Source organism: Ascaphus truei, chromosome 4 (assembly GCF_040206685.1).
Source record: "Ascaphus truei isolate aAscTru1 chromosome 4, aAscTru1.hap1, whole genome shotgun sequence".
Classification (NCBI taxonomy): Eukaryota; Metazoa; Chordata; class Amphibia; order Anura; family Ascaphidae; genus Ascaphus; species Ascaphus truei.
In genome coordinates this window covers 232,810,341-232,934,388 of record NC_134486.1, presented here as the reverse complement: position 1 = coordinate 232,934,388, position 124,048 = coordinate 232,810,341, and the positions used below count along the sequence as shown (strand labels likewise).

The following is a 124,048-nucleotide window of genomic DNA, read 5'->3' as shown; positions in this document are numbered from 1 at the left end:
TGCTTCTCCCCATCAAGCCGCCAACTTTGAAAATGTCTTTTCGAGAGTGCCGATCAGCTCCGATAAGCACCGAAAACATGATCGGGGCTACTAGAATACAGCCGATTTAAAAAAGTGGCGAAAGGTGCCGAAAAGTGGCTTATCGGCAGCCGCCTGCCGATAATTTTTTCTACTCAGACATTTGACATGAAAGCCACAGAGGATGCCAGAGGTGTGAAGGACATTTGGGAAGGAGGTTTAGGCTCGAGTACCCACATCCTGGGATGAATGGAGGTCCTCGGGACTACCATTTGCCTCACCAGACTATGAGGAGTCTAAACCAGCAGGTGGCTTTTTGAACACCAAGTAACTAAGGTAGCAAGCTTGCGCATGCCCTTGGCTGATTCAGAAGTCCCGCTTGCCCGGCTTCAGAAGACTGGCATCGCTCTGATTGGTTGGAGACAAAGTTCCCACGCTGAGATTGGCTGTAGTATTTCATGAATGAACTCAGAAATACTATAAGAATCCCTCAGCCAATCCGGTCATCAGATTCTAAGTGCCAGAACAGCAGTAGCGAATTTGAATGTACCAAAAGATGCTCTTGGGGAAATAGTAGCGAGCAGTCTTCAGAAATTTCAAGTTAAAATATTTTCTAAGTCCAGCTTTTTGAGACCAAGTTCTCAAAAAGGAACGCAGCGGTCGCGGCTAGGATTGCAAGCCAAATTTAATTCCAGGACGTTTGGAGCTAACTCCCGGTGAAGTGATTTCAGGACTTCCGGAGGAAAGAGAGCGGTGGCTTCAGGCACTTCATGCCGATTTGAGTTTCAGGACATTTCGGGCTGAGTCCCAGTCAACTAAAGACTTTGTTTTTTTATTCAATTCAACTAGGAAAGTCTAGTTTTGAAACCCAGACCCCAGTAAGTGTGTCTTTCTTATGTATTTTATGTTCCAATGTGTGTTTGCCTATTTTAAGTGAATAAACCACAATTTATTTCATTATCTTGTTTTTGCTCAATGAATGATCCTGGTAAAAAGGTGTAAACTGCCTGTTCTCCCATGACACTTGTTAAGTTAGGATCGCTGAAAGAAGCAATGGAGTCTTAAATAAGTAATGAAAAGTAATACGGCACGCCATAGAGGGCCTTAGAAAAGAGGGCTCCAGGCTGCCAGCAGATCAGCTCTAACCGCGGATCGGCACTAATATTCCATATAATTCTGTATGAAAGTGGCAGTTCCCAAACAGGCAAAATGTATTGGGTCAAGTAAGAAATGACCGGCTAGATTCCCATAGGGGCCTAGAGTAACTGGATTAATACCAATGATGGTTCCGAAGCAACAAGGGGGGGCCGGGTCCCACATCTACATAGCGCAACTAAGTCAAAATACCTTCATTTGCGTGTTACTGATGAAAGAACTGTATTAATGTATGTCTATTATAAAATCCAGTATAACGTTATAACATGTGTATGAGCGGTCCTTGTCCATGGGGACACGAATAAATGACAAAAGTTTCTGGCGCCCATTATTATACAACCTTTCTACCTCATCGCCCAACCGTCGGACACAAGCCCCTGAGTCAAGGAAAACCATGCGGATTAGCCATATATAACACACAAATCTCCCTAGAAACCGGACACGGAGGGTTACATACAGTTAGATATACAGAAAACAGGAGCTTTCCAGTAGTGAACTGAGATATATATATATTGTGAGCTGTGTGCACAAATGTATAGGATCAGGTTATTTTTTAAATAGTTTCTCATTTAAAAAAATAGCACTTCCATCTTCACGTTTATTTTGCATTTGCTAGGTTGCTTGCATGGAAAACAGAACTGTGTTGCCTGGCGGGGTGGAGTAAGTTAGAGCAAAAAGCAGATGTTGCCATGTGAATACTCTACTGCAGGCTTTTGGCCTTTTTACATAGAATTAAAACAAGGCTCCTAAACTGCCTCAAAAGGTATCACATATAGATCCCTTTCAGGATAGGTCAGTCTAGGGGAGAACTGACCCTTTAAATAAGCCTATTCGGTCATCGGTAAGTTTCCTGGCTGTGTTCTATGCAACGTTTATTTATTAACCCTTTGAGTTCTGGCAGGGCCGGAGTAAGGGTATGCAGCGCCCTAGGTGAACCTTCAGCTCCCTCCTACTCTTCGTTCTCTCACTTCCCCCACCTCATTCTCTCACTCCCCCCCCTCCTCCTCATTATCTCACTTCCCCCACCTCATTCTCTCACTCCCCCCTCCTCCTCATTATCTCACTTCCCCCACCTCATTATCTCACTCCCCCCTCCTCCTCATTATCTCACTTCCCCCACCTCATTATCTCACTCCCTCCTGCTCATCATTCTCTCACTCCCCCCTCCTCCTCATTCTCTCACTCCACCCTCCTCCTCATTGTCTCCCTCCTCCTCATTCTCTCACTCCTTCCTCATTCTCTCACTCCCCCCTCCTCCTCATTCTCTCACTCCTTCCTCATTCTCTCACTTTCCCCCCCCTTCTCATTCTCTCACTCCCTCCTCTTCTGCCTTATTCTCTCACTCCCCCCTCCTCCTCTCACTCCACCCTCCTCCTCATTGTCTCCCTCCTCATTCTCTCACTCCTTCCTCATTCTCTCACTTTCCCCCTCCTCCTCATTCTCTCACTCCCTCCACTTCTGCCTTATTCTCTCACTCCCCCTTCCTCCTCATTCTCACTCCCCCTTCCTCCTCATTCTCTCACTCCCCCTCCTCCTCATTCTCTCACTCCCCCTCCTCCTCATTCTCTCACTCCCCCTCCTCCTCATTGTCTCACTCCCTCATCTTCCTCATTCTCTCACTTCCCCCACCTTATTCTCCCACTCCCCCTCCTCATCCTCTCACTCTCCCCATCAATTAAAAATGCCTAACTGGCTGGCTGCGGTCTAGAGGTGGAGCAGGGGAGGACATTCGCTGGAGCAGCAGTAAACACCACTTCTGAGTCAGAGCGCTGAGGCATGTTTCTCCCCAGCCATCATCCTCCTCTGTTTCCCCTGCCTTGCTACGGTTCCACGACTGTCATTATCCTCTTCTGCTCCTGCCGCCCCCCAAAATGTACCTAAATCACCTAACGGTTGCTCCGGGCCTGAGTGCCCGAGGGGTGACAGCACCAGAATGATGAAGACGTCATTGATGATGTGAACGGAAGAGATAGAGTCTCCTCTTCTGTTCCTTGTTGCTCTGCAGGAGCACAGAACGCGTATTCCCCCCATTCAATATCATTCAAGAAAGTAACAAGGTTGATTGTTGGCAGTATTGTAAGAATTTTTATTCAAAATCTGTAAAACCACAATGAACTCATAGGTCAGATTCCCATAATGTGAGAAAGGGAAAGGAGAGAGCGAGTTGGGCTCTCTCCAAACTAAGAAATACAAACATTGATGAAGCAGTACAAAATTAGAAAATACATTACTTGAGTTTACCTTCAAGAAGGTACAAATATAAAAGTAAACAATTTGCCACCAAAGGTGCCCAACACTTATAAAAAAGAAAAAGAAAGAAAGGAAAATGAAAGAATAAGGAAGGAATACAGTGGGATTCCATGTACTAAGGACTTGGGGCCAAAGTTCCTGACTGGTGCTAAGCTCTAGAGCACCTTAGGTTCCATTTGAATAGGATTTCGGGTGGCATATACTAAGAAGTGCTATTCCAGAAGACACCTTACAGTTGCAGTCCAGTCACGTCATGTGTTATCCAGTACTGGAAAGAGCACCGGATAGTTAATATGGGCCATCATTGTTTTATTGTCAAATGTGTTACGGACTAGCACCATTTAGTAATGTTTGGTCTTGATGCATTATTGTGTGCGTTTCCACTAATGCTTTAACCAAGAGAAATGTCACTTTCAGATTTAAAGTTTCAAAGTTCTGTCTCTACTTTGATAGGAGAGCCAATCTTCATTTCAAAACCACTGGAACCAATCAACCGGTGTAAGAAGTCCTATTTTGAACTTGTTGCCACCAAGACACACAAGTGTATGTGTCTTACCTTATCCTCGCCACAGAATTATCACAGTAATATGAAATAAAATAAATGCAGCCTTGAAATAGAAAAGGAAATATTTTAGAGGGATAAATACATATTTAAATAGCTTATCCTTTTTTTTGTATCTTGCCAACAATTACAACCATCTTCCATGCTTTATAATCACTTATGAAATAAAAATAAAAAAACAGCACTAGAACATGCATTTGAATCTACTATTTGATCCCATGTCCTTCTCCAAAATCACATTGGGCGCCTTGTTTGCTGTATAAAGTAGCCACAAGGCTGGATCTTGTCATTATTTCAAGGGAGATAGGAAATGTCATGTTATTAATATATGTACAATGTGGAGCAATTACAAACCAGTGACACAGGATACCCACACTTACTACTTTATCTTACATTTACAAACACCAAAGGAAAGAGTCTTGTTTTTCCAGCTTTGATAGTAAGGCCTGGACAGTGGATTTACAGAGATGTGTCTCCCCGTTCAATATGGGAGTGTTAGAGTATTTGTAAGTTTGCATGCATGTTAAAAAAAAAACAATACGCTTCTTCCATGACTCATCAACTCATAGAAAATGAAGGCTACTAAAAACATTGTTTTGTTCTGCTCTGTTCAACAGAAAGGCCACTTGTCACTCATTAGTACAGTAATCACAGGGAGGCCTCTTAGGTTTCAATATGTGCACCAGACAAGGATATGGTCATTGAACCACAAACTTCTCCTAACCACGAGCCTTCAGTAATACTATGGAGGATAATCCAGTCAGCGATATAAGTCACAGTGGTAAAAGCTACATGTGCTCCTTTGGTAAGGGCTGCTGCGAGATCCGGATTATACACAGCAATTCTAATGTAAACAGTATGAAGGTGATGGAAGGGTATAATCAGAGATAAAGGATCTATAAATGGCCTCATTACGTCAGGTGACTAAGATTTGTGACCTTCCACCACACATTATTAGTGAGCAGAATAAAAGTTTATGCAGTAAGTCTACACACTAAATAGGAAAGCATTGCTACTTTTAATTATATAATGAAGGTATATTTGATTTTCACCGTTCTTACATTCTTGCTGCACGTTAACGTCTAATATTTGCTGAGCTGATAAAGCTCAATATTGGCTGCTATTTCTTCATAGGGTGGTTTTGCCCCGTGGGTGATTACATTACTTATCATATTATTGCTAAGGATCAAAGAGAGTGAGCTGCAAGAATTACATTGGGTAATGCTGAGATGACCTCTGCTAGTTCAAATGCCATAATTCCATTTCAGAGTTTCTCAAACTATTTTTTATAACCTCTGGGTTATATTAATAATTTGGGGGACACCCTCTTTACCTAACCTTCTTGGTCAGTGTTAAAAACTAGGTCTGAATAGCAATTCTAATGGACCAACGTTTAGCTCCTATCTACCAATAGTGACAGGGAAGGCTTTAACAGGGCAGGGCTCTCATGGACCACTACAGAATGCTACTGTGTGTGTTGGTTGTGGAGTTTATTTTTTAATAAAGATTTATACACTTACATACAATAGCATGATGGTGTTAAATGTGCCATAGATAGCATGCATCACTTTTCATTGATGTGTTAACCTTTCTTATGTTTACTTGCTTCAGCATTCACTGTGTTAGTAAAATCAATGGGGGAGGTTAGGGGGAAGAACAGGAAGATTAAGGCAAGGTGACAACGACCAAATGCTAATGATATGTATCATTATCTGGCACCCTTTGTGTCAAATCTCCCTTTCTTTAGTATCTGGTACAAAACTCAGTTGAGCAAAAAAGTGACAAAAACCCTCCACGTGCAGCGTCCAGTAATGATAAAGAACACTTTTGAGGATAATTAAACCTGCCGGACCTCATACTCAAATAACATACTATGCTTCCACTGCAGCCAGGGATTCTGGGTAATGACATGCAAATGAACTCTCACAAGGAGTCACTTTAACAAGGATTCATTCTAAGCGTATACCTGCCTTATTACACCGCTTTTACAGCAAAGCCTGGGTTAAAGACGTGCATATCCATCAAACCTACTCACAGACCGCTGTCTGACATTTTGAGTTTTATCAGTGTGAGAGGCTGGTTGCTGGGCCTGCATTGTGAAGCCGATTGTGGCCACAACCCTGGTACACAAATAAGTGATGGTGAGTAAAAAAAAAAGTGACAAAAGTCCTCCTCCGCACGGCAATGATAACGAGCCCATTCACATCATAGGCAAGCCCTATAAATCTGTCCAGCCCCACGTGTATCTATTCAACGCCAGATCTGACATTGTCAAGTGTGAGAGCTAGCGAAGGAATGTATACTTTTTCACTCGCATGTTGCATGACGTTAAAGGAGTCAACTGATCTACAGGCCATATACATTTATAAACATACATAAGTTCATTCTTTAAAAAAAATAAATCAGCAGAGCACACAAACACGTCAACCATTTATATGCGCATCCCAATGAGTTTGCCATTGTCCACAGATTCAATTGGTAAAGAATAGAGAATATCACAATATTGTGTATTTACAGCTCCTATATACTCTACTTCGCATTTGGGGTTAAAATGAAGACCGTTATCATGTCAACTCACCCAATGCTGTCGAATATCACTCTGAAAAAAGGTTCAATAAACCCTGTAATGTAATGTAGGTCACCCTGTATTCCATGTTTCCTGCAAGATAGTACAGCTCCTCCACCTCTTGGTCTCAATATTAAGTGTTCCTTCACACCATAAATGGAGTCTCCTGAGACCCATTCAGGCAAAAGAGAAGACTGTGGTATAGATACTCTCATATAACAAGCTTAGCACCAGAGGCTGTGTGTTCAGTTCTCATGTAGAGTATGGCAGCCTCTAAAGACTTATCATTGTATTACAAACCTAACAAAACAATGGGTTTCTCTTACTGATTCTGTTGATTCATGCGTCTTGTTTAGCTATAAGTAAACATACAATGGTGGTTAAGAAGTGTCATAACTTCGGAAATCATCCCAAACTAACCTTGATCTGATGACACACAATTTGCTTTACAAATATTGTTTTTATCGTTTGTTCTCCAGGGGTATTTCATATGTAGAGAGTATTACATAGTTTATTTATTGTTTACAAAAGAAATCCCAAAGTTGTACAATTGCAATGACATGGGAGGGAAATACTCCATCTAGAATTTGAATTACCCAGAATTCTAGTGTGTTTCTTACACTGTGCATCCCACTCCTGTTATTTCAGCAAATGTGTTCCCAGATAAAAAATATAATTGCATTCTTTAAAATTAAAATACATGTCATTTTAAAGATGAAAACTCAATCCTGTGATAAGATTGAGAAGATAAAGTTTTCTTTGATATGAATTATTTTGAAGCGTGAGCGATTTTTTTTTTGTCTTCAGTTGATGATAATGACATCCAGATTACAAAAGTGAAGCTGACTTTGTCTGCCTGAAGATCGTTGGCACCTCCAGTCCTGTGCGAAGCGTCACCTGTGGAGATAACAGAGATACAAATTTCAGTAGTTGACTGTTGTTAACAATGCTGTATGGGCCTGCAAAACAATTGCAAAGGAATGTCATGTATTGCAGGCCAGTTCAGCTTCTGAATACTGTATGTTTATGTAACAAATATAAAGATCTAGCAAGACATCCGTGACACTATTAAGTATGTTTAATTCTGGAGAAATGCATGTTGGAACTTAAAAAAGAGCAGTAATTCTACATGCTCTAAAACAGATCCCTATGTCTTTGTCTACAGTACATTGAGTTTCCACTGCTAAGGCAAATGGCTAGGAAGATGGAATGTTGCATATCAATTAAACCAGGATATGCTCATTTTGGATGGCTAGGAAAACTTTGTCATACGCTGTAAATAAAGAGTAAAAAATCTGTACAAAGTAAAAGTAGACAAGCTCGAAAATATTTTCTGTAAAACGCCATTATGATTACAAAACGGAATGAACATCAATAGACCTTCAAATTAATTAGCCATATTATTTATTTTTAAGAGGCTTGCAAAATGCTCTGTGCCAGTGGCTTCCTTTTAAAATAGGTTTTGCTTCCCTTACACTGTGTGTGACTGTCAAAGTGAAATGATAAATCAGATAACAGGATGCACCAAGGAAGACTGTGGCCGGGAGTCCCCAAAGCCTGTTCCATGATATTGCAGCCGAATTGGCGATACCAGACATTAAAGTCAATGGCAGATATCACCGATTCAGGTACCATAGCGTGGATTGTGCTCTGATGACTCCTGCCCAGCCTGTGGCTTCAAGTTCTCATACATGTCATGGCTTACCTGTACATTTCGATTGAGACTTATTGCTGGCATGAACACGCCTTCAATATTCTCAAAGGCTACAGGACCCTGCTGCTTCCCGTTGACGTGAAATGTTAGTAAATGTTTGGTGAGATCCAAGAGAATGCCAACTGTGGTTCCCTTGCACACACCTCCTTCCGTTCTGTAGAGTCAAAGAGAAATAATGCGGCTTCTAGCAAGAGTCTCAGTCATATGGAATCAAATATGGAATCATGCAGAAGGAGCAGGATAGTGGTAGCCAGTTTAAGATTTATGACCATCTATCTACTGTCAGGGATGCGCAAAGTGTTTTACCTGCCCCCCCCCCCCCCTGCCTGCTTACCTCCTGGCTTGCGCCCCCCTTCCTCCTCGGCTCCAGCGTCAAATGACATTGCGGGGTCATGTGACGTCACGTTGCCATGGCAACACGGCGTCATGTGACCCCGCGGCGACATTTGATGCTGGTTACCATGGCGACGTGTCACCGAAGATCAGGTAGGAGAAGCTGCAGAGGCCTCGCATGGTCTCCTTCCCCCCTCCCCTGCCCCCCGAATTTTCATTCAAATGCCTTGGGGGAGAGCGCAGGATCTCTGTAGCCAACGCACCCCCCTGGAAATTCTCCCACCCCCCACTTTACCCTGTACTAAGTGGTACTGAGCCATACGGCTACTTAGGGCCCACGCAATCCTATGGCCATAAGGTGCTGTTTGGCTTTGCACTACTTAGTGAATATGACCCATAATGTCAGCTTTTTGTGACAAATCACTGCTCCTTATGTCTGCAAAAACAAGAATCATTATCAATGTTTTGATCGGAAAAAATATGGGTAGAGATGCAGGGGGAAAATATCAGATGCATCAAAGTAAAAATATACAACTGAAAGGAATTTGAAATGATGGAATTAATCAGTTAAATTATTTGGGGCTTTTACTTTCACTAATTTAGCAGCAGAAGACGTCTACAAATAATGATTTGTATAGCACTTTTTACCCTGTCAACACCGTTATATAAAAAAGTGATATGGTGGCCACAAATGTGCTTCAGATTACCTGTCCTTAACCCTCTCCCCCAGACATGGCTACATAAATGTTTCCGTAGTATACATGTTTAATCTGATTATTTTTTTTAGATTCACGTGCCAAGCATTTATAACAGCCCAGCTCTTGCTTAGATACCTGTCCATTTGTCAACTCACTACACATACCATGGGAGGCTGCATTGCTTCACCTCATCAATGACTGGCTTTCCCATTCTGCTGGGAGACGTCTGGCAAATGTTTATGGGGACAAGCTTGTTAGGTATCGAGCTTCCAGCCAATTAGCGTGCAGTCTGGTTTTTACTTCTAACAGTACATAGAATGGATTTGGGCTGTTAACCATTAGAGACCAGAATATACAGATGTAGTGCATGCGTGACACTGTTCCCCCAGATAACACTACACATCCCATTATAACATAGACTATTTCAGAGTTTACATTAGATTCAGTGGCAGTGTTGGTGCAGAATATTGCAATACTGTAAATCTCACTGTAGTGCATCAGAGAAGACTATAATGCCTGCTACATAAAATAATTTAAAAAATGTGTATTGTGTAGAACAGAAGGTTGCGTTATTTCTTTTAACTTCAGGACTTTTTACAACATAAATGATATTTGACTAAACACTGCAAGATCTCTGCAACTAGAATAAGGGCTAAGCGTACAGTAGGTACTTCAGAATTCCAACCTGAGCCATACCCTTCTCCACAATGAGCAGCCACCTTACCTTCATGTTTCAACCTTGTCCCTCAGCCCCTCTAGAGTGTAAGCCCTTGTGAGGAGGGCCCTCATTACCTCTTTGTATCTGTTTGTGCATGTTTCTTCTCACATGTATGTAACTGTTGATGTAATATACATAACTCTGTACTCCACTGCACTGCACAGTGTAATATGTTGCCGCATTACAAAATAATAATAATAATAGCATGCATTTGATGTTGCTTAGTGAACGGAAAATAAATGTATGTTAATTTTTTCCTTACTGCCAGAATGCAGAAGAAGCAGAAGGCAACTTTAAGGTGCAACTGGGGAGGAAAATGCACAATGATCACAACATGCATTTTTTATCACTTAATCAGAAAATAATTATAACAATAAAACAATTAATGGTTTAGCACTGTTTAATAAATCTGGTCACAGCAACTTGTCATCAATTTGATCTGTCTTGTTCTACAACAACACTGACTGCTTTAACTGTTATGGTATTAAAGGCTGCAATGTCAACCATTAGGAGTTGAAATCAGCGAGATTTGAGGGGTTGGGGCTAAAGAAAATTAATTTTAATGGAAAAGTGCTGATCTTTTTTTATCTGTGAAACCCCATTGAAGCCTATGGGACCTCAGTAACATGGACTGAAATCAGTTAATAGATAATATACAAATGATAGATTTTTCACTAGTTGGTTTCGACATCATAAGTTATAGCTGTAAATTACTAATAGACTTAAGTAAATCCTGAGTTAGGTCTTACCGGTTGGTATGAGAATTGCAGTGCATAAACCAGCTGCGATTATTGTCGACATACATAGCCCAGGCTTTGTCATCCTTCCCCAACATCATGTCCTTCACCACATTAATTCTGGCAACCCCGAAAGCTGGATCTGGATGGTTATCGTATCGGTCCACTTGTATTTCCCAGTAGTGGACCCCTTTGGAGAATGCAGCAGTTCCCAGTACCACACGGTCATCGTAACTATTACAAGTAGCAGTCACGTTATCATTGGACAGCACTATGTCCCGATGAGCTGAGTTGGCGTCAAAGGTAAAAAAAGCCACTATGTGGGGAAAAAAATAGAATAGGCTTAAAGGAGCAATCCCTCCTAGGGCCAAAAGTGCACTAATCGCAGTGACATATTTAAAGGGTTACATATGGGTGATTCATGTATTTTTTACTTAAATCTGACATCTGTCTGATGTCAGTGTGTGTTCCAGAACAGTTGTCACACTCTCTCCCCTTATCTTTATAGGTTCTCTAATAAAAACAAGGTGGACTAAGAGTAAAGAAAACCCTTGATTCATAAACCCTTCCTAATTCAGAGGCCCGAAAGACATGCAATTTGTAATTAAATATTAAAACAGCCCAATCATTTATTTTAGCATGGTCAGATTTGTTTAGGGAAGCCAATTAGACTGCTACATTCTTTGCAGAAGGTTGTTTCTTATCCAGATACATTTTAGACTGCCGTTTTAAGCAAGTGTCTCCAGTGTGTATTTAGTGTGACCTGTTTTGAAATAGGTAGGATTAGAGTAAACAATGAAGGTAGGGAGATCTATTTTACCTAGCACAATTTTGTGTTATGTTATCTTTAGAGCTACTGTATAGAGCAACACTCCAAAAAGTTTAAACAATATTCAAATTCCCCCAAAGGGAACATCGTCAATAAATACAGTTACCATTTTTTGGAATGTGCCTCTCCTGCTCGATGGGGATTTATCATTAAACTACGAAAGCAACAATCAGGACACTATCGCATAAAAACTATCACTGTTTTGAACAGGAGTTTCCGTGTGGTAGCCTGGTCAGCACGTTTGTAGTTCCAACGACTCTCCAGATGCACCTTTTCCATCTATTTTGAGTGCACCTGCTAATTTGTGCTGGGCTGGTGGCTGTTGGAATGCAAGTGTTCCTCTATTTATAGCCTATTATCTTACAAAGATGCTACACATATTTTACTCAACATAGGAGTAGCCCCGTACTATCAAAAGAACTCGGGTGGTAAGTTCTGAAAACAGAAGGACCGTAGTACCGAATAATACTGTATGTAGCCCTGCCGTGCGCTCTAACGTTCAAATCTATATTGGGAAGGTATAGGGGTAAAGTGTGTTAGTAAAGAAAGTAGAAACAGGCATGAGATATGTTATAGTACCGTATAAGATTTCCATTATTATAAGCATGCCACGAGCCTAGTGAAAAGTCTTGCTTAAACCGAGATATCCCAGTAGGGATAATATGAATGCTGTTTGCTTGCATGCCTCTTTGTGGGACTTTGAACTAATAGAATTGAAGCACTAACACATTCTAATAAGAAACACATTTACCATTAGATATTTCTGCACAAACTGTAAATCCCCGGCATTTATTTGCAATCTGTGGTTCCCCCGCGGCCACCTTACGGCTACCGAGTATCATAGGCGAATATATTCAGTGCCCCACCTGCCTACCACTTGTACTGTACTGCACTAAAATAATTGTAATTATTCCAACTGACCATAGCCGAACCACAGACGAGCCTTGGACAACAATGTGTTCACACGGTTGTCATCTTGCACCTTCTCGCGGTCAACGGAAGTGTAAGTCTTGCTATATATATATGTACAATGGTCGACAAATCACCAAAAAATCTACTCGCCGAACAAAAAAATCTACTCGCCACCTAGTACCAAACGTGTGCTGCTTGGGCCAATAGGAGCTCGCCACGATGTTAAATCCACTCGCCCGGGGCGTGCAAATGTATAGGTTTGTCGAACACTGTATATATATATATTAGCTAATAGAACAATTATAAGTCAAAAACATGAAGGCATATGTCATATACGTAATTATGTGGGATGGCAGTTTATCAGAATGCAATTGGTCCAAAAGGTAAGTAGATAATAAACCTAAATTGTTGCGAGGTAAATCATCTGAAAGATAAAGCCAAATATATGCTGAAATCTCTCTTTTCATGTATAAAAATGGGGGTCAAAAAATGAATTGTGTTCCTCTTTCATGCTGCCTGTCCCCTGGCATGAGCGGTCTGTGCTGTAAACAAACAGTATGTGAAAGAATAAAGGCTGTATGGAAAATTGATACTTCTTGCACTCCTGTTTGCGAAAACTGAGAGTAATTGTCAGGCTACCTGGCTCAGACACACAGCGAGATTTTGCTTGCTGACACCTTGGGGAATCGTCCGGGATCCTTGAAAAAGGAGATTGCGAGGACAAGATATTTTGAAAAAAGTTCAAGTGACAGGAGCATGCTTCTATAAAAGTACTTCTATAGTGATATCTATTGTCGGTATGTGTAGTTTATTAGAAATTGTTTGTGCTTCACTTATATTAGTTCACACTCTTTAAAGAAGTATATTAGTATATTAAAATAAATCCAAGAATGCAAGTGTTATATTGGTAAAATGAACTTTGAATATAATAAATAACATATGTTATGGCGCCATTGTAGGAGGTACTCCCATTTGTGTAAGGTCTTGTATCTATATTGACAGAAAAACTAAAGTGTACCTATTTTCATGTGCCCAATGTTGGAAGGTTTGCATATACCTGCTCCTAAATGGCAAACTAAAGCTAGCAGTGTGCAGTAAAATAGGGGCAAAATAGCATTATACATTGATGCAAGCAGATGCAAAATGAAATACCTTTCTCAATGCCTACAAATAAGTGTAACTTCTAATCCATCTGGTAGAAAATTATTGATGTGTTCTATGATGTGCATGTTACGAGAGGCTTAGATTTACCAAGCCATCAGTGTAATTTCCTGTCTTCGAAAAAAATAATAATAAAATAATAAAAATAACAAGTATAGTATACATGAGTACTCGTCGAAGACCATTTCATTTCTGACATAACGGGAGCAACATAATCCATTCCCAGACACTAGTGTTACTATACAGTAGATCAAAACCTACCATCAGATGTCTGGAGTACAACAGTCTTGCTATATGGTCCCAGTCCTGTGGAGTTATAAGCCTTCACTCTGGCATTGTAGGTGCTGTTAAAATGAAGCCCATCAATTGTGCACAAGGTCTCTTTGCCAACATAAACTTCCTAAACATAAAAAAAAGACATGGGAACAAGTTTAATTTGACATTTAACATTGTCCCCTTAATAGTTTCTAAGGAAAATAAACCGGATTATTCACGTGTTCTAAGTAGCCTACTTAAAAGTATAGTGCGAAGGAAGAAATTGTCACTGATTTTAGCAGGTTTATTGGAGAGAAAAAAAAATCAATGATTGTGTCTGTGCTCTCACTATAATAATTTGATGTCTTCGGCAAGTTGTAGTGAGCCATGCATTATACTGGATTTCTTTTGCCTCTGTGTTGTGTGGCCCCATTCATGTACTATTTATGTTCTCTCTAACAGCAGCAAAACTCTTTGCCATTTCTCTTTTAAAACATCTTTGCTTTACCTACTTTAGGATTAACCTGTCGAGTTGGCTAAATACAAAGGTCCTAGTTGTTTGCTTTCAAGTATTACATCATGATATTCTTATACATGTAATTAAACTCAGTCTCAGTGCGTCCCTAAGGTGGTACCCATGTGCTTTTCAAGCATAAAGATAATTGATGGCAATTAACTGTGAGGGTAACCTCTTTTCTTGACTTTTTCCAAAACTGTTAAACACAAAATGCAATTTAACATATTAAAAAATGTTTTGTTTTTTTTAAACATAGGTTTGAATCAGGGTGTCTCCGGAGCTGGACCACTTTAATTTCAATTCCCCCCACTAACACAACTATAATTCTGCAAAATCATCAAGAGTACACAACCTTATATCTAACAAATAAAAAACATTATTGTATATATCTTTGAAACCCTACCAGTCCAGATCAATTCAGATGACGCGTGCAAATTTCAGATACCCATTTCATAATCTTCCTCCAAATCCACAAAACTTCAGCCGATTGTGGAAGCAGCTGCATGCTACTACTGTTGGTTTTGTTATTTGGTAGAGCTAAATGTGAACGAGTTTAGAATTATCTAGACTGATTAAATTACTTAGAAAAACTAAGAAAACATCTGCTCACTGGGATTAAACAGAGCATATGGTCCAAGTATTGTGTTTTCATACACACCGGTATGGTAGATATCAAGGATCATGAGTGTCGTACTGTAGTCTAGAAAGACACAGATTACATAGAAAAGAAAAACACAGAAGGGGATGAACTGTCCTTTCTGGTTAACCCCCTGTTTGCTGCCACACTGGGTTGGCATTTTTTCTCTGTATCAACATGATGTAAATAGGACAATGCAGGAAGGGACCTTTCAGTCACAGCTGCTGTTGAACGGAGCAGCACAATGCAATCACACTATGGACTTGGTGGGGATTTGTTTTGCCTTAGTGGGATATGTTTTTAAACGTCTGCAGAATTTCTCCAAAAAACAGGTCCAAATTGCCTTGATTAAGACCCGGTGTCACTTTGCAGCAATGTATCAAGGAGTTTTGCTGCAGTTTTGCTCTACTTGCAGCAGGAAGAGCTTTGGGAAGTGGTAAAAGGAGACGGTTGACGCAATATATATACAGATTTCAACATTTGCCCTCACAATTGGACAATGTGTAGGTTAAGGGGGAGTTACCCAGCACCATATTTTCGAAATAAGATTAACAACATTCATACATACTGTATGCAATGGAAACAATTGCCACAGATTAACATTTTTGCCCACGTATTTTGGATACATTTCCCCTTTGTTTCTTACATATGGGGAAGATCTATTAGGAGCAGAAGTTAACCCCATCTCAGACCTGATGGATTTATTTGACGCAATGTCATAGGCAGATATTTTGACACATCTCAATATTGCGCTGAATATCTCCTCCCCTAACTCCTCCTACGGTATATCCAGTCCCCAAATCACTGGACCAAAATGTAATCAAAGCCCCTTGATACTTTGCTTCAAAGTGACGTAGAGTCAACATTACACAATTTGCACCTGTTTTGGGATCAATGCCTCGGTTTCGACACTTGGTACATATCCTCATACTATTGTTTGCTGATTCTATGAGTAAGCATGGTTCTTGAAAGAGGTCCAGATGGTCCTAGATTGCATGCCCACCCTAGTGAGGTGACTGTAATGGGGTTTCAAGTACACTAGATGCTGGCCTTCCTGTAGTGAAGGGTTTAACATGGATTATTTTTAGCACAATTATAATGAAGAACAAAGCAGTCTTTAGGAAGAACGGTGTTGCTCCTCGGTACAGCACATTTTGCATATAGGAGACATTATCGAGTGGCTGTGGTGCTGATGTTGAATATATAAGCTTGTTGGTTCAGTTCTAGCCTCAACTTTTTACATTTTAATTGGGGTAAATCACCTTTCTTTAAGTCCAATAATAAATAATTAGGAAATCAATTTGAACTGATTATTTAAATTAGACTATTGTTCCATTATAAATGCTTATAACAATCCCCTACTGTATATAGCACACCCTCAACGTTCCCGCGCTTCATCTTGTAAGACTACAATTGCTGAATAATATAATTGCTTTCCTGTTCTGAAATACCGGCTACAGCAGCAGAAATGTACTACCAGGATTCCACTACAGAGGGGATATATTAATTTCAGGGATTAAAAAACACCTTATAAATACACAATATGATTATATATATATATATATATATATATATATATATATATATATATATATATATATATATATATATATATATATATAATCCCTGTCCTTCTGCCTGCACCCCACTACCTGTTAAGTTTTTGTATATGTGCTTATATTGTGCACCAGACATCTGTTTATATATATATATATATATATATATATATATATATATATATAAATATATATATATATATATATATATATATATATATATATATATATATTATATCACATACACTGAACTCCTCATTCTGGTATGTACACTGCAAGTGAGCCTGACATAATTAGTTGATTGGAACACATCTCATTATCCCTTTCTTTATTTTGCAGGCTTTATGTCCCAGAGAGATACATTCTCAATGATTTTGAAAAAATGTCCTTCAAAAAATGGTATCAACGTATAAATCCCCATCATATTTTGTGATTTCGATTAGCAATTTTTGTATGGTTCCTGCTACCGAGAGAGGAGGCTTCTTTGTGTCTTCTAAGTGCTTGCTCCAAGGGATAGCTTAATAATAAGGGTAATTGGATGTTTAAAGTAGTTCATAGTTTTACATTGTATCCTGCCAAAAAAAATTAAATCGAAGAGCTGATGAAAACCCATTATGTGTAACCTTGTTGAAATGGCTAGATAAGTGAAATCAATCCACTGTGCTGGATATCCCCATTACACACAATAAGCTCCTTTTCTGGAATAACTGCTGATATACTGCTGCGGCACAGTTTATTCGAGCATTTGCCCGTTCTGTGCCGCAGCAGTAGCCTGGCGCGCGCCCGAGTGTGACGGGCGCGCGCCGAAGCAGCGGAAGAGCGCCCTCCGATCGGGGCGCTCTCCCTACCGCTGCCGGGTCCGCCGGGTCCCCCGGAACCCCCTGCCGCTGTCCCGCGATCGCGGGACACCAGGGCTCCCTCGGGGAGCCCCTGGACACGCGTGCAGGGGGCGCACGCTCCCGATGACGCGTGACCGCGCGTCTATGACGCGCGGCACGCCGAGGGGCGGCCACTAGCAAGCCGGGAGATTTCCCGGCTTGCGGTACCGACCACACTTCAATAAAGTGTGTCGGTAGTGTATTGAGAACATCGCAGTGCCTGGCAGACCGAGAAAACTGTGCCTTTAAAGGCACAATCCCTGGTAGCTGACAAAAAAACTAAATCTTATACAAAGTTTAGCAATCTAAATTGTTCCTTAAGAAAATGTAATCCTACTTAAAGCAAAGATTTAGCTTCTTTTGATTTTAAACAAAAAAATCATTTTTTAGCGGTCGCTAACTGGTGAGTGTTTTTCTCAAGTGTTTTCTTTACCCTTATACCTCCTGGCCTTAGCAGAGAGCCAATAAAGGTAAAGGGGAGGGAGAATGACGGGGGAGGGGATGAGGGGGGGGGGACTGGCCTGGACAACCTGAATACACAGTGACATCATACATGACAGACTAGCCAGAGGAAATCAAAGTCTCAGCTTCAAATGTTTACAAACGTATTAAAAAGATTATTAAAAAATACTTCGAGGTCTCTGATTTTAGAGAAAATGCATAAATCCCACAGATGTAACCGCTTAAACATGTCCCTGCTTTGGTCCTAAGAGGGACTGCACTGTTAAGATGGGACAAGCCACAAAAGGAAGTTTCTCTGCTTCTCCATTCCAAAAGGTCACTGGCCTTCGTCTGCTGTGAGACTGCAGTCAGATACAGCCACAGCTTTGGCTAAACTGAAGCTCTTTGGGTCTGTAAAATGTCCTTCACAATTCTAGATTTAGGCCTAGAGAATGTAACCATGTAATACATGGAATAAACCATGTAACCTGTAAGAGCTGCCATACTGTATTTACACAAGCAACGGCTACTACTAGTTCTATTATGACTACTAATGCTATTCCACAGTTGAGACAAAACCCCTTTTATACCAGCCTCAAGGATGTCAACCCACAGGGACTGACATAAGAGTTCGGAAATCACACTTTAAGGGAAAAGTACTGATTTATATCAGTGAACGCTGAAGACGTCTAAGAGATTGCTAATGGTTAAGATCAGTGAGACTCACAGAAACTCACTGAGAACTGACAGTCATTGCAGTGATGCAGTCTCATTGCCCGAGGAGGAACAAAATTCTCATATTCCCCGTGAAGATTTTACCTCCACTGAAATGAGTGGGAGTAAAATATTCTCCAGCACAGAAAGGCATTTTCATAAGAGTTTGAATAGGCTCCAAAGGGGAAGAAATTCAGGCCCCATGGTATAAATAGCCTGTTGAAGATTTGACAACAACGAATTTCATTATTTTTTTTAAATAAAGGTCCCTGGCACCCATTTATCAACCTCTTCTGTTTGATGCCCTGCCCAAGAGCTCTGTAGTCACATTACCTTTTTCCAATGAGAAAGACTGAGCTAAATTGTCTCCTTTTCTGGAAGGGCTACATTAAGACTTATTTTGCAAAGCTCCAGAATGTAGAAGTATGATTTAAAAAAAAAAAATCTTTATATATATGTCTAGTCAGCAGGAAAGAGGGTTATATATATATATAACCCTCTTTCCTGCTGACTAGACAGGCTACTGATGCTGTATATACCTGCTGGCTCACCGAGATCTGAGCCTCCGCTAACTGGGAGCCTGGGGCAACAATAGTAAATGGCAGCGCCTCCACTTGCCCAGGATCCCCTAGATGTGAGATTTCCCTGGACAAGAACAATAATAACAAACCACAAGTATATGTAACAGTTTTCTATATATATATACGTTAGGCCAACACCAACCTCTCAGCACCAACTGTCACCAACTGCCTGTTTTCTCCAGCGCGCGGAATGTTTCAGAATCAGAGAGCAGAGAGTTCTGACAACACCATAGGCTGCTGTGACCACCTGGTATCCCAACTCCCTGAGGCTCATGGAACTTGTAGTTCCACACAGAGCCTTCCCTGGTAATGGCGCCGCTAGGGATGCTCCTATCTAAAATGGCCTCCTCTCCTGTATCACTGCGCATGCGCAACTCTATCTGTAGGGGCCGCCGCAACTATCGCGCTACTGCGCATGCGCAATAGTTGCGCATAACATGGCGGCGCCCTGAGCCAATACCTCCGGGAGTCCCCCGGCGCTGCGGCTGCCCCGGCAGCTCCCACTAGCACCAGGGTAAGAAGGGGTGGTACCGGTGAACCTGGCTACATCCTCCCCCTGGTGGAATCCAACATCCCCGCTTGGGAACGTATACCAATGTCACTAATTTTTACACAATAAAAATGCATATATATTAATACAACTTATCACTTGTATACTCTACATGAGATTATACATTTCATTGAACATTACAATCACAGATCTCACTCTACTGCGAGCCCACTGCTGAGCCTCATAATGGGGTGCTCCGAATTGATCATAAGTCATTCTCATGGGAGGTTGACCAACTCTTTGACTTCTGCGGAGCTGTTCTTCAGTCACTCCCTCTGGAGAGTAACTAACCTCACTTTGTAACTCAATCTCTTCCCTTGAGGGGCTCAATGGTTCAACACAGTCTCTTAGAGGCACAAAGCATGGGCTCTGTGGATCTATGGGCTAACTCACTGTTATCACCTTATCTGACTTTTGACCATGAGGCCCTTTATCCGTAGCTCCTTTGGGAGATGCCCCTGCGGTCGGAAGGCCCCTTTGAGAGGTTCACTCCATAGAGTCCTCAGGGTTGGTATTATTTACAGTCTCTGAACCAACCTCTGTTAAGTGTGGCTCCCCATCTAGGGATGTAAAGGGGGTTAAGGCTGCACTCAACAAGTAAGATAAGACATACAGTTTACCGGTGCTGCTGGTTCAAGGAAGTACCTGCCAGGCAAAATCCAAAGTATACTCAGGAAAAAAGGATCCAGCGCTCCACGGTTTCTAAATAAAGTTAATTTATTGTGCCACACAACGTTTCGACCAATAGGTCTTTCTTAAGTCTTCTTCCCCATCTAGGGAAGCAGCTGCTATTTCCGGCTCTTCATCTCCTACTTGAGGTATAGGACGTAGATGATTTCTATGCCATACCTTTACCCGGCCTTCTGAGTCTTTGATACGGTACACCAGGAGGCCAGGCATCTGTGACTTCACCTCATATACTCCATCTCTCCAACGGTCGCCCAGTTTATGCTTCCCGGGAACGCCCAGATTGCGAAGGACAGTATCCCCTGGACGGATTTCCTTATGGCGCACTTTATGATCGTAGCGTCTCTTATTACTCGCATTTAATTGAGCCGAAGCTTTCTCTGCCAACTTATATTCCTGCTGCAAACTGTCTTGTAGCCTTTGCACATACTTGAAATGCGTCCTATTGGATACCCCATCGGTAGATATCCGCAGACGTACATCCACTGGTAGCCGAGCTTCTCGTCCAAACATCAGAAAGTAAGGCGTATATCCAGTGGACTCATGGCGGGTGCAATTATAAGCATGTACCAAGCACTCTACATGCTTACGCCATTCAGTCTTCTGTGAGCCCTTCAGGGTACCAAGCATGTCGAGCAGCGTTTGGTTGAACCGTTCAGGCATAGCGTCCCCTTCTGGGTGGTAAGGTGTCGTCCGGGACTTGGTGATACTCAGCAACTTAAGCAGTTCTCGTATAAGATTACTTTCAAATTTCCGGCCTTGATCCGAATGCAATCGATTTGGTAGTCCATAATGAATGAAATACTTCTCCCATAAGACTTTAGCTACAGTCACCGCCCGTTGGTCTTTAGTAGGGAAGGCTTGGGCATATCTGGTGTAGTGATCTGTGATCACCAGTACATTTCCGATGCCTCGAGTGTCGGGTTCGATACAAAGAAAGTCCATACACACCAGATCCATGGGTCCTGAGCTTTTCAAATGAGCCATGGGCACTGCCCGGGTGGGTAGAGTTTTTCGTTGTATACAGCGGGTACACCGCTTACAGTGTAGTTCCAAAGACTCACTCATTTTGGGCCAAAAGAATCGAAGTATGAGGAGGCACTGAAGCAGATGACAGCCTTCCAGCAAGAGGTTCACACTCTTCGTATAGAGCTGAATGCCTCACAACAGGAGGTCAACAGTGTCCGGACAGACGTAGACGTATCTCAGAAAGAGGTTCAGACACTCCGCAGAGCACTTGAAGCCTCACATCATGAGACCAACAGCTGCCGCACAGACCTGGAAGTTTCCAGAAAGGAACTACACAGTCTCACTGAGGAGCTGGGCATTGCTAAAGAAACTATTGGTAATCTTGAAACAGATCTCAAAGTCTCTCAGAAGGAGCTTGAGACCCTCAACCTAGAGAAGGAAGTCTCACGCCAGGAGATTGTCATTCTCAAAGCAGATGTGCGTAAATGGAAGGAGGACTGCAAAGAGGCCCTGAAGAATACAGAGACTGAAAAAGGAGAAAATTCAAGATTAAAAAGAGAAAACTTAAAACTGAAAGAAGAAAATTTTCAGTTAACAGAAGAAGTCAAGGAAAAATTTGACGCAGGGCACCGACAGCAGAACCAACTACAAGGTCTGCGTACACTCCTCCAGTATGCTGAGGAGAAGCAGCAAACGCTACAGGAAGAAAAACTGCAGGCTGCTAAAGAGGTACAAGCGCTGCAGGAATGTCTGAATACCCAGTACATCCCCACAGAGCAGTATGAGGAGCTAAAGGCCACGCTGCATGTCTTCAGAGCATCGTTGGAAGCGGAGCTTCGATACCAGGTGACTCTGTATGAGAGCGAGCGTGAGAAGGCTCAGAAACTGAAGCAGAGAGACTGTTCCATTCCCTTGAGTCAGTGCACCAAGGAGAAAACAGACACAGCGGCAACCTTGACGACAAAAATTACAGAGCTCCAGAATATGAAGGAGACTCTGATACAGATTCCTCCAATACGGAAAAAGGTATTGGCTCTGCCCAAGCACCAGTATCCCACAGTAACTAATGCCCGTAAGGACAAGGGTACAGTGAGAGTTGGGGACTCCACGCAACTTCAAAACAAAAGTACGAAGTTTGAGCCACCAAAGAAAGCACTAGCCAAACCTACAGCTGCCCAACAGGCAACAAACAGAGGTAGGAGTGCAGAATCAAAGCCAGAAGAATCCTTAGCTGAAGAAGCTGAACTGGTGACTCCGTGGTGTGGAGAAGCTGCAGAAAGACCACTTCAAGAGCAGAAAACTCTAAGGGCTAGTCCTAACTGCTCTACAACTGTTGCCATACACTTTGTCTACAAAAAGAGGAGTGCCCGACGCAACAGAAATCTCAAGACCGCGCACGCGATAAAAAGACTTTACGTGGAAAAAGTCCTCCTCGAGCGACTGAGGAGTGCTGATCTCAAGCATCTTTGGGAGGAGACAAAAATAAACTGGAGAAAGGGCTCCAATCCCAGCGGGACAGAGGGTTCTCTTCCTCCATCCACTCTCATTCAAGTCACAGAGATATCTAGAATGAGAGTGGAAGGATGGGCTTTGGCCGTGGTAAGCCCGAGCTTCCCACAAACAGGGGAGGTATGTAACAGGGGACTTATCCCTGTTCAATAATGTGCCTTTAATCTAGCAGTGTGGTAGTTAATTACTAAACACCACCTGCCTGATTAGATTGTTTACAAAAAGCCTGCCTTTGAGACAGGAAGTGACTCCTGCTTAGCTCTGACTGAGAGCTGACCTTTGGAGAAACAGAGCAGAGGTTCTTGAGTCCCAGGAGAGACTGACCAAAATAAACCCAGATCTCTGGAGCTGACCAGTCTTGAGCTCTGCCCAGCAGAGCTGATTTCAACACACAGGGAAAACTACTACACCTGAAGCTGAACCAGGAAGTGAGAAGATTTTCCCTCCAAGAAACAGATAAGACTTTTATTCTTAAGAGACTGCTTATATCTGCTTATTTCATGCTATATGTTTTGGGCTGCGAGAAATGCTTGACTAAGGGAGATGTGAATTATTGCATAGTGTTTCACTAGAAATACTCCCAAGTGAATGGAAGCTTTGTTCCCCCCCCCCCCCCCCGTGTTTGGATGGATTTCCTAATGAAAAGGAAAAGGCACAATAAAGCCTATTATAGTTTCACATTATAAAGCCTCCTAATTGTGTACCTCTGTTAACGTCCGTCTACAGTCCCCAAGACACCCACTCCCAAGGCGGGATCAGCACCTGTAGGTACCGGTGTTGGAGCACTTTATAATAATACCTGCCGGGCGCTCCAGCACCCGGTCGCTGATACTTTTAAAAGGATCCGCAGATCCAGCGTCGTCTCTCACGAGTAGTTCCTCACTGTCAGGGAGGTCTCCCACGAGGCTTGACTCCGCAATGCAGTCTGATCCCAAACTACAGATCACCTTGTAGCTAAGGAAGATGCTGTGTCCCTGACTGCTACTATCAGTAAATGGTAAAGTCCCTATCTGGGGCTGTTCCCTGCAGTACCACAAGCTGCTGGTGACTCAGGGCCTGCGCTGGGGCCTAGGGGAATATTCTGGCCTATACAGTGGATCACTGACCCCCTGCACTATGCACCTCCTCTCCCCTTGCCTCCCAGCACCAACTGTCACCAACTGCCTGTTTTCTCCAGCGCGCAGAATGTTTCAGAATCAGAGAGCAGAGAGTTCTGACAACCTCATAGGCTGCTGTGACCACCTGGTATCCCAACTCCCTGAGGCTCATGGGACTTGTAGTCCCACACAGAGCCTTCCTTGGTAATGGCCGCCGCTAGGGATGCTCCTATCTAAAATGGTCGCCTCTCCTGTATTACTGCGCATGCGCAACTCTATCTGTAGGGGCCGTCGCAAATATTGCGCTACTGCGCATGCGTGATAGTTGTGCATAACATGGCGGCGCCCTGAGCCAATACCTCCAGGAGTCCCCGGCGCCGCGGCCACCCCAGCAGCTCCCACTAGCACCAGGGTAAGAAGGGATGGTACCGGAGGACCTGGCTATATCTATATATATAAAATTAAAAACGTAGACTCCCTTTCACAAATGGTCTTTAGCACTACCCAATACTTTAAGATTTTGATCTGAACGTTTAGAAAACTCAACTTTGAATTCCTTACCCTAAATGGGCCACCATCCCCGTCATCAAGTTCTAGGATATATCCTTCAACAGGATTGTGGGCAAAAGGCGGTATCCTCCAGGCCAGCGTCACACTGTTATTTCGGGTGCAGCACTTCTCGAGCTGTAGCAGTGGCACCGGGGGCACTGTAATGGGAACTGAGCACAGATTAGTGTAACTCTGCCCTTCTCCTTTAAGCAGTTTTGTAAGTACATACAGTTTTATCCAGATGAATTATCATGATGATGACTTTTAACACCGAGGCACAATCGGGCGTGCGATAATCCATTTCTCATGTGCTGTGCTGACAGCAAAGTGACAACCTGTCTAAATATAATTACACTTGTGCTTAAAAAGCAAATAAAGAGAACAATGTTGATGGATTCTTGTATTCCTTTCTACTGTAGATCAGAAGGATGTAACCTTTAATCACTCCACGCTTCCATCACAGTTTCATTAAAACCACTGCTCACAGATGATTCAGGAATGTTTCTTCTTATGAAATTGTCTGTACACATTTCCTGATCACATACTTTACTGTCACATTATCTGGCTGTACTTAATGTCATAGAAATACTGTTGTTAAATAATGTATATTTTGTACCCTAAATACTGTATGTCTGACAGTGGGAATACAAAATAATGTTGCTTACTTACTCCAAATCACTGCAACGTTGGGACTGCAGTAGCATTCTTATCTCACTTATTTCTAATCCTTTCATGATCCCCTAAAAAATGATGTATGCATTTGATATTCCATGGAATTTTGTGTTTCTACATCTTCAATCTCCACAACATGGCCCTCGAATCACAATTGCCAACCTGGCTACATGCCATCATTTTTTTTCCATTCCTTGTATTCTGGTTAATAATAGTCCTTTATCGATAATAGAGACATAAGGGGCCATCCATTCAAATGCAATAGTGCCGATCCCATTGATTTGAGAAGGGGTCAATGAGAAGGGTTTAAGGCGGGAGAGGGCTTTAGATAAAAAAGGGGTAGAGAGAAAATTTCCTTGAGCAGAACACAAGAGCCGGGATGGTGCATAACGAGAAATTAGGGCTGAGATGTAAGGAGGGGCAGAAGAGTGTAAAGCTTTAAAAGTGAGGAGGAGAATTGAGTGTGTGATATGGGATTTGATAGGAGCCAGGAGAGGGATTTCAGCAGGAGAGATGCTGAGACCGATTTCGGAAATAGTAGAGTGATTCTGGCAGCAGCGTTTAGGATAGATTGTAGGGGAGACAGGTGAGAGGCAGGAAGGCAGGATAGCAGGAGGTTACAGTAGTCGAGACGGGAGAGAATGAGGGTCTGCATCAGAGTTTTTGCAGTCGAGCAACAGAGGAATGGGCGTATCTTGGTATTATTGCGGAGGAAAAAACGACAGTTTTTTGCTACCTTTTCAATGTGAGAAGAGAATGTGAGAGAGGAGTCGAGTGTGACCCCTAGGCAGCGTGCTTGGGCTACTGGATGAATTATAGTACTTCCAACAGTAATGTAGAAGGAGGTAGTAGGGCTAGATTTGGGAGGAAGTATGAGGAACGCTGTTTTTGCCGTGTTAAGTTTAAGTCAGCGGAGGGCCATCCAGGATGATATAGCGGAGGGCCATTCAGAAACTTTAGTCTGTACAGCAGGTGTAAGGTAAGGGGTAGAAAAGTAAATTTGTGTGTCATCAGCATAGAGGTGATATTTGAACCCAAGAGATGTGATTAGGTCACCTAGGGAGAGTGTGTAAAGAGAAAAGAGAAGGGGTCCCATGACAGGACCCTGGGGTACCCCCACAGAGAGATCAATAGAGGAGGAGGTGTAAGCAAAAGAGACACTGAATGTACGATGGGAAAGGTAAGAGAAGATGCAGAATAGAGCTTTGTTACGAATACCAAGAGTATGGAGAATATGAAGGAGAAGAGGGTGGTCCACAGTATCAAATGCTGCAGAGAGGTCGAGTAATATGAGCAGAGTGTAATGACCTCTGTCTTTGGCAACATGGAGGTCATTAGTTATTTTAGTGATGGCTGTTTCAGTGCAGTGAGCAGTGCGGAAGCCAGAATGTAGAGCAGGGTGGGGAACGTCAGGCCCTGCTAAGGCAACTGCTATAACCGGGGTCGCGCTAATTTTAAAAAAAATGGCCGCCGCGCGCCCGATTGGGAGGAGGTGCTGTGAGGCACCGGCAGCCCTACACGATCCCCAGCATCCACCCTACTAGCCCCAGCAATCCCCCAGCAGCCACCGTACTTCCCCTGCACTCCCCCCACAGAAGTCCCCGCAGCAGTCCCCGCACTTCCCCCATGCTTCTCCAGCAGTTCCCCCCGCACTTACCCCAGCATCTGCCATACATGATCCCCCCAGCAGCGGCAGCAACTACCAGAGGTAGGGGGGCGGGATTCTGTGTGTCTACATGCCTGCCGTGTGCCTGCCGTGTGCCTGCCTGTCTGTGTCTGTATGGCCCGCGACCGATGTTTTAAATAACCAAATGGCCCTTGGAAGTAAAAAGGTTCCCCACCCCTGTTGTAGAGGGTCTAGGAGAGAATAGGTGTTGAGAAAATGGAGCAAGCGAGAGAATACAAGACGTTCAAGGAGTTTAGAGGCAAAGGCATCAGGGAGACAAGTCGATAGTTAGAAAGACAGGTAGGGTCAAGCTTGCTGTTTTTGAGTAATGGTATGACTGTTGCATGTTTGAAGGAGGATGGAAAGGTACCAGAGTACAGGGAAGAGTTAAAAATGTATGTGAGCATAGGGATTATAGAAGGAGCAAGAGGTTTTAGGAGATGGGAGGGAATGGGGTCAAGAGGGCAGGTGGTAGAGAGAGAAGAGGAGATCAGCTCCGTGACAGCAGATAAAGAGTCAAGGAATGCAGGAGGAGACTTAGGAACAGGTGTAGAATGGGAGGAGGATACAGAGGGGATGGCCTGACGTATGGATTCCACCTTTTCCTTGAAATAGTCAGCAAATTCCTGAGGTGAGATGGAGGAAGCAGAACAGGCAAGAGAGGGTGGTCTGAGTAGGGAGTCAAAGAGAGAAGAGTCGGCGTGGATTAGACTTGTGCGTGTTGATTAGTGAAGAAAAGTAGGTTTGTTTAGCTTGAGAGAGGGCAGAGTTGAAACAGGATAGAATAAATGTGTAGTGAAGGAAGTCTCCTCCAGAGACATTCAGAGGAACGAGTGCAGGAATGCAGCATGTGCATGTGGGGAATTTAGCCAGGGTCTAGGGTTAAAAGGGCGATAACGGCAGAGAGAAAGCGAGGCATGTAGATCAAGAGAGAGGACAGGGAGAGTTGTAGTTCCTGACCTGATTGTCAGGGTCTGGAGCAGAGCTGAAAGAGAAGAGGGACGAGCATAAAGTGGAATCAAAAGCTGGTCGCTTAATAGAACGCAGGTCTCTGCAGAGACGAGGGGTAGATCAAGGTGGAGAAGGGGAGAAGTGAGAGAGAGAAAATGAGACGAGGTGATGGTCAGAGAGAGGAAAAGGGGAAATGGAGAAATCCGAGAGAGAAAAGTTTTTAGTGAAAACCAGGTCTAGGTAGTGGCCATCCTTGTGGGTGCTGGCTCCAGTCCACTATTGAAGGCCAATAGAAGAGGTGAGAGAGAGAAAGCGGGAAGCCCAAGGGAGAGAGGGGTCATCTATGTGGCAGTTGATGTCCCCAAGGAAAAGAACAGAGGAGTCTGAGGAGAGAAAGAAACTGAGCCAGGATTCAAAGTGAGAGAGAAAGGCAGAAGGGGGATGAGTAGATGTAGGTGGGTGTTAGATGACCGCCACGTGGACAGGGAGAGGAGAGAAAATCTGGACGGTGTGAGTCTCAAAGGAGGGAAAAGCAAGAGAGGGAGGAACAGGAAAGGTTCAGTAGCAGCAGAGAGAGGAAAGCAGGAGCCCAATTCCTCCACCCCTGCCATATTATTTGTGGAAGGTAATATAACTGAACATACAGACTGTGCTGACATATATCTGGCACAAGGACAGGTGAACATGTCAATGCTTAAAATCGTATATTATGTAGCATGGTTGACATCATACTTTCAGATCATGTAAGATGCCTGAGAGGCATACAATACATTTTATTGCAGGCTTATGTGGAAGAAAAGTGGTTAAAATATTGTACTTTAGTGACAAAGTTACCAGGCACATTTTTCAGCTCGGTCATGAAGTTACTTACTATAATTCTGGGTCTTCTGAGTCAACTATGCGCTATCGATAAATGACCCTCTACATACCGCATAACATAGAGGTGTTAATCTCAATGACAAGGCACCATCAATAAGAGTTAAACGTTTTCTAAACCATTTCAATTAAGCATTATTTCATGCAAATAGTATTACATACTATAGAAATTCAGTTTAATGTGATGAATACATAGTATGTGAAAGTTGGTTGCACATCAATCATTAAAAATATATTGGCTAAAAGCTGTTACCGGAAGGATGAGTCTGGTTCACACAAGTACCTAACACAGATGTTTGCAAAATCAAGAAATCACCAAATATCATGTATAAAGTCCCTGCCCAAAATGCCAGTTGTTCTTAAACTATGGTGGTTTGATCATATACAGCAATGTGTGAATTAAATTAGCCAAAAGTGATTTTAATCGTCGCTGATCTTCCTTGGGGTTATCTTATGACTAAATAAATTGACACATTATATAATCAAATTGCTATGACTCAATACTGCTAAAAAAAACTGACCGTAACAGGTCTATATATACATGCGAAAGACCACTACTTAAAATAGTGTAAAATATAAACTCTGTGGGCATCCTTACTATGTAAACATGCCTTTTCTGACACAGAGAATGTCTGAGGAATGCGTTTCCTCTGTTCTCTACATTCCTCTCATGCTTTCTATAGCCCAGAGAATCTTCACTTAGTCCAGAGTAACAGAGTCAGTTCAAACCAAGAAACTGGACTCAAACAGTTATGCATCACACTTATTTTTTTTTAATGCATAATTATCCTTAAATATCAGCCTGTCATGTCTTTGAAGTATTATAGCAAAAATAGTAGAAGAAGGTGTCATTGAAGGCGTCATTGAAGGCATCATAACTTTCCTTACTATGACTGGATACTCTTATGTCATGTGCCACAGTTGTTTTACTAAACTGTGTAATATTGTGGGCTCTTTGCAATTGATATCTAACAGCTACAGTTCATACAAATCAGACGGTTGCTGAAAACTGGACTCATCATTACCTCCCTACATATTAGATAGCATAATGACTGTTTATAAATCATTACATTCCTTGCACAAAAAGGGTCATCATTTTACCTATTCTGTATCTAAGTCCTTTTTATCTACTTCAAACAACAAACTTCTTCCGACCAGCCTAATATTAGCTAAAAGTATTCAGTATATGAAATCATTGTTCTCAGCAGAAGAAAACTTTCTGTCTGTTCCATTCTTCGGAAGAGAATTATTTGAAGTTAGCAAGTTAATGACAAAAAAATCCATACAAGTCATTCAACAAGAATAAGGTCACACTGTATCTATATATAAGCACAAAGTTAGAAAAGGTCACGGAGCCTTATTTTCCACCTGTCAATCAGTTTATAACTTGAGTCCATCTCTTCACTCACCTGTGTTCATTAAATGATAACAGTAAGTCTTTCACCACAGGTTCCCAGCTGTCATCTTTGTTCCTTTGCAGTGAATGTACAATTGGAAAAAGGAAAAGAACTGTGAGCTCACCCTTACATTTCATCTGAATAAAATCCAGCTGGTGGATGGCTTGCAGCAAAGGATCGCTGTCCAAGGTCAGGTCGAATTCCGGAGACACTTTAGGTTCAAGAGCTCCTTTCACCCACTGCTCCTGAGATCCATGAACTCGCTTAATCAAAGCATCTGAGATCTTCAAAGTAGCACAAAACAAAGTGTCAGGCATTACAAAAAATGCTAACTGTATCTTCATTTATTTATTTATAAAATGTTTTACCAGGTAGTAATACATTGAGAGTTACCGCTCGTTTTCAAGTATGTCCTGGGCATTATTTGTTTAGATGAAAAATAATACATGGTTACAAATACAGTTACATAAGTGAGCAGGGTATACATTATATACAATACATAGCATGCAGAGTTAGAGATCATATATATTATAGACGTACAGTATGTAGCAGTTACAGACCAGATAAAAATGTGAGACAGCATTAGTTTTGAAAGAACTTAGACTTATGGCGGCTGTGACAGTCTCCAGTAGGATGTTCCAGTCTGGGGTGGATTATAAGAGAAGGAGGAGCGTCCGGCTTCTTTGTTGAGCCTTGGGACCATGAACAGTCTTTTGGAGTCTGATCTCAGGTGATAAGTGCTGCATGTGGTAGGGGTGAGGAGCTTGTTCAGATAGATGGGTAGTTTGCCCTGAAAGTATTTGAAGGCAAGACAAGGAAGATGAAATTTGCGCCTAGACTCAAGTGATGACCAATCTAGTTCTTTTGAGCATTTCGCAGTGATGTGTGTTGTGGTTGCATTGGATAACAAAACAGCATATTGAATCATAGCAATAACCCCCCACAGACATCAACCTCCAATCACTCCAATCAGTAAAATATGGGGTTATTGGACTACATTTTTATTTCTTTATTATTGGAAAAGTACAGACTTTTATCAGCAGGTCTCCATTGCAATCTGTCTGATTATTGATGCTAGAATTTGGTGACACTAACAGAGCATCAGTGAGCGTCGACAGGACTTGCGTCCATTGTAAAAAACATTATACAGTTCTCATCTAGCAGACATGGTAGTAACATGAGGAAGTTGAGGGACAGTTTATCAGGGAGGAAGTAGAAAAATGATTTTAAAAAATGCACGTAGATTTCATGGACTATCCCTTATGAATAGGGAAATTATTATTGTCAGTTGTCAAAGTGCCTGTTGATGTTTTCCTTTGCTTCAGTAGGGAGGAAAAATCCCTGTCAGAAAGCTATCTCCTAGATAAGAAGATGACAGGAACGGCCCCAATTGCATGCACTCATACCCCTTAGTAAGAGCAATAGTGGGTTCAATGATGCATAGGCCGAGTGAAGGATAGTTCCTACGAAGTTACATCATACAGTATACTGGAGTGATGTATGTAAGCTGGTAAGAGGATGGCACATACGAGGTACGGTCGTATATTGATAGCCCTAGTGGGCCAGAGAACAAGCAACTATTCACTCAGTACTGAGTGAAAGAGTGGATTATATTTAAAAACAATGTTTAATAAAACAATAGGATAAAAAAGGTGGGGACATATTGGTTGATATAACCATGTGAAATGTAAATATATAAATAACCAGTAGCTGGTCAGCCACAGGATTAGGGGTTAGAGGCAGTATACGCCTGTCACGCCCTGGTAATTAGTGTCATGCCCTGGTAATTAGTGTCACGCCCTTGTAATTAGTGTCACGCCCTGGTAATTACCATTGCTTCAGTTAAAATTCCCAAAGCGATAAGACTGACACATAGGGGCCTATTCACAAGGCAGTGATACATGGTTTAATTGCCAATAAATGCCCTTATAGCACGATACTGTCTGATCTGCTTTTTAACGCACATTATCAGCCAGAGACAAAAAAGTCGTCCGACAAGCCAAAAAAAGCCAAAAGCGCATTTTTTTCCCAGTAATAGCTATTCACAAAGCTTTGATAAATTTATTGGCCTATACAATCTCTCAATATTTTAGCACAAGCTAAAGGCTGTCCGGGGATCCTCAGGTAGTCCGGGGGTCCTTGGGTGGTCCCTATGGGTGTTCGGGGGCCTCCGGGTGATTTATTAAACTTTGTTTTTAGCTATAATCCATTCCTTCACTCAACACTGAAGGGGAATAGTTGCTTGTTCTCAAGCCCACCAGGACTATCAATATACGACCGTACCTCGTGTGTGCCATCCTCTTACCAGCCTACATACAGTACATCACTCGGGTCGTTAGGCATTTCCTCAGCTTCCCTTCACTATTTTCCCTATAATAAATTATTTCATATATGTTTTCCATGTTATTTTAATTAGAACGGCATACTCTTTATTGCAGAGGCGTTCTCTACTTTGAAAAGTGCAATGTGCTGCTCTAAATTAGGTGCAATATAGGAAAAGCCATAATATAAATGTATTTTTGTATGTATTATTTTATTATTCAGCCTGGTGACCTACATACACATACTCATAGACCCAGAACCAGCTCAGAGCAAGTCAATTGCAGTGGAGCCTTGAAAATTCTGCAGACAATTCCAACCCCTTTTACTGCTCTGTTTTCAGAACTCCAGCTAGAACAGGTGTTTAAAAGTATGACGGCATATTCCACATATACTGTAGCTATTTAATCAAATCTGCAAGCTATATAGCAATGCTGATTTGATTTAACTGGCATCATGGCGTAAACATCTATTAAACGAACAGCATTCTGAGCATTCACTCTAGTCAGCCTTAATAACCAGCTGCAAAGTAATCTTTTATAGTTGAAGCCAAACTGCAAACATAATGGCAATCAAGTAAATATTCAATAGCAATACCGAAAGATATAATACCAAATCATTGTTTAACCTGCCTAGTCAAAAAAAAATGTAATTTGGTAAGAACAGTGTAAGTTTAATATATATAAATATTTGAGAGAGACAGAGACAGAGACAGAGAGACAGACAGAGAAACAGAGAGACAGAGAGACAGAGAGACAGAGAGACAGAGAGACAGAGAGACAGAGAGACAGAGAGACAGAGAGACAGAGAGACAGAGAGACAGAGAGACAGAGAGACAGAGAGACAGAGAGAACTGCAAACATACATGAGACCAGGCAAATAAGTTAACTTGATTATGCAAAGTATATTCAAATTATTTACATTCACATATTTCCCAGGTGCCTCTCTTCTTTCCTTCTCCTCCACAAGCCCCATTTCAGGATCTGGCCTTACAAAGGCTTGGACAAAATGCAAATTGATGGTGGAAATGTGTGATTTTTGGTAAACTTGCAGCCCTTTGTGGCTTGGTGAAACGTTTGGCAAGGAAGCAAAATTCAAAAAACAAACACAACAAATGTTGTGACTGCGTTTGGATAGTCTTGCACATCTCTAGTTAGAAGTATCTATGCTGCTAGATAATTTAGTAACTGTATATTTCTGTCCTCTATGGAGCTGGAAGTTATGTGAAATTTACATTGATGTCTATGACATGGTAGCACCGTGCTATACTTGTTAAAGATGTTTATAACTTCAATAAAAACAAACAATGTTTTAAAAGAAGAGAACATGCATTGTTTTTGGGTGTAGACTCATTGACTAGAGCAGGGGTGCAAAACTATTTGTGCTGAGACCCCCCTTGCCTGATACCCCATCTGGTGCTCGTGCCCCCCCCCTACCTTGCTTTCTGGCATGTGCGGGGGTCATATGACGTCACGCCATGAGCCCGCTGCGTCATTTGATGCCGTGTTGCCATGGCGACTCGTAAAACAGCCGTCTGAATCAAGGTAAGTGGAGTGTTGCAGAGAACTCACACGATCCCCAGGCATTTAATTAAATGCCTTGGAAGAGCGCGGGGCCTCTGCAAGCGACCGCCAGAAAAATCTTGTGCCCCCTGGGGGGCTGTGCCCCCCAGTTTGCACACCGCTGGGCTAGAGCTCTGATAACTTGAGGTCTTCAGGGTAGTTTTGCCAGTTAGAACTGATGCGCAAAAGTGACAGTCCCTGCTATGACCAAAATGAAAAGATTGCATGTTCAATGGGTTAAATTTGGGTGACTTGAGTCTTTTTTTTAAAAATCCTACTAGTGAGTATTTTAAAATATGCTTAGAAACTGTAAATGTTTCCATGGTAACAAATACTTTGTAGGGGTTTCAGTCTTTTCAAATGTTGGTGCAGAGGTTGCATGTCAGGTAAATTGTTTATTTATTTTTTGTTTTTCATGTGATTGTGAAGTAACAAGAGATAAACATAAGTAGCTGATTAACATGAAACCAGCAGTTCCAGAAAAAACACAAAGCTATTCATTTTTCCCAGGCTATAAATGTCAAATTGTTATTTCAAGACTCATTATATGGAAACGGACATTGGTTAGCTATGTCGGACTCTCCCTTTTAAATGAATATAAGTAAGACGAAATAGACCCCCTTTCCTAATATATGAACCAGGCCAGTAGAGCAAAGAAAAAATAATACAAAATTGTGCGACCCAATCATTTCAGTTCCATTCAGAAACTTTTTTTGGACAACTATACTTGAATATTTTTTTCAATCACTTATGGTTGAATGGCGGTGGCGGTTTTAGGTTTGCATCGTTAAGCAGACTTTCTCATTCTGTTAACAGGGGTCTATGTATGGCAAAGAAACTACTGGTGTTCAGCTATTTTTTTAAATTGTCAACTTGTTGCTGCTCCAATAGTAAGAAGCGTGTTAATTATGTATCTTGCATAAGCGGTGCGAAAACTGGGGGAAATTCTTGGGGGCGCGGCGGTTACCGAGGCCTTGCGTTCTTCCCCACGGCATTTAAATTAAATGCCGGGGGAGGCGTGAGGCCTCTGTAACTCCCTTACCTGCTCACTGCTGGGTCTTCGGCAACGCGCGTCAAATGACATGACGTCACATGACCTGTGGCGTCATTTGACGACGAGTCCTTGGAGAGGGGGGTGTGAATGCTGTGGCTGCTGGGCAGGGGGGCGCAGGTCAAGACGTTTGTGCACCCCTGTCTTACATCATAACGGATCATTGCATTACCTTCAACCACCCAGGAAAAGAGATATCTCTCTGCTTTGTTTACATACCACGGTCACAAAGCATAGGAGATACCGGCACCCGATAACGGGGCCTGTATCTCAGGAAGCAGGGGGTCCCCGGACCTGAAATCAACGCGGTTCTGCTCCGGAGACCCCCTGCTCACGTACACTAGTATTACATTTTTTTAATTAAAACCCTGCGATCGCTGCTGAGTTATGCGCAGGGAGAGACGGCTCTCTCTGTGCAGCTCTCTATGCAGCTGGGCCAGATCGCTGCAGATCCACGGGTGAGACCTTTTGAGAGAGGCTGAGATCACATTGCTGCTCATCGTACGTTTTGGTCATTTTGCTATCGCAGGTCTTCAGAGTCTTTCTCTCTATAATTGAGACAAAACTGGAGGCGTAACAGGCCAAGCGAGACATTTTATGAAGGCTACTAGCATAGGCCTCTTAAAGTCTTCAGCAAAGATGGAGACTTTGTTCTCTATGCCAACCTCAAGGTCATTAATAAACAAGTTAAAAAGCAGGGGTCCCAGTACCGATCCCTGAGGTACTCCACTGACAACTTTAGCCCAACCTGAAAAAGTTCCATTTATGACAACCATATGTTGCCTATGTTTCAACCAGTTTTCAATCATGTGCATATATTTTTACTGAATCCTATTGACTTTATTTTGTAGACCAACCTCTGTGTGGAACTGTATCAAAAGCCTTTGCAAAATCTAAGTAGACCAAATCAACTGCATTACCCTGGTCTAAATTCCTACTTACCTCCTCAAAGGTTAGTTTGGCATGATCTATCCTTCATAAATCCATGCTGACTATTACTAATAATTTTGTTTCCATTAGGGATTTCTGAATATTATCCCATATTAATCCTTCAAGTAGCTTACCCACTATTGAAGTCAGGCATACAGGTCTGTAATTCCCCGGTTGTGCTCCAGCTCCCTTTTTGCATATAGGCACCACATCTGCTTTACACCAATCTTGTGGTACTGAGCCTGTAGAATGGAGTCCTTGAATATTAAATGTAATGGTTTGGCTATTACTGAACTTAACTCCTTGAGAACTCTTGGATGTATGCCATCGGGGCCAGGTGCCTTATTTATTTTAATCAAGCCGCTTATGAACTTCTTCCTCAGTTAACCAATTGTTAATTAATATGGAGATTGTGGCTTCCTCCTGTGGCACTACTATTTCAAATGATTCTTCCCTGGTAAGCATAGAGGCAAAGAATTTGTTAAATACCTCAGCCTTTCCCTTATCTCCAATATTCTGCCTGCCCATCTCACACTGAAAGGGTCCTATATTTTCTTTTCTCATTTTTATTTTTTTATTAAGTAGCTTAAAGAACTTTTTAGCGTTGATCTTACTTTATATTGCAATCCTTTTTTTATTATCCATTATTGCTCATTTGATTGCCCTTTTGCCATTTTTGTTACATTCCTTATAATTCTGATACGATGTCTCCGTCCCTTCTGACTTCAACAATCTAAACGCCTGCCGCCCCTTTTCCAATTCCTCCCTTACTTGTTTTATTTAGCCACATTGGTTTTGAGTTATTTCTTTTATACTTATTACCCAAGGGTATACACTGATAAGTGTGCTTTTCTAACAATATTTTAAAGACTGCCCATTTATCTTCTACATTTTCCCTGCAAAAAAATCAACCCAGTGTATTACTTGTCCTCAGTTTATTAAAATCTGCTTTTCTAAAGTTTAATGTCTTTGTTGAACCCAAGTAATCTGTTTTTTGATAATTGATACTCGACAAGCACTAAAATGGCAAATATTGGCCAAAGCAAGTGAAAAGTACATTGATACATTGATGCTATGAGATCAATGTCAGAAGCCATCTAACGCCTAAATTGCTTTTGAAAGACCACAAACTGTTTACTTCCAGCTGTGTCTAAGGTTTAGAAGAGAATAATACTTTTTTTTTAATTGTATCATGCTCTGTAGAGATCATCTATGATTTTTAGAACACATTTTTTTGTGCATTTATACACAAGGTGTTGAACATGGTTAGAATTCATTAAAAAGATTGATTTAAATGCACAATCCAAGTAATATTCTACTTTTTTTTTTAATCCAATTTTGTACCATATAATACTTACAGCATTAAAAGAAAATGTAATTCTACTTTTTAATGAGTTTTTTTTTTAATATACAGAGCATCCTTTTGATTTCTATAGCAGGCTTTATTTAGCACACCTCCCCAGCAGTGCAAGATCTTTGCAACACTTTCCTGTTTGTGATGATTTGTTGCAAATGTTCCCAGCAGTTTGAGCTGCAAGCTGTAACAATGGGCAATTTTACCTTAATAATATCAGGATACATTATAGCTGCTGAATTACACTGATTGAAACTGAAATGAGGCCATTACGTAAACCCAGGGAAGCAGGACCTTTGCTGATCGATCACAGGAGAACGAATTGATTGGCAGTTTAGGTAATTAGTTTTCAATAAAGGTAATCGGGCTGCATTTTTTAGTGCCGCTTGAACTGCCTCTTTAAAACAGATAATTAGACAATGCACTTTACAACCCAAAATATTTAAGTTACAGTGTATATAATATACGCTCTATGAACAAAGAAGTGAAACTGCAGATTGGTTCATTAAAAAGCAGTACAATCCAGGGACGTACCTATAGCCCGGGCAAAGCCTGGGGGCCGCGCTATTGGGGAGCGCACTCTATACCCCCCCCCCCCCCGCCCCCCTATCAGCGGCCCATCTGTCTCTCTTCAGATAGAGACCGGGTTGGGTGGGTAGGAGGAAAACGGAGGTTGGAGGAGATCAGAGGCTGATGCCGGCTGCGGTGCGCTGGTCTGATCACATTAGAACAGCTGCAGACAGTAGAAGGGATGAGGAGAACATGGCTGTCTGGCTGCTTAACTACTGCAGCATCTGGGCAGCAGGTGGCGATGCGGAGCACTCCATAGCTGTTCCTCTCTAGATCTCGTGTGTGTCTCTGTCTGTGTCTGTGATGCATATGTGTGTTTCATGCATATGTTATATATGTATATATGTATATATAGCCATGTATATAAATGGCTTATTGCTTTCCTCTCTGTGGGCAGTAAGTCCTGGTAAGAACAGGTATGCCCACAGTAGTTATGGAGGTTTTCCCTCATCCAATGGTGAGGTGCCCTATGTATGGAGGGGAGTGGCTGTATGCTCTGAGTCCCTGGATAGTGACATCAGGGATGCGACTATTTCCTGAAGTATATAAGGCACAACACAGTTAGCTGTAGATGTGTGGTGGTTGGGTGTTGGTGGTGGATTTTGGAGTGAGAGTTCAAGTTCTAGTTCTACCGTGTTCTGGCAGCGGCGGAAAGCTGATAGGATAGTATGACCTGCATAAGGGATTGAGGAAACAATTTGTGACCCTAGTGAAGTAACTAGCGGTCCGGGTTGACCAATCAGCCTGTCAAGCCACTCTGTGTCCAGGGACCTGGCGCAGAGAGGATCTCCCTAGGACAATAGGGAATCCCACTTCGATTCAGGAGGGCATACCTTGCGAAGGGACAGCACGGAGAGATGTGTGGCTAGAGCCGGCAGCTGCATGGGGCAGTCTGCCACATCACCGTCAATAATAAAGATGCCTTGTTCAAAGAGACCCCCACTGTGTGAGTGTGAAGTTACTCGCACGTGGGTGGCACTACCGAGAAGGAGTTCCTCACCAGGACCATCTCCCTGCGGAAGCATAGATCCTGATGAGGTGGAGGCGCTGCACATGATGTAAGTTGGACTCGCACCCACTACCTCAGCCACCTGTCTGTTGATAATCCCCAAATACCATCAAGCGGGAGACTCAGGAGCCCTGTTGCCTACAGGTTCACCATCAAACACCACACGTAATGGGGACAGTTTAGATCACCCGGGCCAATGTGAGATTGGGGGGGGGGGATAAACCCGTTACATATATATACATATATATATATATATATATATATATATATATATATATTTCTTTTTTAATTGTTTGTCTGTGTGTGTCTGTGTATTCTTCATGGGGGGAGGGAGAAGAGAGGATGGGGGGATGGAGGAGAGAGGATGGGGGGAGGGAGAAGAGAGGATGGGATGGGAGGGAGGAGAAAGGATGGGAGTGACAGAGTGAGGATGGGGGGGGGAGAAAGCAAAAAAAGGGGGGGTGCATCTGTCCCGGTTTTTACATTTGAAAATCTTGTCACCCTAAGGAAGGGGAGAATCTGATGATGATGATGATGATGATGATGATGATGATGATGATGATGATGATGATGATGATGATGATGATGATGATGAGTGGGAGAGAGCTGATGATGATGATGAAGGGCAGAGAGCTTATGGGGGAGAGAGCTGAAGATGATGAGTGGGAGAGAGCTGATGATGATGAAGGCAGAGAGCTGATGAGGGAGAGAACTGAAGATGAGGAGGGGGAGAGAGCTGATGATGATGGGGGAGATGATGAGGAGGAGCTGGGAAAAGGATGAGGGGAGGACAGGATGAGGGGGGAGAGATGATGGTGAGATGATGAGGAGGAAGAGAGGGATGATGGGAGGAGAGATGATGAGGAGGGAGAGATGGGAAGAGATGATGATGAGGGGGAGAGATGATGATGATGATGATGATGATGATGATGATGATGAGGGGGAGTGATGATGATCATGGGGATGATGAGGAGGAGGGATGGGGAGAGATGAGGAGGGATGATGAGATAGAGGATGGGAGGAGGGAGAAAAAATTGCAGTCAGTATTATTAATGGGCCTTGAAAAAAAATTTGGACCGGGGGCCTTCGAATGTCTAGCTACGCAACTGGTACAATCGCACCTCTACAACTAGTACCAAATGTGGGTGAGCTTGGGGTTAGCATTGACTGCCTACTAATCAACTCATCTTATTTATCCTGGTGGCTTCATATAATAACATGTATTGTTTCTAATACTTTCATCCCACACGAAGCTACTTGAACCCAATGCTTGAAAATGGAATATCAAATCACCTCCCTCATTTCCAAATCAGGGGATTTCATGTGTTATCTACTGGGCTACGACTGGGTGAGCTGCATATGTTGTCTCCCAAGGAACGTTGCCGTTAGTATGGAAACACAGCAGTAACACAAGAAATGTTGATGCAGGTGGAAAGAGCAAGCTGATTCAGTGTGAACCTGTATTTGTAGACTAGGTGCCAAGAGCAGCATTTCCAGGCCTGGTGAGACAAGTGCAGTATGAGACCATTCGCTTCAAAAAAGAACAAGAAAGCAGTGATTACGTGTCAGCCATTACAAAGGTTACCTGTTGAGTGCATGTTAACTTAATTAACGTGATTTTGTTTCTCATTATGTGTACCTGATTACAGGGCTTCATTTACATATAGATTATAATGCTGCCTTGAAGCAGGTGCAATGGCCCATTATAGAGATAGATTTGTCCCTAGTAATACTGCAACACAGGTTTATAGGATTGAAACTGTAGTGGTCCTTTTTTAAACAGTAAAATACAAGAAGATAACATAAAATATAAAAAAAATATCATAATTTGGAATTTGTTTCCTGATAATAACTAATACAATAAAACTTTTGCACATGAAACTTTCATCTTCCTAATACATTTTAATTATTGCTAAATTGTCAACATTTGCAAAAAAATGGCATGGACAAGAAACGGGACCCAGAAACAGAACACTTGCATATTGGAATTGGTGTATGGTAGTAGTGATACTGGTGGGGGTGCTGGTGGTTGCAGGTGGGAAGTGGTCTACTAGACTAAGGCAAGGGTGCTCAACTCCAGTCCTCAAGCCCCCCCAACAGGTCAGGTTTTCATGACATCCCTGCTTCAGCACAGGTGGCTCAATCAGTCCCTACTTCAGCACAGGTGGCTCAATCAGAGGTGCAGTACTTGACTGAGCCTCTGATTGAGCCAACTGTGCTGAAGCTGGGATATCCTGCAAACCTGACCTGTTGGGGGGTCTTGAGGACTGGAGTTGAGCTCCCCTGGACTAAGGCATAACTACTGTTTGCAACTGCTGGGCATCAATTATCCCCAACATGACTGCCAGTCAGTCCACCTGTCAATAGGAGCATGAAGATAAATGGTGAGAAGTTAGGCTGAGATTATTGTAGGCACGCGCGTGATGGGGCGCATGGCGTCGCACGCGCCTGTTGCCTGAGCGATCTGTGAATTGAGATCCCTCGTGATGGGGAGGCGTGGTGGAGGCGTGGCTATGATATCACGAGGCTTGTTCACCCTCATTGGCTGAACTGCTCACGTGACACGGCTGTCGTGCGACAATATCACTTTTTTCTGTCGGCTCCAAATTCTGCCGCGCAGCCACTCTTCATCGCGCGCGCTCACACTCACTATGGCCGTCCCTATAAAGCTGTTGCACTTTGTTCGTGCCATCGTTCGCACTGTGGACACAGCCTAAGAAGTGAGTACTGTTTCTTTCCAGCCTCCTGTGACTGGCTATCTGCAACATGGGGCTGATTGCTGACTTACTGTGTAAAGTAAGAGTGAGGTGGAGAATCCTGCTGAACCACAGAACTCTACCTCTGTCTGTGTGATCAAGGGCCCCCACCCCAATACACAAGGCTGATAATGACAACAAGTACTGGTAACCAATGAGAATATAGGTCCTGAACTACCAGCCTCAACCTGTGTTTGTAATGCTTCCTTTAACACCACTGGTTACAGTGCCTGTGTGGGAGTCATTGGGTATTTTACAGACTAAGGCCACGCTTATAGTGCCGGCGACGGGTGACGTCATCGGTTGCGTCGCCGTCGCCACTAGCGAAAGTTGTAATTAAATTTGCAGCGATGTCGCGAGCTACAGGGTCATTGATTGGTTTACAGACAGTCACATGCGGCGACAGTCTGTAAAAAATCAAATTTAACCCGCTTCCAAATTTTTGGTCACGACGTTGCTCCATCTCTCCGTCGCGCTTACTAAAAGCACTGGCGACAGAGTCAATTGCATTCTTTTGGAGCGACGTCGCGTCGCCGTCACCGTCGCAGGCACTATAAGCGCAGCCTAAGGCTTTTTGGGAAGTTTCAGCTATCTGGGTGAGTTTGTCACCTGCCCCTCACATCATTTTATTTCATGATCGTTTAAAAAAATGAACAATAAACTATATATATATATATTTGAAAAAGATTTCACAGGCACTCCAATATAGTATCCTGAATGGGCTGGTGCATATTCCATAAAGATAACAAAAACATACATTACCAGAAACTGGCAAAAAGGAGACAGCACTCAGGCAGGTAAATTCAGTAAGTGTATTAAAACACAAAGCACAGAAGTCCAACGTATCGATCCCACAGGGGGATCTTCCTCAGGGCGACTGTGTGACTGGGACTGGGACTGTGTGACTGGGACTGGGACTGTGTGACTGGGACTGGGACTGTGTGACTGGGACTGCGACTGTGTGACTGGGACTGGGACTGTGTGACTGGGACTGTGTGACTGGGACTGGGACTGTGTGACTGGGACTGTGTGACTGGGACTGTGTGACTGGGACTGGGACTGTGTGACTGGGAGTTTTATTTGCTGTTTTTAGAGCAATGTTTTGTAAAAATGAGGTGTACAGAGCTGTGTCATTCTATGCTTCATCCAGCCATCTCCAGCCGCCTGGTTTATTATGGGGGGGAAGAGGGGGATATTTGAAAGGGCCCTTTTCCATTGTGGCTCTCTCTCTCTCCCGTGTGTACATGCTGCAGAAGCAGTTGATCCCACACACCCTGCTGCTTTGCACTGTAATATGGGCAATACTATGTATATAGTGGTTCCGTAAGGGCCCCGCCCCCCGTCATGACGCGCCCACCCACCCTGTCATGGCCATGCCCCTCGCGCCTGAGAACTCTGCCTGCAGATTGCAGTCTAGCGCTGTGCACACGCCGCCAGGACATCAGGCGCACGTGCAGCGGCCTCCAGCGGGACCTTAGCCTAAGATCTGACACCTCGAGGCATTAAACTAGATTCTCGTTAAGAATAGTATCTTTACATCCAAGGACACCAAGGAAAAACTGTGAGCAGAAGCCAACTTAAATACAGTAACTGTTTTGGTTTAAAAAAAAAAAAAAGTTATGTTTCCCTTTGCATTCTGATTACAGGCAGTCCTCGGTTATCCGACACAATGCGTTACTCAAAATGGCGTTGGATAGCGAAACGTTGTAAAGCGAAACACGTTTTCCCATAGGAACACTGTTTAAATGAAAGGTTCCGTTCCTGAAGGCATTTTTAATGCTAAAATACACAAAATATTTTACGCAGACAATAAGATACGCAGCACACACATAAATTATATAGTGCATATACTGTATTATATATATAATATTACATAATATATAATATAATATAAAAATATAATATATTATATAGTATAATATATATATTATATACACATAAACAACTTTGCAAAGCGTCGGAAGAGCGTTGGATAAGCCGTTTTGGCGTTGTAAAAATTAACATAGGTATGCATTGCATAGCGTTGGATAAGCCATTCATGTAAAGCGAAGCGTTGTAAAACGAGGACTGCCTGTATATTCTTTCCTGAGGAATTAATCCTTCATTGTGTGTTTTGATTTTCTTTTAACTGCTTTAAAAGAAATCTTAAGATACACTCAGGGTCAGTGGAAAGGTATTCGGCATCCTAGTGACCTCCTCCTCTTTCACCCTTCTCCCACTTCTCCTCAATCACCCCCCTCCCACTCCTCCTCAATCACCCCCCTCCACTCCTCCTCAATCACCCCCCCTCCCACTCCTCCTCAATCACCCCCCCCTCCCACTCCTCCTCAATCACCCCCCTCCCACTCTTCCTCTCTCACCCCCATCCCACTCCTCCTCAATCACTCCGCCCTCCCACTCCTCCTCATTCACCCCCACTCCCATTCCTCCTAAATCACCCCCCCTCCCACTCCTCCTCAATCACCCAACTCCCACTCCTAAATCACCCCCCTCCCACTCCTCCTTAATCACCCCACTCCCACTCCTAAATCACCCCCCTCCCACTCTTCCTCAATCTCCCCCCCCCCTCCCACTCCTCCTCAATCCCCCCCTCCCAGTCCTCATCAATCACCCCCCCTCCTCCTCTCACCCCCGCCTTCTCCTCTTACACTCACCCCCTCTTTCTCCTCTTCCTCTCTCACCCCTTATTCTCCACTTTCTCTGTCCCTCTCCTTCTAATTTTCTTCGCTCATCTCCACCTTCTAATCTTCTCTCACACCCGTCCTTTTCCTCTCTAACCCCCTCCTCCACTCAACTATTTGGCTTCAGGGGGAGCAGGGCAGCAATGGAGGAGGAGGACGGCGGGTGGCACTGGGATAAGAGGGCAGAAAAGGAGGACGACAGGCTGTGGACAGAGAAGAGGATGGAGAATGGCAGGAGCAGAGCAGGATAGTACAAGAGGACAGCCGGGGAGGAGCTGCGCTGTAGCAGCAGCAGAAACTGGAAGTCAGTGAAGACTTCTGGGTCAGTCCGCTGGAGCGCGCTTCTCCCCGGCCGTCCTCCTGTGCCACCCTGCTCCACTCCCGTGGTACTCAGTCCTCTTCTCCCACCACCGCCTGACATCCTCCTACAAACAGATGTACCCGGTACACTATGGTGGGGACGGGGTGCTGTATGTTGTGATAGAAACTACAGCACTGATCTACTACATAAACGTGCTGTTGTCCAACACGCTCCTAAAGCATCATAATTGGGATATCAGAGAGGTAACATTGCAAAATATTTAATACTATAAACTGGGTTATAAAACAGTTTTCACGAGGACAGTTTGACAATATTAGCGCTATAATAAGGATTACATTTAGCAGTGTTGGGTAATATTTCAATGAACAGATGTTACAGACTCGTTAAAATACAATTATTTGTCTATAACATATAGATCAAGCATACTGTACATTGCATTACTAAGTGAGGGATGTAGAGGGAGAGGGGGGTTGGCCCGGTATTAAAGTGGTTGCACCCATATGGCCACCCTCTGACCTCACCAGGGAGGCAAGGGGTTAACTGGACTGCGGTCCAGGAATTTGGTTTACACCTTGTCATGTCATGAAAATGTATATTCCCCTGTTCCCATGTTTCATTATAATCCTGTATTTTAAAGATGTTTTAAAGTGCATTTCTGTATCTCCAGTTCTGGAGGTCGCAGAGAGTTGATATTTGGCCAATATGTGGAGTCACTGTAGGCATTAAAATCTGGCAAATTTCGACACACTGAGCCCACCAGAATGGAACTTATTAATATGTGTAGATATTAAAGTATATATGTATGGTATTTTGGATCTGTTCTGAAAATGCAGACTCCATCTGCTATGCTAATAGGTCATGAAGGGCATCCGGCTGATTGAGCCTAAGCACTGTGATCAAAAGTTAACTGCCCTGATTGTTTACACTAAGTACTAATCAACAGACCAAGTACTAATAAACAGACTCTGCCACTCTAATTGTTACCTGAGGGCGGAGAATCATCAAACTGGAGTGATTTGTAAGTTTTATGTCTACACCTACAAACAATGCAGATCCTACAAGATACTTAATTTGGTAGACTGGTCGTCGCCCCTGATTTAATTATGGGGCTACAGAAATAAGACCCTCAAAGTCCCAGTACACATGGGCTAATTAGCTGGGGGGCATGGGTTAATCTGTGTCTCCACGTTAGGGATTGCATACAGATAATTGTTCACTAATAGTCTGTATTCAATGTTAAGAATAGGGTTACACAGGCATATAAACTGTGTCAACCCTACAGTTTTTAGTTGTTCTTCTGATTCCACCTGGAATGTCACCGGATTGCTGGAGAATTGCTAGCTGATACTTCTCCATCCCCCAAACCTAAGTAAGTGTTACCTTCTTGTCTGTTAATTGTACTATATTGCTGTGTTCACCTTTTTTAAGGAATAAATATATTTTATTATATCTAAGCCTCGTTCAGTTCAACCCAGATATTTGGTGTTCATTATATCTTGTCATATGCTACCGTGACAAGGGACTAGATGAATTATCATATGGTACTGTACATTTTTCAAAGGGGAAAATCTAAATTACCTGTAAGAAGCCGGATGGATCATTTTCTTTGATTACTTCCAGGCAGTATTCCATCAGCCCCGTGGACTGGCGCAGTTTCAGTGTGCAGTGATTTATCTGGTCCCAAACCACCTGGAAATAAAGTCACATATTTCTCATAATCCCCCTGGATCTAGAAAATCCAGAAAAATAATACTGGTGGAAACACAAACGACAGGATGAAGTCTTAGCTCTGCGTGTTGTGTGTGTTGTTTAGCTGTCATGGGGCGAATTTTTTTTAAAATAAATTTAAGTTGAAAAGTACATACTCGCCTTCTAATCGGGACCTGCCAACTTAGCGAACCAATTAGCAGTCGGATGTATGAGGTAGGAGGGTAAAACGGAGGAAGCTCCACCATGGGTGCCTGAAGCAGCCATGTTGCTTGTGGCAGGAAGCTCAAACTGAGACAGAGACACACACAGAGACACACACAGAGAGACAGAGACACACAGAGAGACACAGACACACAGACACACAGACACACAGACACACAGAGACACCGAGACACAGACACAGAGAGAGAGACACAGAGAGACAGACACAGAGAGACAGACACAGAGAGACAGACACAGAGAGATAGACACAGAGAGATAGACACAGAGAGATAGACACAGAGAGACAGACACAGAGACACAGACACAGAGAGATAGACATAGAGACACACAGAGAGAGAGACAGAGAGAGACAGAGAGAGAGACAGAGAGAGAGACAGAGAGAGACACACAGAGAGCGAGACACAGAGAGCGAGACACAGAGAGATAATAAACAGAGAGAGAGAATCAGAGACACAAAGAGAGAGAGAGACACATAGAGATAGAGACAGACATAGAGCGATAGAGACAGAGACACAGAGAGATAGAGACAGAGACAAAGAAAGATAGAGACAGAGACATAGAAAGATAGAGACAGAGACACAGAGAGATAGACACAGCGAGAGAGAGACAGAGAGACACAGAGAGATAGACACAGAGAGGGAGAGACAGAAAGAGACAGAGACACAGAGAGATAGACACAGAGAGAGGGAGAGAAAGACAGAGACACAGTGGGATAGACACACAGAGAGAGACAGAGACAGAGACACAGAGAGATAGATACAGTGTGTGTGTGTGTGTGTGTGTGTGTGTGTGTGTGTGTGTGTGTGTGTGTGTTTGTGTGTGTGTGTGTGTGTGTGTGTGTGTGTGTGTGTGTTTGTGTGTGTGTGTGTGTGTGTGTGTGTACACCGTTTTCTTTCCAGCTGCTTTTCAAATTAGGGGGTCGCCTTATTTTCAGGGTCACCCAATAATCGGGCAAATATAGTACTGCACATAATCAGCACAACAGACACAGCTACAGTAAAAGTGAAAACTTATAATAGCCCTGTAACAGCCCATAGAACTACATTAAGAGTAAAGCATAACTATTTTTTCTGTACTGTAAAATTGTTTTGTTAAGTAATCTATCTCAAAAGCTCAACCCTTTTCGTTTGGGAATTGTCCATGTTTTTTGGCCTTAATAAAGGTTTCTTCACAAATGAAATGATAGTGTACCGAGCTTTTGAAACTTTACAGGATTTGTTTTCAAGAATACACTTGAAGGAGAAACCTATTAGGTTTCATACACTCTGTACACACTCATTTAAATGATGAAGAATTCCAATGTTGGTCCGTGAAAAGGCACCTACACTACAACAATTCTACATTTCTTCAAGCCCAATATGGCTACTAAAACTTTGAGGTACTGTACACCCTTAATAAATGAAACCATCCAACGTAACCCCATGTGCATCTTAACTAAGCCAATTCAAGTCTCATATACACTTGATTATGTATTGGTGCACAGGACAATTACTGTAGCGTTACCACTTTGTACCATTTTCTGCTCCTGAATACATCAAATTTAAGAAACTTATTAATCGTGTGTTATACATTTGACACACATTGTTAGCCAGGGAGGGTTTTCTAAAAAAAAAAAGGTGGCAAAAATGATGCAAATAGATTCAACATTCCATACATCCAATTATGTTATAATATGCAATATCTGTCAAGTAACTTCTCCCTAACTCAACCTACTGACAATCTCAAAGTTGCAAGCTGACAAAGATGTGGCAAAGTACCTTAATACGTGTACTTTGACACAGAGATACCCTAATAGCGTTTCCCAAACTGGGTTCCTCAGCAACCTGGAGTTCGGTGAGAGGTAGGGTGACCAGACGTCCCGGTTTAGCCTGGACAGTACAGGTTATTAGGCCTTTGTCCCAACTTTTTTGGCCACTGTCCCGGTTTTTATTGGTGCCGGCCACTTGATGACCGCCCATGCGCACCAGCGGCCGGCAAGCACCCATTGCGCATGCATGGTCGGCACTCGCCATTCGCTCATGCCCGGTTTTTCCCAGGACAAATATGTTCACCCTAGTGAGAGGATCAAAAGGCTGCCAAAGGATTCCCTCCATATCCCAGTGCGGGGCACTTGTAAGGGGGCCGGGCAGTTTCCTCTATCCTGATCATCCAGCAGCAGCCAATCAGAAGGAGGTGTCGGGAGCCTGTCGGTGTGGCAATGCAGAGGAGGAAGCAGCATGGACCAGAAAATGTGAGACACTGTGTGTATGTCCTGTGTGTATTTGTTCTGTCCTATTGTATGTGTGTGTGTCTTCTGTGACTGTTCTGTTGGTGTGTGTGTGTGTGTTTTCTGTGACTGTTCTGACTCCTGTGACTCTATGCCCACTGTGACTAATGTGACTCCGTGCCCTCTTTGACTCCTGTGATTCTCTGCCCTCTCTGACTGTTTGTCTCTGTCTCCTGTGACTCTCTGTCTCTCTGTCCTGTGTTTTCTTTGACCTTGTCCCCTTTTAGGGGTGCTTCAGCAACTGTAGCACTGACTAGATATGCCACAAGAGAAAAAAGGTTGAAAACCACTGTTCTAATACTGTACATAGATGTCAAAAGACATAAAGTATTAAAGTTCTTTTGTGATCAGTTTAGCAACTAAAGTGCCTTGCATTTCGGAGAAGAAGATTCCGGGAGTGTAAACATGCACATTTTGAGCCACATTTGCTAAGTGATAGTAATCTCTAAGCAATAGCAAGCTATTCAAATGAAAAGGCCATAAGTTACCTTTACAGTATACCGCCAATTGTCAGATTTACATTTGTGTATGTATACCGACATTCATCCACAAGTTTTGTCTTGCAATTGAGTGTCTAAACTAACATTTAGAAGGAGCGGCTCAGTGAGTAAAGGCACTGACTCTGCTCACAATGACACAGAGTTTGAAGCAGGGGAGCTTGGTTCACATCCCTATGTCAGCTCCTTGTGACTGCCTGACTTTATTTTGCTGTGCCTCAGGCACCCAAAACATAGATTGTAAGCTCATCTGGCATGAACCATGCTGCGTACCGCAAACTATAGTGTAATTGTGAAGCGCTTTGGGTCCCATTGTGAGTAAAGTGCTATATGAAATAAAGTTGTTCTCATGTGTACATTATCCCACCTTGTATATTCACACTCTTTCTAAATGATTCCAGTGATGACATCACAAACAGTTTTCTCAATTGTTGCAACTTACTGTTTAAAGTTATATCAGTAGTTTGGAATTGGCATTCAGCTGGTAGACACCATCTTTTTTGTCCAGTGGAAAGAGAAAATGATGCTTTACTATAATTGCCCAAACGCCTGATTTCATACAATATTATGCGAGTTGGGATGATATTTCATCAGAAGAGTAGCTATGTTTATAGAACAGGTGAAGCAGGCTTCTTTGTTTCCATATGGAGGGATATGGTGAGCTACAGATGTAGAAAACTTGTCTCCGTTACCGTTGCCACCCACTGTCATGCGTCCACGGTGCTTGTGGAGCCAGAGGATTAACACTGCAGGTGGTCCCATTCAGAAGCATGGACCCCCGCAGCACAATCGCGGCACACCCTATCTCCGGCGCCACAGACTTTTGCTCCTTGGACTGCGGAGCCAAGATCAGTGAGTCGCGCTACATGTGTATGTTGTATATTCTGCTCCACAACGGCCATTGAATCCTTTGTGATATTCTGAGTTATAATAGGATATGTTGTGTTATCATTAGGAGCAACAAAGCTTACTACATATAGATTACTTTTTCCAACCAGCATCCAGATGCACACGTTTTATTTGTTCACTCACCTTGAATTTATGCTCTCGTTCTTTTGTGACTTTGGTGAGCAATTTTGCTTTCTGACGATTTAATGCATCAACTAATGCGTCACATTGAGCAACCAGGCATGCTTCATACTCCAATCCATTCTCCTAAAGGGGAAGTCAGTTGTATGAAAGGTGTTAGCGTATATGCATAAATGCCATCAAATATAAGCCGTCAAGTTGGAATCTTACATTTGCTTAATGCAGTTAGGAGGGCACATATGTTTGTGTTGATTTGCATATACACATTGCTTTCACATTTTTCATTTTCATTTTCATTTGATATTTTATTGGGAAATTCCTCCAAAAATTATGATAAAGAATTTTCTGGCAAAATTTCATGGATTTTCTTCAAAGGGGGTGGTGGATCAAACAACAATAGTGTTGTCTGAAGACGCTAGAGGATGTTGTTACCGTCATCAGAAGTATAAGTTTAAGAGATAAAAAAAAGGACTAACTTATCTGGTTTCTTGTGGGAACTCAATAAAATAGTAAAATACGCTCTTCTTTCACAGATTGGGAAGTTATCATATGTAAAATCATCATTTATTATATGTCAAAAGTGGTATCTATTGTACTCTGTCTCTTTATAACTCACCTCTGACCCCTTTCACAGAAGGAATCATTGTGACTTCTCTTATAAATTACAACTGAAGCTCAACAAGCAGTACAGAATGCGTCATACTGTATTTTCTCCTCAATCTAAGCTAAAAGGCTTATCTAAAATAATTACAGTAAATGCATTGTTGAAAAACGTGGCTATGGAGTTATATAATTGAACCCACCACATCTTGCAATATTTGTTTATATTAAGCCAAACAAGCATGGAGGATAACAGCAACAAATCCCTTAAAAACTATTAAGAAATGGCAAAGGGAGACTGCATACTGACATTCATTTAAAAATCAAATTTTTGCTATTGATTTAGCAGTACATAAAATTAACGTGTATATATATGTATAATACTGAGTTAAGTTATGGTGAGTAAAAAAAGTGACAAAAACCCTCCACAGGAAAGGAAATATGCAAATATAACTGTATACATGTGAGCATACAGTTATATTTGCATATATATATATATATATATATATATATATATATATACATACATATATATACATATATATACAGTACGTTAATTTTATGTACTGCTAAAATCAATAGCAAAAATTAGATTTTTAAATGAATGTCAGTATGCAGTCTCCCTTTGCCATTTCTTAATAGTTTTTAAGGGATTTTTTGCTGTTATCCTTTTAGATTTATATATATATATATATATATATATATATATTTTTTTTTTTTTTAAACACACTGTATCTAAATTAAAGCAAAGGTATTTAAAAAAAAGTTATTTAACAAATATTATAGGCTAAAGCAGCAAAATGCAGGGCATTATTGAAAGCCCTGCTCTATGATTGGTTAAAATTCCGGGCATTATCCAATCAGTAATGCCCGGAATTTTAGCAGCTTGAAAAGTGCAGTTTTCAATGTGTTTATTTCCAGCCAATCAGATTTCAGAACAGCTGAGACAGGGCAGGGGATTGGTTAGAATGAAGTAAAAGCTCTGAGACAGGGTAGCGGATTGGGCAGGAAGTATCAGCCACAGGTTGACTCCTCCCCCTCCCGAGCTGACTGAGATTTTCTGAGCAGATTCAGTTGAATTGGGAGGGGGGAGTCTGCAAAGAAGTAAGTGGCTGTCTGCAGTTTCTTTGTGGCTGCAGTTTGTGTGTGAGTGTGTCAGTAGCAGTGTGTGTGTGTGTGTGCTGTGCTGTTGTATATCTGTGTAGAGGTGCTGTGTGTGTGTGTGTGTGTGTGTGTGTGTGTATGTGTGTGTGTGTGTGTGTGTGTGTGTGTGTGTGTGTGTGTGTGTGTGTGTGTGTGTGTGTGTGTCAGTGTCAGCAGCAGTGTTTATGGGTGTAGCATGTGTGTGTAGCAGCAGTTTGTGTGTGTAGAGGTGCTGTGTTGTGTAGAGGTGCTGTGTTGTGTGTGTGTGTGTGTGTGTGTGTGTGTGTGTGTGTGTGTGTGTGTGTGTGTGTGTGTGTGTGTGTGTGCGTGCGTGCGTGTGTGTGTGTGTGTGTATGTTGTGTGTGTAGAGGTGCTGTGTTGTGTATAGAGGTGCAGTGTTGTGTGTGTGGGGGGGGGGGGTGTAGAGGTGCCTTGTTGTGCTGTGTTGTGTGTAGAGGTGGGGGGGGGAGAGTGCAAAGTTTAGTTAGTGGATGCATTTTTTATTGTGGCTGCAGTGTGTGTGTGTGTGTGTGTGTGTGTGTGTGTGTGTGTGTGTGTGTGTGTGTGTGTGTGTGTTGTGTTGTTGTATGTGTAGCAGCAGTTTGTGTGTGTAGAGCTGTGTGTGTGTATAGAGCTACAGTGTGTGTGTGTGTGTGTGTGTGTGTGTGTGTGTGTGTGTGTGTGTGTGTGTGTGTGTGTGTGTGTGTGTGTGTGTGTGTGTGTGTGTGTGTCAGCAGCAGTGTTTATGGGTGTAGCATATGTGTGCAGCAGCAGAGTTTGTGTGTGTAGAGCTGCTGTGTTGTGTGTGTAGATCTGCTGTGTTGTGTGTGTGTGTGTGTGTGTGTGTGTGTGTGTGTGTGTGTGTGTGTGTGTGTGTGTGTAGAGCTGCTGGGTTGTGTGTGTGTGTAGATATGTGTGTGTGTGTGTGTTGTGTGTGTAGAGCTGCTGTGTTGTGTGTGTAGAGGTGCTGTGTTGTGTGTGTAGAGGTGCTGTGTTGTGTGTGTAGAGGTGCTGTGTTGTGTGTGTAGAGGTGTGTGTGTGTGTGTGTGTGTGTGTGTGTGTGTGTGTGTGTGTGTGTGTGTGTGTGTGTGTGTGTGTGTGTGTGTGTGTTTACACAGAGGAGTGGCAGTGTGTGGATATAGATATCTACAGTGTAAGCGTATATAGAGGTGGTTTCATGTATTTACCATTTAATTTTAATAAAAAAATCTATTTAACTATACAAAAGTGTCAATTATTTATGAAATAAGCCTACATTTCGCCTATAATAGTAATAATCCCCTCAGAACAGGGCATTACTGGCCAATAATGCCCTGGCTGGGTTAAAGTCCCTTATTGGCCAGTAATGCCCTGTTCTTCTGGGATTATAACTTAAGTAATATTATCGATGTAATAAAAAAAAACAAGGGATTGTAATAAAAATGGAGGGGAATAGTAAGTATTTAATCAATCTGGTGCTTCAGGGGTTAATGTGGTTACAGTTTGTCTTAAAAACACAAGATACTGTATTGTATTTATGACAGGTCAGGACCCATCCTGTGTCTGTGTGCTGATCTACAAAGAGGGCTTAATTTGGGTTTAGAAGACTGGAGACGATAGCCAGATCCTGGGCTGTCAGCCTCAAAGAAAACTGTAACATTCTTGAATTATCACTTGTGCATCCCAGAGAGAGGTAACAAACAGGTCACTACTTAGTTGGAGGACTTTATTAAATATAAGAAATTATGGGCCTGACTGCAATTCATAAGAGTAACAAGTGGATATATCTGTTCCCATTGCGATTAGACAAATCAAATCATTTCACACGTTGCATGGGTAAGAGGTGCAAAAGACAGATTATGAAAATAGACGTTGGGCTGCCATGTGGAGAGCCCAGACAGAACCATGAAGATGGTGTCTAAGTATTCAGGAAATTAAGTTATGAGTGTTTTATATATTGTGTCAGATTTTAAAAGTCAGAAGAAAAATAAATGTTTTCCTTAAGTCATAAATGTCACCCAAGTAGCTGATTTATGACAGGGGTGGGTCTTATGTGTGTTTCAATGCAAGAAGGTCTGGGCATAAATGTTGGCATGTATGAATAGAACATCAGAATTCAACAGAGGTGTAATTTGGGATCAGACATATGAATTTTCATCTTTCTGCGTCACTGACCGCTCTGGGAAGAAATTAAGACTATGACATGTGGTAACATACTGTATAGGGAATTCTGGTTTTTTTATCCTTTTAATTTAAGAAACTGTTCTACATTTATTATAATTGTATGTTCTTGTAATCTTTTTATGTAATCTAAGCACTGTCTTTTTGTATATTAAAGCCACACTTTAATAAGTGATGCTTTGGGCTCTGATTGAACTGGTTGCACGCTTTGTAGAGAGTAAAGTACATTTTCAGACACATTTTGCTACAACAGATTTTTGTGTGTTAAGTGCATACTATAGTTTTTTTTGTTAATAAACCGGGGCCTGAGACTCTGGCAGATACTTTCAATGAGTTAATAATAATATATTAACCCCTTACTAGATTGCAATTATCTCTTCGCTACAACCACCCGAGAATTATGCAAAAAGATGTAATTTATATATGTTATTATTTACTCATTGAAAGTACCTTGCGAAGAAGAAAGGCTTGAGTAGCCGTGTTTATTAACCCTGGTTGCATATTGTAAGAGGGGAGTAATCCCTGTTCAAGTAATGTGCCTTTAATCTAGCAGTGTGGTGGTTAACTGCTGGTAGTCAATTAATAAACACCACCTGCCTGATTTAGATTGCTTACAAAAGCCTGTCTGTTGAGACAGGAAGTGTCTCCTTAGCTCATACCTGAGCTGAACTTTGGAGAGAGAGCAGAGATTGTCTTTACTCTCACAACCTGTCTTGAGCTCTGCCAGAAGACACAGCATAGCTGCTTTCAAGACACAGGGAAAACTTCTAAACCTGAATGCTGACACACCCTGAGGGACGTGAGCTGAACCAGGAAAAGAGAAGATTTACCCTCCAAACTACTAGGAACAGATAAGACTTTTATTACAAGACTTTCTATATCTGTTCATTTCATGCTATGTGTTTGGGGCTGGGAGACATGCTTAACTAAGGGAGTTGTGAATTGCATAGTCTTTCACTAGAACCACTCCCAAGTGAATAGAAGCTTTGTTTCCCCCTTGTTTGGATGGTTTCCTGATGTTAAGGAAAAGGCACAATAAAGCCTCGTTATAATTTCACCTTATAAAGTCTCCAATTGTGTACCTCTGTGAACGTCCGTCTACATATGGTGTCCGAAGTGGGACAAGAGGTCGTCTTTGAAGTTAGAAAGGACCGGAGATTTTTTCTGTGAATTTTTTTTTTATGCTTTTTGCCTACAAACAGTCTGAGCAACTTAAAAAAAAAAAAAAAACCTCTCATGCAGCAGAGACCAGAGTTAAAGGGATACACACCACTGAAACTTACACTGCACTGAAACTTACAAAAACCCAGAAGAGACTGCTGAAGTAGCTAAACCTTATTTGCCTATCACAAAGTGTAATATGGTCATTGAAATAGGGGTTTTGCCTTCCAGCCATAGTCAGGGTTCAAGAAGTGAGTCAGCCCTTAAAAAGGGATAGGTGTTTGTTGTTTTCAAAAGTTTCGCTGAAGCAGTGAATACAGATGGTGACCCACGAGTGGTACTGATTTTGCAAATAAAGGTTGCCACACCGCATAGGGCTACCAGCTGTGAATGGAGTATATGCAGAAAGTGTGAAAATTGATACAAGACTGTGCTGAAGCAGGGGAGTTTTTAGCAAACAAATGCTGAGTGTAAAATTGCCCTATAGGGGAAAAAGGGATTGCTGAACGGTGTCAAAGGTATTTCAAAGCCAATTGCTGAGTGTTGAGTCACCCTACCGGGAATGAAAGAGATAGTCCACTGCAAAGAATGTTTTTTTTTCTGCAAGTAAAAAAGTCTGCCTATATATATCTTGGGAGCAAAACAGACACCCAAAGGGTGAAGTGTGAATGCCATAATACCCAAAGATGAAAATTACTGAACTCAGGCAGAAAACCAAATTCTGATGCTGAAGCGGAGGGATCGCACCTAGCAAGTAAATGGTGTAACGCAAACAGAAGTTTTTTACCTAGCAACCACACATTCAGCATACCTAATGAGAGATTAAACCTAGCAAGTAAATGGTGTAAAGTAAATAGATGTTTTTACCTAGCAACTGCACATCTTGTATACCTGATAAAAGAAAATGCATGCACAGTACTGCTGATATTGAAAAAAAATTACCCAAGAAAGAAAATTTTACAGAGATGCCTGTGAGAGCTACGACCTCTACAAGCAAAATATGCCCATCTGTAGGACTACCACAATTGGGGGTTGTAGCAAATACAGTGGCAACAGCTGCAATCGCACCTCCTGAGGTCAGGAAGAAAATTACACCTGATAGCCTAAAAATGGAGGACAAGATGCAGCGTTGCTGTAATGAACCCTATCCCACGGAAGAGTGGCCCTTCCAGTCCAATAAAGAGGAAGATATCTCTTACGGGGAACCCGATACGAGTCACATCCACAAAATACCCCAAGAATGGTGGGGGTGCCTGAACTCAGCACGAACAGAAAAGACCGCTCCCTTTGATGACGAATATGATCAGCAGGAGACAGAGCGGGAGCAGTGGATCACCGAATATTTCAGTCAGCTATTACAGTTGCAAGAAAAGCCGGGTGGATCCAGTAACGCTGCTAAAATTTCAAATAAAGGAGACCCCAGTATTCCTCATGGGACGGAGTCATCCAAAACAAAAAGGCGGAAAAAGAAAAAGAAAAGCGGTTCTTCACTTACCGTGGAAGGAACAGACACGTCCGCAGATCCTGTGGAGGAAAAGGGGGACCGAGTTGCCCTGCAGCCTAGAGAAAATGGAGAATTCGTCCCGCGGATAACCGAATATCCAGAAGGCCTAAGGCAGAAATCGTGTACCCCAAAGAAGTGTCTGTCCGGTGCCAACAGTGAGGAACCCTCAACCAGTCATCCCAGGGAAGCGGAGCCGGAACCAGTGAGTGACGATCCCTTGACCAGCCCTGAAGACGCCCTGAAAATTGCCAGGCGTGACTGTGATCTACTTCGAGAACAATTGAAACTTGAGAGAGCAGATAATGCTGAGTTACAGATGACGGTGCTCACAATGTACTCTGAATCTGGGACAGAATTGGACGATCTCAAGACTGAGCTAGATACTGCAAATGCTACTATTTCCGCCATGGATGAAAAGCAGAGCCAATCTGATAAAATGGTGGCTACGCTAAAGCGGAAGTATGAGGAGGCACTGAAGCAGATGACAGTCGTCCAGCAAGAGGTTCACACTCTTCGCACAACAGGAGGTCAACAGTGTCCGGATAGAGGTGGACTTATCTCAGAAAGAGACACTCCGCAGAGCACTGGATGCCTCACATCATGAGACCAACAGCTGCCGCACAGACCTGGAACTTTCCAGAAAGGAACTACACAGTCTCACTGAGGAGCTGGACATTTCTAAAGAAACGATTGCCAATCTTAATACAAATCTCGAAGTCTCCCAGAAGGAGCTTCAGACCCTCAACCTAGAGAAGGATGTCTCACGCCAGGAGACTGTCAGTCTCAAAGCAGAAATGCGTAAATGGGAGGAGGACTGCAAAGAGGCCCTGAATAGTACAGAGACTGAAAAAGGAGAACCTTTAAGATTACAAAAAAAAACGTAAAACTCAAAGAAGAAAATTTTAATTTGACAAACGACGTCAAGGAAAAAAATGAAAAGCTGCACGAGCTTAAAGAAATAAATAGACTTTTGGAAGTTTGAAGCAGAGCACCGACTGCAGAACCAACTGCAAGGTCTGCATACGCACCTCGAGAAGGCAGAGGAGAAGCAGCGAACTCTGCAGGATGACAATCTGCAGGCTGTTAACGAAATTCAAGTGCTGCAGGAACGTCTGATGACCCAGTATGTCCCCACAAAGCAGCATGAGAAACTGAAGGCTACCCTGAGCATCACCAAAGCAACGCTAAAAGCCAAGCTTAGAACCCAGGTGACACGGCACAAAAGGGAGCACAAGAAGGTCCAGAAACTGAAACAAGTAACTGTGGCCCAAGCAAAGAAGTTCATAGTGCTTCACAATGCAATAAAAGTGTGGAAGCAAGCTCAGAGAAAGAAAAGCATGCAGATAAATTCCCTGAGAAGAGACTTGCAAGACGCACTCAAAAAACAGGGATCTCTCGCGGATGAGATTACAGTCCTACAAGGACAAGTATTGACCCTGACTAAGCGTCAGTATCCCACAGCCTCAAAAACCCATGAAGACAAGGGTACAGTGAGAGCTGGGAATACCGCTCAACTGAAAGACAAGGTTGCAAAATTTGAACCACCTAAACAAGCACTAGCAAAACCTTCAGCCACCCAGCAGGCAACAAAAGAAGGTACACGTGCTGAATTAAAGCCAGAAGAATCCTTGGCTGATGAGGCTGAAAAGATGGGACATTCTCTGGAAGTGGATGTGGAATTGCAACTTAATCTCAAAGAGGCTGAACCAGCAACCCAATTGAGTGGGAAAAGGGCAGAGAGACAGCTTCAAGAGCGGAAAACTCAAAGGGCTGTTTTTAAACGCTCTGCAACTGCTGCCATACAGTATGCCTACAATAAGACGAGCACCCAACGCGAGGGATATCTCATGACCGCGCACGTAGAAAAAAGACTATACTTGGAAAAAGTCCTCCTCGAGCGAATGAGGGGTGCTGATCTCAAGCACCTTCAGGAGGAGACAAGAATAAACTGGAGAAAGGGCTCCAATCCCAGCAGGACTGAGGGTTCTCTTCCTCCATCCACTCTCATTCAAGTCACAGAGATATCTAGAATGAGAGTGGAAGGATGGGCTTTGGCCGTGGCAAGCCCGAGCTTCCCACAAACAGGGGAGGTATGTAACAGGGGAGTAATCCCTGTTCAAGTAATGTGCCTTTAATCTAGCAGTGTGGTGGTTAACTGCTGGTAGTCAATTAATAAACACCACCTGCCTGATTTAGATTGCTTACAAAAGCCTGTCTGTTGAGACAGGAAGTGTCTCCTTAGCTCATACCTGAGCTGAACTTTGGGGAGAGAGCAGAGATTTTCTTTACTCTCAGAACCTGTCTTGAGCTCTGCCAGAAGACACAGCAAAGCTGCTTTCAAGACACAGGGAAAACTTCTAAACCTGAATGCTGACACACCCTGAGGGAAGGGAGCTGAACCAGGAACAGAGAAGATTTTCCCTCCAAATTACAAGAAACAGATAAGACTTTTATTACAAGACTTTTTATATCTGTTCATTTCATGCTATGTGTTTGGGGCTGGGAGACATGCTTAACTAAGGGAGTTGTGAATTGCATAGTATTTCACTAGAACCAATCCCAAGTGAATAGAAGCTGTGTTTCCCCCTTGTTTGGATGGTTTCCTGATGTTAAGGAAAAGGCACAATAAAGCCTCGTTATAATTTCACCTTATAAAGTCTCCAATTGTGTACCTCTCTGAACGTCCGTCTACACATATCTAAGTCACGTGCTCACAAGTATGCTGTGCGTGACAGATGGTATATTTGAAAGGATTGAGGGGAGATATTGATAATTTGAGGGACCTTTGTGGAAGGTGAAAAGTGGGCCAGCTATAGAGCTGTGTATTAAACCTTGTCCCATATGCAGGTCTCGTGCTCACAGGTGTGCCATATGTGACAGTGATAAAATGTTAGTCAGACAAATCTAGCATTACAGGATGAAAATCTCTCTAGGACTTGTATGCCGAAAGCAGATACTATAATGCATCCAATTGACATAGACCTTGAACTTCAGATATCAATTTTACAATCAATGTGTGGGGAACTACATGGTTGCTTTTCATACCACCAATGGTTTATTTCTGTATTCTTTATCCATGCAATGACAAGAGATACTATCCTTTTTAAAGCAGAGCAATACCTGAATTTGTTGCAATATATTCTTCAGCTGTACCAAAAATTCTTTAGCTTCTTTTGCTTTATCAGAAACTCCACTTAAAGCCTGGGACAGCTGTGTCTGTAACAGAAAATAAAAGTGAATATTAAATAACAAATTATATCACATCTTCTAGTAATTCTTGATTGTAAATCATGTAATTATTTATTATTAGTCGGTCCGTATATATAGTATTCTGTGGCAAGTTCTAAGACACAAACACACGCCTTTAACCCATGGCAAGAGTATCAGACACTGGGCCACTCAACCAATGTGAAATGACACCCTACTTAGTAGTCTTTGCACCCTAGCACTCTCCTTTACTCATCGCTTTGATAGAAACAATAGGATTCTTTATTCTAATGAGAACACAATCCCAGCACATATTAAACCATATTTACTAAGGGGTTGCTATGCCATGGGACCTTCTGGAAGACAGAACTATATTGTAACTATTATTTGTCGACCTTTTATTTTCACAATACATATTGTTTATTATATAATATTACAGTAAGTGGAATCCTTTACTGTTAGCAAAGTAAGTACCGTATCCAGGTTAGAAAATTGGTGTGCACATGTTTTATCACATACAAATTTAAAGGACCGATGGGTGAGCTTGTCCATGTACCAAATAGCCTATCCTCCCACACAGTGAAATGTAATCAAGGAATGGGAAACATTGCTGGCATAAACACAAGCAAATGATACGGCACAAGATTAAATGCAGATACTAATCTAAACTCCCTGATGAAAACCTGAGAGTTTTGTTTGTTTCATTATATGGTAAGTAGAGAAAGAGATTAAATGTCATCAAACCTACACACAATCACAGGATACTTTATGAGTTTCATTTTAGTAGTGGCAAATTTACTTTGTAGGAAGATTCTCAAAACCTTATGTACAACATTATATATATATATATATATATTGTGACAGAAACCAGGGGATGGTAATAAATTCCGTATATAGGGCTCCCAGGATACTAGACAGTTTCTATCCTGTTTGGCCTGGGAGTGCAGCCTTATAATACATACACTTCATCCCACAGTTTGGCAAGCGCTGGAACTGAGGGATGAGAGATCCAGACCAGAGTTTGTCTGCTGCCTGATTTCTGTCACCTGTCATGCTAATTAGGAATCAGGTATGAAAGACTGATTTCCTGTTTGCTCTGGTCTCTCCACAAGAGCCAGGAGGCTGGAAGGCTGCTGAACTACAGAGGGGAGAAGCCTCTTCCCCAAACAGGTTCAATCTTTCTGTTCATTTGTGTAAGACTGCAAAAGTACCTTGTTTTGTTGTTGGGAGTGGAAAAGCCACTTCCAACCCTGAGTCAGGGATATCTAAGTTAAGTTATCGCTCAGGTGAGCAGCTTTTGTTTTGATCTGTTTTCTGTTGTATGCACTGTGGCAGTCTCAGTGCCTGGGACTGAATAAACCAGGCATAGCCTGTTTAAAGGAACAGTACGGGACGCCTCATCATTTAACCTACCCTAAAAGACCGTGTTCTAAACAGTCCCGGACAAACGACGGAGCCCCGGAGTAAGCCGTTTGTCACATATGGTGGAGAATGCGGGCAGAGCACTAGGGGGTCTGCGGGTTGAAGAACTTTGAAAGAAAGAAAAAAAAAAAAAAGTTTTTTTCATCCTCTGCAAACAAGATGGAAGACGTGGTGGGTGCGCTGGTACGCAATGTCGCTGCCCAGAAAGACGCGAATGAAACCCAGCAACAGCTGTTAATAGCCCAGCAAGAAACTAATGCAAACCAGCAGCAGACGAATGCAGCCCAGCAACAGCTGCTAATAGCCCAGCAAGAGATTAATGCCAACCAGCAACAGGCGAATGCAAACCAGCAACAGACGAATGAAGCCCTGCAAAACGCGAATGCAAACCAGCAAGAGACAAACCGCTTGCTGAGAGAGGAGCAACAGCGGTTCGCTCAGGGCTTACAGCAGGAACTCGAGATCCTGAGGGGGACTATCAGTAACCTTCCACTGGCAGCGGCAGCCCCAGTTCCGAAAATGACCAGGGCAAGCCACTACCTTCAGAAGATGGGACCCTCGGATGATGTGGAAGCCTATCTTCTCACGTTTGAACGCACGGCACAGAGAGAGGGATGGCCAGAAGCTGAGTGGGCTGGTCTAATCGCACCCTTCCTAAGCGGCGAACCCCAGAAGGCTTACTTTGATCTAGAGCCAGCCGAAGCAAACGTCTATGCAAAATTGAAGTTCGAGATCCTCGCCCGCCTCGGCGTAACCACGGCTGTTCGCGCCCAAAGGTTTCACGCATGGTCCTTCACGATGGATAAAGCCACCCGAAGCCAGATGTATGACCTCATCCACCTTGCCCGGAAGTGGCTACAACCCGAGATCAACTCAGCCAGCCACATCGTGGAACGGTTGGTCATGGACCAGTTCTTGAGGAAACTTCCCTCTGCCTTACGCCGTTGGGTCAGTCGGAGTGACCCCCACAATGCGGATGAGCTTGTGGCCCTCGTAGAAAGGTACAATGCAGCAGAAGAGCACCCGCAACCCACAGTCGTGGAGCAACCCCACTACCCGAGGTTCCAGGACTCTTCCAGAGACGGTAAAAGGGTACCGGGGTTAAGGGGCGCTGAAGAGCGGCGACCCCCTTCACGCAGCACAAGCAACAGTGGTTCGCACACTAAGGGCAATAGCCAACATGGGGAGCCGGGAAAAGGCTCTAAGTGGGACACAGACTATGTACCTAAATGTGTAAATTGTCATGAGAGGGGCCACACAGCAAAAATCTGCCCACTAAATGATGAGCCCATGCAATGCAACAGCGTGGAACCTTATTCGCTGTTGTCCCAATGTATGGGCCCTAGCCCAGAGGACCCCTTGAATAACCATCTGTGGGCATTTGTAAAGGTTAATGGTAAGAGGGTTCGGGCACTTCTTGACTCTGGGAGCATGGTCACACTAGTGTCCGAATACCTCTTGCCCATTAAGAAGAAACAGAGAAACAGTTCACAAAGAGTGGCAATTTGTTGTATACATGGGGATAATCATGAATATTCCACTGTTGATGTTTTTTTTGAAACAGAGTTTGGTTCTTTAGATTTCAAGGTGGGTATTGTACCCAAACTGGCACATGATGTGTTAATAGGGACCGAATTTCCCCATTTTCTAAAAATGTGGTCCCCCGCTCAGAATAGCGCCCAGAGTTCAATAGCGGACCATAACGAAGTATTAGAAGAAACAAATCCTTTCCCTTTTTCAGAAATGGAGGTTGACGAGGGCCCAAATAAGAAGGGGGAAAAGGAGGAGTGCTGTAAAATTCCCTTCCCCATCACTACTTTGGTAGGGAATACCCCAAATCAAGATGTTGAGCAGACACTTACCACCCCAGAACCGGATAAGACCCTCGCTGACCTAGAGGTCAGTCCTGGGAGTTTTAAGAAGGCCCAGTGGGAGGACCCCACATTAGCGGTAGCAAGGGGAAATATACGGGACCAGAATAGTACTCCTGGCCAACCAGATAGGTCACTTGCTTACCCCTACTTCGAGGTAGAGAACGACCTAGTATATCGGGTTGATAAAAGGAAATCAGTTACAAATAAACAATTGTTGGTACCACGGACATTCCGTAACGTAGTATTACACCTCGCACATAGTCATCCATTGGGGGGACACCTAGGGGTGGAAAAGACAAAAGAAAAGGTTCTCAGAAGCTTCTATTGGCCTGGGGTTCTGGCAGAAATTACGAATTATTGTTCCTCATGCCCAGAATGTCAGATCACCGCCCCGTTCAAGGCGTACCGCAGCCCATTGGTACCCCTTCCCATAATAGAGGTACCATTTGACCGGATTGCTATGGATCTAGTAGGACCCCTAATAAAGTCTGCTAGGGGACATCAGCATATATTGGTAATATTAGATTATGCCACCCGATATCCGGAGGCAGTTCCCCTACGTAGCACCTCAGCTAAAAACATAGCAAAAGAGTTAGTAGTTCTGTTTTCCCGGGTCGGGATTCCTAAAGAGATTCTATCTGACCAGGGAACACCATTTATGTCCCAAGTAACGAAAGAGCTATGTAAACTCCTAAAAATCAAGCATCTCAGAACCTCAGTCTATCATCCACAAACAGATGGTTTAGTGGAAAGGTTCAATAAAACCTTAAAGAGCATGTTACGGCGGGCGGTTGATAAAGATGGGAAAAACTGGGATTGTTTGTTACCGTACCTGTTATTTGCCATTAGGGAAGTTCCCCAATCATCCACAGGCTTCTCCCCGTTTGAACTATTGTATGGCCGACACCCAAGGGGCTTACTGGATATAGCCAAAGAGACTTGGGAACACGAGGTTACCCCTTACAGAAGTGTAATAGAGCATGTTGCCCAGATGCAGGACCGCATTGCTGCAGTCCTACCCATAGTGAGGGAACACATGGAGAAAGCTCAAGAAGCACAGAGGAATACATATAATAAGGGTGCTAGGGTCAGAATTTTTTCTCCAGGTGATAGGGTACTAGTTCTGGTTCCCACCGTGGAGAGTAAATTCCTTGCTAAATGGCATGGGCCATATGAGGTCTTGGAAAGAGTGGGAGAAGTAAATTATAAGGTAAGACAGCCAGGTAGGAGGAAACCTGAGCAAATATACCATATAAACCTACTCAAGCCCTGGAAAGATAGAGAAGTCTTGTTAACCCTAGTACCCCCAGGTCCGTCAGAGAATCAAGAAACTGACCCAGAGGTTAGCATAGCTGAAACCCTGTCTGTTCATCAGAAACGAGAGGTTCAGAATTTAGTGAGAAGAAACAAAGAAATCTTCTCTATACGGCCAGGTCGAACTAGCGTAATTGAACATGACCTAGTCTCTGAACCGGGGGTCCGAGTTAACCTTAAACCGTACCGAATCCCAGAGGCCAAAAGAAAGGCTATAAGTTTAGAGGTTAAAAAAATGCTAAAACTAGGTGTAATTGAGGAATCCCAAAGTGGGTGGAACAGCCCTATAGTCTTAGTCCCAAAGCCAGATGGTACAACAAGGTTTTGTAATGACTACCGGAAACTAAACGCGGTGTCAAAATTTGATACTTATCCTATGCCCAGGGTAGATGAACTTGTAGAGAGACTGGGCAAAGCCCGATATCTCACAACCCTAGACCTAACAAAAGGGTACTGGCAGGTTCCCCTCACAGAAAGGGCAAAAGAAAAGACAGCCTTCTCAACCCCAGACGGCCTCTTTCAGTATAAGGTGTTGCCTTTTGGCTTACATGGAGCTCCCGCCACATTCCAAAGAATGATGGATAAAATTTTAAAACCACATGCTCGGTATGCTGCCGCCTACCTGGATGATGTGGTAATCCATAGTGAAGATTGGCAATCCCACCTTCCAAAGGTCCAAGCTGTGCTTGACGCAGTCCGGTCTGCTGGACTAACTGCTAACCCCGCTAAATGCACTATTGGTCTGGAGGAGGCCAAGTATCTGGGATATTCTATTGGCAGAGGTTTACTCAAACCCCAAACACTCAAAGTGGAGGCGATACAAAATTGGCCAAGGCCAGTTACAAAAAAACAAGTAAGGACCTTTTTGGGGTTAATTGGGTACTATAGAAGGTTTATTCCCAATTTTGCAACTAAGGCAACCCCACTAACTGACCTCACAAAAGCAAGAGGACCGCTAATGGTAAAGTGGTCCCCCGAAACCGAACAGGCCTTTAGAAGCCTGAAAGAAGCTCTCTGTGCCCAACCAGTGTTGGTCACACCTGACTTCTCCAAAGAGTTCGTAGTCCAAACCGACGCATCTGAGGTAGGGCTGGGGGCGGTACTCTCCCAGGAGTCTCAAGGTGAGGAGCACCCCATCCTTTATTTAAGTAGGAAACTAAATCCCCAGGAGAAAAATTACTCCATAGTAGAGAAAGAGTGTCTCGCAATAAAGTGGGCTGTAGAGACGCTCAAATACTATCTGTTGGGGAGAAAATTCCGGTTGGTCACAGATCATGCACCCCTTACCTGGATGTGTCAAAACAGGGAAAAGAATGCTAGAGTGACCAGGTGGTTCCTAAGCCTACAACCCTTTAAATTTTCTGTGGAACACAGGTCAGGGCACAAACATGGCAATGCTGACGGGTTGTCAAGGATGCACTCCCTAATATCCATGGTCGCTCATCCCTCGAGGTCTGAGCTGGGGGGGAGGATATGTGACAGAAACCAGGGGATGGTAATAAATTCCGTATATAGGGCTCCCAGGATACTAGACAGTTTCTATCCTGTTTGGCCTGGGAGTGCAGCCTTATAATACATACACTTCATCCCACAGTTTGGCAAGCGCTGGAACTGAGGGATGAGAGATCCAGACCAGAGTTTGTCTGCTGCCTGATTTCTGTCACCTGTCATGCTAATTAGGAATCAGGTATGAAAGACTGATTTCCTGTTTGCTCTGGTCTCTCCACAAGAGCCAGGAGGCTGGAAGGCTGCTGAACTACAGAGGGGAGAAGCCTCTTCCCCAAACAGGTTCAATCTTTCTGTTCATTTGTGTAAGACTGCAAAAGTACCTTGTTTTGTTGTTGGGAGTGGAAAAGCCACTTCCAACCCTGAGTCAGGGATATCTAAGTTAAGTTATCGCTCAGGTGAGCAGCTTTTGTTTTGATCTGTTTTCTGTTGTATGCACTGTGGCAGTCTCAGTGCCTGGGACTGAATAAACCAGGCATAGCCTGTTTAAAGGAACAGTACGGGACGCCTCATCATTTAACCTACCCTAAAAGACCGTGTTCTAAACAGTCCCGGACAAACGACGGAGCCCCGGAGTAAGCCGTTTGTCACAATATATATATATATATATATATATATATATATATATATATATATATATATATATATATTTGTATAATAAAGGCTAGACCAGTGTTCATTGTATGGGATTGGAATTTTCATTGCCCCTCACTTCTTTGGATGACTACACATGGATTCATGGATTTCGCATTCAATTGTATGTTCCTTTGAGCAGTCTTTAAAGTATATGTTTAAACCATTGAAAGAAATATGATGAACATAACATGGTACATTATAGGTGACTACATTTGCTCGTCATAGTCAACACCTTAAGGACAACAGCTATAAGACTTGATATACAATTATAATAATTAGAATACAACCAGTTTTTGCTTAGTTTTACATGTTCTTCAGGCCACAAATGTCTGGTACTGTTATAGATGTATGATGATAAAATATAAGTATATTTGAAATTACCTGTATTCTTTTTACTGTTAGGCACTAAAGACTTAGGTGGAAAGTCACGTGATTATACTAATTTATACTTTCCCTTCCCTATGCCTGTTTATTGTATATGTACTGTAGAATAGTTGAGGTCAACAGCTACCGATTTATTTTAATCTGCACTACAACAAAACAATAGAACTAGCTGTTTGCTATCTGTATCTGTGCCAAAGTAACTACAGTATACTGTACTAATACTTTATGCCCACCTCTTCTACAGATGTAGTAAATGTTATTGCAACCAGTGGCATGCTGCAGTGGGACATAGACAACGTGCCAACGGAAGAAGCGGCCCTTGTTTTGAATCAGCCCCGTGTGAGAAGAAAAGAGGTGCTGTCATGTCCTTTCACCACAAAGGTTGCAACAATGTTGGCTACATTTGTACTCACAGGATCTTGGGACTCAGGACCTTGTTTAATGCCAGTAGTACTCATAACACAGGTTGGGAACCCCTGGTTCTAGCAATGAGTTTTTATTATCCTGGTATAGTTCAAATGTGTCTGACACTAACTGAACTCGACATTAAATTCTAATACAAATTTTTGGGGGGTATATACACACACCAACCACAGCCAGAAATAATAACACAATTATGTTGGTTATCGAATAGATAAGCACACAATGGAAATATTGTCAATGTTAGTCATTAATGTTCTGATGTTATACAATGTTTTCACTCATTAATAATTTTTTACTCCAATTTAACGTTCTTAGTCCCACTATATCCAGTGGCACATAGCGCCACAGATATTTTGGCTCTAGGGTCATGTTATTGCTAGTATGATTTTATAACACCTTCAGTTCTAAGAATGCGGCAGAAGAAAAGGGACACTGGTTCAACCCAAAGCCACATACACATATTATTCTGGGAACATCACAGGGACCGTGGGGTGCTATGCCTGGAACAGTAAAAGGGATAGACAAGGTGCTCAATATGGATAGATAATGCCTTTTAAGGCCTACCAGTTATGTCAAACTATTTTCAGTTTCAATTCATACTAGCTTTTTTTCAACACAATTACAGTATATATATACTTGAATATATATCCTAATCTGTTGTCTTCATGTATTAAATTAACTTTTTTAAAGTATTACAGCTGAAGAGAAGTGGCAAGTTAGCATATAGTAGCTTGCAAGTGACTATACATGTTCTGCCCTATCACGCCCTGCCTTGGGTAATTATTGTTTCTAATGTTATAGTTTGTAAAAACAATGAAACTTGGTGGGTGTGATGTTCTTTTATTTTAGTTTTTCCTCTTTGTGTGTTGCCTCATGTGTTAAACAAGGAGTGCATAGCAATTCTACTGACATGAAGACAGCAAGCCAAGTATAGAGAAGACAGTTGCTAGATATGCAGTTTGGTTCTCTGTTTTTCTTTATTTCCAACAAAAAAACAATATTATTTCTTAGAGGATAATTACATTTCTTTATTGCAGTCCTCCCTGCTTTGAGAGGCAAAGCATCACATGCAACTTGACCTTATTCTCGTTATTCACTAATATAGTAAAGTGCTTCTTGATCAATGATGCTAAAATTATCATTGCGAGTATATCACATGCAAAAACCCATGCAATGAAATATAGGAGTGTGACATAAAATAAGTACTGTAGATTTAAATGATATAAAATGTACATTATAGTGAGCACAGTGGCCTAATTGTTACACTGCAAAACATGGACTTGACCAAAACCAGAGCCATCATCCGCCAACCATTGATGGCGAGCGATAACGACAGCGGTTCATCATCAGCCTTGTGCATTTATTTGCTGTCTTTTTAGGTTATGTTATTGTGGTATGAATACTAAACAGCACAGTTATACCAAGCAATTCCTATCCTATACTTTTATAGTTTTTTATTCTACAAAGGACTCAAGCATTCATGTATCCTTTTAAGTGTATTGACAACACTTTATGACTACTACTAAAGGTCACACGGAAAGCTTTTTTTATGAAGAACATTTATAATGTATTGATTTACCATTATGCTATAGTGCAGCAAGTGTAGACAGGCCTTCACAGGAAGAACTATACAGAAACTATAAATGTCTGACCAAAAAAAAAAAACTTGCTGTGCACTCTGGTGCTAAAAGTATAGGGAGGTGACTTGCTGAAAGACAGAGACAGCCATGAATTCAGGTTTTATGTTTTTTACAGTCCACAGACATTAGGGCCTGCATTTCCTGGACATATACACAAGAACACTTGAATGTCCTTCAATAACCAAATGTAGTGCTGACCTCTTGTGACCTCAGAGTGCTGGAAACATTTATTATTTAGGTCTATAGTTTAGAATAGACTATTCAATAGATAGGATAACAAGAGGAATATTACAGTGTAACTCAAAACCAACTGTGGTGCAGTCTTCTCTGGCACTCAATGGGTTAAACAAAGAACTATATGAGCAGTTGGGTAGTTTGTCTCACAGATCCCGTGTTCTTTACCAGGTGCAAATTTGGAAGAAAAAGACCCAATTCCCTCCTGTGTAAAACCAGCCTGATTTCCCTACCCAGTCCCATTTGACCCCTCCTGACCTTGTGCTGCTTCCACATGATCCCCAGGGCTTTCATCTCATGCTTGGCATGTTTGCCCTCCTGCAGACACTGGTAGCACACGGGGCTCCTGCAGTTCAGACAGTACATGCTGTAGTTCTCCAGTTCGTGATCCGCGCAGGTGGGGAACTTGCGTGCAGTGATGGGTGGCACCAGAGCTGTGCTCACCGGCTTGTGGGTGCTAGTGCCAATGCTGCTGTTAGGAGGGGGCTGAGTTGTTGGTACCAGTCTGTGCTTGGCAAAGGGGCCCCTGGTAGGGTGACACTTCTTTTGGCAGGAGGAGCAGTACAGAACATCGCATTGTTCGCACATAACAGCCGCCTCTGCTGGGTTGGTATCACACAACTGGCACCTGGCACCAACTCCTCCTGAGGCTGCTGCGCTTCTGCCCTCTGCGCCTGGCACTGTGCTGCGCTCCTGTTGGTATCTATGCACTATGGTCTCCAGCAGCCGGTTGCGTTGGAACCCGCGCAACCCCCTCTCATCCAGGGAGGCACTGCGGTGGCACTGCGGGCAGGTGATGGAGGACGAACTGTATGGGCTGCAGTGCATGCCCCGGGAAGATGCCCCAGAGGAGGCACCCAAAGATGGGGCAGGGGGCAACACCCTCACCCCGTTGGGCGACTTGAGACTGGGGGTATACGAGCCATAGCCGCTGTCTGTTTCGCTGTGCAAGCTCATCTTGTCAAGGTGGTCCGGGTAGTCATAATCTGCCCCCATCAGCATCATGGGGCGGGCGGCATGGGGCAAATGTTCACTCTCTGGGGTTTGCACGACGATGGTGCGGGCGCAGGGCAGGCAGACATTGTGTGAGCAGGGCAGGATCAGGGGCTCCCGGAAAAACGAGCCACACACTGGGCACTTCAGCTCTTCCTCCATGGCTCCAATTTCCTCCCCTTCTTTTATTCTCTCACGAACACTGATGTGTCATGGGAGGGTAAAGAGGGAGCTCCGGGGATAAGGGGAGAAAATGATATAGGAGGAGGAGAAACACTGGGTTAGAATAGGGAATCAGCAAAACAGTGAACCAAACGCAATGAAATGATGGAAAGATTGAGAGAGATTAAAAAAAATGGGTGAGGTAGTACAGGCAAAGCTAAAATAGAGTAATGAAAGGCTATGAATGCAGTGGGATGCAATGGAGAAAGCATACAAAAAAAATAACAATGTTGTGACTGCTAGGGAAAGAAAGGAAATGACAGGGGAGGGGAAAACGTGAAAGAGATGATGATAGGGATGAAGAAAATGAAGTGTGTGTCAAGGTTGGGTAAAGTGGGAGGTGGCGGGAGGCTGCGGATGGTAGGGATGGTTGAGCAGCCTGGACAGGAATGCCACAATCTCTGCCTGTTTCCTGCTGAACGCTGGATGCCTCCCTTGTTATTCTACACGCCTCCCCCTGCACTGCTCTGCACAGGAGATGGCAGGCAGCAGAATGGACGCTGACTTCAGTACCACAGACATGCGGACAGCGCCTCGGTGCTGAGGTGGAGGAGGAAGAAGAAGCCTGCAGGATTGACACTGCTGGGCTGACTGACCTTAATTGAGCCCGGTCCCCTTGGGCAGGGGGGTGTAGAGCGTTGGCTTTGACGATAGTGGACAACCTCATAGAAACGTCTGGCCGGGAAATGAGGAGTACAGCTGTTTTTACTTGGATGGCAGCTCAGCGGAAAATAGAAAAAAAGAATCAAAAGGAGGAGGAAGAGGAGGGGTCTTGGCAAGGGAAAAAAAATAAAAAGGAGGGAGGGAGGCAGGGCGAACGGCTGCTACCAAACAAGTGTCTTGCTACACATTTCCCGTTCAGGAAAGGGTGTTTTCATTTAAAAAAAATAATAATAATAGAAGCCATTGTGCATTTTATTCCTCTTACCTACAGTACTACATAAAGACAAAGCATTTTTACATCTGTCCACGTGGTCCTATTTTTCTGCTTTGTTTTTCATCTGAACCGTTGCACCTATGTTATGGTAAACATGGATACTGGAAGTGGAGGATTCATTCCAGATGGGTGTCTTCATTAAGTGTATAGCAATCTGTCTTTAACACCAAATTGGTTTAAACCATTTTAGTGTGAAGAATCTGCATGTGTATTGCTGTGCTCAAAACCTGTTGCGAACAAAATTGCAGTGGGGGTGAACGTCCATGTCGATTGTACTGATCTTTTAGAATGAACAAAACATACCTAAGCTTTGGGACACAATCACATGATTATATGGGACCGGTCTTAGGTTTCCTCTGTAAAAAAAAATATGCAGTTATGATTCCAAAACTTATATTTCATTACAAATTAGCCCGTTTTGGATATGTAGACATTATATGTGTAATCTTTTTCTTGGCTGCAGATGGACTGATTGGTGCCAATATGCATATTCAGTTTTGGGTTTTCTGGAGGGGGTTGGGGATCATTTAATTGAAGATGGCAGCTGAAAACATTCATGTTCATTTTGATTTTATCTCTCCTCTTGTGAAAATGCAGCAAGCATATTGATGCTTCGTCTCAGAATACAACAAGGAATTTGATGAGGAGATCATAAAATGACAGTCTCACTTTCCCCTTCTAAAATGGTCTCTTCATGAACCTATCTAATGAAAGCCTTGTACAACAGTGTAGTATAGTAACGATTACCCCACAGTCATCTATACACAAGACTGCCCACCATTCACTGATCCCTGCATTGTGATTGGCCCTTCTGTTAAATGGCTGTACTCACTTGCACAGTGACATCATTTTACACACACAACCACACAGGAACAGTCTCTCCCTCTCATGATGCTTAGTGATTGGAAATAAGCCATAAGCCAGATCCTTCTGCACATATTCCCAATATTTAATATGCATACATTAATTCTTTGTAGACATGTTTACTTAATTCATATGGACATTCTTCAACCACCTTGTATTTTATGTGTCATTCTGTTGACAATACAGTGTGTTACATAGTTACATAGTAGATGAGGTTGGAAAAAAGATGTCCATTGATTTCAACCAATGTAACATTTAGACTACAGTATATTGATCCAGAGGAAGACAAACAAAAGACCCCAGTGAAACATTATCCGATGATGTCTCATAAGGTGAAAAATACATTTCTTCCCGACTCCAGAAATGGCAATCAGATTGCTCCCTGAATCAACATCCTTCCCATGTTTACTTATTTGGTATATCCCTGTATACCGCTCCTTTCTAAAAATGTCTAACCTTTTCATAAAATGATCTATTATATCTGCCATCACATCACAGTCTCCATGGGTAATGAATTCCACATTTTAACTGCCCTTACTGTAATAAACCCTTTACTTTGTTGCTGGTGAAATCTCCTTTCCTCAAAATTTATGGGATAACCCTGTGTTCTTTGTACTGCCCTCAGGATGAATTGATCTTTTGAAAGCTTCTGGTATTGACCCCAAAAATATTTATATATAGTTACAATATACAACTCTTTTATAATGTAAACAAATCTAATTTAGCTAGCCATTCCTCATAAGTCAGACCTTCAATTACCTTTATTAAATTGATGGCTCTTCTCTGTACCTTTTCTAGCTCCATAATGTATTTTTTATGGAGTGGTGCCCCCAACTGTACTCCATAACTCCATATTAAAGATGTGGTCTTACTAAAGATTTATACAGTGGTAAAATTATGTTTTCTTCCATTCCATTCATACACAATTTTACGCAAGATAAGATCTTGTTTGCCTTTGCAGCTTCTTCATGATATTGGGCACTATTGCTAAACCTGTGGTCTACAAGCACTCCTAAATCCTTTCCCATCAATGATCGACCTAATTTTGTCCCATTTAATTTGTAAGTAGCCTGTTTATTCTAACTTCCCAAATGCATAACCTTACATTTATCTGTATTAAATCTCATTTTCCATTTACCAGTCCAAGTTTCCAGTTTATCCAAGTCCTTCTGTAAAGATATTACATCCTGCTCTGATTTTACAAAGATGGATACTTTTCTCTCTATGCCAATCATAAGGTCATTATTAAACAAGTTAAAAAGCAGGGGCCCCAGTACCAATCCTTGAGTTACTCCACTCACAACTTTAGCCCAACCTGAAAAGGTTCCATTTATGACAACTCTCTGCTGTCTATCCTTCAACCAGTTTTCAATTCAGTTGAAAAATTTTTTTTTTACCCAGACTAATTTTCTTTATTGTGTACACTAACCTCTTGTCTGGCACAGTATAATTTTTTTTTTGTGTGCAAAATCTAAGTAGATAAACCTTGCATTGCCCTCGTCTAAAATCCTGTTTACCTACTCAAAGAAACTAAAAAGGTCAGTTTGACATGACCTATCCCTCATAAATCCATGCAGACTATTACTAATAATGTTGTTGTAACCATCCTTACCCGCCTTTTAAGGAGTTTACATCAGTTGACTATGTACATGGCTTTGCTCAGTCTATCAGACTCTGTCATGGTCCTGGATCTTCGCAGGCTAGGCATAGATATTCTGATGAGCGCACTTTAAATACTAATAGAACTGCTCAGACAATTGCTGAATCAATGACCGATTAGGTAGAGTGACACCTGCACAATGGTAAGTGTGCAGGCTTTCAGCCACCCACAGGTAAAAGTACCATACACTTCTCAAATCCATATCTTTGGACTGGGACCTCCCACCGGTGACGAGAGGGCGGTGGATGCCTTGTTGAGTGCAACAACCCACTGTGAAGAATCAGGATGGGTTTTACTCATCAGAGACTGTAAAAATACCAATTGAAGACCTTTGCTCACACAAGGCCGTGTGAGTAGTGATTTATTAACTTATTTTATTATTATCATTCCCTTTGCCCCATACTGTGGGTGGTTGAAAGCCTGCACATTTACCATTGTGCAGGTGTCACTCTACCTAATTGGTCATTGACTCAGCAATTGTCTGAGCAGTTCTATTAGTATTTAAAGTGCGCTCATCTTGTATTCTGTTTGTTGTTTCTTGTCTTGGGGGATCCTGGAAAGATTCCCGGTGGTTTGAGCAGCCGACAACTGATACCTCAGTAGTGTACAGCCTATTCTGGTACATGTAGGAGTTATATTGACAAATTTGATCAAGAGATCAAAAAAAGACCCTCTAGATATGCACTCTTATGATTAGTTATTAACAATATTTAACAGATATCTAAGGACAACTGGCTAGTGGTTTCTCTAGAGTAGGGTCCTTGTTAAAATCACAAAATAATACAATTTTATTACATCCAAAAATATATATGTGTGACAATGTGAAAAAGAATAATAAAATACTAAAATCCCCGTAACGAAGTAGTAGAATTTATTTCTAGTGTATAATTATTATTATTTAACAGATTCTACTGCGACATACCAGTTAACGATAAAAGTGTTGACTGTTAAGGATACAGAGTAAACGGCTCCTTAGCTATAGTTCTCTGATGTGAGGAGCTATATTATAGTGTTCAATTATGACATAGAATAATTTAATAACCGTTAGGTATTTAATTCATATGTCTGAATGAAAAACTCTGTTTTCTTATGTCCCAGCAAATATAAGGATTCTGCTACAATAAGTCAGAATGGTGAATCTAATACATATAAATTCAACAGTAGCGGTAGGAGATATAACCAACTAAATTAGTGTATTTTTTCTGTGGCTCCTGATATGTGACAAGCTCATCAATAGCATTTCATACTTATAGGAGCTAATGTATAGGTGTGTTTTTAACTATGTCTCCTAATATGTAACAAGCTCATCATATCACAGTATTGGCACTCATTCAATTGTAGTTTCACAATGAAGGGTTTAAATCCTGCCTCAGCGGGTCAGAAAAAAACCGTGAGCAGAATTGAACATAAAATTATACATGTAGGAGTTAGTTGGATATACGGTAGTATTATCACCGCTTTTATTTCACTCTTCCTCAATTAGAGAAAGCGCCTTAGTTTTTGTTTATTATAGATATTCTGATGGCATAATGAAAGGCGCCAGGAACTTTTATAGTACAATCAAGAGCTTTATTGACAGCCGTCCACAATGTTCCTCACACATTAACAACATTCACAACAGTCATACTTCTGGTATCTTCAGAGTGTTGGTGCTACTTAGGGAAGATATAAATAGTACAACTTCTTAATGCTCTAGGGAGGTATTTAAGCTTCTTACTGTCATTTTAAGTGGCCATCTTCTGTGTAGCGACCGTAACTCTCTCTATCAATTGTGCCTCATCTTGGGTTACCCTTACTATAATGAACCATGGGATCATTTTCCTGGTGCAAGGTACTGCGTGCTACTCTTAGGCACTCTGTTTCTGAGGTAACAGGGGGCCTCTTTAGCAAGGCTGATCTGACTTGGTCCCAGGGCAACTACTTTGATAACCCCAAAGGACATAGGCTTCCTGTTTATGAACCTGTAAACCTCTGTAGTACCATGGCTACGGATGCTAACTGGATGGGACACTTTCCCAACTATAAAATAACAAACAGGCACAGTATCACTATACATTAACTATACACTGAAACATATTTACTTTACCAACCATGAGGCACCTCCAACAGTTACTCCCTGAGACCTGAGTTCTAGAACCTTTGGGGCAGTCTGATGCTGATTATATACCCTGATGGTGATGTTATTGACCACCAGACATAACATGAGTGTGTTTTCTTTTCTGCCAAGATACTCTTTACCATGTGATGCGAGAGGGTCATAACCATGCGTGAGACCACACAGTTAACCCATTAGGGCCATTAACCATTGAACTAAATAATAGTCCAAAATGGGGGGTACATTATTATACATTATTTTCTATTAGCAAGTGAGTGAGCTGAGAGGATGGAGCACAGATTCTCCCTTATACCCTAGACCCTGATTAAATTCCCACACGCGCATGCTGCGTTCCTCCACTCGTTCCTCTGAATGCCTCTGGAGGAAATCTCATACTCTCGCAGACTTCCTTCACTACAAATTTATGCTATCCTGTTTCAACTCTGCCCTCTCGCAAGCTAAACAAGCCTACTTTTCTTCACTAATCAACATGCACAAGTCTAACCCATGCCAACTGTTCTCTGTCTTTGATACTCTACTCAAACCACCTTCAGCTGCCTCTCCTTCCTCCATCTCCGCTCCGGACTTTGCTGACTATTTTAAGGAAAAGGTGGAATCCATACGGCAGAACATCCCCTCTGTTTCTTCCTCCCATCCTACACCTCTTCCTAACTCTCCTCCTGCCTTCATTGACTCTTTTTCCACTGTCTCAGAGGAGGATGTGTCGCTGTTGATCGCCTCTTCTCCTTCTACCACTTGCCCTCTTGACCCCATTCCCTCCCATCTCCTAAAACCTCTTGCTCCTACTATAATCCCTATGCTCACACACATTGTTAACTCCTCCCTCTGCTCTGGAACCTTTCCATCCTCCTTCAAACATGCAACAGTCATACCATTACTCAAAAACAGCAAGCTTGACCCTACCTGTCTTTCTAGCTATCGACCTGTCTCCCTCCTGCCTTTTGCCTCTAAACTCCTTCAACGTCTTGTATTCTCTCGCTTGCTCCATTTACTCAACACCTATTCTCTCCTAGACCCTCTACAATCTGGGTCTGCACTGCTCACTCCACGGAAACAGCCCTCACTAAAATAACTGACGACCTCCATGCTGCCAAAGACAGAGGTCATTACACTCTGCTCATATTACTCGACCTCTCTGCAGCATTTGACACCGTGGACCACCCTCTTCTCCTTCACATTCTCCATACTCTTGGTATTTGGAACAAAGCTCTATCCTGGATCTCATCCTACCTCTCCCATCGTACTTTCAGTGTCTCTTCTGCTAACACCTCCTCCTCCTCTATTGATCTCTCTGTGGGGGTACCCCAGGCCTCTGTCCTGGGACCTCTCCTCTTTTCTCTCTAGGTGACCTAATAACATCTTTTGGGTTTAATTATCACCTCTATGCTGACGACACACAAATATACTTTTCAATACCCGACCTTACACCTGCTGTACAAACCAAAGTTTCTGAATGTCTCTCTGCCATATCATCCTGGATGGCCCTCCGCCACCTTAAACTCAACATGGCTAAAACAGAGCTCCTCATACTCCCTCCCAAACCTGGCCCTACTACCTCCTTCCACATTACTGTTGGAACTACGATTATTCACCCAGTAGCCCAAGCACGCTGCCTAGGGGTCACACTCGACTCCGCTCTCACATTCGCCCCCACATTCAAAACATTTCTAAAACCTATCGTTTTTTCCTCCGCAATATAATTAAGATACGCCCTTTCCTCTGTTGCTCGACTGCTAAAACTCTGACTCAGGCCCTCATTCTCTCCCGTCTTGATTACTGTAACCTCCTGCTGTCCGGCCTTCCTGCCTCTCACCTGTCTCCCCTACAATCTATCCTAAATGCTGCTGCCAGAATCACTCTACTCTTTCCTAGATCTGTCTCAGCATCTCCCCTCATGAAATCCCTCTCTTGGCTTCCGATCAAATCCCGCATCTCACACTCCATTCTTCTCCTCACTTTTAAAGCTTTACACTCTTCTGCACCTCCTTACATCTCAGCCCTAATTTCTCGTTATGCCATCCCGACTCTTGCGTTCTTCTCAAGAATGTCTTCTTTCTACCCCCTTTGTATCTAAAGCCCTCTCCCGCCTTAAACCTTTTTCACTGACTGCCCCACACCTCTGGAATGCCCTTCCCCTCAGTACCCGACTAGCACCCTCTCTATCCACCTTTAAGACCCACCTTAATACACACTTGCTTAAAGAAGCATATGAATAGCACTGTGGATATTCTGAACACATGATATATAAAGCTTGGCCCACTGCAGACGCACTTACCAGAACTCCCTCCTACTGTCTCTGTACGTTCTCCCTACCTACGAATTAGACTGTAAGCTCCTCGGGGCAGGGACTCCTCTTCCTTAATGTTACTTTTATTTCTAAAGCACTTATTCCCATGATCTGTTATTTATATTATCTGTTATTTATTTGATTACCACGTGTATTAGTACTGTGAAGCGCTATGTACATTAATAGCGCTATATAAATAAAGACATACAATAGAATGTTTTCATATTGTGTCTTTTTGGCCTTGGCCTTGAGGCTTTTGTGTTAGGGTGACCATTGAGTGCTATAATGGCTTTTTATGCCCATATTATATGGGTATAATGTACCACTATGCCAATCAATTGGTACAGGGTGGGTATAGTGGGCCCAGGGTGGGTGGTTAGGCCTCCAGGGTGGGTAGCAGGGGAGGGTGGGTTACCGCCTTAATTACAATAGCAGTTATTAACCGCTAAGGTGATTAAGGGGTTAGGGGCCATTGTATTATTTATTGTATTATTTCTGGTAATGGAGGACATGGCCCTGCAGTATGCTGACAAGGATGCCCTTCATGATGGCAGGGTTAAGTAAAAAGGTGTATTTACTTTATTTAAGCTGGCTAGCTAATGTTGATTTAATAATGGGCAAATTAGCTATTATCCATATCTGGAGGATAATAGTTATTTTGCCCATTACTATACTTTATGCGTTGAGGGGGATGTGTATTTATTGCTGTGTATGAGGGAAAAAATTTGATACAGGATTGGTATTGCAGGCCAGCAGACACCCACGGGGAACACGCGAGGACCCTGGACACCCACAGGAACCACCTGAGTACACCCGGACACCCACCGGGACAACCCATGGGGACCACCCAAGGGCCCCTAGACACCCATGGGAACAACCCAAGGGCCCCCAGACACCTATGGGAACGACCCGAGGGCCCCCATACACCTCTGGGAACCACCTGAGAGCCCCCAGACACCCGTGGGCACCACTCAGGGACCCGATTGGGGCCCACAGTTGCTGGTGAAATCTCCTTTCCTTCAACCTAAAGGGTTGCCCCGAGTCCTTTGTACTGCCCGTGGGATGAATAGTTCTTTTGTATTGTTCCCGCATATATTTGTATATAGTTATCAAATCCCCTTAGACACCTTTTTTCTAATGTAAATAAATCTAATTTAGCTAGCCTCTCCTCATAAGTTAGATTGTCCATCCCCTTAATTAATTTGGTGGCTCTTCTCTGCACTCCCTCTAGTTCCATAATGTTTTTCTAAGGAGTGGTGCCCAAAATTGTACTCCATATTCAAGGAGTGGTCTTATTAATGCTTTGTAAAGGGGCATAATTATGTTTACTTCCCTTCCATCCATTGCCCGTTTAATGCAAGATAAGATCTTGTTTGCCTTTGCAGCTACTGCATGACTTATGCACTATTGCTAAGCCTGCTGTCTACAAGCACTCCTAAATCCTTCTCCATCAAGGATTCCCCCAATTTATCCCCATTTAATTTGTAAGTCTCCTGTTTATTCTTGCATCCCAAATGCATAACCTTACATTTATCTGTATTAAATCTCATCTGCCATTCACCTGTCCACGTTTCCAGTCTCTCCAAGTCCTTCTGGAGAGAAATTACATCCTGCTCTGATTCTACTACCTTACACAATTTAGTATCATCAGAAAAGATGCAGACTTTGCTCTAGATGCCAAACTCCAGGTCATTAATAAACATGTTAAAAAGCAGGGGTCCCAGTACCGATCCCTGAGGTACTCCACTCACGACTTTAGCCCAACCTGAAAAAGTTCATTTTATGACAACCCTCTGTTGTCTGTCCATCAACCAGTTTTCAATCCAGGTGCATATATTATTACCGAGTCCAATTTGCTTTATTTTGTACACTAACCTCTTGTGTGGAACCGTATCAAAAGCCTTTGCAAAATCTAAGTAGACCACATAAACTGCATTACCCTAGTCCTTCAATATTAAATTAAATGGTTTGGCTATTACTGAACTTAACTCCTTGAGAACTCTTGGATGTATGCCATCGGGGCCAGGTGTCTTATTTACTTTAATTTTTCAAGCCGCTTATGAACTTCTTCCTCAGTTAACAAATTGTTCATTAATATGGAGGTTGTGGCTTCCTCCTGTGAATTAATTGTTCCCTGGTAAATACAGAGGCAAAGAATTTGTTTAATACCTCTGCTTTTTCCTTATTTCCAATAATCTGCCTACTCATCTTACACTAAAAGGGTCCTATATTTTTTTTTCTCATTTTTTTGTTAATAAGCTACTTAAAGAACTTTTTAGGGTTGATCTTACTTTCTATTGCAATCCTTTTTTCATTATCCATTTTTGCTAATTTGATTGCACTTTTGCAATTTTTGTTACAATACCGGGTCTCTCAGCTAGTTCCTTATAATTCTGATATGATGCCTCCCTCCCTTCTGACTTAAAGAATCTAAACGCCTTCCTCTTCTTGTCCATTTCCTCCCCTACATGTTTATTTAGTAACATTGGTTTTGACTTATTTCTTTTATACTAATTACCCAAGGGTATGCACTGATAAGTGTGCTTTTCTAACAATGTTTTAAAGACTGCCCATTAATCTTCTACATTTTTTCCCTGCAAAAATATCATCCCAATGTATGACTTGTAGATTAGTCCTCAATTTATTAAAATCTGCCTTTCTAAAGTTTAAGGTCTTTGTTGAACCCAAGTAATCTGTTTTTTGATCATTTATTTCAAACGAGACCATGTTATGATCACTGACCCAAATGTTCTAGGACTTGAATATTTGTTATTACTTCTACATTGTTTGATATGACCAAATCCATTATTGCCCCTCTTCTGGTTGGTTCCTCAATAATTTGGATCATATAATTGTCTTTAAGCACCCCCAAAAACCTGTTTCCTTTTGTTGTAATGCGAATCTCATTGCCTGGGGCAATGTCTGGATAATTAAAATCACCCATTATGCAAACATGACCTAGTTATGATGCCTTCAACATTTGCAAAAGTATTTTAGCTTCCTCAATCTCACAGATATTTGGTGGTTTATAGCTTATCCCAACAAGTCTGGGGCTAGATGTATTCAGGGGGACATATAATAGTCAGTGACAGACTCAGAGATGGCACCAGCATTTTTCAGAACTCACAATTAACAGATGGCATCTTTGGTTCACCTAGCATTTAGTCCACCAAAAAGGTGGTCTATGTTTAGACCTTGTGATCGAAGAGTTTTTAATTAATGTATCGATCTTGTCTCTTGTTTGGAAATTTAGTTTACTATATCTCCTCCCCTCCAACTTGTCGGTACTTTTCCCAATACCTATACAAATTAACCCTGGTGGGTTTTGAGAATGGTCATCTTTTTAAAGTGTTTGGGGAGGTTGTGCTGGAGAAAGCCCTTTTTTGTATATTCGTGATGTGGTCTGACAATCTTATTTTCAGTTTTCTGGTTGTCCCACGTATTGTATACCACACGGGCATTGCAATAGGTAAATGACGTTTTCAGAATAACATTAATAAAATAGCTCAAGTTCAGGGGCAATAGAATGGGCAAGAGATTCACAGAGGTGAAAGAAAGAATGCAGAGAAACAGGGAGGAGAGTCTTTTTTTTTCTTCACATAGTTTTGATTAGTTTTCCACATAGTACAAGTAATAGGCATAATATATCCAACAATATGACCATATAAACGTTATCCTCTACCAAATAGTAGTATTATTAAGTAGAGTGAAGAAAAAAGGATACCTGCCGCTCAAAATTACACTGTGTCCATAGGAAACAAAACAGTCTCTTAAGAATCCCCCAGAGTCCAAATCATGAAGTTGATATCGGAAGATTTTCTTCAATGCTGCAACATTCCAATCTACCTGGAAATGATAAAAAGGCACACCATTGCGCAGTATCCCTGGTCTTAATAGCTTCCCTTTACACAATATAGATGCCAATGTAGACTATGCCTACTTACACGGACCCCCAGAGAGAGAGAGCGGACAATAGCAAAGATTGCACAAATTTAATTAAAAAACGGCTACAACAAGCCTACTTACATGGGCACTCACATATATGCATGTGGTTTAAAACATCATGAGGATGCCGTCCGCAGCTTGTAATAGTACTCCCTTGACTCCTCCGGTTGAGATCCGCACTCTCACTGCTTCTCCCCAGCCGGTCTGACACGCCTGTGTCCCTTACTTGTTAGGTTGCGTTCCGGTACACAGCCAACTAGCGTAACACACTATGCGCCTTTTGAGTCTCTAGGAGTCCCCTGCCGACAGCAACTCCAAGCTCCTCCCACCCTAACGCGTTTCGTGATGTAGGGACGTCACTTTCTCAAAGGAATCAAAAGCTGCGGACGGCATCCTCATGATGTTTTAAACCACATGCATATATGTGAGTGCCCATGTAAGTGTATTTTAGGCTTGTTGAAGCCGTTTTTTAATTAAATTTGTGCAATCTTTGCTATTGTCCGCTCTCTCTCTCTGGGGGTCCGTGTGATATGGGAGATCCTTGAGCCACGGAGCTTCAAGGGATAGAGGAAGTACTCGGGGGATTCGTGGTACCAGTGGATACGGAAGGGGTTAAAGCACAGATTGTCTCAACTGTATTCAGAAAGAGGCATTCCTGTAAGTAGGCATAGTCTACATTGGCATCTATATTGTGTAAAGGGAAGCTATTAAGACCAGGGATACTGCGCAATGGTGTGCCTTTTTATCATTTCCAGGTAGATTGGGATGTTGCAGCAGTGAAGAAAATCTTCCGATATCAACTTCATGATTTGGACTCTGGGGGAATCTTAAGAGACTGTTTTGTTTCCTATGGACACAGTGTAATTTTGAGCGCCAGGTATCCTTTTTTCTTCACCATACTATTGTATGCAGGTTGGAGGTAACTTGCATTGTGGGAAGCCTTTGGCAGCTCCGTCCTTTTGTTAACACAATTGGTTTTTCACATTTGTTGTTTTAATTTTTGCACGATATTATAGTATTTGTTGCACTTGTAATTATAAATCACAGGTTAAGCGCTGTTTAGTTAGGGTTTAATTTTATTTTATTTTCATTATTAAGTAGAAATACAAAACAGTCTTAGAAAAGCACTACCACTCCGGTTATACTCAAGTTGCAGATAATTTAGACTTTAGATCCGGCCTATTTCAGTCCACGTTGAGGGATCGGCTCTTACTGATATATATACTATGTTGGAGGAAGAAAGAAGCAGAGACAGGGAACATCAACAGAAAGAGACGAGAGAACAACAAGGAGGGACTGAAGAGGGAAGAGGAGGGAAGGGGGAAGAGGAGGGAGTGGGGATGGGGTTTAGGTAAAGAGGGGGATGGAGAGGAAGTCCCCCACTCCCCCTCTACCCACCGACTCAGACATCTGTTTTTAGTCATTTTTATTTCGTTTTTGGCAAATGACAACTAATTCATTTATTTATTTCCAGCCATGGGCCCCATGTTTTATGGAATTCGTCGGTTGAATGTTTCAGGAAGGCTGTCATTTTTTCCATCAGCATCACCTCGGTTATTCTTCTTTCTACAGTTCGCCTTGAGGGGGCGCTATTTTCTTCCAGGACACCTCAATGGTGCACTTAGCAGCTGTTAGTATAAATGACACCAGTCACCTCATGTCCCGTCTTATATCTTCAACTGGCTTTGCCAGGAGAAAAGTAAATAGCTGCACAGGAATAGAGAGGTCTGTTACATCTTTAATGATAGTTTGGATAACGGCCCAAAATTTCTGGATCTCTGGACATGACCACCAAATGTGAACCATGTCACCTCTCTGCCCACAGCCCCTCCAGCACAAATCTAATACTGCCGGGTAGATAACCTCTCTGATTGTGATACAGATAGAAGACTTTGCGGCAAACTCCCAAATATCCTCCCAGTCATCTCTATCGATTTCTACGTTCAGCTCGGCCGACCCATTTGAGCATGTAATTATGATCAGGCGATTTCACTGCGGAATACCCGAATATATTTTTGTGATCAGGTCTTTTTGATAGGTACCTCTTCTGCATAATTCTTCAAAATTTGAGAGAGGAGGAAATTCTAATTTCGGGGAGATTTTTTGCAGAAAATGCCTAATCTGTAAGTATTTAAACACAGAGAGTTCAGGAGTCTCGTATTTGGTTTGTAGCTCCTAGAAACGAAGAAATTTCCAATTATGTAATAAGTCTGCAATTGTCTTAATGCTTTTCTCTTTGAGTTGGACAAATTGTTTAGTATGACATCCTGGGGGGAAACTTGGATTATTAAAAAGTGGGGTAAATTGTGAGATGGTTGATATTAATTTGAATTTGCTCTTTAATTTGTTCCATACTTCCCACGTGCACCTCATCGGACCCAGCTCAAACAGTTTCGGCTGTAGATCTTTTTTTTCCGGGGCCCACAGTGACATTTGCAGAGAAGACGTTCTGGCGTACTGAGATTCAATGGCCAACCAGCAATAATGTGCTGGGTCGGCATTCCACACCACCACTTCTCGTAAATGAGCGGCTTGGTAATACTTTATGATGTCTGGGACACCCAGACCCCCTTATCTTTGAAGGGAGGAGAGTCTTTTTAATGTTTTATCCTTAAAATGAAACAAAATGGACCAAATTTAGATCAAATGTAAGACTGGCTGTTCAGTTTCTTGTGACTCTTAATACAACTAAATCTTAATTCTAGTGCTTTATTAAGTCACAAAAAAACCATTACAATTTAAAATATAATTAGGTACGCTCTAATGTTCATAACAGGGCTGTAATTGCATTGAGGCTTCTGATTACAATTAATAAAGCATTCATTGTTTGGTCACAATGTCAGCAGAAGCATTGATGCAATTATGACCCTTTTTATAGACATTACAGGGTAACTAATTTCATATATTTAAGCTAAAGAAGAGAGACCCTCATTTTGCTCTTCATTGAGCAAGAGATGAAGGAAGCTTGTATGACATAAATTGGTCTCATTTTTTAATTTTAAAGATGACATGAGTTTTTAATTAATATAAGGAGTTGTTATTTATATTTTAACCCAATCAGCAGTTAAGTCAATTTGCAGAATGGTGTTATTCAAACACATTGGCCAATAAAACTCGAAATGCTAAAGGAGGCCACAGGGAAAACAATAATTGTTGTGTATGCGTAAGAAAGACAATTAAATAGATTTCAATAGTTTATTGAATAATATAGCTTTTGCCTCTCTCTCTTACTTGCCTTTTTTTTTATAGCTACCTCTATGAAAGCCCATATTAAGGAGAACAAAATGCTAAAGAAGGGATGGGCAGTGATTTCTAAAATCTGCTCGCGCCTTGGATATTAAAGGCAGAGATCCAGCTGCAAATGCTGCTTCAACAGGACATATAGAAAGCCCCATACAACAAATACAAACATCAGCCATAAAAATAATAATTATATATACATATAAAAACAACTTTATTTCATATAGCGCTGCTCTCCCAAGGAGACTCAAAGCGATTCACAATTACAATATAGTGGGCGCTACGTAAAACTATCAGCGCTATACAAAAAAATACAACATTTTTCACATACTTCTCCCTGTTGTCTATTGTAGGTCTTTGTTTAAACTCGCAAAACCTTCTGTTTAATTATTTGCTAGCTTTGGCAAATTCCTGATCATTTTTCTTTCTTTTTCTGTTTACATATGCTATAATGCTGCCCCTCAAAACTGCCTTTCCAGTTTCCCAATATAATCTGCCCTCCTGGCAATGGCTAACATTGGTGTCCTTAAAGGGTAGCCAAATATTTAAGAGAAAAGCTCCAAATTCTTCGTTGTTATACAAATAAAATGGGAATCTCAAAAATCTATCGCTGTATGCTTTTTGTCCCAGACTAGTATCTACCCACGTTGATGCATGAGCAGTTATATAATTAAGTCTTTAATTTCGGGGTTTGATATCTTCCCAATGATCTGTCTGTTTTCAAATACATAATCTGTCCTAGAAAGTGTATTGTGGGGGTGCGAAAAGAACGTATATTCCATTTCTGTGGGATTAAACACTCTCCAGCAATATCTAATCCTCCATAAACATCTTCGCCCCTTTTTGAGCTGATTTTAATTTTCATATTGTTTGTGCTTGGCTTGGTCATAGTTGTTGGGCCCTTATATATTATAAATATTTAACTCCTCATTATGTACGTTAATCAGATATTTTACTTTGTGTCCTTCCTCATCTCCCCATGTAAATATTATCTCGTATTATTTATTAGTATAGCCATTCCTCAATTTTTCCTCTTAGTTGGACAGAAAATACACTTGCCTACCCAGTCCCTTTGGAGTTTTTTTTACTTTTGTAACCCATGGACCCCGGGGCAATTGCAGATCAGCCCCCCTACACTGTACTAGGGCCTGGCTACATGTCTGAGTGTGGTGCATACCTGCTGGCAACAGGAAGGCCTGAGTCTCCCATGATGGTATGGGGGATGACAGGATCAGGTTTCTGGGGTGAATGCCTTTGTTTCATCTAGTGGTGCAGCGCCTCCATCTCTGGTAAGCCCCAGGAATGCGGGGTGGAATCCTTCCAGAGAATTCCCACACAGGGAAGAGAGATTCCAGTCTCACACGATAGCTCTTTCTTAAAAGCAGCAGGTCTTTATTCACCAGCAGCAGTAGCAGCAGTAGCAGCAATAACAGCAACAACAGCAGCAGTACGTTCAGGCCAGTACAGGTTGTCAGTTCCTCCAGACCACTCTCCCTCAGGATGGTCTCTTTCCCTGCCACCACCCTAGGCCCAGGGCACCCAGGGTGGGGCTAGCTCTTCCCTCACCTCCTAGGCAGGGTGAGAGGAATTGGTCCACCTCCCTAACTATACTTCCATCAGCTCTACTCATAGGCTGCTGGCTTCTCCTTCTCCAACTGTGATATCCAGTTGAAACCAGTCCGTTCTAAATCGTATCTACTGGACTTTTCCACATATTTCAAAACCAGCATGTATGAATCACTGATTTTTATATATATAAATATATATATATTGTGACAGAAACCAGGGGATGGTAATAAATTCCGTATATAGGGCTCCCAGGATACTAAACAGTTTCTATCCTGTTTGGCCTGGGAGTGCAGCCTTATAATACATACACTCCATCCCACAGTTTGGCAAGCGCTGGAACTGAGGGATGAGAGATCCAGACCAGAGTTTGTCTGCTGCCTGATTTCTGTCACCTGTCATGCTAATTAGGAATCAGGTATGTAAGACTGTTTTCCTGTTTGCTCTGGTCTCTCCACAAGAGCCAGGAGGCTGGAAGGCTGCTGAACTACAGAGGGGAGAAGCCTCTTCCCCTAACAGGTTCAATCTTTCTGTTCATTTGTATAAGACTGCAAAAGTACCTTGTTTTGTTGTTGGGAGTGGAAAAGCCACTTCCAACCCTGAGTCAGGGATATCTAAGTTAAGTTATCGCTCAGATGAGCAGCTTTTGTTTTGATCTATTTTCTGTTGTATGCACTGTGGCAGTCTCAGTGCCTGGGACTGAATAAACCAGGCATAGCCTGTTTAAAGGAACAGTACGTGACGCCTCATCATTTAACCTACCCTAAAAGACCGTGTTCTAAACAGTCCCGGACAAACGACGGAGCCCCGGAGTAAGCCGTTTGTCACATATGGTGGAGAATGCGGGCAGAGCACTAGGGGGTCTGCGGGTTGAAGAACTTTGAAAAAAAAAAAAAAAAAAAAAGTTTTTTCATCCTCTGCAAACAAGATGGAAGACGTGGTGGGTGCGCTGGTACGCAATGTCGCTGCCCAGAAAGACGTGAATGAAACCCAGCAACAGCTGTTAATAGCCCAGCAAGAAACTAATGCAAACCAGCAGCAGACGAATGCAGCCCAGCAACAGCTGCTAATAGCCCAGCAAGAGATTAATGCAAACCAGCAACAGGCGAATGCAAACCAGCAACAGGCGAATGCAAACCAGCAACAGACGAATGAAGCCCTGCAAAACGCGAATGCAAACCAGCAAGAGACAAACCGCTTGCTGAGAGAGGAGCAACAGCGGTTCGCTCAGGGCTTACAGCAGGAACTCGAGATCCTGAGGGGGACTATCAGTAACCTTCCACTGGCAGCGGCAGCCCCAGTTCCGAAAATGACCAGGGCAAGCCACTACCTTCAGAAGATGGGACCCTCGGATGATGTGGAAGCCTATCTTCTCACGTTTGAACGCACGGCACAGAGAGAGGGATGGCCAGAAGCTGAGTGGGCTGGTCTAATCGCACCCTTCCTAAGCGGCGAACCCCAGAAGGCTTACTTTGATCTAGAGCCAGCCGAAGCTAACGTCTATGCAAAATTGAAGTTCGAGATCCTCGCCCGCCTCGGCGTAACCACGGCTGTTCGCGCCCAAAGGTTTCACGCATGGTCCTTCACGATGGATAAAGCCACCCGAAGCCAGATGTATGACCTCATCCACCTCGCCCGGAAGTGGCTACAACCCGAGATCAACTCAGCCAGCCACATCGTGGAACGGTTGGTCATGGACCAGTTCTTGAGGAAACTTCCCTCTGCCTTACGCCGTTGGGTCAGTCGGAGTGACCCCCACAATGCGGATGAGCTTGTGGCCCTCGTAGAAAGGTACAATGCAGCAGAAGGGCACCCGCAACCCACAGTCGTGGAGCAACCCCACTACCCGAGGTTCCAGGACTCTTCCAGAGACGGTAAAAGGGTACCGGGGTTAAGGGGCGCTGAAGAGCGGCGACCACCTTCACGCAGCACCAGCAACAGTGGTTCGCACACTAAGGGCAATAGCCAACATGGGGAGCCGGGAAAAGGCTCTAAGTGGGACACAGACTATGTACCTAAATGTGTAAATTGTCATGAGAGGGGCCACACAGCAAAAATCTGCCCACTAAATGATGAGCCCATGCAATGCAACAGCGTGGAACCTTATTCGCTGTTGTCCCAATGTATGGGCCCTAGCCCAGAGGACCCCTTAAATAACCATCTGTGGGCATTTGTAAAGGTTAATGGTAAGAGGGTTCGGGCACTTCTTGACTCTGGGAGCATGGTCACACTAGTGTCCGAATACCTCTTGCCCATTAAGAAGAAACAGGGAAACAGTTCACAAAGAGTGGCAATTTGTTGTAAACATGGGGATAATCATGAATATTCCACTGTTGATGTTTTTTTTGAAACAGAGTTTGGTTCTTTAGATTTCAAGGTGGGTATTGTACCCAAACTGGCACATGATGTGTTAATAGGGACCGACTTTCCCCATTTTCTAAAAATGTGGTCCCCCGCTCAGAATAGCGCCCAGAGTTCAATAGCGGACCATAACGAAGTATTAGAAGAAACAAATCCTTTCCCTTTTTCAGAAATGGAGGTTGACGAGGGCCCAAATAAGAAGGGGGAAAAGGAGGAGTGCTGTAAAATTCCCTTCCCCATCACTACTTTGGTAGGGAATACCCCAAATCAAGATGTTGAGCAGACACTTACCACCCCAGAACCGGATAAGACCCTCGCTGACCTAGAGGTCAGTCCTGGGAGTTTTAAGAAGGCCCAGTGGGAGGACCCCACATTAGCGGTAGCAAGGGGAAATATACGGGACCAGAATAGTACTCCTGGCCAACCAGATAGGTCACTTGCTTACCCCTACTTCGAGGTAGAGAACGACCTAGTATATCGGGTTGATAAAAGGAAATCAGTTACAACTAAACAATTGTTGGTACCACAGACATTCCGTAACGTAGTATTACACCTCGCACATAGTCATCCATTGGGGGGACACCTAGGGGTGGAAAAGACAAAAGAAAAGGTTCTCCGAAGCTTCTATTGGCCTGGGGTTCTGGCAGAAATTACGAATTATTGTTCCTCATGCCCAGAATGTCAGATCACCGCCCCGTTCAAGGCGTACCGCAGCCCATTGGTACCCCTTCCCATAATAGAGGTACCATTTGACCGGATTGCTATGGATCTAGTAGGACCCCTAATAAAGTCTGCTAGGGGACATCAGCATATATTGGTAATATTAGATTATGCCACCCGATATCCGGAGGCAGTTCCCCTACGTAGCACGTCTGCTAAAAACATAGCAAAAGAGTTAGTAGTTCTGTTTTCCCGGGTCGGGATTCCTAAAGAGATTCTATCTGACCAGGGAACACCATTTATGTCCCAAGTAACAAAAGAGCTATGTAAACTCCTAAAAATCAAGCATCTCAGAACCTCAGTCTATCATCCACAAACAGATGGTTTAGTGGAAAGGTTCAATAAAACCTTAAAGAGCATGTTACGGCGGGCGGTTGATAAAGATGGGAAAAACTGGGATTGTTTGTTACCGTACCTGTTATTTGCCATTAGGGAAGTTCCCCAATCATCCACAGGCTTCTCCCCGTTTGAACTATTGTATGGCCGACACCCAAGGGGCTTACTGGATATAGCCAAAGAGACTTGGGAACACGAGGTTACCCCTTACAGAAGTGTAATAGAGCATGTTGCCCAGATGCAGGACCGCATTGCTGCAGTCCTACCCATAGTGAGGGAACACATGGAGAAAGCTCAAGAAGCACAGAGGAATACGTATAATAAGGGTGCTAGGGTCAGAATTTTTTTTCCAGGTGATAGGGTACTAGTTCTGGTTCCCACCGTGGAGAGTAAATTCCTTGCTAAATGGCATGGGCCATATGAGGTCTTGGAAAGAGTGGGAGAAGTAAATTATAAGGTAAGACAGCCAGGTAGGAGGAAACCTGAGCAAATTTACCATATAAACCTACTCAAGCCCTGGAAAGATAGAGAAGTCTTGTTAACCCTAGTACCCCCAGGTCCGTCAGAGAATCAAGAAACTGACCCAGAGGTTAGCATAGCTGAAACCCTGTCTGTTCATCAGAAACGAGAGGTTCAGAATTTAGTGAGAAGAAACAAAGAAATCTTCTCTATACGGCCAGGTAGAACTAGCGTAATTGAACATGACCTAGTCTCTGAACCGGGGGTCCGAGTTAACCTTAAACCGTACCGAATCCCAGAGGCCAAAAGAAAGGCTATAAGTTTAGAGGTTAAAAAATGCTAAAACTAGGTGTAATTGAGGAATCCCAAAGTGGGTGGAACAGCCCTATAGCCTTAGTCCCAAAGCCAGATGGTACACCAAGGTTTTGTAATGACTACCGGAAACTAAACGCGGTGTCAAAATTTGATACTTATCCTATGCCCAGGGTAGATGAACTTGTAGAGAGACTGGGCAAAGCCCGATATCTCACAACCCTAGACCTAACAAAAGGGTACTGGCAGGTTCCCCTCACAGAAAGGGCAAAAGAAAAGACAGCCTTCTCAACCCCAGACGGCCTCTTTCAGTATAAGGTGTTGCCTTTTGGCTTACATGGAGCTCCCGCCACATTCCAAAGAATGATGGATAAAATTTTAAAACCACATGCTCGGTATGCTGCCGCCTACCTGGATGATGTGGTAATCCATAGTGAAGATTGGCAATCCCACCTTCCAAAGGTCCAAGCTGTGCTTGACGCAGTCCGGTCTGCTGGACTAACTGCTAACCCCGCTAAATGCACTATTGGTCTGGAGGAGGCCAAGTATCTGGGATATTCTATTGGCAGAGGTTTACTCAAACCCCAAACACTCAAAGTGGAGGCGATACAAAATTGGCCAAGGCCAGTTACAAAAAAACAAGTAAGGACCTTTTTGGGGTTAATTGGGTACTATAGAAGGTTTATTCCCAATTTTGCAACTAAGGCAACCCCACTAACTGACCTCACAAAAGCAAGAGGACCACTAATGGTAAAGTGGTCCCCCGAAACCGAACAAGCCTTTAGAAGCCTGAAAGAAGCTCTCTGTGCCCAACCAGTGTTGGTCACACCTGACTTCTCCAAAGAGTTCGTAGTCCAAACCGACGCATCTGAGGTAGGGCTGGGGGCGGTACTCTCCCAGGAGTCTCAAGGTGAGGAGCACCCCATCCTTTATTTAAGTAGGAAACTAAATCCCCAGGAGAAAAATTACTCCATAGTAGAGAAAGAGTGTCTCGCAATAAAGTGGGCTGTAGAGACGCTCAAATACTACCTGTTGGGGAGAAAATTCCGGTTGGTCACAGATCATGCACCTCTTACCTGGATGTGTCAAAACAGGGAAAAGAATGCTAGAGTGACCAGGTGGTTCCTAAGCCTACAACCCTTTAAATTTTCTGTGGAACACAGGTCAGGGCACAAACATGGCAATGCTGACGGGTTGTCAAGGATGCACTCCCTAATATCCATGGTCGCTCATCCCTCGAGGTCTGAGCTGGGGGGGAGGATATGTGACAGAAACCAGGGGATGGTAATAAATTCCGTATATAGGGCTTCCAGGATACTAAACAGTTTCTATCCTGTTTGGCCTGGGAGTGCAGCCTTATAATACATACACTCCATCCCACAGTTTGGCAAGCGCTGGAACTGAGGGATGAGAGATCCAGACCAGAGTTTGTCTGCTGCCTGATTTCTGTCACCTGTCATGCTAATTAGGAATCAGGTATGTAAGACTGTTTTCCTGTTTGCTCTGGTCTCTCCACAAGAGCCAGGAGGCTGGAAGGCTGCTGAACTACAGAGGGGAGAAGCCTCTTCCCCTAACAGGTTCAATCTTTCTGTTCATTTGTATAAGACTGCAAAAGTACCTTGTTTTGTTGTTGGGAGTGGAAAAGCCACTTCCAACCCTGAGTCAGGGATATCTAAGTTAAGTTATCGCTCAGATGAGCAGCTTTTGTTTTGATCTATTTTCTGTTGTATGCACTGTGGCAGTCTCAGTGCCTGGGACTGAATAAACCAGGCATAGCCTGTTTAAAGGAACAGTACGTGACGCCTCATCATTTAACCTACCCTAAAAGACCGTGTTCTAAACAGTCCCGGACAAACGACGGAGCCCCGGAGTAAGCCGTTTGTCACAATATATATATATAGATGTAGCCAGGTCACCCCCTCTGCCCTGCGACCCCCGTTACCTCCGTGGCCGGGATCGATGGTGGGTGCTGCCGAAGCCAAGCGGTAGACCCGCCGGCCACTCTGGAGGGTGGGGGCCGAGCAGGGAGCACTCCGGTGCTCCGGAGGTCCCCGGCGGCACCCGTGCAGGACGCCGCCATCTTGCGTGAGTTCGCGCATGCGCAATACCCACGGAGATGTGGCGGCCAGCCAGAGACATTGCGCATGCGCAGTGATAGCGCGCGAACCCTAGCCTACCAGGGAAGGCTCTTGAAAGGGACTACAAGTCCCATGAGACTCAGCAGCGACCCACGTGATGCCAGGGAGCCAAAAGGGCTGTAGTATCTCCCTGCACAGAGGGATTGATACATTTTGCGTACTGAGCCCACGTTAGCAGTCAAGACCAGGAAGAGCTAGGGGTAGGAGGTGCGTGCAGGGGTCTGTGACCCACTGCATTAGGCCAGCAGCCCCCTAGGCCCCAGTTAGGTCCTGAGATCCTTATAGCTTGTGGTGCTGTAGGGACAGGCCCTAGGTTAGGGACCCTGCCCCATTAGTTGTTTGGTAGTTAGGGACACAGCAGACGCTGCGCTTCCCCCAAGAGGCTTGGGCTAAAGTCAACACCAGTAAGAGGTTAAGGTGAGGTGAGGTGCTCAAAAGTATCCTATACACAGGAAAGAGGGGAGTACATTCTGGATATTGAATTATATTAATGCATACACTTGAGTATCAAAAAATTGGGGCACCAGATACCCTGAAGGTCGGGGTAGGTAGTCCAAGGACAGCCTCCTCTACCTCATTGGGTTGGCCCTGAATACTCACTGTATTACTGCTTTTACCAGGGTCTCCCCTCCATCGCGTGCTGCTGTAGAGAAATGAAGTCCAGCAATGTAGAGAGTGATGCAGCGCACCGCGATCCAAAAGAAGAACAGGTCTGGCCAAAAAATGTATAATCTTTAATGAAGCATCATAAAATCAAGGGATGCAACCCTTCTACGCGTTTCGTGTCTAGCACTTTATACCAGTAAGAGAGCTGGACTATCTTCCCATGGCGTCTGAATGGGACCCTCAGTGTACCAGAGGGATAGTCCACACGATACAGTGTAGGAGCGCCACCCCAGCAGTGGAATAGGAAGAGCCTCTCTCCTCTATCTCAATGTCCAGCAAAATCGCCAATAGAAAGCCACATGTAGCTGCTGCAAATCGGCATACACACTTCCTTGTTAGTGTAATGACGTCAGTGCGTCATGCGTCACGACGTCTGACGCGTTTCGTCACGTGAGTGACTTCTTCAAGGGATGATTGGCTAACAGCCTGCCTGTCTATATATACCTAACCACTGATAATGCCAGATTGAATCTGGCTGTGACAGGGAGGTTGTAGCCAATCATGTCGTGAGCTTATTCAGCCAATCCATGATAAATACACATTAATAAAAATAAAATATGCACATCATTTGCTGAACATAATACAATTGTCAATGTAGACAGCAAAAGTAAATAACATCATACTGTATCTATCTAGAGGGATATAAAGCAGTGTAATGCAGAACTTAATATAAAAATAATAAATAATTAATAATGCAGATAAATAGAAACAATAAATGAATGAATATAAGTGTATATATTCTATCCGTATAACTAAAGATGTTTTAAGTTAACCACAACTAGAATGGGTAAGATGTTGTTTGTCTTGCTGAATATAAAATTGAATAAAATAAAGATTATTAATTAAAATTATTGTAGATATTAAGAAATTAATATAAAACTATTTTAATAAAATCTGTGATGATGTAATGTAAATATCCCAAATAGAAATAGAACATTGAAATGTGATAGTCTAGAGTGTGACAGAGGGGACATGTATTAGATAAATAAACATTAAATGTAGACACCAATTAAGAAAAAAGTACAATGAGAGTGTTATGAAATTGTGAAGGGATATATAACATGTTTAAACTACCATCTACTTTTGGACGCAGGCGGGAACGGAAGAGCAAGAGGGTGGAGATAGTCCTAATATTGATAGAACTAAAGATTCACGCATGCATAGATGTTTGAATCTATCTCCCCCCAATTTAGAGCTGGAGATACTTTCGATCCCAATGATCCTTAGACTTGCTGGATCTTTTGAGTGTGCACTAAGAAAGTGGCGTGGAACACTATGATTAATAGCTCCTTTAATCCTTTATATTGAGCAAGACAAACAACATCATACCCCATTCTAGTTGTGGTTAACTTAAAACATCTTTAGTTATATGGATAGAATATATACACTTATTTTCAATCATTTATTGTTTCTATTTGTCTGCATTATTAATTATTTATTATTTTTATATTAAGTTCTGCATTACACTGCTTTATATCCCTCTAGATAGATACAGTATGATGTTATTTACTTTTACTGTCTACATTGACAATTGTATTATGTTCAGCTAATGATGTGCATATTTTATTTTTATTAATGTGTATTTTGTTATCAGTGCATGGATTGGCTGAATAAGCTCACGACATGATTGGCTGCAACCTCCCTGTCACAGGCAGATTCAATCTGGCATTATCATTGGTTAGGTATATATAGACAGGCAGGCTGTTAGCCAATCATCCCTTGAAGAAGTCACTCACGTGACGAAACGCGTCAGACGTCGGGACGCATGACGCACTGATGTCATTACACTAACCAGGAAGTGTGTATGCCGATTTGCAGCAGCTACATGTGGCTTTCTATTGGCAATTTTGCTGGACATTGACATAGAGGAGAGAGGCTCTTCCTATTCCACTGCTGGGGTGGCGATCCTACACTGTATCATGTGGACTATCCCTCTGGTACACTGAGGGTCCCATTCAGACGCCACGAGCATCACATCCCTGGAGCCAGATTCGTCACCACTGAGGTGGTTTATATTATCTCTCCCCTCAATTGCCCTGATGACATCTGACTGATAAGTATCTGTCCTGCATACTACAGTTCCACAGATTGCCTTGAACACACTCTGGCTGCATCTTCCTCTTTCCACTTCCTGGAAGTTTACAGATTGTCTCCCATTAATGTTTTTTATATATTTGAAGTGAGTGCATGTCCTGGCAGCCTCTCTTGCAATTGAATAAATGTATGTGTTTTTTACAACAGTACTATGCTATGGAGCTGGCGCTTCTTTTTCTTTGGTTCATTATATATATATATATATATACACACACACACACACACACACACACACACACACACACACACACACACACACACACACACACACACACACACACACACACACACACACACACACACACACGGTATAAAGAGAGACCGTGCACTATGAAGCAAGGGACAGATAAACAATTTAATCACACTATTAATGGCTAGCAAAACACTCAAATGTTAATATGCATTAAAATACATATAGAGGCATGGGGGGGGGGGTAGGGCAAGGGATAGCAGATGGATCAAAAGTCAAGATATAATCACCATACAATATGTGAGGAATAGCATGAAATAGCTGATTAGTAAATAAATAATTTAAAAAATAGATAAATAATAATGTATATAAATAATTCAATAAAATCCACCAATACTGGTATAAAACCAAGCTCCAGCTAAGGGCGTTCATTAACCATCTGAAGTGCAAATGTACAATAATAATTTATTTCACATATTACATGCATACACAAGATATTAAGAAAATATAGATAAAAACCATAGAGTATAAAGTCCAATCCTGAGGGTGCTGCTATCTTTGAAACAGGAGGCAAACCAGGCGTTTCACAATAGCACTATATAGATAAAAAAAGGAGAGAAGTGCACACCTCATAGTATAGTATTATTTTCTTAACTACGCACAAAGAATAAAAATGCACTTACAAAATATCTGTGCATCAAGAGCAATGAACAGAAATGTTGTTGGAGTCTCTGTAGTCCAGGAACAGTTTAGGCAGAGATTCACTCAATCTTGTTGGCGCGTCCGTCAGGCTGGTCCATCCGGTAGCACCTCTCTGCTGTCCCGGTGCTTCCGCACCACGTGAGGGATGCTCCGCCGAGTCACTACGTCGTGACGTCAGCATGACACAGATGTCCGTCTCAGGAATAGCTGAGACTTGGGTAATAATTAATTGCTACAATGTAGCTATGTGAGCTGTTTAAAACATCCGATAGGAAAACTTGTGAAAGCAGCTGAGCATAAGACTGATCCAAGTCTCAGCTAACAGCACTGTGATGTTGTAACGCTTGCGCTGCCCATGAGCAAGACACTGGTACTGAGGTGGGGAAGTAGTAAACCACGCACCCACAGCAGCGTGGTCTGAGGTTGGAGAGGTCTGCCTTCAGGGAATGGAACCTGTAATGATGTACTGAACCTAATAAACTCCAGTTATAGCCTCTCTGGTGTGATGTCTGGAGTGTGAACACCAAGAAGAGTTGCCTATGAGGTTCATCCTAGCTGCACCAGGATCTTCCTGGGCTGGAGGCACTGCGTTGACCGAAGAACCATCACTGAGAGCCTGTCCTGATGCCTCCCTATACCATCGCAGAGTTCTCAGGCCTTCTGTTCTACAGTACCTCACATGTATGCACCAGCAGCAGAATACACCGGTAGATACATGATCTCACTTAGGGTGGGGGAAAAGATGCTACATTTGGAGGCACTGCTGAGATAGCATCAGGACAGGCTTTTTCAGCAAGTGAGGAAAGGAGGTACCTCTCCTATTATGCCAAGTCAGAGGGCCATGGGTGTAGTGTCCATAGGGGACCCTATGGGATCTTGAGGACAAGGCTCCCAGCCAAAATGGAGCTGCGGCATGGACCCCTCCTCTCCAAGTTACATGCACGTGCAGTATGTGTGTGTAATCGCTATTACTATGAAGAGGGGCAGTTGCTTTGGAGGGGTGCTCAGGGCCTCAAGCCCGGGGTACTGCCTTCAGGGAATGGAACCTGTAATGATGTACTGAACCTAATAAACACCAGTTATAGCCTCTCTGGTGTGATGTCCAGAGTGTGAACACCAAGAAGAGTTGCCTATGAGGTTCATCCTGGCTGCACCAGGATCCTCCTGGGCTGGAGGCACTGCGTTGACCAAAGAACCATCACTGAGAGCCTGTCCTGATGCCTCCCCATACCATCGCAGAGTTCCCAGGCCTTCTGTTCTACCTCACAGGTATGCACCAGCACCAGAATACACCGGTAGCTATATGATCTCACTTAGGGTAGGGAAAAGGTGCTACATTAAAGAAAAAAATAAATGCTGCTCCATTTGGGGTCAGGAAGGGCATATTTTCTAGGAAAAAAATTGCAGGAGACCCGTAGTTGACATAAGGCTTGTAAGAGCCACTCTGTCCCATTTCTGGGTACGTCAAAGGTAGCAAAAATGGTGCCTCTCAGACGAGGAGCCCATAACTGGCTGTTCACACATATCAACAACAGGGAACTGGAACTCGGACTAGTCCCCAGATCATCAGCCTCTAATGAAAGAGGAAAACAGAGCGATATACAAATGGAGAGAGTTAGCCTTGCAGGCAAAACTCCTCCATCAAGAGGCTATAGTAATAGATGGGCTATTGATTGAGATTGAGATTGTGAGGTTTATGATTTTACCACACTGGCTTTTTGGTCATCTCTTAAGGAGGACCACCTGGTGAAGCAATACTGTAATGCTGGATATTCACGTTATAATTGCCCCGGAAATAGACCCGGCATTAGATGCTATGGGTAATGTTTCTTTCCATACCGATAGCTCTGACCAGTTGTTAAGAAGTATACAATTTAAAATGTCCAATGCAGTGGTCCTCTTCTCTTCATGCTGGATAAGAGAAAGAGGGTATTCAGGGACCACAGTAGAGCCACCCTAATTATGTTACCAGTGCCCGTAAATCGCACAGGTAAAGTGCAATGAGATTAGCTGATTTAGCACCAAAAATGCATGAGTGCCCTAATTTTGAAAACTATCTATTTCATCCTACATTTATGGAAAAGGTTGGGGCCAGACAGGCTAGAAAGTCATTGTCTGATATGAAGAGGGCTACCAGAGAATATACCAGAATGCCCTTTTCGAAAAAGGGGGTCGTTTATCACACCCTATGGAACAATCCAAGCTAATCCCAAACAGGGTCAAACAAAAAAGCCCTTCTAGAAAAATAAACCTACAGTACCTACCGTCCCTTAAAGCCTCTTAATCAGGATGACGCAGGCCCAAATTTGGTAGGTTCCATTTCCAGATCACTGGAAGATTATCACAATGGAAAAATATTACGTCAGACAAATGTGTGTTGAGAATAGTAAACAAGGGACTCTTACTTCCCCTGAGATTTCCTTTCCAGGTTTCTCCCTCCTACAGGTACTGCAGCTCTCGATTAGAGTCTGCTCTCTTTTGAGCACTACAACAGGGCAGGATAGAGATAGTGGACTCTATCATTACAGGCTGGATCAGCCATTTATTGTCGGTGCTGAAACTAGATGGTCCAATGCGTCCAGTTTTAAATGTAAACACATTTCTCAAACAAAAAATATTCCGAATTGATAGTACAAACCAAGTATTGTTGCATGAAGATAGGCTTAAAAAATGCATTCCGACTTCCGGTATGGCGCCTGGGCAGTGAGACACGTTGCTGTGTAGCTCCCCTTGGTCCTGAGGAGACAATCGCAATATCGGCAGAATATCAGCTTAAATTGGCCTTAAAAAGCAACCACCACAGAGTTGTTATAATCTCGCTCCAGTTTATGGAGAAACATCTCTCAAAAATTGGAGATATGGCCCAAAAGCAACAGAGGATTGAGAAAGGGGAGAAAACACTGCCACAAAATGGCCGACAGCCACGAGAGAAGGGGATCCGATTCGCGGGAAGAAATCTCAGAGGCCTCTAACTCCACATACATCCTGCAGGGCATAGACGAAATTATTGCTAAACCAGTAGCCAAAAGAATTAATGCCTAAACTAGAGGTAAACTCTGAAAAAATACAGCAAGTAATAAATGACCTCAGAGGCGAACTCACCTCGCATGCTTCTAGAGTGGAAGAAGCGGAGAATAGGGTGAGCGCAGTGGAGGACAACCTGGGATCCCTAAATAAAAAAAACTGGAAGACCTGCAAAAGAAAAACAAAATCTTAGAAGAAAAGATGGATGATTTAGAAAATCGGTCTAGAAGGAATAATATCCGGATAATAAGAGTCCAAAAACAATAAAACAAGCTATTACATTTCTGGCAAAAATGGCTACCGGACAAATTGGGACTAACAAGCAAAGAGGGTCACATCAAGGTTGAAAGAATCCACACACTTGGACAACCTAGAGAAGAGCAAAATCTAAAACCTAGACCCATCATTGCTAGATTCCTCAACTTCAACTACAAAAGCAATATTATCCGAGCCTTTAAAGAAAATCAGCAGCTGCAGTATGATGGCAAGAGACTGATGATTTTACAAGACTTTTCTGCCACAGTCTCCCAAAAAAGGAGAGTGTTTGGGCGGGTATGTACAACACTCTACAACCAAAAGAGAAAATTTGCTCTGACATACCCAGCCACGCTAAAAATCTTTTCTGATGCGGGAACACAGTTCTTTCCCTCGTATGAAAAGGCAGAGGAGTTCGTGGGAGGCATTGCCGAAGCAGCGGGAGAGCGCGGAGATCCTCAGCGGAGAGATGGCAGATGAGGACGCCCACCTCCCCACAAATGACAGCGGCAAGGAGAGGAGGTCAGGAAGAGATCAGGAACGCAGAAGCGCAAGGCATAAAAGAACACTCGCAAGTATCTGGCCTGACTTTTTCCTTTTTGCTTTCTTTTTCCTCACTCCCCCGCCCTGGTGAACGATCCCTTTACACATAAGTTGGCTTCCCAGAGGTGAGGGGTGGTGAACAGAGGGGAGAGGGGGGAATCTCGAGATTCTTGAGACTTTTCGGCTGGGGTCCCAGAGCACGAGACCTGCGGAAGTTTATGCCACAGCCCTGGCTTTTCTTTCTTCCCATGGGTGGGACGCTGATCTGCTGGGGATGTCGTGTGGACGTCCTGGGTCAGCGATGCCCAGGGGCATATTGCAGCTGGGGCCCTTCACGCTTTCTGCAGGTCTATCTAACGAAGGTGGACACGGGATCCAGGACTTGATGGACGAGATAGGACACTGGGTTACAGGACGGTAGTGGAGATTGTGGGGATGAAAGGGAGAGGAATGATAGCTAACCAGGCGAGGGGGTGGTTGGAGGGGGGGTGAGTCCGAAGGACTGAAGAGCAAGAGAAGTCAGGGATGAGGGAGGTGATGGGGGGAAGGGGAGAGTAACCCTGAGAAAGGAAGATACAGAGGGATATAGGGGTCAGATAGGCTGAGGGAAACCAAAGAGGGGGAAGCAGGAGTGCAGAAGTAAAAGAAAGAAATCAGACGAGAAAAATATCCAACTCCTAGGCTAATAGACTCCGACCACCCCCAATAGACCAACAGACCAAAATCCCCCATTAATTATGTTATTATTTAATTAACTAATACTCCCAGGCCATCCAACAGGAAAGACCAAGGCAGAGGGGGTTTAGAGGTGAGTGGTGACCTACGAAGAATGCACTAATCTGTAAGGTATGCCACCCTGTTATTGTTATGTCGTATTCTACTATCAGGTTGCAATATCATTATGTTGTGTTACTATACCATATTGCAACACACAATTATTAAGAAATTTGAGGCACCAGGCAATTATTCCAGAACCTACTACTGTAGTAACCTCTTATATTTGAAAATCAAATTTAGAAGGATAAATAAGGGTAAATAATTCTCCAAAGGAGCGCGGTATTAAAAATGAGTAACTACTGAAGTTAAGAAAATATTGACGTGGGTCGCTCCTCTGGAAAAAAAGAGAAGTTCATCACATGAAAACGTTTAATAGTGTTAGTGTTAAGGTTAAAGTTAAGCTTCTTAAGGTTATTCAGGGTTTTTTAGGTTAATATTGGTTGGTTCAGAGTCTGTACAAAGCACCAGAGACGCCAAAGTAAGATTGTGTTCGATTTGTGGAAAAGGGGAAACTGCATGAAGTAACTGGGGGAAAAAAATACCAATGCCAGTGAAAATAGTGACCTGGAATGTCGAGGGTTTTAATAACCCTATCAAACAAAAGGAAATATTAAGCTACCTAAAAAAGAAAAAAGGGTAGATATAGCAGGAAACCCATCTAGATGCTAATGAATCCATAAAACGACAAAGAGACTGGGTAGGCCAATGTGTGTTCTTCCCAGCTGTACATAAAAAAGCAGGAGTAGCTACCCTGATTAAGGCCTCGAGCATGGTGCCTCGGGCCATGCTGATCAGCGCTCCTGCTCTGCCTCGCCTGCTCAAACTGGAGCTTTTTTGTGTCCTGGCAGGCGAGGCAGTGAGCGCGCTTTGGGGGTGGTGCATAGGCGGTGCGGAGGCGTGGCGGGAGGCGGGTTGGAGGCGGGAGGCGGGGCTAGTCCCTCGCTCCCATTGGATGTGAGCGGTCACGTGACCGCTCCTCCGCTTCCCTGAGCGGCAAATTTTAAATTTGCCTGTCTCTCCAAAATACCTGAGCCTCCGCACGCATGCGGTAGCGGCTGCTAAAGCCGCGCTGATGACAGATGCAGTGGGTAAGTGCATCTGCCCAGCGCGGCTCAGCACGGCTCAACAAGGCTCACCCAACTATGTCCCAGGCCTTATAGAAACATTCCAATAGAAGTCCTTTCATCAGAAGCAAATGAAGAGGGAAGACTGATGATTGTAAAATCAAAAGTATGGGAAAAGAATATATTCTGGGAAATATATATGGCCCTAAGGACCACAGCCCTCAGTATTTCAAAAACAAATGACTCCCAAAAAAAAAGAGAAAACTATTGGCAAACAAAAGTGGCCTGTGAGATATTATTGGAGGAGCAAGAAATAAAAAATCAGAAAAAAGGGAAAACTTCTTTCAAAAACTAAGAATTCCAACAATTAGTAAGGAACAATTGGAAAGCATAAATTCCCCAATAACCCCAAAAGAAATAACAGATACTATACAAAATCTGAAAAGTCTCAAGGTCCCAGGCCCAGATGGGTTATATGGCGAATATTTCAAGCTACTCAAAGAAGTAAATCTTCCCCTGCAAAAAACTTTCCAGAACATTCTAGAAGAAAATGGGATTCCGCCCTTTAGTGACCTAGCCCACATTAAAATCATTCGCAAACCTGGAAAGGACCCCCTTCAACCAGAGTCATATAGGCCAATATTGCTGATAATTCAGGATATTAAGATATTGGTAGACAGGATGGCAAATTTGCTGCCCTCCATTATATACCCAGATCAATCAGGATTCATAAAAGGCAGATCTGCAGTGAAAAACATTAGAAAAATTATTTCAGTAATCCAATGGGTACAAATACACAAAATGAAAAATTCGGCCTTAGTTGCTATAGATTCAGAAATAGCCATTGACAACTTATACTGGGATAATGTATTTTTCACACTGGAAAAATGTGGATTTAATGGGAATGTCAATAATGTGTTGAGGGCCCTATACAATAAACCAATGGCTTAAACTATAGCAGCAGATTGTCTGTCAGAAGCCTTCTCACTACACAGGGGCATGAGACAGGGATGCCCACTATCCTCCTCATTGTCTAATTTAGCTATAGAGCCACTAGCACATTTCTTAAGGCAAATGACAGAATTTGAAGGAATCAAAATGGGGACGCTAGACTTGAAACTGACCATGTTTGCAGATGATATTCTTTATTCATAACAAATCCAGATAAATCAGTAGATAAAATAATATAAAATAGCTCCATTGCGCTATACCACGGCCCCCCCACCCCCACTGCCCCCTCACAAGCACGTCCAAATAAAGTGCTGATCTGAGCCTGCCAGACAGGAGGGGGGCACACGTAAGCACCCCCCTTGCCAAGGGATCTAACTGTGTGAGTGCGGGGTTGCGGGGGAGAGTCTCAGTCCCAGAGTACCGGCATTAAGAAAAAAACTACCCCAAACAAGATGGCCGACGCCACCATGCAGGAGGGAGGGAAGTAGCAAAGAGGAGAGCGCCAGGGAGAATCCCCTCTGTATCCTGCCACGGAGAGACCTTTGAGTGCCTGCAAAAAGGCAAACAGGGAAAAAACAAAGAACAAAAAACAAAAACAAAAAAAAGGAGAGGGAAATAAATAAATAAATAATAATTTTAAAAATTAATAAATAAAAAAAGTGCTTTCTCAGATTATCAAAAGCCCCACATCTGAGTCTTTCTGGGAAATTAGCGGATACAGACGTCCGAGGGATTCAGTCTGTGACCCCTACCAGCGGTACCGTGCAACTAGCTGGTCCGCAAAGATGGCTAATAAAAACAAAAAGCCGCTACCCCAAAGAGTAACAGCCTACTTCTCCCCGAGTCCGCGCCAAACAATAACCAACGAGGCCTCACAGGATGGCGTTGGGGCATGCGCTCCGGAGGGGGCGGAGGAGGAGCTGGCGTTGGGGGTGGCGGGCGCCACAGGGGAACTCACGCAAGCATATATGGAGAATCTTTTCTCCAGGATGCGAAAAGGTTTCCAGGAGGACCTCAACAAGGCCATTAACACCATGAAAGGCGATATGGAGGCCCTAACGAAAAGAACAGAGACCACGGAACAGAGGGAGGAAGACATCGAAAACGCACAATCAAACACAGATGACGATCTAAATAGAATGGCATATGAGATAAGATCTCTAAAAGAATCTATCGAAGATCAAGAGAATAGAGAGAGGCGACAGAATATCAGGGTGCGCAATATACCGGAATCAATTCCAGCAGAATCCCTCCGACCATACCTGAGGGAATTATTTCTTGAACTGGCACCTGACCTGTTTCAAACAACTCCAGAGCTCGATCGAGTACACAGAGCTCTTGGCCCTAAATTCTCCGACCCCAAAAAAACCAGGGATGTTCTTGTTAGATTCCACTCATATTCCCAGAAAGAGCGTGTCCTAACAGCAAGCAGGAATAAAGGAACAATTACCTTCAAAGACACACCGCTACAAATATACTCTGATCTATCCAAAACAACTATCGACAGAAGGAAAGAGCTAAGACCCCTCACGCTCCTGTTGAGAGAAAAGAACATCAAGTACCGCTGGGGATTTCCTCTCAAATTGATAGTGCTTGCGGAGGGTAAATTCCACACAATCTCCTACACTGAAGACATCCCCCGATTCTTGAAGGCACTGGGCCTCCCCCCCTGAATGAAGGAGCCGAGGAGGAAGGTTCCTGCAGATCGCCCTCCCCAAGGAGAAACCCAAGGGCGTCACAGAGGAACGCGTCCCAAAGGAACCCAAGCTCGGATGCTTAAAGAAAAAGAAGAGGGGATTTCACACCTGCTTTATCGGAGCGGAACCGGGCGAAGGAGGCTTGGTCCTGCCCCACCGACCGGAGCTCCAATATCAGCCGATGGAGGGTCGATGCACCTGTGGGTTGAGGGGGAGGCGGGACAATGCCACATTGGTCTTCCTCCCCCCTCCCCCCCCCTTCCCTAGGTCCGACTCCTATGATCTTCTCCGAACTAGCAGGCCCCCGTACCGGATTGGGGTCCCGCCCCCCCCCCTGCCGCTCCCTCCTCCCCCCCTCCGCCCTCCCTTCTCTCCCATCCCCCTCCACCTGATGATGATTCCCCCTCCCCACCATCCCACTAAGATGGCGTGAGCAAGACTCACACGGCAACTGATACCGCTGTGAAGACTTCAACTAAGGGTCCAAGCCGAGAAACCACGCCGAGACCTTCGGTCGTAGGTCTACAGTTAGTAAAAACATGTGAATGATTATCTATTTCCATACAGGTACCGCAAACCAAGGGGTCTGCTCAACGAAACCCCATCCCCCACTCCCACCCCATCCCCCATCCTCCACCACCCCCTCATACCTGTCCGACCTTCCGCCCACCCCCAGGGTCGTCCTCCTACCACCATCCCCCCTCCCCCTTCCCCCAACTCCACCCCCCTCCCCCAGCCCCTCCCCCCCTCTGCCCCCCCTCCCTCCCTCTGCCCCCCTCCGCTCCCTACCCCCTATCTCCTGTCACAAAGCGGAAATTGTCTGTTTAAAATTTCACAAAGGGTGATGCTATCTCTAGCGTATTAGGATATGACTCCTGAGTAGCTGTTTCAAAATGTAGAAGTTTTTAGGTTGGATGTTATACATATAGTAGGTACCAACAAAGGCTCTTATTAAATGCAATATGGAGTACAGTGGATCTCTCTCCATCACCTGTTTCCCCTCTCCTTCCCTTTCCCCCCCCCTGCCTTCCCCCCCTCCTCCCCACCCCCCTTCCGTCCCCTTCAATGTCTACCCCCCTCACCCTCCCACCCCCACCCACCCCACCCACCCTACACTGATAGATACTCGAAATATGGAGTACAGTAGATCTTTCCCTTCCTCCTCCGCCCTACTTCCCCACTCCACCTCACCCTCCCCCTGTTTCCCCGCCCTCCCACCTTCCTCCTCCTCTCTCCTTCCCCCCTATCCCCTTTCAAGCCCCCCTCCCCACCCCATTTTTTTTTCTCCCCTCATGCCCACCTCTCCCCACCACCCCATCCTACCCCCCCAACCCCACCCATCCTCCACTCTACTGGCCCCCATGTCTCCCCAAACTTTCAAACCTGTTGTTCTAAGAAAAATAAACATAAAATACAAGTTGAGGGGCTCGGTCCCCCCCTCCACTCAGGGCGCCGTTCCCGAGAGCGCGCTGGAAGATCTCCAAAGGGCAATAAGCCCTCCACCTTTGCCAGTAGGGCAAGGAAGGTTTCACATGGTTGGGCTCTCTCATAGCCCTCAGATTTCTTTTTCCAGCTATCTCTTTCTCCCCACTCTCCTTTTTCTTCCCCCTCCTACCCTCCCCCCTCCAGACGAGTCGCCTCTCGAAACCCTGGAGATCATAGGGGGGTTGGGGGTAAGCGCGGAGGACGCTCGAAGGGTCTATCGACCAAAAATAAATGAGCCTGATCACCCTGGGAAAGTGATCACAGCAAAGGCCCACAAATCAATTAAATTACTATGGCTAGTAAAACGAACATAAAACTCGTATCAAAGAATGTTAAGGGGTTAAATTCTGTACGAAAGCGTAGACTAGCACTCCAAGAATTGAATAAGCTCAACGGTGACATCTTGTTTTTACAAGAGACGCACTTTAACTCAAATAACCCTCCCAACACTTTCAGTAGACAGTACCCACAAGCATACTACGCTTCATGCAATACCAAGAAAAGAGGGGTAGCTACCCTGATACGCAGTAATACCCCCTTCGCCCTGGAAAAGAGTATCTTAGATCCAGAGGGTAGATTCATAATTTTGCTGGGCTCACTTACAGGAGAGCCGATTGTGCTGGTGAACGTTTACGTGCCAAATAAAGGCCAGATCCCCTTCATGGAGTCAATTTTTGAAACTGTAGATAAACTTAAAACACCCTCAGTAATAATAGCGGGAGATTTTAATATGACTTGTTCCCCAGACCAAGACAGATCAAGTGCCCTAGGCATAGCGCCACCAAAGCCATCAATAATCAATGCCAAAAAATTCAACAATATGCTTAGAGACTTCCCAATGTTCGATATTTGGAGAACCCAACACCAGGGGGAGCGAGACTTCTCATTCTATTCTGCCCCACATCAGTCCTACTCGAGGATCGATTTTTTTCTATGCACCAAAAATGTTCTCCAGGCGTCTACCCAGTCAAGTATTGGCTCGATAACATGGTCTGATCATGCCCCCATAGACATCATGCTATCTCTGCCTTTCACTAAGAACAATAGCTACAGTTGGAAACTAAATGACTCTCTCTTAAACTCCCCAGAGATAGTGGGAACAATCATGCAAAAACTAAAAGAATACTTTGATATCAATAAGGGTTCGGTCGGTTCCCCTATAACGCTGTGGGAAGCCCATAAGGCAACGATCCGGGGTTCCCTCATTTCCATAGCGTCCTTCCAAAAGAAAAAGAGACAAAAAGAATACAAGGAATTGATGGAAAAGGTCCTGTCTTTGGAGGCCGCACATAAAAACAAACCCACCAAAAAATTATACAAAACTCTGGAAAAAACAAGGACTGAATTAAAAAGAGTCCAACTTGATGAGGTAGAGAGAGCATTGAGATGGACAAACCAACGCTATTATGACAAAGGAAACAAGTCTGACCGGTTGTTAGCCAATAAACTAAAAGGTCTTCGAATTAAATCCCAAATATCGGCAATTCGTACCAAATCGGGTGTAAAATCTTTTAAAGAGAAAGAAATTGCCCAAGAATTTTCAGACTTTTACACCAAACTGCACAACCTAAATCCCCCCCAAAACGCCCAGTCTGGGTTGGCGGCTATCTCTAAATACCTAGAGGAATGCAGCTTACCTGCTCTCTCAGAAGAAACCGTCCTTAAACTAAATGAGAAAATATCCCCTAAAGAAATATCTGAAGTAATAAAACAACTAGAAACAAATAAGACCCCAGGGACGGACGGTTTCTCGAACCAATATTACAAAAAATTCAAGAAAGTGCTGGTTCCACACTTAATGGAGGTTTTCAACTTGTTTATGGAGGGGGAGGATGTCCCAGTATCCATGTCTACAGATAACCTGGCAATTATCCATAAAGAAGGAAGAGACCCGCTCCAATGCGGGAGCTATAGACCAATATCTTTACTTAATTCGGATCTTAAAATTTATAGTAAAATCCTTGCAAATAGACTAAATCCAATATTACCGAACTTGATTCATAAAGACCAGGTCGGATTTGTTTCGGGCAGACAAGCTTCGGACAACACGCGCAAAATAATAAATATCATTGACCACGTACATCTAGGGGGGACAAAAGCGTTTCTATTAAGTCTAGATGCTGAAAAAGCATTTGATAGAATTAGATGGGATTTCTTAGATCAAACTATGTCTAAATTTGGATTCAAAGGCCCCTTCCTGGAGGGGGTTAGGGCCCTATATAAGAACCCATCGGCTTTTGTCAAACTCCCAGGAGGAAACTCGGTCCCCATAAAAATTACGAACGGTACCAGACAAGGGTGCCCTCTATCCCCACTCCTTTTCGCACTATCAATCGAACCCCTAGCAGCAACAATTAGACAAAGTCAAGATATAAGGGGGGTCTCCATCGGGGACAGAGAATACAAAATATCACTGTTCGCGGATGACGTTATCTTGTCTCTGACATCCCCCATGACGACCCTTCCTAACCTTCAGTCTGAGTTGGCGAGATTCGGCCGGATCTCGGGGTACAAAATCAACAGCGATAAATCAGAAGCACTGAATCTTTCCCTGACCACCCAAGAAGTAAAACTAATGAAGCTCAACTTTAGCTACAAGTGGAGCTCCACAAATATAAAATACTTGGGAGTCAGAATAGCCAACTCATACACAGCTTTGTACAATTGCAACTTTCCCCCTTTATTTACAAAAATTAAACAAGATCTCCAGAGATGGAACAAATACCATATTTGCGTGGCTCGGTAGGATAGCATCAGTTAAGATGAATATCCTCCCCAGACTGCTGTATTTCTTCCAGACTCTCCCGGTCTGTGTGCCGCTGGCAGACCTCAAAAATATCCAAAACAGCATCTTCCAATTTATATGGCAAAATAAAAGGCCGCGAGTGGCGCGAACGGTAATGCTTGCCCCAAAGGAGTGCGGAGGCCTAGGTGTACCAGATATAATCAAATTCTACAAAGCATCCCACTTAAAACAAACGGTGGTATGGAATAATGACCCAGCGTCCTGTGGCTGGTTGGAGATCGAGGCCTCATACGTGGCTCCCCTATCCCTTGGAGCACTACTTTGGTCACAGGGGGGTGGAAAGATAATACCAGGCGAAATAGGCCTAGGAGCAATCAGATGTACGTGGCAAATTTGGTCACAAACAAAAGACAGACATGGATTGACATCCTCCCCCTCACCCCTTATACCTATATTCAATAATCCAGATTTTCCCCCGGGTTGTGTCCCCAGGGACTTTAAGCAATTCCGTGAATCGGGTATAAAGACAGCATCGGACTTACTTAACAAGGGGTCTCTGATGTCATTCTTGGAGTTACAGGACAGACACCCCTTGGTAAAACTTTCCTTATATGGATTCCTCCAGATCAGACATTTCCTCCAAGTGGCGTCCCACAGGTCCAAATTTAAAAGCCTCACGACTTTTGAAAAAAAATGTGCCGTAGGAACTTACCAAAGAGGTTTGATCTCGGGAATCTACCTGGGACTAGCACGTTCCCTGATACCCGCCAACCACAACTATATGTTGAAATGGGCTGAGGAACTAAACGTAGACATAGATAGAGATGACTGGGAGGATATTTGGGAAGCTGCAGCCAAAACATCCATTTGTACTACTACCAAAGAGAATATATACAAAATTCTATTTCATTGGTACCTGTCCCCGAGAAGGCTGAGCCGGATCTTCCCTGACCAGCCAGATACTGCACCGACACACTTTATTCGAGCAAATACCCGGTATGTACCTGGCAGATACCTGGAATGCGCCGCTCCTCACCTCTGACAAGCCCCGTTGCATTTGCCTTCCCAGCCTGGGTTCATGCCTGGCTGACGGGCGGCTGATCTGTTAAATGATAATGATTAGGATTTAATAGGCTGCAATGCTTCGCGTGTCTACCAGATGGCATAAATTCATGAATTGTAATGCAGTATATATATATGTAGTGTGCAGTATTGCAGCCAACGGGAATAAAATGCTTCAATCCCTGCCGGAAAATAACTCAATGCACTCGTGCAGAAAACAGTCACAAACCTCAATACACGCGGGTATACCCGAATTCGTGGGACTAGCCGAGCTCGAATAAAGTGTGTCGCCAGTGTATGTGTTGGAGAGGGTGTGGTCAGGGTGGAGATCTGGCACATATACTATGGACCTGACCGAGGGTCCAGATTTTCTGGAATATGATCCGCTCTATGGCGGAGGAAATAGCGAGGGAGGAGATCCCTCTGGACCCCCTGGTGTTCCTACTAGCGAAACCAACTGACTCAGCCCCAGCTTCTACGAGAAAACTAATCTCACACCTGCTCACAGCAGCTCGCTGCTCGCTAACAGCCAATTGGAAACAAATAAAAACCCCGTCCAAACAGATGGTTCTCTGCCGAACAAACGAGGTTAAATCGATGGAATACTTGTCGGCCCTCCTGAACCAGAGCCTAGACCGGTTTAACAAGGTCTGGGACTTATGGCCCTACAATTACGATTAAAACACTCGCATCTCCAGATCATTGCGCCTTCGCACCCCCCCTTCTACCCTCCCCCCCTCTTCACCCTTTTCTTTTTCTCTTTCGCTATCTGCTCCACACTATCCTCATATTTCTTCTTTAAAATAAGGAGGAGTTACTGTTTATTCCTGCAAAGCTTCCTTGTCTAGGTTCTGTAAGATTGCCCGCCTTAATGTATGTACAAACGGTTGTAAACACACCTCGTGTAAATTTATTGGATTGTTGCCTGTAACCCTCCATGAAAACCAATAAAATTGTTTGTTAAAAAAAATAAATTAAAAAAAATAATATAAAATATTAAAGACAATATCAGATTTGGGCTCATTTGCTGGTTTCAAGGTTAATGTAACCAAAACAGAACTATTATATATACTAAAACCAGACAAACCAAAAGAGATTCTAAGATCCCATTAAAAATAACCAAGGCCCCAATTAGATATCTAGGGATTCATCTAGAAGTGGATTTGACAATATTATACAACAATAACATAAAACCAGTGATGGGATTCTGCCGGTTTGCACCGGTTCGGGTGAACCTGTTTCCAAAATTTTCAGAGTTCGCCGAACCGGTGCGAGCAGCTATTCCTTCCCCCCTCAAGAACTCTGTTCTGTGTCCTGCACAGCCTAGTTGTGTGAGGATCCCATGGGGAGATCCACTCAGCTGCCAATCTGCCTCTCTCACCTTCACGGCGCCGCATCAAGGGGAGTTGGGGGAGGGGGGTATGGAAGCCGATTGACAAGTTGCGCAAGCGCTTTGGAGGGGAACTCTGGTGTAACTCCATCAAAGCCATGTGAAGGAGAACCTGCCCGCTCCTGCTCCGTTCCCTGACTGAGACCAATCTTCCGTCTACCATTTGAGTGCGGCAGCAGCTCCCCCCCCACCCCTTTGAGCAGCGCTGTGTAAAGCTGACTGAAAAAACTTTGGGACATTTGTATTGCACGGGTTCCCCCTAGTCTCTCTCTCCCCCATGTCTCTCTCTCCCCCCCTGGTCTCTCTCTCCCCCCCCCCCCCGGTCTCTCTTCCCCCTCCCTGGTCTCTCTCCCCCTCCCTGGTCTCTCTTCTCACCCCCGCTGGTCTCTCTCTCGCTCTCCCCCACGCTGTTCAACTGAATATTTTACAAAGTATTTGTTGAAGTACTCTGTTCCAAGGATTGTGACATTTTTAATGCATTATGATATGGGTGATCTTACTGTCCTGCATTGTGTTCATAATAAAAAGCTATTTTACACAGTAATTCCCCCCCACCCACCATATAAATGGGTGGTACGGTGAGAAAGAACCTGTTGCTAAAATGTTTGAATCCCACCACTGCATAAAACCCATAATTAAAAAAAAATTCCAGAGCAACTGAGGGTATGGATGACGTTTCCGTTATCATTCGTCGGCAAGGCAGTCAAATCCAATGCAAACAGTACCCCTGTTAATTAAAAACAAAGATATAAACGAGTTAAATAAGGGGATAAATTGTCTCCTGTGGAAGGGCTACATTTCTTAGCGATCTAACTATGATTAGATATTTTGTTGCAGTCTCGGACATGCTGTTTGTAACAGCCACGCTCCTCCACGAATACCGTAAGTAATGTCACATAATGGCGACGCCCTATCAAACTTAGCCGCTCTCTTACTACAAAGAATCCATATATATCAACTGAGACCACTCAGTGCTCAAGTTGAGTGAATTGGTTACAGTCACCATGTGTGGATTTTCGTGTTAACTGGACATTATGTTTCAGTACTCACTGATCAGCATTAACTGAAGCGATAGGTCTCCGTGAATACAGTATACCAGGCTGATCACTACCACAGTTAACCTTTACAGTTATGGTGTTTGCTTAAACAACAGTTGTTGCTATTACGGTTATTACCTGGGCGTAGTGTAATCTATAAATATCACTACCTGACATTTGAATAGGATCAACATTTATTAATCTATTAAGGAGTTCATGAATACACCATGCTGGTTTTCTCTAACAAATACTGATGTTTATTTTCACACCAAATAAAATATGGCTACACCAGCTATATTCAAAGTTGCTCGTTTCATTTCTATACTCTGGTATTGAGTAGGACCAGTGGTGAAGGAAATTTAAACTAAAAGCATGTGATTAGCGCTCAAACCTAAAAACCTATACCTAAATATTACCTAAAATAACCAGGTGCTCTAAAAAAATAAAAATAGTAAAGGGTCCCCTATAGGGAAAACCTTAATTATAATTCCTCACAACCTGTTGTGGCAGGTCTGGGAATGGCTGCCTCAGGAATATAACAACCCTATCCACAAGGGTTGTATACAATGCACAGAGAGATATATGACAAATAACACAGATACAACACAAACAGTGATTCCCTGGCGCACTATCAGATAATAAACCTGACGAATTGGAGTAGTCCCATGAATCAAAAGATGATATAGAAGAGATCCACAGTCCACAATGTCCCGTTCTTTTACACTGGACGCTTGTCTGGAAATACAAATGAAACAACCATTGCGCAGTACCCTATGGTCAATGTTCCACACCCCCACCGTTGCTATCTACTTACGTAAAAATAGATAAGAATGGGCCTCAAAAGGTTTCTTTAAATCTCCACACGATTGGCTCCAACTGATTCCTGCTGCTGGTATCACGATTTACACTTCCAGCATCAGCATCACCATACCGATTGGGAACAAAAAGGGGCACCAATAGTGTAACACTATAACATTTATTATTAAAAAAAGGACAAGCATAAAAACATGCACGCACATGCCAGAATGCCCTATGCGTGTCCTACAACGTGCCGTCCGCTTCACATGTAAGGATGCCGAGTGATTGCAGGAGGAGGCAGGAGCCGGCGTGATTCCCCGTTTCGTGGCCGCGACTCGGAGCGCCTAGTCCCTCCTCCGATGACGTTCCCCGTCAATCAACCTCCTTTCCTTCCACAGGGTCTGCACGTCGCAGCACGTACAGCAAGCTCCACCCTACGCGCGTTTCGTGACTCTGACGTCACTTCTTCAGGGGTAATGGAGCTGTGGGGGCACTTAAGGTGTTTTATATCTTTGTGCAAAGCTGACATGGGGTTCCCATTGGATGAATGTCTGATTGGGAACTCCTACTAATTGTCCACTTGTTGGCTGATAACAGGCAATTCGTGTGTAGCAGGTTTAACCACTTCATGCCTGGACAGCCAATAGCACTAAATGATCACATTCTAGCATGCTGTGAAATACTTTACAAAGACAAAATTGATACATCAGTGCCAATGCATCTATTAAAATACATAAGTAAAACTCTAATAATTATAGAAATAAAAAGTAATTAGCAACCTTGTGGCTTATTATTTCAATGTGCGAGTTGGCTATTTATACTAGCTCACTGTCAATGACAGCATATAGGACTCAGAGGTGGAAGGAGATTACTTTAATTGCAAAAATCAGATAACCTGGTTAGGCAATACTCAACAACAGCAGTATACAGACCTAACTATCCCTCAGAAATGCTGCCAGGTCAAATTCAATGTTGAGTCCTTTCGGGGTTAAGGTTTTGAGGGTATATATCCAGTAGCTTTCGCGTCTGGATATAAGATTGATTTTATCGCCCCCCCTCCAATTCTGCTTAGGGCAGTCAATTCCTTTGCAGATTAACCCTTCCGGATTTTGTCCATGTTTATTTTTAAAGTGACTGGAGACACTATGTGTCTCCAGACCCTTTTTGATATTATAGACATGTTCCGCAAGACGTCGTTTCAATGGTCTACCTGTTCGCCCTACATATTGTAGTCCACAAGGGCACTCTAACAGGTAGACCACAAAAGGAGTCTTGCAGGAAATGAATGATTTAATGGGAAATTTAATACCTGTAACATTAGATTGAAATTGCTTGCATTTACTGCTGTACTGCACCGACACACTTTATTCGAGCAAATACCCAGTATGTACCTGGCAGATACCTGGAATGCGCCGCTCCTCACCTCTGACAAGCCCCGTTGTGTTTGCCTTCCCAGCCTGGGTTCATGCCTGGCTGACGGGCGGCTGATCTGTTAAATGATAATGATTAGAATTTAATAGGCTGCAATGCTTCGCGTGTCTACCAGATGGCATAAATTCATGAATTGTAATGCAGTATATATATATATACTGTGCAGTATTGCAGCCAGCGGGAATAAAATGCTTCAATCCCTGCTTGGAAAATACCTCAATGCACTCAGGCAGAAAACAGTCACAAACCTCAATACACCCGGGTATACCCGAATTCGTGGGACTAGCCGAGCTCGAATAAAGTGTGTCGCCAGTGTACCTACAGCCAATACATTTATCACATGTAAAGAATCCGTCCAATTCCTTAAGCCATGTTGTACTTTGTGCTTTTGTGGAATTAAACGGACAGCTCGGGGATAGTTGAAGCTTTAAATTATTGGCCCTTTTGAATACTATTTGGGGGTGTTTAGGTAATATTGATTTAAGGATTGCATCCCCCTGTAGTATGCTCCAATGTTTTCTAATTATTTGTGTTATTTTGTTTGACATCCCATTATATTTGGTTATGAAGGGGATAAACTCTACACCATCTGGTTGTTTTGATTTCTTATTGTCCATACAGATAAGGTCATTTCTATCAATGTCCTTTACACTCTCTAAGGCCTTCTCAACCATATTAGGATTATATTCTCTCTGGATGAATTTATCCTTAAGATCATTGGCCTGCATCTCAAATATTTCTGGTTGAGAGCAATTTCTTTTAGTTCTTAGGAACTGGCCCTTGGGAATATTATTAATCCATCTATGGTTGTGATGGCTAGATGCCAAGAGATATGTGTTGGCATCTACTTTTTTATAAAAGGTCTTAGTCTCAATAGACCCTCGCTCTATGAACAATGTGAGATCTAAGAAGTCTATACTCGTAGGGCTCGTGTTAAAGGTGAATTTTAGGTTCATATTGTTATTATTCAAGTATTTTTGGAACTCCCCAAGTTCCTCGATGCCTCCACCCCAGATACATAGCACGTCGTCTATATAGCGTTTCCATAGTACAAGGCCCGCCCCAAATGGGCCGCCGGAATGGATGTACTCCTCTTCCCACATGCCCATAAAGATGTTGGCATAACTAGGGGCGAACCTTGTACCCATGGCAGTGCCACATATCTGGAGGTAGAAGCTGTTATCATAGCTAAAATAGTTATGCGTAAGTATATAGCGTATCCCCTCTATTATAAATTCTCGGAATCCCTGTTCAAGACTATCATCTTGATTTAATACCCTTCTGATTGCTCTGATACCTAGGTCATGATTTATGACGGTATATAGAGACGTCACGTCACACGTGACCCAAATGTAATGATCTTCCCATTTGAGGTCCCTAACTAAATTTAATACGTGTGTGGTGTCTCTTAGAAAAGACGGGATTTTGGGTAAGAGGAGTACATCCATTCCGGCGGCCCATTTGGGGCGGGCCTTGTACTATGGAAACGCTATATAGACGACGTGCTATGTATCTGGGGTGGAGTCATCGAGGAACTTGGGGAGTTCCAAAAATACTTGAATAGTAACAATATGAACCTAAAATTCACATTTAACACGAGCCCTACGAGTATAGACTTCTTAGATCTCACATTGTTCATAGAGCGAGGGTCTATTGAGACTAAGACCTTTTATAAAAAAGTAGATGCCAACACATATCTCTTGGCATCTAGCCATCACAACCATAGATGGATTAATAATATTCCCAAGGGCCAGTTCCTAAGAACTAAAAGAAATTGCTCTCAACCAGAAATATTTGAGATGCAGGCCAATGATCTTAAGGATAAATTCATCCAGAGAGAATATAATCCTAATATGGTTGAGAAGGCCTTAGAGAGTGTAAAGGACATTGATAGAAATGACCTTATCTGTATGGACAATAAAAAATCAAAACAACCAGATGGTGTAGAGTTTATCCCCTTCATAACCAAATATAATGGGATGTCAAACAAAATAACACAAATAATTAGAAAACATTGGAGCATACTACAGGGGGATGCAATCCTTAAATCAATATTACCTAAACACCCCCAAATAGTATTCAAAAGGGCCAATAATTTAAAGCTTCAACTATCCCCGAGCTGTCCGTTTAATTCCACAAAAGCACAAAGTACAACATGGCTTAAGGAATTGGACGGATTCTTTACATGTGATAAATGTATTGGCTGTAGGTACAGCAGTAAATGCAAGCAATTTCAATCTAATGTTACAGGTATTAAATTTCCCATTAAATCATTCATTTCCTGCAAGACTCCTTTTGTGGTCTACCTGTTAGAGTGCCCTTGTGGACTACAATATGTAGGGCGAACAGGTAGACCATTGAAACGACGTCTTGCGGAACATGTCTATAATATCAAAAAGGGTCTGGAGACACATAGTGTCTCCAGTCACTTTAAAAATAAACATGGACAAAATCCGGAAGGGTTAATCTGCAAAGGAATTGACTGCCCTAAGCAGAATTGGAGGGGGGGCGATAAAATCAATCTTATATCCAGACGCGAAAGCTACTGGATATATACCCTCAAAACCTTAACCCCGAAAGGACTCAACATTGAATTTGACCTGGCAGCATTTCTGAGGGATAGTTAGGTCTGTATACTGCTGTTGTTGAGTATTGCCTAACCAGGTTATCTGATTTTTGCAATTAAAGTAATCTCCTTCCACCTCTGAGTCCTATATGCTGTCATTGACAGTGAGCTAGTATAAATAGCCAACTCGCACATTGAAATAATAAGCCACAAGGTTGCTAATTACTTTTTATTTCTATAATTATTAGAGTTTTACTTATGTATTTTAATAGATGCATTGGCACTGATGTATCAATTTTGTCTTTGTAAAGTATTTCACAGCATGCTAGAATGTGATCATTTAGTGCTATTGGCTGTCCAGGCATGAAGTGGTTAAACCTGCTACACACGAATTGCCTGTTATCAGCCAACAAGTGGACAATTAGTAGGAGTTCCCAATCAGACATTCATCCAATGGGAACCCCATGTCAGCTTTGCACAAAGATATAAAACACCTTAAGTGCCCCCACAGCTCCATTACCCCTGAAGAAGTGACGTCAGAGTCACGAAACGCGCGTAGGGTGGAGCTTGCTGTACGTGCTGCGACGTGCAGACCCTGTGGAAGGAAAGGAGGTTGATTGACGGGGAACGTCATCGGAGGAGGGACTAGGCGCTCCGAGTCGCGGCCACGAAACGGGGAATCACGCCGGCTCCTGCCTCCTCCTGCAATCACTCGGCATCCTTACATGTGAAGCGGACGGCACGTTGTAGGACACGCATAGGGCATTCTGGCATGTGCGTGCATGTTTTTATGCTTGTCCTTTTTTTAATAATAAATGTTATAGTGTTACACTATTGGTGCCCCTTTTTGTTCCCAATCGGTATGGTGATGCTGATGCTGGAAGTGTAAATCGTGATACCAGCAGCAGGAATCAGTTGGAGCCAATCGTGTGGAGATTTAAAGAAACCTTTTGAGGCCCATTCTTATCTATTTTTATGTAAGTAGATAGCAACGGTGGGGGTGTGGAACATTGACCATAGGGTACTGCGCAATGGTTGTTTCATTTGTATTTCCAGACAAGCGTCCAGTGTAAAAGAACGGGACATTGTGGACTGTGGATCTCTTCTATATCATCTTTTGATTCATGGGACTACTCCAATTCGTCAGGTTTATTATCTGATAGTGCGCCAGGGAATCACTGTTTGTGTTGTATCTGTGTTATTTGTCATATATCTCTCTGTGCATTGAGTAGGACCGCCCAGAGCTGGAGAGGATTGGTGCTGAGCCGCCGTCAATCACAGAAGCCTTGCCGGAAGTGACGTGAAGCACCGGAGACCGCGAGCGAAGCCGAGTTACCAAACGCTGCTGAGAGGACTGCAGCAGACACCGGAGTGCAGTAGAAACCATCACAACACAGAACGGAGGCGGTGGGGTGGGGTGAGCCTCGGCACTATCCGACTTATGCTTCATTCACTTGAGAGTGATACATGCTGTTTTAACATTTTATTATTGTAAGTGCGCATTCTTAAGTCTCTTTATAAAGGATAACCATTTTATCATTGATCTGCACCATGGGTATTTTTCTCTGTCCTCATGTTCCATCATCCTAATGATAATCGGGTTGGAGTGAATCTGTGCCGGTGTATAGAAGATTGGACACATTTCCAGTAACCTGTTGTTGCCCATACACTACTGCTATCCTGTGAGTAGGCTGCACATACGAGCCAAGACATCCAGTGAACTAATACACACTTGATTCTACCATCTGCACTTAGATTGTTTCTCTTGTTGTTTTTTCCATATGCTCCCCCTGGGTTGTGAGAGTACAATTCGATCTCCTGGGACCAGTGAAGACAGTCCCATCCACAGGGTTTGAGCAGAGAGTCACAACTTTTAATAAATCACTTTATTTTTGCACCAATTGAGTCACCAAAGTCACTAAATATTATATTGTTTATATATTTCACATTAGTGATCACTAGTAGAGTTTAGCGCCTATTTTCTGCACCATCACTCTGTCACATTTGTAGTGTAATCTATAAACATCACTACCTGACATTTGAATAGGATCAGTATTGATTAATCTATTAAGGAGTACATGAATACACCATGCTGGTTATCTCTAACCAATACTGATGTCTATTTTCACACCAAATAAAATAGGGCTACACCAGCTATATTCAAAGTTGCTCGTATCATTGTTATACTCTGGTATTCTGCTCACTATATCTAACTTGGTGGTAGGTTAGATTGATCCTTCTAAGGTCCAATTGCTAATGCTATCCAGCTTTATTCATAGATGCCTGATACCACTCTTGTGGCTCAAATGATTTAACACTTTAGGTACCATGGGGCTATACCAGTTTGTCATCATATTTAACCAACTGGTCAGATTTGCCATCCTGCCCCCATGTGTACTTTTTTTATTTTTTATGCCGGTATACTTACAGTATGCGTAATGAACTTACAAAACAGAGTTTGTCTTCAAAGGCTGAATATATACCTAGCCTAGCTGGACCTCTCTGGCAACTATTCTAAAGGTTACCATATTTTCTACGCACCTGGGTATCTTGCTTATTATACTTACCTTGGAGGCAGGCTAGCCTAGCGTTTCTAAAGTTTAGCTGCATGTACAACGTGGCTAGACTCATAGATGCCTATTACCATCATCTGGCTTAGTGCACAATTGACAGAACATTGAAGGACGCACTGGTCTTATATCCAAGTATTAATACTGTACATCTATCTGCAGCTTTTAGCAAAGGGCTATAAGTTCTCAACTTCAGAATACAATAATTTGTCTAAAGAGGAACATCAGCATTTGTACACTCTAAAGAAAAGGAGTGACATAATCATAAAAAATGCAGACAAGGGGGGAGCTATAGTTGTTATGAGTTCTGAAATGTATCATACTGAAGCATTAAGACAGCTCAACAATACTGAAGCTTATTGTAAACTCACCACAGACCCCACACAAATGTATCTTAAAGAAGTTGAGAAACTTATAGATTTAGGTAGGGAGTTGCGGGTGTTGTCCAAACAAGAAGCAGAGTTCCTCTTCAATCCCTGTCCCACTGTACCTATCTTTCACCATCTCCCAAAGATTCATAAGTCACTTGTATGCCCTCCAGGCAGACCAATTATTTCCAGCATTGGATCTTTGGGAGATGGTGTATCTAGGTACGTGGACCAATTCTTGCAACCATTGGTTCAAAAATTACCCTCTTTTTTAAGAGACTCTTTTGATTTACTCACAGACATTGGACAAATCACATGGTGTCACTCTTATATATGGGTCACATTAGATGTGACATCACTCTACACTATCATTGAGCACTCACAGGGTTTAAAAGCTATTAGTCACTTTCTTAATTTATCTAATCTTCACTTGGCACAAATCACTTTCATTATGGATTGCATTTTATTTTTATTGCAACATAATTACTTCACTTTTGATGATCAGTATTTTTTACAGACACAAGGGACCGCAATGGGCACATCATTTGCACCCTCATACGCCAACTTGTTCATGGGTTTTTGGGAGACTTATCACATTTTCGGTGACAATAATCCTTATAGACAATATATCAAATTCTATCGTCGCTATATCGATGACTTACTTTTGATTTGGTGTGGGGATACACAAACACTTTTATCTTTTTTAGATTATATCAATGCCAATGATTGTAACTTGAAATTTACTCATACCATACATGATCATCATATTGATTACTTGGACCTGCATCTTTATGTAGATACAAATTTGTTGATACAGACAGATATATACAGAAAGGAGAACGCTCGCAACTCGCTGTTAAGAGCCAATAGTGCACACCCGAGACCACTGCTCAATGGTATCCCCAAAAGTCAGTTTTTAAGATTAAGAAGGATTTGCTCCACAGAGGAATCCTTCGATACTCAAGCTGAAAATCTCAGACAAAGGTTTCTAGCTCGTGGATACTCTGACAGTGCTATCGGGAATGCACTTAATAATGTGAAAAAGCTTAAAAGGGCAGATCTCCTACACAGATCCAAAAAGAATAGGCCAGTTGAACAAAAACAAGGGAATTATGATAGAGAGGCACCTCTCTTCATCACCACCTATTCCAGACAAGCTGGCATCATTCGGTCTATTCTGAACAAACACTGGGAGGTACTCAGATTGGACCAAGATCTGAAAAAATACACCAAATCAAACCCCAGAATAGTGTACAGGAAAGCTAAGACGCTGGGGACTCATCTTTCACCAAGTATGTATAGAACCAAAAAACCCACTAAAAGTACTATCCCTAATGGGTTCTACAAATGTGGATCCTGCAATTTCTGCAAATACGCCCTACCTATTAAATCCATCAAGAATATATATACAGGCCAAAAACATAGAATCAATTCTTTCTTAACATGCAATACAAAGTATGTGATCTACATTCTGAGATGTGCATGTGGCTGTAGCTATATAGGTAGAACGATTAGACCTTTAAAAATAAGAATTAGTGAACACATCAGAACCATCAAGAAAAAAGATGAGAAATTTCCAGTCGCTAGACATTTCAATCAATGCTCAATGGGCTCGGTAGACCAACTTACATTTAGCGCCATTGAACATATTGCAATACATCCAAGAGGTGGAGATAGGGAATCTCTTCTCAACTGTCGGGAGATGCATTGGATTTATACCCTTGGGACTTTGATGCCCAAGGGTATGAATACCGACTGGGAACTTAAACACTTTCTCAAATAATGTTATCTGATGTTCATACATATCCTTGCTCTTTTCGCCCTCTACCTCTCCCCCCTTTTTCTTTCCCTCCCCTCCTTTTTCCTTCCTTCCTTTCCCTCTCTCATTCCTCCCTCCCCTTCCCACCCCCCCTTGCCCCACCCCCTCCCTCTTCCCTCTCCTTCTCCCTTCCCCTTTTTCCTTCTCCCTTCCCCACCCCCTTTCTTATTCCCCTTCTCCCTCGTCCTCCTCCCCTGCCCCTTCCCCCCTCCCCCCCCCCTCCCATCTTTCCCCCCCCCCCCTTCCTCTTCCCCCCACCCCCCCCCCTCCCTTTCCCCCTCTCCTCCCTATTCCCATCGGACCTTGCCCCCCCTTTTTTCCCTCCCCTCCCTTCCCCCCTCCCCCCACCTTCCCATGTTTTCTCTTCCATTCCCTACTTATTTCCAACTATATAATTACTATCTTATATGTATATTTTGAACGTCTCTGACATAGAAATCTGTATACCACTGTTTAATTATCTATCCATGTCACTAGAGAGGCTCAACTCCTAATTATTCTATATATACCCCTGATTGTCTACAACAGATGTTTGATAAACAGTATAGCTTTCTCATTTGTAAAAATTATACCTGCAAAGATGTATCTTGCTCTATGTATATACATACATTAAGGACTGTGGATGATATTATATATAGCTACATATTAGACATAATGAAGAATATTGTACATAACCATACAAATGATATAATGATGCCCTCCATGTTCTCCATTTCAGAGTAGAAGATTGCTTCTATACATGTTTATAGTATTGTTTTTAACTCTGTATGTTGTCATTAGTGCATGTTGAGTTTACAGCATGCAGTAGCTTCGCTCCTGATATAGGTGTTACTCCCCTTTTCCTCCCTGATATCAGTGAAGCATTCGCAACCTAAGGAGCTCATTGGTCCAGGGTATGGACCAATCAGATTATACCTTGACGATCCCGCGCCAATGGCAGATGACGTCATCAATCAGCTGGAGGCAGGGGAACTCCTATATCAGCTGCGGTAGCCGCAGTCTGTTTAGTATTCTCG

At 43.0% G+C, this 124,048-nt stretch overlaps 1 protein-coding gene across 4 annotated transcripts; it reads right to left on the bottom strand.

The window, feature by feature from the left end:
* Positions 1 to 4,268: 4,268 nt before the first annotated feature.
* On the bottom strand, positions 4,269 to 71,598 carry TRIM67 (tripartite motif containing 67). 4 transcript variants are annotated; one of them, XM_075597003.1, is made up of 11 exons: positions 71,453 to 71,598; positions 69,900 to 70,836; positions 60,122 to 60,217; positions 50,437 to 50,559; positions 46,288 to 46,398; positions 30,280 to 30,439; positions 24,606 to 24,763; positions 13,915 to 14,053; positions 10,764 to 11,067; positions 8,257 to 8,419; positions 4,269 to 7,448 (listed from the first exon to the last, which is right to left on the bottom strand). In XM_075597003.1, the coding sequence occupies exons 1-11, from the start codon at positions 71,521 to 71,523 to the stop codon at positions 7,380 to 7,382; spliced, it is 2,331 nt and encodes a 776-aa protein (XP_075453118.1). In that variant the 5' UTR covers positions 71,524 to 71,598; the 3' UTR covers positions 4,269 to 7,379. The 4 variants fall into 4 exon arrangements, with proteins under 4 accessions (XP_075453118.1, XP_075453120.1, XP_075453119.1 ...); XM_075597005.1 differs by having other exon boundaries at positions 24,606 to 24,751; XM_075597004.1 differs by having other exon boundaries at positions 30,286 to 30,439.
* Positions 71,599 to 124,048: the final 52,450 nt, after the last annotated feature.

Coding starts and splice junctions, on each gene's coding strand:
- TRIM67 (XM_075597003.1), bottom strand. CDS start 71,523: ATGAGGTTGTCCACTATCGTCAAAGCCAACGCTCTACACCCCCCTGCC. Junction 24,764..30,279: donor TATTCAGATGAAATGTAAGG/GTGAGCTCACAG, acceptor ATCTGTGCTCAG/TTCCCATTACAGTGCCCCCG. Junction 7,449..8,256: donor GTCTCAATCGAAATGTACAG/GTAAGCCATGAC, acceptor TTATCTCCACAG/GTGACGCTTCGCACAGGACT.